At 39.8% G+C, this 144,179-nt stretch overlaps 1 protein-coding gene across 1 annotated transcript; it reads left to right on the top strand.

The window, feature by feature from the left end:
* The first annotated feature begins 42,198 nt into the window (after positions 1 to 42,198).
* Positions 42,199 to 135,792, top strand: SPSB4 (splA/ryanodine receptor domain and SOCS box containing 4). The gene is made up of 3 exons (XM_074911980.1): positions 42,199 to 42,609; positions 66,789 to 67,644; positions 134,490 to 135,792. The coding sequence occupies exons 2-3, from the start codon at positions 66,951 to 66,953 to the stop codon at positions 134,615 to 134,617; spliced, it is 822 nt and encodes a 273-aa protein (XP_074768081.1). The 5' UTR covers positions 42,199 to 42,609; positions 66,789 to 66,950; the 3' UTR covers positions 134,618 to 135,792.
* The last annotated feature ends 8,387 nt before the right edge of the window (positions 135,793 to 144,179 follow it).

Raw genomic sequence — 144,179 nt, 5'->3', positions numbered from 1 at the left:
TGACTATCCTCAAACAGTGTTGGGATTCCCAGGTATAGCCTCTTGTGTGAGCTGTATATGCTCTGAGCTGAGTTACTTACTCTTATATGAAGTAAACCTTTGAGTTACACTGATTTAAGAAAATCCTACCCCTTCTCATGCTCATTTGTAAGGATATTCTGAATTCTATATAATGACTGAGCAGATTCAGACCCACATGGCTCAGGGTCAGTCATGTTGCTCAAATCCAGTATAGAAGAAAACCTTGTTAGCCAGTAAAAGAAAATCTAAAGCCTGTACGTGCAGTTGCACAACAGGTTTTTTGGTTTGGATTCATTTGTTTTTTTCTCAGGGAGACAAACTGGCACAACTGTTGTGACACAAATTGCTTTGGCCCATTCTCATGTTGACCCTTTATTCTGGACTAATTGATCTGCTCTCACAGCAGAGTAATTATTCCCAAATGAAAATTTACTTCTATTTTGCCAGAATAAAGGGCCTCTTCCCAGAACAAAGAGCTCACATGAATGGTTGGGGGAGAGAGGCTGTCCCCTGATTGCTGAACTGTATTGAAGCAGGCAATCTCTAGCATATAGAGATCCTTCCTATATGCTGATTCAGTAGCAGCCCCTGAGTCCATGCAGCTACAGTGGATTACTGATGCTGTACGTAAAGAACTCCAACCTGTGAGTTTAAGGAATCATCTTTGAAGAAAGCAGGTATTCAGAGGTCTTGGAGCTCTATTGAAAGCATTAAACATAACACACTCTAAATAAATTTAAAATCATGTGATATCAAAAGTATGGAAAGGGAATATATATATTGGATGAAACAGAGGTCAGATCCCTAAAATACACAAGTAATTACTCATATATAGCCATATTTGACATCTTTGCATCTTTGAGCTTGGATGGGATTGATTCTTACATTGCAAAGATGTGGAGGCCTTACTAGTATAGAATCATATTAATAGGAATACAGAAAACAACTGAATCTAAACTATTTTCCTGTGTCTGGGAAGAATAGATACAGTTCTTCAAAGTAATATTGTTGCCTCTGCTTACCTTGAGTACCTCAGATCCTGTGCCTTGTGCTTAGTTGTACCTTTCAGGGGTGAGAATCGTGCTGTACCTTCTGTTTCTCTGTTGTGAGCGCTTCTCTTGGTTCTTTTCTTTTTTGCCTTTCTTATGCTAAAAGATTTATTTTATTTTAAAGCCTTTAACTTAAATGAACATATTTCATAGAGAATAAGTTGTTTTAAGGCCAGCTAAAAAGATCTACAAAAGTCATATGAATGCTACATTGCCTCTGCATTTCTTTATACATGATTATTATTTGGCCTTTAGGGAAAGACCAGTCCTTCTAATCTGCATTTGCAAAGCACCTGTGGGGTCTTGGTGTGTGGCTGGGACTCCTAAATAACACGGGGTCTAGGCTGCTTATACCAAGCTTCTGTGCCTAGTGGGGGGACTGATGTAGTGTTTGTGCTTTGACTGCTGGTGGGAGAACATTCTTTGTGCTCACATTTAACTTGTCAGTAGTGATGAGACGTCTTGTCGGATCTGAGCCACACCTTCCGTATTTCTGTCACTACTGTGAATGTAACTACACAGAAGTGTGAAGAAAAAAAAAAATCTTGTGTTGTTTTACTTGAGGATGACGATGAAAACTGCTTAAAACACAACTGATGCTGGGTTTTCGTTCTAAACTTCCTTTAAGCGCCCACAGTGTTATTTGGGAAGCAGAATGCAATGCTGAGTGTTCCTGGGGGGGGGAAAAAAAAAAAAAAAAGCGCTATTAATGTTAGAAAAGAGGAAAAAGGACACAAAATTGACACTTTTTTTTCCATGCTGCTTCTTCAAAGTGATTCTTCTTTATGCCATCTGATGTAATTTTGGTGCTGGCTGAGGTGATGTTTCTAGCAAACCACTTCACTTTGTGTTTTGTTTTCTTCCTTTTCATCTCTGATTGACAGACCCACCAAGAAATAACAATGAAAAATTCATGAGGTCAATCCCCAAGTGATTCAGAAAGGACTTTCATGGGATTAGATAGAAGCAGTTAAATTTCCTGGGGCACAAGTGTGTTTTGAGGAAAGGGACAAAAATGTATTATTCTCTGGATAATCCTGACTAAAATATAAAAGATCCTGGCTGAAATACAAAGGACCACTTTTGGTGAATAATTAGAGAAAATGTCCCAAAACTATCCTTAATTGGTATAGCATAAAAACCAGTATTAACAGAGATGAAATAAATATTTTTCATTCTTCAGATAAGTGAACAATGTGTCATCTTTTACTTGCATTGGATCATAACTTACATTATTAGTTCTCTTTCTCTTTAGTGAGAATGATGACCCAGTAACTATGACTGACTGAGTCAGAAGAGTACAGAATTATTAACTGTTAAGGTGCATTTTTATGTGACTGATAATTCCAATATTTTCCTTAATTTTCTTCCTCTACAGGTAAGCGAGTTTTGTTTTGGTTTATTTGGGTTTTAACTGCCGACAAGGAAATATCAAAATAATATGTACGACTGACATTAATTTGTATTTGTGATCTGAATTGCTAGGAGATAAAAAGCTCTTTGTTCCTATCTGTTGGAAAGCATGCAGAAGTATAGATACAGAAAAACTAAGCAGCATTCACTTCCTTCATATAACTCATTGTTGTGTGCTGGGAATCAACCAGAAGGGCTTGAACCATGCTTCAGGAAACTTAATACTTTGTTGTGACGATCTGCTGGTACTTTTAGAGGGACTTTCTGAGGAGGGCAGAAGCAAAGGAAGTTCAACTCTTGTGATTACATAACCACACAGTATTTCTCCTGATGTTTGTGAAAACTGGAGTGTTTTCAGTCTCTAAGGATACTAAGAAAACGACAGCACCCAACCACGTGTGCTCAAGGGGCTTATTTTATCCTGCATGCATCTTAAGCTGCCCATTTTCTTTGTTCCTCTGCTTTGTGGTAACTTTATGGCTGCACTATGACCTTCTGTTGGGATAAGAGGAAGAGAAATTACATAGTCCGCCTGATCTTGATGGAAACAACATGCTCCGGTGCTTACCAGTTGGATTGCTGTCAGTCAGGTCATCAGTAGATGTCACAGTTCTGACTCCTTGCTGTTTCTTCTGGTGCTTTTACACACAGATGTTCCCATTCATGCTTCATTCAGACCAACCTTAATGTCCCTGTTGCAGATCTTTACATTAATGTTTGTTGCTTATTGATGCTATGTTCTACTTCCTATGATAAAATTACCATTTTCCTCTCAGGTGCAGTCACTGGAAGCAGACAAACTATTGATTAGGAGTGACTTAGTTGGAGCATTAGCTTAAGAAGGCATTTACCTCTTCAGGCATGATCTATGTTGTTAGTACCTGTTAGCAAAATTGTATTCGTTATTAGTATCAGTAGCTTTGGAGGAACCTTTTTCAAACTCTGTTTCAATGCTTTGGGCAACTGCTGCCTAGTAGTCTCTGGAGTCTGCCCCTTTAGCAGTAAGCTGCCAGTGGTAGAAATACTAGAAGAATGAAGCAGCATTAGTAACTGTGAAGAATCACTTCACTGCTGACAAGTTGTTTTTCATTTTCCTGCCTTCATTTATCTCAGCGTCATATTTCATTTTTTTGCAGTGTGGATGAGAGCTTTTTAAACAGGAGATTGAATTTGGTTCTTCAGAATCATTATGCTTGGATAGTTCATTACCATGATAGCAGTAAACCATTCACAAGCTGCTTTACCCAAAGGAAAAAAGTAACATTTATGAGGAGAATTCAAATTGGTGTTTTTTAAAAAAAAAATCTGTAGTTTTTATGACAGCTGTTTACAGTGATTTTGGGCAGTTGTGGCAAAGTAATTACGTGAAGATTAGTGCTTTCTTTATGGTTTAGTTCTTTATATTTACCTATGTGCTTGTTAGAGCTGAATTAGATTTTGTGTCTTTAAAGTTTCGGTTTTATTAAAGGAACAATGTGTCCCTCTGAAAAAAATATAGATATGTTCTGTTCTTCTGATATCTTGGCAATGCACGCTCTCTATCCAGCTACTTCTCACTGAAAATTGTCCTTGCTCTTCAGTGTGGCTATTTTGGTTCTGCTGAGATTGCCTTATTTGAATGAATGATTTATAAATAACATAGAGCGAGTTTTCAGGGTTTAACGTTTTGGGAAAATTTCTGGGTTATTCTGAAAGAAGAAGTAACTTCTCTTTTATGACTCACGTGGTGCTTAGTTTCATGAGATCTACAGATACCATAGACAAAAATTAATCTTTTTCTGATTAGCTCATGACTCCTTAGTACTCTCAGAATGTTTGAGTTGCCTGTTGCTCTTTTACCCAAACTCATTTTCCACCTTTTAGCTTGCGCTTCAGCTCATTCATTACAGGGAAGAGCTGAATACACGTACCTTTCTCTAAAAGGAGAGGAAGCTGAGGGTACACTTTGATACTTTGAGCATTAACTCAGCTATTTCACAGAAAGCCTCTGGAGAGGTGTTGGAAGGACTCTGAGTCTGCGAGGTGCCACAGTTGGGTGGTCTGCGAAACAGCCCACCTAGAGCCTGGGTGAGGTAGGAAAGGAAAGAATGCAATTACAGCCTAATTAGAAATCCAGATTCTCTTCTGCAAAATGTGAAGTTTCCTTTTCTGCCACAGAACTGAAACAGACCTTTCAAGCACTTGAAAACAAACTCGCCAGCTAAGAAATGACATAGTCCAAAATAGCCAGTAACCACTGGTTAGATTTTCTGCTCTATTCACATCTGCAATCTCCAACCATTCACCTAGTGGCTGCTCTGATGGGAAAATAGAGGCCAGTCATGACAAATGTCTCCCACAAAACCTCTTTGAGATGGGTATGTTCCAAGAAAAAGGTTCTTTTTCCCCTTTCTCCTTCCCCCACCCATCAAATGAGCATATTCTGACTATAAAAGACATTTTTGGGAATATCCCTAACACCTATAGCTAATGCCTGCTGAGTACGTTTTTTTGCTGGTTTTGCTACACTGCTGAGGAGTGAAATAGTGTCCCCTGAGCACTATGGGAACTGGCCTGTCTAGAGAAAAGGCAGTCACTTATGAACATGATTAATGACAGATCCATGCTGTGATGCTGACTTGGTACTTGCTGTGGGTGGTGTCTAAGGAATTTATTAGTGAGTAAAAACAGTTTGCAAAAAGATCAGTTTACTAAATGGTCTAGCAGAGGTTTTTCTTCAAATTTATTACATGTTTTAGGATTGTAGGAAAGCATCTCTCTTCAAATGTGTCATTAGATTCCTAGTGGAAATATTTGTCAGATGTTCACAGTCAGATTTCATACTCAATTTAATGTCTACATAAATGTTAACTAAATTTTATTTATTATCTATGTTAATTTTACAATCAATAACCTTTTAAAATGTCAATTCCCCAACTGCACACTTCTCAGATAGTTTAGAAGCTATATTGTCCCATTAGTTTGAAAATTTTTCCCTTGACTTAGTCATCTCTCTTGAATCTAACCAAGGAAAGCAGAAAGCAGCAGTATTGCCTGGAGCTGTGTGAATCACAAACGCCAAGCAATGTTTGACCTTGGGGTATCTTTCCTTCCCTTGTAATGTCTATTTCACTGTCAAGAGATGAATTATCTATGAGTTCTGTAAGAACCAGGTTGTGGATAATGAATTTCCAGGGCAGAGAATGACTAAATACTTTCCAGTGGCTGATATAGGAAAGAGCAAAGCAAATGAGGAAGATCTGCTCTAAGGCCCAGTTTCTCAAATCTGAGCCAGATATGTCTGTCTTGGGCTTCTATTTCAGTATCCTTTTAAAGCATCTGTTCCTCTGTCAAGCACCATCCAGTTGAGGTTGTTTACAGTAATGCAAGCAGATTTTGTGAGTTGGGCCCTATTAACTAAGCTGAGATGGGGAAAGATTGCAGACTAAACTGGGACATTTATGTTGTTTCCTTCTTGGAAGATTTTGCAAGAGATAGTGTGACTGAAATTGTTAAAACATTTTTTACGTAAACATGGTTATTTTGTCACTATATTGATGATTAGTATAATCTATATTGGTAACTGATTGGTTTTGGAAAAAAAATGAACAGTTTAAAATATTGTAAGATGGTTAACACACAAGGATGAGGTTGTCATCTGACTGCCACTGGGGCAGGTTGGGAACAGAGTAGGCAGCAATCCTGAGCAATAGTAGAATCATGGGAAACAGGGTTGTACAGGATTTGAGAGGTCATCTATTTCCCGCCCTAGGGCAGGATTAATCTTGTGGAGTTTTAGACAAAATGGTATATAAAACGTTCATTCACACTGCCAGGCAGATTTTCAGTTTGCCCTGATTACTGAACTGGCTGGTGAATATAGCCTGAAGGAATGGAGGAACCTCTGCTCAGAGTACTAGTCTGGGATTTGATAGCTGCAAACCTAATCCTGTGATCCATCAAATACTTTTGGTCATTCTTTCTCTACTGTACTGCACGCAGTGTGATAAAAAGGACTGAGCTGGCCTCAAGCACCTCTTTGGTTCACACAGATCAGTGGGGCCGTACAAAGATACTACTTTAATTCTTTGAGAGACAGCATAGCCTCAGTGGCAATATTTGTGACTTACTAAACTCTGCTGATGTGACTGTGCTGTTTGTTTTACATGTTACTTACAGTGCAAGTGTCTTTTTACTGTTCTTTATTACATGATGCAGGTATGTGCTCTGTGCAGTCTCGGTAAACTCAGTAGGACAAGGTTTATACAGGATCTTAGGGCAGCTCATACATATAGGCACCTATTTGCACAACTACTTGTTCATCTTGTAGGTACTTGCAGCCCACAGATACCTACATGTGTTATATATGTTTCTGCCTACCTGAATGTATAAATTTACCAGAGTGTTTGTCCCTGTTGTGCTGGATTTTTGTATTTCGTCCCAACAGGCGACCCATCTGTGAAATAAAACCAGCTTTCTTCCATCTCACTGTGGTGATTGTGAGGTACATGGTGAGAGGGAGTGTAAAATAACCACAGCAAATGACAGTTCAGAAAATCTATACCAGTATAACAATTCTCTTGCGTCCTTTGTCCCTTTGCTTCTGTGAAGTTATTTCCAGTTTATATCAACATGATAGAATAATCAAATCTTGATTAGAAATAACAGGTGAATCAAGCATGGCTGAAAGGAGTCTTGAAAATGCGAGTTGTGTATGTACACAAACTGTCACACAGTTAAATCACAGGCACAGTAATACGAATTATGCACAGTGGCAGTGTCCAGTTTCACGGATGGCGTTGTTACTTCTCAACCCCATCACTGGTGTTGCATTTTTAAATCTCACAGTCAGCTTTGAGAAGCGTTTGATCTTTGTTTCTTCAGTGTGTGACAATTTTCCTAAGGCTCTCACCAGAAATATATAAAGGCATCTGCTCATCCGTAACGCATCTGAGTGCAGCTTGGTGCCTTGCTAGTTAGCACCTGTTAACGAGGACAATGCTCATTTCCATTTCTAAGGATAGATGTGAAGAGCTGTGTTTGAGTATTGGGTGGTTTGGGGTGGTTGGCTTTTTTTGAATTCTCTGCACATACTAGCCTGGTTTGGCTTCTTTGTGTTGCTTTTTCAGCAAAGAAACTAAAACAATATTGAACTATCGACCAGGGTACTTAAGCTACTAAGTACCTTTGACTCCTTTTATTGAAGTTCGCTCAGTCTGATCTGAATCTGAGGCTCTTCTGCGCTAAATCAAATTACTTTTAATGAATACATTTTATTTCTTCGGTATTGTTTAGCTTCTTGCTGTTAAGGTATGTTTATATATGTACTATGTCAGACCCTATAGAAAGCTCCTTTTAGAGAGTTTCAGAGATGACAGTAGAGTATGAAACTGTTACTTATAGTATGGCTTAATCACATTTTCCCCTTTTCTTCTTAATCAGCTGCTATGGGTTCTGCCAGACCGTCAGCTTACTGTCATCATTCGCCTAGAAATCTGCCTGTGTTCTTTATCCTCTCTTCCTAAATCAGGGTACCCTAATGGAAGAGCTCCTCTTCTATTTCATATTTATGTAATGGTTGTCCTTTAGAGGTATTTTATTTTCCAGCATTGTTGTCTTAAAAACAAACAGAAAAACCCCACCAGTGTTGGCGATGGCCCGTTAAGCAATATGGACACGAGTAAATTCAGCATATGCCAGCAGTTTGCTGTAGTTATTCCTCATTCTAATTATATCAGAGCATGCCAGCCTAGTCAATACATTACAGAAACTCTTCCTGTTACTCACTAGTGCTGAATCTGTTCTCTCAAGCTGAATTTAGCTAGGTTCTTGTGTCTTCTCTCCTTTCATCCTCTTTAAACGAGCATTGTAAGCTACATTAGTAAATGGCTCACTTTACCACTTCCATTGTTAATGAGTTCAGGGCAGATCGTGGGTCCCCTAAAAGCTCAGTGGTGAATTGATTGATTTCAATCCCCTTCGAAAGAGACTATTTTGTAACTATGCTAAAGTGAGGCATCTCATTCTGACAAATTCATGTGAGCATTGTGCGGTTCATGCAAGAGACACACTGATAGTGGCAGTAATATTAGTAGGTTCATTTGAAGTAACTTAGATTCTGATCCTAAACACAACTCCCTGACGGGGAACAGATTTTGCAGTGTACAGACAAGGATTATGTGTTGCAGCAATAATTAATGTGGTCCCCTGGGTTTTAAGAAAATATCCATGAACAATGCGTATTGGTTTATATGTTGGGGTTGGTTTTTTTTTACAGAAGTCATTACTTATGAACGACACATATGGGTATTCTTTAATATGCCTCCAGTCCTGTCCATCCGTCTCCCCCCAAAAAATCCCCACAAACAAGAAAACCCCAAACCAACCCACAGCACAAAACACTACCAGGAAAACCCAAACAAACTAACACAGAGTTTCAAGGTATTTTGTAAGCCTACAAAAGATGGGAAAGGTGGATTTTAGTGAGGGTTTGTTTTTTGTTTTTTTTTTTTTTGGTTGGTTTTGTTTATTGGAGATGTTTGTCTGTTTTTAAATCTGTCTAAAAACTGGGATTATAGTAGCACTTAAATTTTTTCACTACACACCAAAACCAAATCTTGAAATGAAAGACAGAATTCCCACTGATTTTGCTAGCTGCCATTACATTCAAGGAGTTAAGCTAAATAGAGTAAGGTGGGGAAACCTGTAGAGAACACTGTGCAAATCCTTGCTCTCTTTGTGTCCGAGTGAGATGTAAAGTATTAAACGTGATTTTTTTTTTTATTGCTGAGTTATAAACTTCAAGACTAGTTTATAATAGATGAAGGTTTACTTTTTTCTATGCTGATAATATCTTTATTTCTTACATTGGCACAATCTTGACAGCTTCTTCACTTTAGTTAGTTCCCCTTAACTCAGTATCAGCAACTCTTATCTCATTTGTTTGCTTGCAAGTCTCAAGAATTTGCATACTTTTCTGGAATACAAAAAAAAAAAAAAATTCCAGGCTGATAAGAGTGTGTGGACCTTAACATTCATTAAAAAACAGATGATAAAAATTAAAAGTAAAATAAAAAGTCCAACTTGTCTGTTTCTCTGTAAATTCTCATGGAATTTGTGGCCTATTGTTACTATCTTTGAACACTTGGGTTTGGCAGTACTGCATCATCCAGAATTTATCAGCAAATCAAAAGATGACAGTTAAGAAAAACAGACAAGCAAAACCCCATAAACTGTTAATTTAATTTGCACTCCATGTTAAAATTTTAAAACACACTTTTCTAGTGGTAAAGAAAGTGGTCAGGAAACTTTTGAGAGCGTAGTGGGTCTTGGCAAAAACAGTACTGCTCTCTTTCTGATAGACATTGATCCCAAAAGAGGGTAAAACCTAATGTAAGCAGTTTTAGGTTATGAGCAGTGTTCTTGTTCCCTTTGCAACATTTATTATCAAAGTACATATTGCCACTCCATGGAAATTCTCCAGCAATATTTAGATTAGTAAAGAGCTTAATAAAGGATGAGGTCTCCTTCCTAAAAGGCAGTGTATTAGCAGTAGAAATTTTACCGACAGCAAATACTTTGAAAATTTAAATGCATGCAAACACATGGAACTGGTAAAATAATGTGGGTTGTTTTGGTTTTTTTTTTTAATGTGCTGTTCTTTTTCAGGTATAGTTTTTCCTGTACAACTTCTGACATGCTTTCACTTTTTTTAAGCTTTTTTTTAAAGGAGAGCAAATAGAGACTTTTTTAATCCCAGATTTCTACCCTAAACATGTTGATGTGCAGTTTATTATAGGTTAAACCACACTAGCTACCCTTTGTGCGGATTTTCACTTGATTCAGATACAATCAGGAGAAACAATTCAATTCCTGTAAATTACCCACTAATTCTTCTTAATTGCTCTAGTTTGAGAGCCCCTAAGGATTTATAGCCTTATCGTACAGACATTTATGTCCATGTATATCTTCACCTTCTGTGAGAAGTCATTTTGTCCTGTGGCTGGAAACAACGGCAGTGCTCCTCACCAGCTGTGGCAGCAGACCCTGTGGCTTCATTTTATCTATATATATTTTTTTTGTCTATATATTTAGCATAGTGTAGGTTCTGCTCTCTGAACTGGCAAAGGAAGCAGGGGAAGAAAGGGTTAAGAAATGAGTTTTAACCAGGCCACACACAGGCTGTAGGCATTTAGCCTCCCTGTTAGTCTGATCCAGATAGTGGAGAGGCAGGGAGAGGTGTCAGCCTCCTGCCAGAGTTAAACCACCAAATCCTCCCACGCTCTTGTTGACAGGCTTCAAAGGTGCTGAGACGCCCCAGCCAAGGAAACAGAGGAGAGACAACAACCTGCAGATCTAGGCTGGGCAAGTTGGAGGAAACTGAAGCAGCAGCTAAGGCTAGGCTTATTTATGTTAAGACCTGTGAAGCAGAATAAGGTGTTATGGCTGTTGTGAGGCAGAGCTTGTTATTTGCTATTTCTTTATTACATTCTTTCAATTATTTTAATATGGCAAAGTGATAAAATAGCAAAAATGTAAATATCAGCGTTAAGCAAGTCATCTTAATTACTCATCCCTTTCCAGCGTGATGCACCTGCAGATTGCTGCGGGTGGTGGGGCAGTATTCGATTAGCTAGGGAATTGGCTGGCTATATGCTGTCACGATTGGCTGCAGGCTGGTCAGTGGAGTGCTAGCAGGGACTGCTCATGTGTCACAGGAAAATGTATACATTTAATGAAAAGTTTTCAGAGTTCTAGAATTTTGCCTTAATAATATGTAAGGGGATACACTTGAATACCTTGTAGGGTTTGCGACTGTTTCTTCCCAGAAAGTTTTAGTTGCAGTTCAAATCATGGTATGTATAAACCAAGGAAAGAAAATAAAGAAATAGGTGAGGGGAAGGTAGGAATTCTTAACGTAAGGGAAATATTGACTTTTTTTGTGCACAAACTCTTTATTTTGTTTTATTGCTAGTCGTTTTTGTGACAAGCAGTTTTATAAGAAGCTCATCAGTGACATATGCTACAGGAATTGATATGCTGAATATGTTAGTAAGTAATGAAACACAGTGCAGCCCTGCAGCTGAAATCTTACTCACTGTGTAAAAAACCTGAGCTGTAAGTAGCTGTGTACGTTGAGATGCTTTTCCTGGACTGACAAGGTGGATGGTTTGGTGGTTGTTAACACCAGCCTAGTGATCAAATAGGACATGCCACATAACTTGTTGCTTGTTTATAATGCTTTTCTCCATCAAATAAAGTAGTGTCTGTAGTGGTGAATAATGACTTCCAAATTAATCTCACTGGCCAGTTTGTCAAGATATTTATCTGAAAAAAGGGCCAACACTTCAGTAATTTTTCTGTTACTAAAGCAGAGCATGGACTGGTTCCAGATGCACCCTCTGGTTTACTCAATGTTGGGCTGCTTACAGAATTTTCCATGCAGAAGGGACTCAGAGCAAGGTTGTTGGTTTGTTTGTTTTTTTTTTCTAACACCTGTCTTAATAGCCTCTTATGCTTAGGAACCACATATTAATTGGAAATAAACGCAAGGGACAAATCTAAGTTTACCAGACATCAAGAATAAATACAAATTCTCCCTGAAAGTTTTAAATCTTCATGTTAGATTACTTGGGAAATCTAATTGCTGTAAATGCATAATTGCAGTTGGCTGTGCAATGTGCAACTGATTGACGGTGCATTTAAAGGGACTCTAAAAACGGTAATGACCAAATGTACTTCTTTATGCATGTAAAAGATGTGTAATTATGAGCAGTTAGTGTGAACACTGGGTTGCTTGCTTTCTGGGAGGACTTGAGAATAAATTTTATGGTAAACTTATGATGTTACTATGAATTTTTCCAGTAATTGTTAACAGGAAATACCACAAAATTAAATAATGTTTGACATATTGAAACTACTAATGTGTACATCCTGCAGTACATATTTTTATACTCCTAGTGTTTGTACTTAGGTGGTATGCATGTTCTTGGTTTCCTTCTTAATTCCTTTATCTTCATGGGTTGATCAGTTGTGTGTCAGATGAGTTATGCCATGGGAAACTAATTCTTACGTAGGTTTCTTTCAGAGAAGTCCTACAGAAATTGTTTTTTTGAATGAAATTATTATAATGGGGTTGATATTTAGTATGGATGTCTTATGAATTTAGAATAAGAGTTCTCGCCTAGAAATTTTAAACTTCTCTGAAGAAAATGCATTCATGCAACAGAATCCTCTTGCATTCTATAGGATAGTTTTGAAGTAATGCATAAAAACTACTCTATTTTTATTATACTATTTTTAATTAAGTTTTGATAGCATGCAATCCTTTGGGGTTTTCTACTTAGAAATTAAGAAAATTCAAAATTAACCATGTGTGATTGATGGTCTGCTTTTCTTGTGAATTCAGTTTAGTTCATAATGTGTTTCTTGCCTTTTAGTGGAAGTAGCAGTGCAAGAGCATGTTGCTTCAGCCTTAATTTTAACTAATATTAACAGAAAGGAAGGATTCTGTAAATGTCTATGCACTTGTGTCCCAGTGGAAATTCATTTGTGAACTACTCGGGTAATGTTAGTGTATGAAAAATTCAATGAAAAGGGATAAAAAATTAACTCCAGTCAGCAATTGTGCCAACAGCGCATTCTTTTTTTTTTTTTTAACAGTGCATAGTGAAATTAAATTGTAGGTATATAGCTACATGTCATCACCTATTTATCTAAATATTTTCTAAAAGGAATCTTGTAAATTTTGGGGTTTTATGCTATGGACTTTTTAATTTGTTTCTACATATGTTGGAAGTTTAGGCTCAGTTCAACTCAGTTCAGCTGAAGGTGATGAAAGTTGTGGGCCTCTTGTAAAGCGCTTCCTTAATGGCCTCTTTTTTTATATGAAGTAGATATCTTTAAATTATTTAAGAATTCAATTTAAAATGTTTCTTTAAAAAATTAGGAATGATATATTGTGGCACTGATTGTCTAATCTGGGATGCTATTGATTGTACGCTGATGCTGACAGAACTCTTTTACTTCCCTTTGTGGCTTTTTCACCTTCAGAACCTGCACAAGGTGACAGATATCCACAGCCACATTCAGTGATATGTAAAATGGATGAATTAAAAATCTCCAAGCAGCATCTTAAGTTATAATTAAAAAGAAATGTTTTTTTTCACCCGAAGTTTGTAGATATTCATAGGTAATCAAATGTAGAAATTAAGTTTTCTGAGGTTTGCAATTCAAACAATCTGTCTGTGCCATGGTTCAGAGTCCACAAAGTAGCATCTCTTATTGTTAAGATACAAAATTAATATAAAAAAATCCAATCACATTTTGCTTAGTCTCAGTTGAACCAATTTTCCCCTGGTTCCCTCTTCTTTAGTCTAAAATAACTACCTTAAACTGGTTCCTAATTTTATAGCAGGACCTTGTGATTCATGTTGCTTACCACCGTCCTGATTTGAATAATTTCGTGAGTTTTCTTGTGTTTAAAGAATAATCAAGGAAGTAAGAAAATGTTCAAGCTTTTTCTTAGCCTGGGAGCAGTTAGAGATACCGTTCCCTGAAAAGTCCTCCTTTGGATTTATTAATTTGTCAAAAGTGAGAAGATTTATTTTTAGCATTCCCATGTAGCTGCGTGTTCTTTTATTTCCATGATTCCTGCACTGTCAAGGACACCATTTGAGCAGGTGATTCACCCATCAAAATGGCTTGTCTGTCAGGCCATTTCTGTGCCATCAACACTGTGTCAGCAGCATCTCCTGACTGTAGCTTAGAGTGGCCCCTCAATTCTTTCTTTTTTTTTTTTTTTTTTTTTTTAATCAGCCTGAGATTTTACGGGAGCCTGCAATTCACAGAAATGCCAGCTATGGTGTAATATAGAGTATACATAACTTAAACCCCCTCAACTTCTAACACTTATTTCGAGACTTATGCCAATTACTATATGACATAAATATATGCACTCTTATTAGCACAGACTGCAAATACACAACTGAAGATCCCATATCTAGTTGTACTTTTGTGCTTGGGTAGGAATTGGTTGAAATTTAAAAACAAGCAAGTAGAAGAAGTAAACAAGAAAATTATCCAAACTCCTACAGCCATCTGCTTGGAATACTATAGTTGAAATCTCTGTAATGGAAACCACCAGTATTTGCTTTTCAGACTAAAATGCCATTGTAACTCAGTGAATAAATTAGTAGTTGTGAATTAGTGAATGAGCTGTGGCTTTTTTTTATCTTTCTTTTTACCCATTGTTCTGAAGCAGATTGTGGAGAACTTTTTGTTTATTTGGGTTTTTGTTTGTTATTCACAGGTTATTTCAGCAAATCATTGCTGGTTGGCAAATCTTTTGAGTCCTTTGCTGTGAAAATTTGCTGTTCATTTTATGATGGTTTGGGATTCTGTTCCACAATATGTTTCAAATGTATAAGGTCTTCTTTAGTTTGATGCTCCTATGTGAAAATTTAGGAAAGGTCATATTTTGAAGTGAGAGTAGAAACAGAAATTAACATCTCAAAACTGTCAGAATCAATGTATATTTTAATGTATGTTATGGGACCTTATAAACCTATAGATATACACCTATATATAGTTCTTGAAAGAACCGTAGTTCATGTAGCCTGTACAAAATCAGAGACAGAAATTGTTAGAGCAAAGGAAATTTTTCTATGTATTATTTTCATTCACTTATAGTCTGAACTACTTTAGAATCATAGGTTATTTTTAAACTGCAGAAATAAATTATACAAGTGGAAATGCAGAAATCTTGTCACACAACTATTTTCTGGTAATTTTCTATTTAGAAATAACAAGGGAAACTTGCATTGCTGTGGCAGAGTTTTTACCCAGCATGTCAGCAGCGTGGGGCAGTTGGTACTACAGGTGTTGTAACATTAATGCTCCTTATTTCATAGTTACTACTGCATATTTGGGGATTTGGAGGGGGAAAGAAAGAATTCGTATGGCTCGATGGAGCCTCAGTAAGCATTACAGTCTAGGATTTGTGCCTTACTTATAATCAGTAGTTTTGTTCTATAGCAGATGGGGCAGATGACCAATGGTCTTTGCCTCTTTCAGGAATTTGTATTTTACATTCGGATTTGCATTCTTCTTGCATGAAGCAGAGGAGTTTCTTGTGTTCATTTTTAGGTAGAAAAGTCTGATTTAAATACTGTGTTCTTTTTTTCCTTCTTTACGGGAGGAGCAATTAAGACATAGTTTGCTTTTTTTTGTTTAAGTTTTTTGCCAATTTATTGCCACCGCTTTCAAAGGCATGCGAATTCCTGAGGAATAAAAAAAGTGACCTCTCTTTAGTGTCTAGATGAAGTTTTTTAAATTAGTGAAGGCATTATAATCCACCCACTGGAGATGGTAGGAAAACAGCAGTGTTACACTGCAGTGGGACTTGACATAGAGCTTATTGGTTATACATGAAACATCAAATGAAAAAAAGGATTACATGAGTCTTGCGTTGATTTGGATGTCTCACTGCTTTGAAACTATTTTTAGATTTTTCCATCCTATACTCAGAGATTGGCCCATACAGAGCCATGTTTTCAGTGTGTAGGCGGCTGTGTAACTTACTTTTAATTATACTCTGATTATGTTCTGCTGAGCTGGTATGCTATTTGTTTTACTGACTGAGCTGTCATAGAACTAAATCCCATGTTTACCTTTCTGAACTAGCCAGTGGTAAGATACTCTTTGCTTGGTATCTTTTCTTGTGTAGCTACTCTAGGTTTCACACTCTTAGCCGGGTAGTGGAGTTTGTATGTAAACTATGAAAATGTTTACTTTCCTGAGGACTGAAAAAACTGCTTAAGACTCAGTGGCAAAAAGAAAAGATGGTTAATGCCTCTGCAAAGACTCCTACACTTTCTAAGCATTGGGGAAATCAGAATTGTCAGCACTTGCACAGATGTTAAGTAACATGTATGATTCACTGGAAGATCAGTATCGGAGGCAAAGCAGAAACTCAGTGGTTCTGCTAGTCTTTTGTTCAGCCCTTTTAGACTCATCTGTTCAGATGGATCAGCCACTGAAACCTTCATCTCTGATACTCACACTTGCTTACAAATATGAAATTTATTTCCTTAAGATGAAACATCATGGTAATGTTTTAGAATATTATCTGTTATATATAGTCTCAGTAGTTAACAGTTAGTACTACTACTTATTAGTATTTAGTCTTACAGTCTTAGTGTATGTGTGCTGGTTTTTACAATGTGGATATTTAATACATGATCCAGAAATAACATTTATTAAATGTATTTACACTGGTGACTAGCTTCTCTGGAGAGTACCAGTCACTGATTTTTCCATTCCGTATGGAACTGCAGTAGCATCAGGTTATGAGAAATACCTTTGGAGTAAAAGTAATCCTCTTTCTGTGTTTGTCTTTATATTATGGAAATTAGTTTACTTGGTGTTTACTTTGCATTAAAAAAAAGAAAACTGTTAGTCTGTTAGAAATGCCCATTATTTGCATATATTATTGATTTAAAATCTCTCAGTAGAATAACATGGATAGAATCTTGAGGAAACACAGATACTTGCCTGTGACAAGTTCACAGAGTCATGATGGTGAAGGTGACACATTTGTCAATAGTATCTGCAAATTGCAGGTTATGTTACCATCACCAGATGTGGCCCAATACCATGAAACTTCTTTGTTCTCTCCTCTTTTGGTGTTGATATGGTATGGGTCACATGTGTGAGGAGTATCTGTCAGCAGTAAGTGTGGCACACAGAGGCCTCATTTACTTTTCAAGTAAACTCGATTGCCAGGTCTAACCTACTTGTGACTTCTATTTGATATGTCAGTTGTCCATGTTATATTCTCAAAAACTCTTGTGTGATTATGTGTTCTTGAGCGGAGGGTTAGATGAAGATTAGGGAGAACATCAAAGCTGCAGTTAAAATGAAGAAGGATGAGTTAAAGCCAAGTCATTAGAGATCCCTTTGAAGTGTTTACAGATTAGGCCCTGTCTCTTTTAAGTGGGATACTTATCTGCCTTTCAATATTTAAATAATAAGACATGACAAGCAGTGCTTTTCTGAAGGATTATTGTATGCCTCTGTTGTGTTGTAAGGCATCAGGGCAAAGGCAAGTTACTTCATTTGTGGAAAAACTGTAGTAATCCTTTAAATTCACTGCTGGAATATCTTTCTGCCAATGTTAAGCAGACATTTCGAAAGTGAGAAGACCACACAGTAATGCACTTTCAGATGAGTGTTGTAGATGATAACGTGACACTGGCATTGGCTAGAGTTGGGTATAGCTTTGAATGTAGTGTTTATGTTTTAGGATAGGTAATAGACCTTCCCCTACAATGTTTTAATGACATTTTACAGGAAATAAATGTATTATTCCTTGATCAGTTTGAAATGCTACCTATTCCTGCTGCCTGTGCTAATCCATTTTGGTCAGTCAATATTAATACGATTTTTAGAACTAGCACAGGAGACTTGGCGGACTGTAACCACATATATGTTAATCAAAGGCAAACTGAGTCTGAGAGCTTTTCTGCACAGAAAGTGACAGCTGGCTTTTTGTGTTTGTCTCCGCATATTCAGAAAACTGTTAACATTTCCATTAATAATTCTACATATTAATAGCCATACCCAGAATTATTCTTTGTATAGTAAGAAATAAAAAACAGGGGGTTGGGTTGGTCTCTGTACAAAGTGCTTTTTTCCCTGAGAACCTGTGGTACAAAACTTTATGGAATCACAGAAAAATTTATGTTGAAAGGAACTTCTGCCTGTCATCTGTCCTAGCTTCTGAAGACAAGATATAACAAGGGAGGCAAATGGGAGGCAGGGATGGGGTAATCAATATAAATACAAAAAGTGTGCAATTCTCATCCAGGTCCGAATAGTACCTCACCACAAGTAGTGGTGAGTTTTGACAAGTCCTTTGAGGGACAGCTGGATTGGTAGTTGCACTGATAAATGCATGGCACTGATGGAGAAGGGGAGAGAAAAGATAGGCCTGTTTCAGCTTTCCAATGTAAAAAAACTATTCACCACTTTATAAAAGTAAATTTACATTCCATTGAAAGGTTTCTGTGGTTTTAAAACATACTACCTGTATGTACTGGAGATATACAGTTCTTCCGAATAATGATTTTTATCAGGGAAAAAACAATCATAATAAAGTCTTGGCATAATTGCAACTACATTTCATGTAAGCATGGTGCCCTAGACAAATATCTTCTGTGGAGTCTTATTACAGCATGGATATTCATCCTTTCCTTTGAGAGCTGTTGCCTGTCATTTCTGTTGAGTCACCTCTGGGACTGTTGTGGGTGGGTGTGTATTAATGGCTGGTAGTAATCAGTCTGTCAGTAGGAGATTGGCATTAGATAGGATGTTACCTTACCTGAGGTAGGGGGAACACGTTTCAGAAATAGTAATTGTGAAGTAAAGCTTCCTCTGTTTGAAAGAACCTTGGATATGTACATATGCCTATGCTGAGTGTGAATCCATCCTGGCTGCTTGTCAGCAGAAACTTGATTTCACAAGAATTTCCTTTCCTAAGGACCAAAACCTCCTTTTCCCAATGATGTGAAGACTGAGACCTGATAACTGAGATGTTGCTAAGCAGCTGGCATGCTCATTTGGTTCCAGAAGTCTTTTTCAAGAGGACAGATATTACAAAATGATAACCTGTACGTCTTCAGGACACACCTTCAGGATTCAAGGCCTGCTAATGTGAGCTCAGTATGTCTTGTCTTTTGTGGGTTACTTCCAATAAAAAAACCCCTGCATTCCACACCTTCATTTTCCTATTTAATTTTTTAGTGCCTTTTAAAGTACAAAAAGATATTTGGTTTTTTTATGGAAGGATTTTTTTATTTTAAGATGGTGCCATTCAGTCCACATCTGATGCCTTTTTAAGTGTTTAAAATTTTACCATTACAGCTACAGATCATTCATCTGCATTGATGATAATAGGAATAGCAAACAACAGTTATTAAGGTTGTCATTGCTGGAACTGAAGGTGTCTAGTTGTAGTGCTTTTAGTATGATGAAGACTGGCTACCCCCCTCCATGCTGCATCACTGCCATTTTCTACAAAGATACCTGTGGAGATACTGTCAGGGAATGCTGAAGTGGTCTACTAAGTTCTGAGAAGCTGAATATCTTCTTTGCTTGACATTTTGTTCTGATATAAAGAAACATAAAATCTAAAATAGAGCACCATGACTAGCAAATTAATATTAAATTTAATATGTATCTCTGATAATGCTAGAGCTCTCTAGGGAAGGGTGTTTCTTGATTTCCCAAACTTCACAGTCCAGTCTGAGCAGCAGCCCCTGTGACCTAAAGCAGTGGCTGAAATGTGTGGCAGTGCCCACTGCACATGCACAGGTTGAGTTAGTTGTCCTGAAGCAGGACCAGTGACACCAGTCCCACCCTGGGGATCTCTCCCATGGGATGCGTCCATCTCCCCGTGCGTGTGGAGGCTGTTGCACAGCACGTGTGTGCGTTTCCACTTGGGCTGGAGCTCTGAGCCTCTGTGGCTGTGGCCATGGCTGTGTGGGTGTTTTCCCTTTTTTGGGGATATTTCAGTTTTGCTTAGAAGTAATATTTTCAGTTTAGCAAATATTCTTTGCTGAAAGGTTCAAGTTAAATTCCAAACAAAATTGCTGTATCGTAATGAAATCCCCTGTGGTTTATCCTGGCATAGCAGTAGCTGCACAACTGGCAAATACTTTCCCCTGTGCAGAAGGTCATTTTTCGGTAATGTGCACATGACACAGAGTTCTCAAGTTAATGCAGTTTTCTACTTGCAACAATTAAAGGCACGATATTTGGCAGCATTCCTGCTAAGAAATACAACCTTAGAAGATTGCTTTTTAATGATTTTTTTTTTTTTTTTTTTATTTGAAAGATGTATTTGGATCACAAGTTAAACAAAATTATAACTTTATAACACCTTTGGAAACTATACCCTGACAAAAACTTCTAGCCTCTCCCTGTCAAACACAAAGGTGCCGTGCAAGAAGTTCTGTTAAGTGACGGAAATAGATACAAAGAAATTACAGAATTCTCACAGATGTTTAAAGGGATTTGAAAAGTGTCTGCTGTTTCAGAGCCTTACGGGTATCAGTTGTTGTATTGTATCTTGTGTAAAATGTTTTCCCCTAACGTGGAGATAACCATCAGTATCACATAATATGAAAGCTTATTAATCATTTGTGAATCTTGTATTGACTATTTCTAAATGTACTGCAATATCTTATCAGAAGACATGGGGAAAATAATTTTGAAGAAGGCCGTAATTTATGGCAAGAATTCCTATTTTTGTTTGCTGCATGTTTTAAGATGACTGTAAGCTGTCCTTGTTTTGGGAACAGCTGAATGTCTCTCAAGCAGTTGCCTGACAAGTAGCATTTTCAGTTTCCATTCTTTTTGCCACTTCTCTCCAAAATTGTTGGTATGTTAATTTATTATTATTTTCCTTTTTTTTTTTTTTTTTTTTTTCTTTTTTCTTTTTTCACCGGTGGAAAGCAGGAGAGCACTTTTGTTTCATTGCTAGGTTAGGTGGATTGGTAGGTTAGTTGATTATTATGTGTCAGGTGAGAAAAGTCCACACACTGCTTTCCTGGGCAATAAACATGGAGAAGGAGCCTCCTGCTCTTGGGACAGAGGGGCAATAATAGCTCAGCCCCAGAAGAGAAGGAAATAATTGTTTAGTGAGAGTAGCTGTACTGCAGGGTGGGACAAGAGGGGCTTCCAAGTTGGTCTGCCCAAGGTGTTTGGGTGGGAGACCGCTTCCTTGGAACAGTTAGTAAAAGCTGGGACTGTCGAGTTGGATTTAACACAGAGTTTCTATTTTAACTTGTTCTGGTTTACTGTTCAGCTCTGTAACAGGATGTAAGTGAGGAATGCTGTCTGTCTGTATTCCAGTTCCCAATCTGTTCGGGATTTAGCTGTTTGGGGAACGTACAGTAGATGATGTTATTTAAATAGAAGTTTTTCTCTTTTGGTGCCTTGTGTTACTCTCGTTGTTTTGGAACTAATGGAGAATCCCGCTTACTCGTCTGGAGCTTTCTCTTCCAATTATATTTCTAAAAATGAATTTCACAAACATGACAGACTTATTACATACACAGTAAAACTTTTCCCTTAAATTATAATTCATGCTACTAAAAGATGTGGCTCCCTCAGATATATTTCGTCTGCCTGTCCTTTTTGTTTCACTTGGCAGATAGAAGGTGGTAAGAAAAGTCTTTAGGATAAATCTTTAGATTGGAGTTGTCAGAGCAGCCTAAGGGAATTCAGGTGTCCAAATCCCTGCCCCAGCCAGAGGCTTTAAAACAGTATTTTATTCCTGCCTATCAGCTCATCAGCACTGATAGGGCCAGATTAACTCTTCCCATTCAATCAGTTTTTGTGGGCTAATGTTTACTAAGTGTTTGGCGCTGGGCCACTGGCTTTTTTCTACAGCACCTGCTGTCACATCCCAGGGGTTTCCCTTTCAAACCAAGTGCGAGTCAGGCCCACATGGCCACTGGCTTCTCTGTAAGGTCAGGTACGTCCAGCCCAGTATGTGATGGTATGTCTGTAAAATATCATTTGCCAAAAATACTTTCTTTGTAAGATTGAATTTTCCACTATTGATTTTTATTGTAATGAGGGATTATAGTACCTGAACAAAAACTGGTAGTGGTTAAAATAAACTAATTTTCATCTTGTTTATATCGCTGAGGATTGTGCCTATAAAGATTTTTATCGACGACAGCATTGTGGATGGTTCATTTAAAAACAGTCATCATTGCACGCTGGCATCTTTTATTATGTCATAAAACTGCAATGCTCCATAATGCCTGATTTTTTTCACCCTACCATGGTATAAAGTTAAATCCTGCTTTCCTTTCAAAAAGTAGATAGGTAGTTTTATCCTAGCAAGATTAGTGCTAAATGTTACCAACCTCAGCCATATTCCTCAGGGGAAGATGGAACAAAATTCAGTGAGACGGTTGTAAGGTGGAATTCTTCTTAATCATAGTCTTTACCATCTGATAGGTAGTGCAAGGCAGGAAGTCTGTTAACTGACTCGAAGAAAAAGAGCTGCCTGATTTAAATTTAAATTGTATTATTCAACAATGTTGTGTAATTAGATGGGAAAGCAGGGACGTCCTTTTATTAGAGATGTCTTTGTAGACAGTAGCCATGAAAGCCACAGTGGTTGATGCTAATTACCATATTTTGTTTAAACTTCCATCTAAATGAAAGGATCATTCAATTCAGAAGCTGCAGCCATACAAAAACCACAAGTGCAGTTGAATTGCTGCTGCCAAGCAGATGGGGCTTTGATCAGAATAAGTTATTTGCAGCTTTATTGTCTGGCTGCCAGGGTGGGGCTTGTATTGAACCACCTCGTTTAGAAGCAGGGGAAGGGGGAAAATGAGGTTTGCTAATCTGAGATAAATTCATGGGAGAATTTTCCTGTCTTTAGATTATTTTTGCGGATTAAAATCCAGGTTTGAAAAGAACAGCAGTAAGATACTCGATATCGGGATACTCTAACATGTAAGATGGTTTGGGTAGGAATATATTGGTAAATTTATTTTAGTTTTAGTATGTTTATTTTAGTTTTAATCTAGGAAGAGCTGACTTGATGTTTTTCCAAGGTCCATTCTGTCTAGAGCATATGGGTTAAAATGTGCACTACTATACTTTTCCATTAATGTAATTCATATTGTATGGGACAGAGAAAAACAGCAGCTTCACACATCTGAGATGCTTTCTGCAAAGACAGTGTTGAAAATTGGTTGATTTGCAAAGCCATGGAGAGTGTAGGATTGGGGCAAGTGAGAAAGAATGCAGAAGGGTCGACAGCATGCTAAAAGTTTAGTGGGGGGAGTTATTTTTTTTCCAGTTTGTATAGCATTCCTGGGACGTACAGGGGGAGGATTTTTAATTGCTGCAATTTACTGATATAAAAACTGATTTTCAGCAGTGAGTGGAGACAGTAGAAAACATTATCTGCCACGGTGTGGATACGAGGTGGGAAATCTGTGTGGATGGGATATATGAAGGTGTAAGTGTAGAAACAACCACTGTAGAACAGGACTAACCTGAGCAATACATAGCAAACTTCTTTTCCATTTTTAAATTATATAGATTTTCCTCAGCCTTGACTTTCAGTGAAAGTGAAAGCCTAAAAGTGAAAATAAATAATTGCTTCTATGTTCTTATTAGTCAAAAATGGTAGCTATTAACATGGTCTTATTTTGACCTGTACCATAACTATCTACATTCAGGCACTGAAGCTTTCTCAAGCATAGAAGGTCTTTCACAGGCAAAGACAGAAAGGAATGGGTGCTGGGGAAAAAGCCAGACCCAAACCTGATAACTCTGAATTTTTTGAGTGTTTCACTACAAATGCTGTGGCAGAACAGTATCATTTCGAGGCAATTAGGAATATTTGGAGGCCGTTTTCAGAACTATGGTAGTTGGGTTGGTTTTTTTTTTTCCGAGATGATAATCCTGTTTGGTGTACATGTTAGTACACGCTGGTGCTCAGAGTGGGATCTGGCCTTCACCATGAGTATGAAACTTGATAATGGTTTATCCCAAATAACACTGCGTGGTCTTAAATTGGTCTAGAGGTTGAGATCTCTGTGATTAGTACAGTTAAAGTGGATTCAAGATGGAGCTGTAGACTTGCTGAGACTGACTTCCATTTTCACTCAGTTGATACAAAAGCAAAACGCCACTCCCCCCCCCGCCCCAAACCTCTAAACCCAATCGTTTTGATATATTTTCCTTTTTTTTTCCTTAAAGTCCTTTCTCGTTCTTTTACAATTTCACTTCTTGTCATCTCCTTGAACAAAGATCTCCATGGTGTTTTACACATAAGAGAGTTTCAAAAGAAAACGTTGTAACAATCTAGTCTTTGTGTCAGACTATCTTAAAAAAAGCATGAGAAAGTTTAAAGTCAAAGGCTAGTTCTTAGCGCTTAGAAATTTTAATCACATTTTATAAGTCAAGCTTTGTTTTAGAAGCACAGCAACACAGATGTCTTTGTTCGAAGTAAATTGAGTGCTCCTCCTAAAATAAATATGAAAACTATTTTTGTAATAAAAAAAGAAACAGATTTGAGATGCTGTGTTAAATCAAGTAGATTTTGGATGCAAATTCCGAAGCTTGTTTCAGAATTTTTGCCCCCCTTTTGTCTCCCAATTGAAACCATAGCAGAGAATATGTTTCAGTAGCTTATGTGGTAGAACGTTAACATTAGCAATCTGCTTTTCTAAGTGTAGTGAACATAGAGTTAAAAGGAATTTAACACAATGTCCCATTGTCATAAGTGGTATGGTAACACATGAATGAGAGGCCCAACAAATCTCCAGCTCTTCTGCAGAGGTGACATGCCATAATTAAGCAATTAAGAGTAAGGCTTTCAAATACATGTTCCAAGATTGGATTAATCTGATTCTCTGAAAGATTTAGAGGAATTTGAAACCTCCTAGAGCATAATTTTTGCAAAGTCTGTTAAATTGTGGGACAGACTTGTTTGGTTTTTTCCCCTCACCCTTCCCTCTGTGAATGGTAGTGGATAAGCAAAACCCTTCGTGTCATATTTTTGGTAATAATGTAACTTTAAAAAAAAGGCGGGGAGGGGAGAACATCCTTTAAAATCTACTTTCTATACGTTTTAGCTTTTTTTCAGGTACAGAAGGCATCAGTGGTGGTGGAGAGAGAAGGCACTGGTGGCAGGCAGGCAGCAGAGACTTTAAGGTTTTGGGTTTGTTTTTTTTTTTTTTTTCATGGTGATGGGAGAGCATTGACTTCACTCAGCTGTAGAATTTGGTCTGTCAAGAAGGTATGGGTAAAAGGCTCATGTTTTGATTATACACAGCTTGAATTCAGCGTGCTGCCAGCATAACAAAAGAGTTTTGTTGTCTTGCTCTTGAGAAACATATGCGGGAGTATGTGGATAAGCAGTCTGGTGTCTGCTGGACACTCATGCTCAGGGTTGGATAGTAGGACACATTTGACTTGCTCCAAGAGATGAACTTGCTGCTTCTTGTTCCATTACTGCCTCATACCAGAATAATTGGTGTAGCTAGGGTATATACAGACAATCATGGCTGTTGGGTCTTGAGGATTTCGCCATAATGTCAGAGGGCATTTCTTAGATCAGTAAAAAGTTTTTGTCAGTAGAATGTTCAGATCAGTCCTCAAACTGAATTTGCAAGTTACATGTTACTGCATAATTGAAATACTTTTTGCTGTTGAAATAATCCTTGACGTATAGTAAGATGCAGTTCTGAACTTTTCAAAAATGAGGTCAAAAATGTTTTAATGTTAAACTTATTGTGGTAAAGAATAATATGTCTCCATATACTTTATTGTTTAAAGGCCTGTGCAGATGGCTAGTCCTTCCACTGATCTTGTGCATGAAGCTAAGGGCAGATGTTGCAATTTGTTATCTTGACAATACAATGAGTGTTGCAGCCTAATTTGTAGTTTTAAGAATTGATGGTGAAGTGATAAGAGGTGATAAAGATCATAATCTGTGTAATTATGGACCAGGACAGAGTTGTGTCATTTACTTTGATGCAAATATGGTGTTTGTTCTGCATTGCTCTGATAGTTCAAATGAGGTGAAACAAATGCAGAAAATCTGGGAAAGCATGTTTAAAACAAGAGTGTTAACCATAGACATCCATTTATCACCAAGCTGTGCTAGAGACCAATATATATTTTTTGGCTGCTTTAAATATTTATATTTGGATATTTTTACAAGAATAAAATAAATTACTAGCCAAAGAGCACTATACTTATGTAGCTTGTTTTCTTTTTGCTTTATTTTTGCAACTTCAAGGTGTTTCATGAACTGCTATCATAATGACCTTTTAATTCACAAGTTTCTGTTCTTATTAGTGGTTAATTAAAAAATATAAGGTGACAGTTTTGTGGCTGCTGTAGTGATGGTTTGAAAATAAGAAATGCAGCCTTTTTTAACCAGGAAGGAGTAAAAAAGCAAACCAAATACCTGGTGGTGTGTAAATAATCTAAAACTGGCAGCAATTCGGACAAGAACTTCCCAAATAGTTAAGCATGGATTACAGCCATTTGGCATGTTTTTCTCAGTTGTGCAATGTCATGTAATACAGTAGCTGGATGATTTTACCATAATTTGGGAGACTGTGTAAGTACTTGAAACCTTTCATGTAGTGACTTCAGTCTTTTCAGCCTCTCAGGAAATAGTTCTATTTTTGAGTATTTGAGTTTAATCAGTGGCTGTGAAAAGCATTAACGATTACTAAAGCAAAAAGCTCTCTGGGTCATGGATTTCTGTTCCTTAGTATCTGCAAAGCTGGTAGTGCATTTTGGAACGTGTTCTGATTTAGTTGGGGAAATGAATGTTCCATAGGTTGAGGGTGAAATTACAGTGTATTCGTGCTGTTGTACAGAGCTTCTATCTTTAGACTCCTAATTGAGGCTCACAGGATTCCTATATAGTTAAAAGTGAGACATAGGTACCCCCAGCAGGTGATTTACAACATAACTATAATTATAACATAACTCTAGTTGCTCTGTAGAGAAGTATGCTCATATCCATATAGGAGACACCCTACACGTGTCTTGGTGTGGGGTTGTGAGGAGACTCCTAACTTAGGTACACTTTAACTTTAGTTAAACAAAGTTAAACTTTAGTTAAACATCTGAAGTAAGCACTGTGACTACCCCCTTTGTGTCTAGTGAGTATGACTGTGCAGGGCCATACAAATCAGGTTGTGCTGTAAATTCACACTGTGGCCTATTATGTGCTGTCTTCCATGGGCCAGTGCTCAGTAAAAGGACAGGAGTGCTGACTGTCCTGGTTTTGAACACAAACACTGTGGGCTCTGGACTTTCAACCACACCTCGGGAGTTACGCTTCTTCAGACTTTCAGAGCTTTTGATGATCTCATTTTATAAACATACTCGTTAATGCCTCTAAATCAGGATGATCTGAGAACCTGTTGATGTGGAAAGGTTGCTCCATGCAAGGTTTTAATCTCAGTGATGTGCTTTAGTGCAGATTTTGTTTATTCAATGACTGTCGGTTCCCCATGTGTAGAGAGAGAGTTAATCATAACTTCTGTTTTCTGCATAGTAGAATTTTCATTACATAACGTTTAAAGAACAATACTTGTGCAAGGAGATGTTCCTCATATTCATGGCAAATCTGCCACTCATTTCAAAGTGAGCCTACTTATAAAACAAGTCTAGGTGTAATTACGAAAACAGTTTTCAAAATACCTGTCCCGACAGTACGTAATAGTTTTGTAAACTTTCACCGAAACTTGAAAATTTTACAGGGAAAACTTGAGTAGGTCATCAGTAAAGCATTTAATATGGATGTATGGTTGTGTGATAGATGTGTGAAAATGCATGTTAATCTATTTTTTTAAAATAAGAAATAAAACTTAAAGTAACAGATCCTACTCTAAGACGACTGCTTTCCTGCATATTACTAAAACTAATCTATTTCAGAGTAGGTTCACTGGAACATGGAGTAGTTTTAGTAGATTGATCCTTTTTTCTCTGCTATAAGAAAATCTACGTGGTGAGTTGCTTAAACAATTGTAGTTAACTCATACACTGAGAATTACTTTCTTCTAGAGAACCTAATTGTGCATTTAACCAATTTCAGGACAATTTCCTTATTTAGCGCAGAACTTCACTTTTGCAGAAGAGGCCTGGAGGGACAGACTGCAAAGGAAACGGGGAGAGCTTCCTCCAGGTTGTTTTGTTAAGATGGTTTTTCCCTTACAAGACTTTCTTCTCTCTATTGGCTCAAGGTCAGCAGTGACTTTCCTGGCTCACTTGAAGCACAGCAGTAATGAGAACAGGCTTCTGGAAATGTCTTTGTTGTCTGTTGCCCTTGGAACTAGTCCTTAAAAAGGGGTTTGTCCTTAAAAGTGTGGAGGAGCAGCATTCAGCCTGAGCTAAATTACTTTTCATTAGATTCGTAGTTTGTGGGATGAGAGACCACATATGTTACTTATGCTCCCTGAGGATTTCTCCCTCCTCTGTCACCTCCCTTGCTGACCTTACGGAGGTATTTGGCTGGAGCCGGCGCTGCAGTGGTGCTGGCTGACACACAGGAGTGGAAGAGCGGGAGATCCAAGCCTGAACTGCCCCACTATTAAAGCTGCGCTTTAGTATTTGCCAACCGTATTTCCACTGGAGTTTTACATTAATTAAGACTTTGGTACATTGTTTTGCAGATTAGTTAATCCTGTCATTGTTTTAGTGCTGTTTACTAGTACAATTAACAGGTATTAATCCCTATGCTTTTTAAGAAATGAATAATAACAGAATTTTCATATCAGCTCATTTTTTGCAAGCATCTTTTCTGAGCTACACCTTTATGGCAAGATAGTACAAGATGTAGCTATCTGCACTTCTACTAGGCTTAAAAAGTCCACCATTTAATTTGAAATGGCTTAAGGGGCCCTGAAAATACATCTGAGTTATAGTCAGTTTCTTAACATATTTCAGGTACCTGTACCGAATATCAATTTTTCTATTTTATATTTTTAGAATTTTCATATTCTCAAAGCAACACTAATTCAAATTACAAGTTCAGTTGTCAGCAGCATAAATTAATGTTATCAATCAATCTTCCTTCCTCCAGATAGTAATTTTCTAGAGCCTGCATTTTGCTATGTTGTAATGAAAGTAAAGTTAATGCATTTTTTGGTTAAATGATGGTTGAGATTTTGTTATGTATATGGTTTGGCTATTTTTCTATGTCTTGTGGCTCAAATTTGGTTATAATTGGTCCCACACAATGTTATTTGATTATTTCTCATCAACATTTTAAGCTACGTGTCTCTTGATCTCAATGTTATGTAATTAAATCAAATCTTAATGGAATCTTAAAATTATTTAATTCAATTTTTAATAGATATGTTTATGTTCATTTTAGTAATCTCATCAAGATACTATCTGTCACTGAAATCAAAAATGTTTCTGTTACTTTGTTGGAAGAAGTCTAGATTTGAAGTGAGCATTTTCTTAGCTGAAGTTTTTGAGGGTGTCATTTTTTTGTTCTTAGGATGATTTTTTAAATGAGGAGAAATATCAACACTTCTTTGTGTAATTAACAATTTTTTTTTCTGTAGTGATCATCTGTCAATATATATAGTTGAGCTAACATTTTGAAATGTTGATTGACTTGTATTTGATGTTTTCAATTATCTGGATCCACTTTCAGGAAAAACTCTGAGAACTTCTCAGAAGTTCCATATTCAAAGTCGAGTGTAACTATCTAGCAGTCCCAAAAGGGGAACACATTCACATGGAACCATGTCTCAATAGCAAGATTTCAGATGTTTCAAAAGCAAACAAGCAATTATTTAAATAATAAAAAGAACACCTGCTCCTTAAAAGCCAAACCCAAAGAAAATCAAATGCCCCCTGCAAAAGCCCAAATGCAGAAGCATGCTCTTCAGAAGAAAATTACTCCTTAGGTGTTTGCTGACATGAAAGGTGATTCCAAGCTCACTGGTTGAACAATAGAGTCAAGTTTATAGCATTCACTTTAAATAAATATTCTTTGGTGAGTGCCTCTTTTACTGAACATGCTATTTGTTAGTTTTAGTTCTTCTGCAGAATCCTCCTCTTTTCATCTCCTAGATTTTGACAAAGTGTGATTTATTTAAAAAAAAAAAAAAGGAAAAAAGCTTTATGCATCTTGTATGTGGGACTACAATTTTCTTAGGTTAAAAAAAAAGGATCTTGTCAAAGTTGATTTCTTTGTGTTGATCTGAAGAACTTGAGTTAAAAGCTTTTTGAAGTGTGTAGCAACTGCAGCAGCAATTTCTATGGATGGGAGATCAGAGCTATTATAATAAATAGCTGCATATATGTAATTTCTAAAAGCCTGCTATCTTGTCCATTAAATAACTTTTTTTTTTTTAATTAAAAAAAGCCTCTAATTAACCATGTAGTAATATTGTGGTATGAGTAAGGGAAGTTTTCATTTGAACTAGAATTCATTTATTTGCCAACATGAATACAGTTTGGCAACATACTATTTAACTCCATCTCTGAATCGAGCTTTCTGCATCGTAGTATTATTATTACAATTTAATGATAGAGCTGCTGCCTTACAATACAACTAGTGTGCAATTACACAGCCTCTGGAGCAGCCTGCTCTCATCCCCAGCTCTGCTGTTAGAGACTTCCCTGGATGGCTGCCCCAGCAATGGCTGACATGCTGTGGTCATGGTTCACTTCAACATCCCACAGCAAAATACTTGGGGAGAGCGGTCTGTGTTCCTGAATTATTTCTGGAGGGAAGGATTGAATGTCCCACCCCTACTTTATTGTATCAGGTTTTAACAGGGAACACTGAAGTTGTAAACCTAACAGGCAACAGTGAAATCTTCCTCCACACCCTCTGCCGCTGCCTCCTGTGACTGTGAGCTCAAGCTTTGCTTTCTTTGCTTTCCTCCTGCGTAGCTTAGGGAAAGGGTATCCATGTAAGATCATTCCCTGTCTAGCAGTAGGTGGGTGGTGAATGTGGTTTCATGCTCCTCTGACCTGCCTCAGCAGGCTGTCTTGAGTACCAGCCACCCAAGGAGCTGCCTGTAGGGAGGATGGCGGGGTTGGTTTTCCCTCCTGCTTCACTGGCTCTGGGCCGGTGGAATGGAGGAGCTGCACTGACACGCTAAAGCCCACTGGAGGTTAATGTCTTATCAGTAGCAAGTGTCCAGTTGTGCCTGCTCCTGCGGAGGCTCCTGGGTGTTCCAGGGAGTTCATGCCCAGCCAGTACCAAAAATATCGAGGATGTACCGCTCACACAATCCCTCAGACTGTCTCTGATGTCTACTGTTATGCTGCTGAACATGATTATTTCAAGTAATACAGAATTGTGAGCTGATTTTGTGATAAAGTACCTATGTAATAGACCTCAGCATCATCTGAAATTATAAGTCACAGATTCTCTTACCATGTGTTTTGGGATTGGACTGACTGCTGCAGGATATGAGAAGGAACAAAATTATTTTGAAACCTCCTTCCAGAGGGTTTAATGCTAAACTTTATTTTCCTAATCCATGATTGAAATAGTTGTCTTTAAGTTGTCTCTTCATGTGAAAAATCTATGGCAGAAGTAGTTAAGCATATGATCTCCAGTAACATACAGGATATATAATTTTGATTTGGCTCATGCTGATGGTTTTCTATCTACTGTGTGAAGACAAGGAGGGGTGACAAGATGACAATCTTTCCTTCCCTTTTTCTGAACAAAGAGGATAGTTTTTCCATATGCGTTTCATCCTAACATTTTAGGTCCTATGTCTTTTCTCATGAAATGTTCAGTCCTGCTTTTTTTATACATCTGAAATAGCGTCTTTCATTTGTAAGGAATGCAATGCAGCTGGCTGTACCAAAGGGGTAAGAAAATGTCTTTCTGGCAAAAATGTCCTAGAAATCAGGCTTAAAACAAGGAAGTGCAGTTGTGTCTGTCTGTATATATATATATATTTAGGTATCATCAGTGATGTATATGTATGCTTTGAAAGGTCTGCTGGTTTGTTCTGCAAGGGTACGATATGGTGGGTAGCTAATGTGAGAGACACACGTGGCCTCGCTGCCTGAGGGGCCTCTGTATGATGTTGGCAGCACAGGGCAGAGCTGGATCAGTGCCTTCTCTGGCACTGAAGTTTAACTTGCTCTGTTTAGATCAAAACTCAGCAAAATGAATATTTGGGAGTGTATTAGCATTTTTGGTGCTGAGTTTTTTTCTAAATGGTATTCACAGGCTTCTAATAAAATAGAAAGGGAGCCTGTAAGTAATACCAATTATCCCCAAATATGGTGCAGAGTGAGTGAGTTTGCTTTTTTGGAAGGCAATTCTGATGAGTTTTGGTATTCTGCATGTATTCAAGACAGGATTACTGTTCTGGCAAACTACTGGCATGTCTGGCTGCTTGAATATGCTATTATTATCAGTTAACTTTCTGAACTCAGGCACTGAAAAACACAAAATTGCTGTCACATTTTTTTTTCTTGGCCAAATTGTTCTTCTGTCATATGACAGAATTGGGAAGAAGTTACTGTTCAAACATACGTGCTTTTCTTGACAGAACAATCTCTAAATGTAGGTATTAAATGTTCAGTTTCATAACATGTATAAAGAATGCATAAGATACTTTGTATTGTGGAACATACCCTGAGGATATTGATAGACCTAAACAATGACTAATTTGTTTCTATTAAAGATGTCTTTTGATAAGCTTCTGATTACAGAAAGAAAAAAAAAGAAGTAGCTTTCTCTAAAAAAGTGAAAACAGCTGAAATGCATGCAAATCAGCATTATGAAATGTGTAATACCATGCAGTTATTATTTTAGCTACAATCCAGTTAATCTTTCAAAGGAAAGGAGTTCTTGGAATATCCAGTTTTGTGTACTGGCTGCGCTTCCAGGTATCACGAAGCGAGGTGTGTGACAGCCCTTCTTTCAAACAAGCAGTTCTCCTGTTATAATGTTGGCTTATGGCATCCAGGAAGACATCAATTAGAGGTGAAATAGCTTGTAGGTAGGAATGCTGGGTTGCATAAAATGTGTTGATCCAATTAACTGGGGGCGGGGGGGAGGGCGGGAATCAGAGTTTCTGTAGTCCTTGTTTAACTTCCAGCACAGAAAAAATGTTAGTTTTTCCTCTTTCAGTCTCCACAGTTTCCATTAAATGTCCTTTCCTCCCAGTGAATTCAAGGAAACTCAGGCTGTTAACTAGCTGGTAGGATAGTGTTTGTAGCATGTTGGAGTTTGTCTCAAGCTAAATGCAGGCTGAAATTTGGGAAGCAGACTTTAGCCTTAGAGACAAAATATACAGTGGCATTAACTCCTAAGAAAAATATTTTGATATAATGGAAATTCTGCCTAGCTCTTAGCTACATCAATGTGAACAGTACCGTTTGATTTATGACTTCATGTATAACTCCAAAGGTGGAAAAACAAAGCACGTTTCCAGCTGCAATTTTCATTTTGGAGGGTTGGAGCTCTGCTGTGTGATAGAGATACCAAAGAAATCCCGGGTCTTAAGGTTTAACAGCTTTTACACCAAAATTGCAGATAACAAAGGGAACTCTATATTAGTCCTGAAGAGCTTTTCATTCTTTCCCTAAATAAATTAACATAGTCTTGTTCAATTTTCTTTTTACATCCTTAAACTTGTATTGTGTCTTCTCTGTGCTGATATGGCAGTGACATGCTTCTGTATTTGCTCATGTTGATTTCATTCAAAATTCACACACTTCCTGCATATTTGCTCTCCTCACTTTACTCCTCATCCTTATTCTTCTGTGACCTCCTAATACTTGTTGAAGCAGCTGTTACTACGATACTAACTTTTAACCCATCTGGAAGGCAGATGGGCTAATCCACAAAGAGCCACTATTTGTTCATGGATCAATTTTCAGAGACTCTAAAGTGAACCACTGACAGCCTTCCCAAAGATGCTGAACATGTCCACGCCTGGGCATTGTTCCACAAAACAAGAAAAGTCTTTCAAGACTTCTATATATTTCTCTTTATATATAGGAATAGGAAGAAAGACAGACTATGGTTTTTTGTTTTTTTTTAAAGAAGGGGAGTGTTTTCACACCCCCTTGTGCAAGTGTCCCTGCATTTTTTATTTCATTCTATTTTTTAAGAGAGAAGATACTACAAAATGAAAAAAAGGAAGGGCTTATTCTCTGCTCCTAGACAACAGCAACTGCAGCAGTTTAAGTATTTTACAAATTCAGCAAGGATTGTGCCATATCAGAAGACTAATGCTTGTTTGTATTGACCTATGATCTCTTAGATTTTTTAGTTTTCTTGCTGCCACCCTTCTCTTTATGTAAGTATTTAGGTTTTGTTGCCTGGAGAGTCACTATATCTGTGCTGTTTAAATATGATGTAAAACTATTTAGCCTCTGTTTTCAGAAATTTTGGAGAAGTACAAGAAGGGCAAGAAGTACACTTAGTCTTTCAGACTTCAGTTAGCAGTGGGACGTATGCCACAATATATCTTGACATCACGTAAACTGTATATACATTACCGTAAGAAAAAATCTCCATTGGAGGGCAGCTTGTTATTTTATGAATCTTATTTTTAAATAAATCATAACAGATTGAAAAATAAGTGAATAATGGTTTTCAGGTGTACTTTTTGGGGGAGTTTTTTCTTAAGTCTCCTCAGACCGTGAGTTTCTAGTCTAAAAGACAGTCAGTGAGACAAACAAATATGCCAGACCAGTATCTGTACTGCAGTCGGTGTTTTCCTTCACAGAGACTGTATCTTGTGAGCTCTGTGTGTTGTCCCAGGTAGGGTAGGGAATACTTCAGAGAAAATATTAAGAGTCTGCATATACTGTCGGTTGCTGGAAAGTGGCCCTGTAGGTGCGACAGTCCCATAAAGAAAACGATACATTTTCATTTCACAACATAGGATGTCACAAGGGTTGTAACATATTTTAATTGAGGAGTGGTACTGCTTTCTTGTATAAGCTGGCCCACATGTATTGTGTGCTTTTCACCTTTGTTCACCATCTGTCCTTGCTGGAGCTGATGTCTGCCATCTGAGGGCTGCTTCCCTGATGCTTAATTCTCTGATTAGATGCTTATGGCACCCTCAAAAAAACCCCAGAAAACCAAAGACAATCGGGTGCCTTTGTATGGTACACACTTCCATATCCCCATGGTGCTTTTGTGCATGCACCCTTGCGAACAGCCTTTTGTGTGTCCAGACCCCAGATGGTTGCCTGCAGCCACAGCCTTTAGTAGAAGAATCATATTCAAATTGTCTAATGGACAATAAACTGTACTGACTTTGCTTTTGATGTGAATGGATGTTTTCAGGTTGAAGAAAAAAAAGATCTCCTGGGGAAAATTGCCAAAGATATGTATCATTATAAATCTTGAAGACGGGAGGGCAAGCTGAATAAATTACAACTACTTACTGGGTTTGCTGAGGAAACAAACACTGCAGAAGTTGAAGATTAAACCCCAGAAAATACAGTAGAATGAGTAGAATATCTACCAAATCCTGTTGTCTAGATTATTGTGACTGAACAACTAACACAGACTTTTTTGTATGTTCTGAATTCACGCAGGCCATATTTGATACTTAGCAGCTTAATGTTACTGAAAGAAAATGCTTTCAAGAAGACTTCACGTTTCTAGAGTATTCTTAGAAATTTGCAGTGGCAATAACTGAAAACCTTTGAGGCTCTCTCCCCTCTCCTCTGCCCTTCAAATCAGGGAACAGAAAAATGTGAGACGCATCCTGAGAGTTTCAGATGTTGGTAATCAGTCTGAGCAAAAAACAGTCCACGTGGATATTAATCAGGCCTAGGTGGTATCTTTAAGTATCCCAGGGCTGGGAAAACAAAGTTGTAGGGTTTTTTGTTTGTTTGTTTAACATGATAAAAAAATGTATTAATGTAAAATTTTTTTAGCTCTCTGAGGCATGTTGCTAAAACATGTTTTTCTAACAACTAAAATTTCTAACAACAATGATTTTTATCTTTTTAGAAGCTTCAGTTAGCAGCAGATAGTTTTTTTTAACATAGAAGGTAAGATTATGAAACAGCAAAACTCTTAGATGTATCGAATATTCCTGTAATATTTTATATATATATATATATATAAAAACTCCTATGAAACAAAGGTGAATGTTTGGAATATGCTGGGTAACAGCAGTAGTATATTTTTATAGGGAGAATGTGAATAAATCCATCTTTGATACAGTTTCCACAAGTTTTGGAAAAAGCAGGATTTTTCTTCCAGAAGCAAGGCAGAATGAAGGGTAAATCCTGCATTTTCAAAGAGAAGAATATTTTTTTGATCTACCTCTTAATTTGTCTGATAGTTATATTTTGAAATCTCGTGGAAATTATCCATTAAGCAGTTTAGAAAGCAGTTCTGAAACAAAAACCAGTCTGTTTCAGTTAAAAAATGTCTGGGCACTGTGTATGAGAGATAGATTATTACGTATATTTCCAGAAATACATCATGGGGAAATCTGGGTGACAGATCTACCCACATTAGCTCCTCATGACAGGATTTGAAAGAACAGCTAATGTGCGATGGTTTTGCATGCTGAAGTTGCCTGTGATCCAAAGTATTCATCTTGTGTCTTTCCACAAGTAATTATTTTGGGATGTCATATTCACATTAAGAGAAAAAGATAAGAGAGAAAGATCATCACAGTGACTTCTTGCTAACTATAAAGTCAAAACTTTTCCCATGGGAGGCCATATTCTCTCACTTGATTGGCTCAATGAACAAGTACCAACATTACCAAAACCATCAATAATATCTAATCTCAGTTTCCTTCACGTGTGTAGTAGCTGATGTAACAGAATGAATACACAGTGATCTGATGATCTGGGGAGGTTGGATCACTCATGATTCATCTAAATCAAACTAAGATGATATTGATGTACTGAAGAGACTTAAGTGAGCTAATGAGGATCTGTCTGCATCCCAAACTCATTAGTGTCACTGTCCTTTTGCAAAAGAAGCACGTTATGTACGGAAGCATCAGCAGTCTTGTATACTGACTTGGTCCGAGGTGTTCCTGTGACAGCCCTTGTCCCAGACTCTATATCCATCTCTTCCTACTGAAAATTTTATGTTTGATTTCTCTCCTGAAATGGACCTTTCTATAGTTGCATTTGGTATAAGGTACTCTGGGAAGTGCTATGTAGTAATACCACTTGAAAAATAAAGCTAGTGCAGAATATGATTACATTCGTTATTAGATTTCAAAGCAGAGACCACAATGCCAGAGTCTTGTGATGTGAGCGAGCTGCCAGTCAGGTTCTGGTGGGGTTTGTGGCACTGTAATCACTTGAAAGGGTCTGATGGAGTTTCAAAGCAAGTTCTGAAAAAATGCCTCTTTGTACCAGAATGCAGCAGGCAGAGCAGGTATGGGCTCTTTGGGCTTCTCAAACAGGACCTACCTCCTCAGAGATTATTCTCAGACAGCGAGTTCTGTGTTTAACCGAATTTAACAACTGGAATTTGCCCTGTTGGTTGTGCAGAACGCAAAATAAGTAAGTAGAATGAGTTTGGGATTGTTTTCAGTACTGTAATAACTATTGCCACTGTTTATCAATTGATTCTGTTGCATCCTCTGAGATGTCCTACCTTGTTTACTGCTAGCACAGGCCAAGTAGTCATAACAGTGTTTAAGAAAAAAACCTTCCCTAAAAACATGGTCCTGTCTTGTTTCTGTGTTGGTAGAAACTTATGGCTATCTATGTCCAAGTAAATTTTGCATGAAGGAAAGGCTTGACAGCCATCTCCACAGAGGAATCTGTTACTTCAGACAGTCCTTGAGACCCTGAGCTCTGATGAAAATAATACATGAGCAAACCAAAAGGGGACTTGAGCTGCTTTCTTCTTGCCTGAGAGTGTATGTGTGTACAGTCTGAGTATTTTTTTTTCTTATCTGGTGTGTTTGAAAAGGAAACTTGGCTATGTTATAGGATATGAAGTATATAGTAAGCTTTGGAAATGTATCTGAGAGTGTGGGTAGCTTTGCTTTTGGATAGACGGACTTTTGACATTTTAAAATAAGCTACTTCTGCGATGTTAAGTATTTCTGAATGTCATCCTTATTTCTCAAATGGGGCATATAGAATCTTTATCCTCTGTTTAGAATCTTTGAACTAATGAAACATATATGCAAGTGCTGATTTCCTAATCTCTGTGGGTTTTCCTCATGGTGGTTGTAGGGGGATGTGCTGTAAGAAGGTAAATTCTAACTTCAGCCCTGTGGCCTGTGGGAGTGAAGCTCAGTCTTAGCAGCAATTTCTCAATTCAGTAAGAGATTCACGTATCCTAGCTTCCTGGTTAATAGTTTTGGTAGACTCCAGGTAGCAGTGGTAAAGTTTGAATTCACTCTTCACTGGCCAGGTCAGAATGAAAACGCTCATGTAGAGAAGCTCTGTCACCAAGATAGTGCTTTGAATGGTTAGAGGAAGGTGTGTGCTTCAGTGTTCCTCTGGATGCGTTGATAGAAATGTCCAGCACTCATGGAAGCACAGCTTTGGGACTGGAGTACTTAACAGATTTAAACTTCTTAGGTGGGAATTTTGTGAACTTTAAACAATCATAGATAAGAGTCTTGTCTTTTCATGTGGATATCTAAAATTTGTGAAGACAAAGTTTTTAATCATAATTCTCAACTTTGCTTCCTGTCTAGGAATGATGATTGTCGTACTGCTGTACCTAAGAGAGCTCTTGCAAATAACACGGGTTGCTTAGGCACTTTAAATAGAAAATACGATGCGGTGAAACATGGTTCTTGCAGTCCATAAATCTCAACAGTGCATTTGTGCTGTCTTGTGGACTTCATGGTGGGCATTGTACATGCTGTCCATTCTGCTGGTGACCTTAGGTTTGCCGCCTTGCTCAACTCTGCCCTCTGCCCTTATCTGGAGCTTGCCCAAAACTCAGGCCTGCATCCAAACAGGAAGAATTCCAGGGATGTAGATACATGGGATATAGAAGCAGTGCCTAAATGATCTTTTGTTGTGAGCTGCTCCTGCCTGTCCTGCAAGGCAGCTCTGATGGCAAAGCCCAGCAGTTGCAGGGCAGGCAGCCTGCATTGCAGCTCAGCCTCGTACTAATAACCGGAGTAGATGTTGCCACACTGAGTATAGCAATGCCCAGAAACCAAGTGGGTAAAAAAATAGTGAATGGATTTGTTATTTAGACAAATCGTAGGGTCAGGGCTCAGTACTTTGTGTGCATAGCAGATGTTTCCTAATTTTCAGTGGAGCTGAAAGTGGATGAAGGTTCACCATGTGGTAAACATGAAACTTAGCCTGAAGTTGAGTCTGTACAGGAAGAACAAAGTTGGGCAGTTCATCTTTCGTGGTCTGTTTGCCAAGCTTAGATGCCAAGATAGAACTTCAAACTATGAATCTCACGTGTGGTACAAGTAGAAAGCAAATTACTGCCTTCTCTCATCTAAATTAACTTTCTTTTTCCTCATCTCTTTTTTTCTTTATGGCACTTACTCTTTCATGGGCAGCTTTTACTGTCAACTGATCTGCCCAGCAATTCCAAGCAGATAGGAGAGGCAGAATATTTCTCACTTGCTTCTCACCTCCTAATGGTGGTGTTTCCCAATCATGTAGAGAAATATATATTATTCCTTTCTGACTGTAGTTTTTATTTTGTGAGGTAAATCAAACCAGTAGACGACTTGGGAAATCGTAGTGATGCACAATGCTTACAATACAGTCTGGGGTCTGCCCTTTGTGGTGCCCACCCAGTTCCAGAAACTGTACCAAGTGGTTGGTTTTGCTGATAGTATGTGTCACAGAGTTTATCTTGGAAGGTTCATAATGTCATTATACAAACGTCCACCTCTTTCTCACCTCCCCAGGTATTGTATGAGATCAGCTCGTAAGAACTGGTGGTATCTACACCAGGTTCGAAGTCTGTTTTAAAACCGTGTTAATATTTTAAAACATTATTATTTCCTATTCTGTTAATGAGCCCTGTGGAGAGGTGTATACATTCTCATCTATATACAAATAGCATGTTTTAGCCCTCATTAATCAAAATGACACATTCTATACCCTCAAGTGTTTTCACATTTGCACATGAAGTGTGTTCCCAAAAACTGTGCTGCCTGATTGATCTCTGCATTGTTCAATTTTCAGACCTAGGTGTCTCAAGCTGGCTGAAAAGATACAAAAGTTGACTTCTAATATGATTTCTTTAATCTTCTTTTGTAGAACTAGTATTACAAACCATGCAGAAAGTCTGTTCAAGTTTGCTTCTTGCATCAATCTTGGCACAGGCAGGAAGGACCACATCCCATTTTACACTGAAAAACATACCGTTTACTGCCAAAAAAAAAGTGTTAGGAAGCACTGCTTGCATGGGGAAAGTGTGTAAGAGAAGTAAGTCTGTCAAAAACTGAGGAAAAGAGAGCAAAACATCCTTCAAGGTGCAGGCTTGCCCAACTTATTCTGTTCAAACATTGCCTGTTTCACGGCTCCTCTCCCAACTGAGTGTGGTGGAACAGACATTAGCCGGTACTCACATCCAAGAGGAGGATTTAAATTCAGCAACTTGTCTGCTAATAAAGAGCACAGACAACTACTCATTTCAAGACTTCCACGTGTGTATATATAAACCAGACAAAGACTGCCTGAGGGAATGGGAGGCAGCAGAAAGCCTTTTCTAGGTTTAAAGAACTGTGGAGCATATAGAAAACTCCCATTCATCCTTTGTATCCCAAGGGCTGGGGGGGGATGGGTGTGTGTGCTGGGTTTGGAGGGGAACTTGAGTTTAGTGCTTCTTTCTGAAATATTTCATCAGGTTCGGGAGCATCTGACCCCTGGAGGCACCTCTAGGTCCCCTCAGAAAGGGTGCTGCCATTATTTTATGCTTTTTTTTTTTTTTTTTTTCCCCACATGGCATGTGTGAAACACACGGCCAGTTTTAGTGCAGCTTGTACTGAGGATTTCTTGACTGAAGACTCCCAAAGAATTTACAGAATTTCCTCTCCATTTTTTTATTTTTTCCTTTAATGGTCAAAGGGTAGGTATTTCTCTTGTCTGGCTCAGTTCTTTCCTATAGGTCTGTCTGAAGACTTTAGTAAAAGAAAGTAAAATAATGTAGAAATCAATATCACCATGAAAGAGTGTGTGTGTGAAATCTTGCCCTCTCCATCAGAAGTATAAGGCATAGGTAGAAGAGCAGAATTTGAGGAAAAATACTTTGTTACCTTTGTAAGTTGTGGGTTTTTTTGGTTTTGTTTTTATTTGGTTGTTTATTTGGTTTGTTTGGTTGGGTTTTTTTCTCTGCAGGAGGCAGCTATTTTATGTCACCTTATGGGTTGCTCTAAAGCCTCTGAGAGGTTACCCTTCTGTTTTTGGAGGAAGTGCCTAGACAGTGTGAAGCAGCAGTATCTGACGTTTCTTGTCACGAATGCTGACCCAGGCACTGTGTGTGAGGGAAAACGCAACATCTGTGTAAACCTATGCTGGTGTTCTGGGGCGGGGGGTTAGAGCCAGCGAGTATTCGGATTAGAAAGCAGTGATTTTCAGGTCGGTGTTTAGGGATGTTAAGGAGCAGGGAAGGAAGCGCTCGCCTTTTGACAGTTTTGTAGCCTGCGCTGGTTTGACAGGACTTGCCTTGCCTGTAGCCTTGTAGAAGACTCGAAGCTTGCCTAGAAGTGTGGGCTTGGTTTTGGCGTCCAGAAGTGTAACCAGAGCTTCACCTGCGTGTCTGTGGCCTGGAGAGATCAAGCAGGGCAGCGCCCTCCGCCCGGGCCCCAGCTCCGTGTGCCCTGGCAGCCCCCCGGCAGCATTTGTCGCGTTTCCCTGCTGCTCCCCCCCGCGAGCGGCCGCGGCCGGCCGGCAGCCTGACGGTGGCGGGGCCCTTTCCCGGCGGCGCGGAGCAGGCTCCGCGGTCGCGCAGCGCCGCGCACCCCCCGCCCGAAGGGCTGCGGAGCCAGGGGGGCGGCGGCGCGGCGTCCTGTCCTCTCTTTTAAGGAAAGTTTGTAGGTGCCCGCGGGTGAGTTCCACGCGTGAGCGGCGGCGGTGCGGTGCGGGGAGCGGGCGCTGCCTCCGCGGGGGCCGGGCCGGGGGGAAGGGGCGTCGCCATCTGTTGTTAATTCCCGGTCATTGGATTAGTAACCCGCGGTGATGAGATCAGCGGGATCGGCTTTCGCGAGGGGGCACGGCGCTGGCCGCGCTCCCCAGCCGCGCCGGCTCTCGCCTGCGGCGGCGGGCGGCCCCGGGGCAGGCAGCGCGCACAAAGCCCGGTAGCCGCCACCGCCCGCCTCGCCGCCGCCGGGCACCGGGCACCGGGCGGGGCTCCCGGGCGGCCCGGCCCAGCCCAGCCGAGCCCCGGAGCCGCCCGCAGCCCACCCCCTTCCCCGGTGCCGGGCCGCGGCGCCTCCCGGCTCCCCCCGGGGCAGCTGCTGGCGGTCGGCGGCCGGATCCGTCTCCCTCCCGGGGAGAGCAGCGTGTGGCGGGGACGCTCCTGCAAGTCGCGGCGGCTGGGCTTTCCGAGTTTGTTTACTTGTGATCCGCGTCTCTTCCTCTGGATTCTTTCTCCTCCCGTAAGGGCTCGGTTGCGCGGCTCCGGGGGGTGTTTATGGTAAGTTTGCGACGGGTGGGCTCCCCTCCTCGTGGGGGTTCTGTGGGATGTTGCACAGTGCGTAGAGGCGAGGTGGCTTTTGTTTTTGTTTTTTTTTTTTTTTCTTTTTTTAAACAGTGCTGCTTTTCAAGCTGGTGTTTAAAGAAATACACTTCTGAGCCGTTTTCTGGTTTATAATGAAATGTTTTACAATAACAATTAGTTTCCTGAGCTAGAAAGGAGAATTATTTCTAGATGTTAGATAGTTACGTTTCTTATAAACTGAGTTTATTTGAGTTTGCGCTGGTGAAAGCAAACCCTCTTGCCTAATGATTGCCACAAGCTAGTATTTCACAGCGGTTACTCCGTGCTTTTCCGCGCAGTAAAAGCCAGACCTCAGTTTAACTGCTCAGACGGATCTGAAATACTAAACTATCTTCTCGGCAAGGGTGAGAGGCGAGCAGACTCCTTGTCAAGTGGAGCCTGAATTTGAGTGCGAGACTTGGCTTTCGACAAAGAAAGGCATTGACAGGCTTTGCCCTCGCGTCGGTTCCGGGGCTCCCGGCCGGGCATGTGGCCGCTGCCGGTGGCGGCTCCGTCCGCGGGCCCCGGGGCCGGGCCGGGCCCCCCGCGCTCCCGGCCGCTCCTGGGAGCAGCAGCCAGGGAGGTCGATGTGGCAGCGTCCATGCTGGCAGCAAATCGGCTTCATTTCTTTGTGTGGAGACTGCTACGGGGGGGGAAAGCGTCCTATGGAGAGAGATGGCCAGCTCCTCCTTCGGTCGCTGGTTCGGTGGTGGCTGTGGCCCTTCGGTGCTTAAGTCATACCTGATGTTTTCACTGTGCTCTGTTTGCCTTCGGTGACAGAAGCAATCCCTGATAAGATATCTCCACGTTGTGAAAGAGCTTATCCTCCTGGGAAAAAACAGCCCTAAAGAGTTACTCGTGATGCCTGTGGCTGAAGCTGGCCAGGCTTGTGCAGCGTGTCTCAAAGGATGCTACATTTTTAATGTTGTTTCTGTAACTAAAGCAGCCCGCCAGGGACGTGAATATCAAATTGCCGTTAGATTATTTGGTGCTGCTGACAGAGTAACGCCAGATACTGTATGTTCTCTTAACAACAAGTGGAAGTTTTATAACTGGCCTTGGTAATGGAAGTCTGGTTTTCTTGGTAGCTAATGTGGCTCAGTGTCGTGCTGCTGACTCTGAATGTCCTTGGATGACCGTCCTGTGCCTCAGTGTCCCTGCCAGGGCTGAGAGGAGGCCTGGTACTCCCCTGCGTCACAAGGATGACAAAACTTCACAGCTCCGTGCCTTGCTGAGGCCCTCATGTGGGTGTTGCTCTGGAAGTACACAGTGGCGCTGCTAGGCTCAGAGCACCCTGCGTTCACACCGACACCATCCTACCAGCGTGCTCTCTGGACTTTTGTCTCTGCAAATGTCACTTCAGCCAGCTTTGAAACGCCGGGCTTCCTCCCCAACAGGCTCTGGGGCTTGGGAGTAATAGCGTAGGGCCACCTTTTCGTGAGGAGATTTTCAAGAGTTGTGAGATTTTTTTTGGTTTTTTTATCGAAGCATAAAACACCCCTAAAGAAGTCCAGATCGAATATCTTGCTTCTTGAAAGAACTAGAACTTCAGATTTTTGGTTTGACCAAATTACAGTCATCTTTGACTTGATTTTGTGCAGCATAGGAATTTCTGAACGATGGGCCATCTCTCCTGCGACTCCACAAGCAGCAGCTCATTAACTTGTCAGGCTTCACTGTTGCTGTGTAAACTTCTGTAATGGATTTTCCATGTACCAAGAAAAATCAAGCAAGCTATTTTTGTCTCACATGTTTGCCTGTCTTCCGTGTATAGGTCACTGTCCCCTTTTTGTAGGGAAGGAAAATAATTTTTTTACAGTAGCATTTGATGCTTTGTTGCAGGACTGTGAGTGATGGTTACTTTGAGTTGGCTTTTTAAAATTCAGACAGCTGGAGACTTCTTCTTTGAGGAGCTGTTTTGCCTATACATTTGAGACTTAGTGACAGCAATCAAGGGAGCATGGCTTTCTGAGATGGTGTTAAAAAGACTTGGTTAAAGTGATTAGCAACATCACGTTAGATACTCAGCTGTCCCATCCTCATAATTCTTGGCAAGAAGAGAGGGGTAGAAAGAGGTTGAAAGAGCCTTTACCAGATTCACGTTCTGTCAGCCATGCTGCGTTTTATCTGTCTTCTCTATTTAGCCTGCTTGGCTGCTCTCTGTTACTGTACTGACATCCTTTACTTGATTCTTTTTGTGCTGGAGCAACATCACTTCAGTGCAGGTTTGAGGCTTTCAGAGTGCTCCTAGGCATGGTAAATAATGGGCATGCAGAGCAGCCTTGATACTCACTTCTGTTTCCTCCCTTGGTTAATGAGGATAAATGCATTCTTCTTAATCGAATATCCATGTAAAGGAAGTCTAGACCTGTTTTCTTTTAGCAGGATTCCCAGGATAGAGATTTGATGTAAATGTTGCTGGACTTTGTGAACTCTGGCCTAAGACCAAGGCAAGACTGATGGTAGAGCAGAGCGGAGGCTGGTGTTGCAGGGGTGCTTACCTTCCTGACACCTCCTGAATAGGAGGCAAACCTGGGCTCGTGGCTCGAGTGGTAAAGGGCACCATGATGGTGAAACTCTGTTTAGATAGACGCAGCTAACTTAGTGTAGTCTCTCTGAACTGTGTTAATGCAGTACACAACTTGAGGTTAGTGGAGAAGTAAGCTATACATGTTGTCTTGGGGACTTAATTATTTAAGTCAGTATAGATCCGTTTTCTGTGATGAAGGCAGTGTTAAGGCTGCCCATTGAACAGTTAACCAATGTTTTGAAGTCAAAACTCAATGTAAGAGTAAAAATATGTAAGGTTGCTATGCATAGCTAAATATTTGCTAATAATTCTGGAAGTTAGTGGTGTTGGAGTTGCTGTTTGAAAAATAAACATGTGCTGTGGATTGGAACTTGCCAGACCAGATAACTACCTCGCCCACACGTATTTTTCGTGGGATTGTGTACATGCTAGTGAATCTGCGTCACTCCCTGCAGCACACACATCCTTCAGGGATGGCTTTAAGCTGTCTTTGTAACGTGCAATTTAGGCAGCTGAGAACTCTTGTCAACTGATGTGCTGTAGGATAAGATGTTAATGCATCATGCGCTTCCTGGAAGAGTAGTTAATGTCTTCAGACTCCTTTAACTTTACTTAACTGATGCCCAGGTCATTTGTGGGAGTTGGTTGGTGATTTGCTTATCTGCTTTTTGCTTTGAAAAGGTGTGTGTGGATCACAAACACGGTTGGTAGACCATATCTTGCAAATCTACCGGAGTATGCCAATCCAAAAGGGCTGAATCCAGAGTTTACCAATAACAAACAATCAACTGTTGTCCTTTGAGAATTTTTTTTTGTTACACTGTCCAAGCTACTGTTGCTTGAAGACAGCTGTGTACTTGACCCGTGCTCTCTCCAGGATAAAAGTATTTCAGGTGGTGTGTGCTATCTGAATCCCGCTTCAAGGTGATGTCTGGTACGATATTAGGAAATGCCTTTGCTTTGCCTCAGCTGCTTGTACTGCTTTACAGCCCACAGTCTTTTAGATTATATGGTGATAAAATTGGGTTTGGGTTTATTTTTTGAGTTTGGAAAGCTGAATATAATCGGTGGCATTCATGATGTATCAAGGAAAAAACCTTGCCCTGAAGACATTTGATTTTAAAGCAAACTGTGTGCCCCCATAGCCTTGGTGGCAGCATGGAAAAATGCATCAGAGGAGAGCAAGAAAACGTGGCTTGTTTTTGCATGCTGTGCTGCATAAGAGAGTGCAGTGCTTGTGAGGTGCCATGATTTTGAGCTAAGAACTGCAGTTAACATTTGGCTAGCAATACTTGTAGCCAAAACACAGCCATTGGGTTTTAATCCTCTGCCCTATTAAAGCCTGGGCCTGCCAATCAGGAGGGCTGAGTAGAGCTTCTGCTTTCCTTCCTTTGACTCCTTTTGCACCAGAAATGGTGTAGTGATGGGTTAAAATTTAAATTTACATGTGTGTATATTTGGGGTGTGTGTATATCTTTTTTAAATGGATGTCATCTTTGCCTCAGAGGCTCCTCAGTTGAGCTCCTAATTTATGTTAAATTTCTGCATTTCAATTCTACATAATTTGCTGTTTTCTCGCCATAGCAAAGAAAAGAATGAGGGAGAGTTATATGTGTTTTCTTTCTTAGTAAGAGGAGAGGTGCCTAGGCTAAACATGGGTGCTCAGCTGTGGCCTAAATGTGTTCATACTGAAGTCACTTGAACTTAGACCAATGCTGAGCAGTATTTTGTATATTTATTTTGATTTTCTCTGCTTATATTGTGTATCATTGGGTTGAATGTCATGGAGTAATCCTACTCATGACTGATGTCAGATGACAAGTTTTATTGTGTTGCCCTGCAGAGTGCGGATGACTTTAGTGACTTTATCTTTGAGCATTTGTCAGAGGCTGAAGTGACAAGTAGGCTTTGGTGTGCAGTAGAAGCACAGCAATGTATGAAATCCATCTTTGAGATGATTGCAAACTAATTTTTTCAGAGCTGTTGCAGCAGATTCTTTTGTTGAGTTTGTTTTTATAATTTAAGTATATACATTTGCAAAAGCTTGTTCTAATACTCCCTGTCTTATTTTACATTCTCAAAAGTCTGGCATGCGTTTGTCTTCTGTGAGGCTGGGTTGTCCCTTTCTATGGTAACAGTTCCTGAAGGAGGTCTCACAAAGGGATTTTGAAAGAGAGAAAAGGCTGCCCGTATTTATGGTGTCTTGTCAGAAGAACGAGGATTTCCGTCCTGCAGGAACAGCTCTGTGCCCTGGGACCTCACCAGGGTCCGAACTGCAGTAGGCTCAGTCTCCTGAAACCCCTCTTGGTGGGCTGGGCAGCCTGGACCTCCTGTCTCTACAGGGCAGCAGTAAGGACTGCTCATGGACACTTTGCCATTTTATTTCTTCAGTAGTTTTTCCACTTTGTACCGGAATGTATCAAAGCTCTGTGCGAGGGGGGAAAGGGAAGCTGGTACCTAGTGACCATTCAGGCTGCTCCTACACCTAGCAGCAGCGGCTGCCTCATGTCACTTTTCTTGTTTTTCTTGTGATTAGACTAGGATGTTGAGCAGTCTAAGCAATGCTGTTTCATTTATTTATTTATTTCAAAAATTCAGTAGCCTTTGTTAAAAATGGTTTCTTGAATATTTAAAAATAAGCATATTCAGAATTGCTCTTTCAAGGGGGCGTTAATCGTGAGAGCACTTGCATAGCTTTAGGCGTGGAAAAAGGTGAGATTTTTCAAAGCAGCTGAAAAGTTTAGGTACTCAATTTCCATTTTAATTTAACTGTTTCTCCTCCATGTCTTCTTCAATGCATGCAAAACCAAATTGCCTCTAGTGGAAGGATACGTTTTTTCATTAGATATCGGAGGTCATAATTTCAAAAGAAAGCCTTTTTGCACAAAGTATTTACATCAGTGGTACATTTCATACTGAGAATGTGTTGTCCACAGAAATCTCTAAGTGGTGTTTATAGGCATAGTCGTGATCTGTGTGGTTTTTTATTTTTTCTTTAAGAATATTCTGAAAAATAGTTTTATTGAGGAAGGACAGAATGGCTTGGAAGAAAGATAGCTGGTTTTGTCTTTGAACACTGAACTAATTTCCCAAAATCTTGGAACTTATTTCCTAATTAAATAAACTATTTTATGACAGAAGCCACACGAAATTAAACAATAAAAGCACAATGTTGTCAGTGAGGATGGTATTATTTCACAGGTGAGAAAATGCTGTGACAGTCAAACCTATGTATAGCCGAGGAAATAGCTGGATTAAGTGTTGGGGAAAGGGAATTTTGAATTTTGAGTGTTAACTGTTTTGTAAAGTACTATCTAAATAATGAAAGGTTTTTTGTTTTGAGAATTACTTTAAGACTAGCTTGGACATACAGAATAATCTGGGGGCCAGTATTGATACTTCAGAAAGTTTGTTTTCCAAGTTAAATATTTTAGACTCCGTTTCCAGAATAAGCTCTGCTCTGTTCCTTGCCAAAGGCTGTCATGTGCTTTTGGCAGCAGAATCATTGCAGTATTTTGAAGTTAATAGTTGCTTCAAAATAAAACTCAAATATTAATTTGTTCATAGTAGTATTTCTTGCTTAGTATTGTCATTGCATATAATTTTGTGGTGTATCCTGTATATGTTTTCTTTTATGCGAATTGTTGGCTCAAGTTAAAAATGATCCAAAAATTCATTGTAGTAATCTGGGGATTTAAGAGTTAAAATTGAAACCTGGTTTTATGGCATTATTTGTGTTTTATTACTTATTTTCTGCCTGAGACAGTTAATTGAGGTTAAAAAAAGCCCATTAAAATTTACTCTTTGGTTATCTTTAAAAGTTTACCCTTATTTAACCTGTAAAAAGATGTAGCTTTTTTTTTTTTAGATTTGTGTAACATATTTACATGGGGAACTGAGTATCTGTTTTCCGTGGTTTATCACCAGTCCACTTTGGCCTTAAATTGAGGATCTCAGTGTGGGATACTGGCACATGCTCAAGTTTTCCAAGACCCTGGGAATATTTTGGGGCTCCAGCTAGTTCTCTTGGGCAGGGGCTGTTATTTCATCCTTTGCATAGGAAAGAAGCAGCAGCAGTAGGCCCTTTGGACATGTGTTAATCCTGAGACCATTGATAAATTAAATTCTGACCTTTGATGTTTTCATCCCATGCTTTAGCAAAGTCCCTGTCTGTGGAGCACAGTAGCTAGGTGGTTATTTTGGGGATGTAGCACTGCAAGGATGTTTAGGTGAATTATATCATCTTGCTTACATAAATTATGATGCCATTGGTAAAGAAGCCAAAGTACTCCATTGTTGTTGAAAACTGTTGTCGAGCATGTCAAAGATGACAGAATCACAGAGTGGTTTGGGTTGAAGGGAACTTAAAGATCCTCCAGTCCCACCCCCTGCCATGGGCAGGGACACCTTCCACTAGCCCAGGTTGCCCAAAGCCCCGTCCAACCTGGCCTTGAACACTGCCAGGGAGGGGGCAGCCACAGCTGCTCTGGGCAACCTGTGCCAGGGCCTCACCACCCTCACAGGGAAGAATTTCTTCCTTAGATCTAATGTAAATCCACCCTTTTTCAGCTTAAAACTGTTAGCCATCATCCTGTCCCTACAGCCCCTGATGAAGAGTCCCTCCCCATCTTTCCTGTAGTCCCTTTAAGTACTGGAAGGCCTCTCCAAGGTCTCCCTGGAGCATTCTCCAGACTGAACACCCCCAAGTCTCTCTGCCTGTCCTCACAGGGGAGATGCTCCAGCCCCTCATCATCTTCATGATCCTCCTCTGGACCCGCTTGAGCAGGTCCGTGTCCTTCTGACGCTGCTGCCCACAGAGCTGGACACAGCACTGCAGGGGGGGGCTCACGAGAGTGGAGAAGTTGTCTGAACTAAAGATGACGACATATCAAAGCATATAAAAGATGACAAACACTGCCATCCCAAACTAATTTTGACTGCATTGCTGCATATTAGTTTTACACCTGGTTTGTGCCAGTGGTTGACTGCGTCCCTGCATTTCAGTATGGTCAGTCTCTGAGGCTGTTAACATCTGGGTAATACTCACTGTGATATTGTCACTTCTAATTCAGAGTGTACTGATCATTCACTAAATATTTATATAGTCCTTTGGTTTTGATGTTGCAAGATAAAAAGGGTATGTTTTCTATCATCTCTTGTATTCAAAGGCAAATAATGCATTGAGGATGCTGATTATTTAAAATGATAAAAATTAAAGAAGTTCCTTTGTACTTTGGTCAGTGCTGACGTAACTGTTTCCAGTAGTCTAGAAAATCTTACACATAGTTCATTGATGGCTTGTTTAGACTGAGATGCAGTGTTTTAAGTGCAGTGATCATCTACCAAAGATGTGAGAATGTGCTCAGGAAGGATTTGTTACAACTTGTATCATATCTCATCCTTTGAAGTTTAAATATAACAAGATGTATTAAACAAGCATGAGCATGAGACCTGCTATATTAACGTTCATATTAATGGTATTTGAAGCAAAATGTGTGGGTGGAGAGAAGGGAGAGAGGCTCACCTGTGCAATAACTCCTGGTAGCCACGTACTGAAGTGTGGACATAGCAGGAGGAGGAAATGAGAGGATCATTGAACAGGACAAGTTCTTGGAGGCACGCCTGGAGAAAAGGTGATTAATTTGTTAAAGGATCTAAGCCTATATATTCATCAGGATTGAAAGTGAAATGGGGAGTGAAAATAGACTTCATAGTCAGGGTGTACAAATGAGTGTCAGACTTGCTGCAAGATACTTCTGTGATGCTCAAACTCTTGTGAGGAGTCAGCAGGGGTGTGGTAACATACCTTCCCTTGCCTGAATAATCTGCGGTGGGATGGGAAAAGTTCATGAGGCTGCTGCCTTGAATTGATGTCTAGGGATACAGTGGTATTTCAGTTTACAATTTTTTTTTTTTTTTCAGTGAGACACCTACAGTGCTGATAATTGGCTTGCATTTCCTACTCTTAGACCCTGTAAGAAGAATTAGTGGTTTATTTTTACTCATACACACCTTTTTGTAGCAATGTTGAGTGATAGTATAAAAGAAAAAAAAAAAACTATACATGCCAGGCTATTACAGCTTGGCTGCTGGAAGAAGGCACCAAAGGGAAATTTAAACTGAAATGTATCAGGACACGAGAGCTGACTGATGTGCTAGCTTTTACTGCTGTGCTCTATCCACATATCTTTCTAATAGAGGATGTTGGAGCAGGAAGTTTTAATGAATACAGAAGCCAACCCTCTCCCTTTACTCCTTTTATTTTTAGATTTTATGTTTTCCCTGTGATAAAATAGTTTGGAACTTGGGGAAGCTATGCCCAAGGTTTGGCAGAAGTGTGACTTAGTAGTGAATGCTTCCAGGTGTGCAATTATTCAGGAGATGAGGGCAGACTAATCCTGTAGCTAGAAGTTGCTGTGATAGGTTGGTTGATTATTGGTGTAACGTAATTCCGGTGTGTGGAGGTCTGACATACTGTTTGCTTCTTCAAACGGATGAGGATAGTGAATTAACGGAGAAGTGTCTGTCTTTTTATTTTGGGTGTTGGAAAGAGTGGGGAAAATGACTGCCTCAATCTGGCATCTAGATTTAGATGTCTGAATTAGCAATGCAGGAAACATAGTAGTGAGTGTAGCAAGCAACTCAGTTCCTCCGGAGCACTGCTGGCGGTGTAGACCACTTGGGCACTTAACTCATGCAGGCATCTCAACTGTGCGGAGCAGGCGTCTCTTTACACAATTTGTGAAAAATGTGTGTGGGATACTTCCTCTCGATATCCTTACACTAAGGCATAACTGGCATTTTAATACAACTTTCATCACAGAGTTCCCACTGAAGTGATCTTCACAAGGGATTTTCTGCTTGTACTTTTTTTTTTGATCTGAATATTTGCATATAGTGGGTTTTGCTTCCACAGCTGTTCTGCATTTGGTTTCCTAAGTGGTAAGAAATGTGGTATGCTGAAATCAAAGCTGAGCCTGATAGTCTATTGCATAAATACAACTGTAAGGGAAAACTTAAGCAGTTACTGTATTATAGCAGAGATGTGTGGGTTGATGGTCTTGGTAAAATTCAGTTCTTGCTTTTAGGTCTCTTATGGTGCAAGAAGAAATTTTTATTGCATGTAATAATTAGCTTTTGAAACAAAGGGGATTATCTTTCATTTTAATCACTCTGCCTTAATAGCAGGGAAGAAAAACCATTGTTTTCTAAGAGTCCCAACTCTGTTCTCAGTGTTTTCTAGAATGACTTCTTAGTTTAATTTTATATTTATGGGACTGATACTTAAAACTTGTCATTCTTATGGGTTCTTACCTGTTCCCTCACTGTAGATTAATTGGTTGTATTTTTAAAGAGTGTAAGCTTCTGTCCTCCTTGTCTTACCAAACAAAAATTCAGTAAACAATTTTGTGAAGAGAATTATTACTTCCATTGGTCATATTTAATGTGTAACTAATATTCAGCTACGCTTCTCTTGTTAACACAAAGCATTAAATAGTTAGGTCATATCCAGTATGTGAATACCTTGTAAATAAATAACAAAAATAGGTTTAAATTTGATGCCTGTTGTTATGAAAACTAATGGATGGTAATTAGTGTAATGGCTGATGATAGTCTGCACTGTGCCGTCGGGGGAACTTGCACCCAGAAGTAGTAACACAAGATTGAGAATAGCTAGAGACTGGTTAGTGAATGTGTTCTTCCCCAGATGCTTTCTTAATTCCTTCAATTAACCTGATTAAGCAGCTTAGCTTAAATAAGCAGAACTTGTGACTTGGAAGTTCTCCCATGTATTACCTTCCCATTGCCTTAGGAATTAATTCCTTTAATATTTTGTCTGTGTAAAGCAAGCAGCCTTGGTTGCTCCTGTGTCTTGCACAGACATGAGATGCTGTATGCTCTGTATGAGAGGCACACACAAGGGTGAGTTTTTTCTGCTCTACAGTTGGATCTAGGCAGAAGTCATAAATCATAGTGATTTCTGCACAGTGCAATTGAATGGAGACTGACTACCTTATTTTTTATTAGTACTGAAAGTTCCCCTCGCTTAGATCACTATGAATCCTTTGTCAGCAGAGAAGACTGTGACCTCGTTTGCCTTTGCCTTTTACTCTGCTTTCACAGAAAGTTAACTCAGAACCAATTTCTTTGTATCTTACAGACCCTGATGGAACTAGGGAACCCAGTCAGCAGTAACTGCTGCAGTGCAGAAAGGATTGACTTTGGGGTATTGTGGTAGCCTGGAGCTTTGTTTGGCTCATCCCTCAGGTTTTCAGCTGCTGGCCCAACAAATTGTTGATTTCCAAATTATAGGTCTTTCAGTCTGGTTCTTCAGGCTTGCCCTCCAAGCAGCAATATGCCCTCAATTTCACTGGTACATGGCCACAGATTATTTTGAATAGTTTTTTAATAAATACAAGTATTTCTGCAGTATTAGAAGTTGCAATGTCTCGCAGAGGTTGTCGTTAAATCCATGCAGTAGCTTCAGAGATTGGGATCTGTGTACGTTTCTTTTTCTCATGAGAATTTCAGAGAGGACCCTGACCCTACTTCTACCTTTTCTCCTCCCCTTGATTATACTGCATTAATCAAAAGTGATGACATGTTTTGATAATTACTGGTAAGTCTAGACTGGGATTGAACCAGGTATCTGCTACCTAATGAAATGTGGTGGTTGCGTGAGCTTCCATGATCTTTCTCTTTCCAGCAGTGCCAGGAGTGCTGCATTAGCCTTAAGAGCCTGTGCTGTAGGGTTGGAGGTAAATGCCTTAAAAAGACTATTAAAAAATGGGAAAAATATTAGAATGTTTTTGGTGGTCTTCATATATGCATCAGTTTCTTCCCCTTTATCTATGTTGATTATGAGGGGAACATTAAAATGGTTCTGGAAGTGTATAAGATTAATTTCTTCCTCTTCTTTCTCCTCTAATTTTGGACAAGATTCACTTCTATGTCCATTGCAAAAATGAGTGTTTACTGGCCTTAATTTTACCCCAGTGATGAGCTTATCTGCATCATAGAGTCAAATTTAGTCAGGCAAATCCCACCTGCTGATTTTTATGATTTGGAAACAAGTGGTCTGTCAGTAATCAAAGTGGGCCAGTACCTGTGGAGAAAATAGGAGCAGCATCCGCTGGTGATTAGTTGTGATGATGAGGCCTCTGAAGTGAGGTCAAGAAGACTCACATGGGAAGGAGCTCTGAAGGTAGGGGAGAGGCAAAGCCTTAATTCTTAAGAAGGGAAAATCCAACAGGGACAGACAAATAAGGTGGTTCCTTCTGTTCTGCAGGGGCATGAGTTTGGTGTACGAATCTTGTGTCTTGATGACTAATGAAAACCGGCTAGCTTTTATTAACTGGTCTTGCCTATTTGTAATTATTTTGGGGATGTTTCAGTTTTTTGTGAATAGTTGAGTCCTAATATGAGAGCAGATTTAAGTCCATCAGGAAGATTGCATAATTAATTAAGCTGCATGTGATTTCAAGTATTATAGAAGCTGACGATGGGATGTACAGGGAAAGGAGGAGGGGAAGGGATAGAAAGAAGAGGGAGACTTGAAAGACTGGGATTGTAACAGCAAGCTCTTTGCCATATGTCTGTGATGAAAATGATATATGGGGCAATGGAAAATACCTGGTTTTCATTCCTTCCCTCAGTGTGGAGGAAGATCTCTGCTCATAAGAGACTCTTCAGGTAGTTAGAAGTGTTACTAAACTTCTAGATTTTAACACTCCATTTAACTTCCATACCACGTAAATTACTTTCTTCAAACTTGGCTCTATTTTTGATCTGTCTTTAACTCTGTTACAATTTACAGTAATGATAAATATAAAAATACCCAACTGTTCTTGATCCCATGATTCCAGTAGTAATTTCTGTGTCTGCACAATGCTTTTGGGAAAAAAGTATATGTCGGTTTGTCTCTTGAAAGAATGGTTGGAATTTAAAACCCCTCAGATTTCTAGTGTCTTTAGATATTCTTTTTTCTTAACCTGTTGGCCAAACAACTTGCTTTCCTCTACTGAAATAATTCGTAGTGTTTGTGCAGAATCCGATGTGGTTTTACGTTCAACAGGGTGGTGTGGTTTGTATGTCACATCCAAGTCTTTTGCAATAGAAAACCATAATTTCCTTGATAAATGCAAATTTGCATTTGTTCTCAGTACCTTGGTTGGATGTCAGATTATTCTGGAAGGATATTTGCTTTAGTCAACTTGGTTCTATCCTGCCTGTGCTGTTCTTGAGGATGTGGTAAACAGAAACAAGTCTAGCTCTGATAAAGTTAAAAAACTTTTTTTCCCAGTAGTTGTTTGGGAATGTAAGCCATAGTGAGTGTGCTCTGGTTTTATAATTCAGTGCGAAAATGATTTTTTTTCTTTTTGTTTCCCCCTGCAGGTAGTCACTTACTTTTAAAGATATTTCTAGTTGTTACTGTTGTTCTTTATTATGCTGGAAATCAAGGTGGTCTGTATGTTCCACTGCAGTCTAGGGTTTCACTTGGTTTTCCAGAATTCAAAACTCTGAACAATTTTTTTTTTTTTTTAATATTACACCTGTTGATGGAGCTCATCTTATACTTACTGATGTGCTTTCTCTTTGTGTACAGTGATGCTGATCCAAATTCAGACTGAGGATATTCTTCTCCAGGGCAAAGCAAGGGCCTGCCTGATTTACTGGAGAATCTGTATCTGGTGAATTTAGATGATATCTTGAAGATTCTTTGCAATAATATCAAATATGTTTGTTGTGCAAAGATTAATTGGAGCATACTCATTTTTGTATAGCTTGCATGAGACTTCCAGAATATGTTGCTAATTATTTTATTTCAGTGACACTACACCTAGAGATTGAGTAATAATATCTTTTTATTCCCATTAAAACTTTCATCCTGGTACAGGCTTTTTCCAAAATAATTTTCCATCTTTTTCATTTTTCCATTTTCCCTCAGTGCATTAAAGAATTAAATACAATTAGTAATTAATTGTTACAAATAAAATGCTGCTTGAAAGAAAATTCTCTGTGGAAGACTGTGTAGCAGTGGGAATGAAAGTGTGAAGTTACTTTGAGAAATACAGACCTTGCATTTGAGTTTACACATCATAGTCTGTTGAGACTCCTGTAGGTAGGCACAAATCTGATTTATTTTTATCCATATCTCTATCAGGAAGTCTAGTGTGGATTTTTTAAAATACTTTCCTGTGGTCAAAAGTACCTGGAATTGTTGGCATTTGTAACATGCAGTTCTTCTAGGATGTACACTGTTAGGTCAGTAGTAAAGAGATGTAAATGCTACTCAGAGTAGCAACTTTCACCATGGCTTTTCCTAGTTGGAGGCCCTGTCTGATCTTAACACTGGAAACAGTCTGGGGTACTTTTTCTCTGTAGAACAATATTTGTTTGAAAAGGCAGCCTTTCCACTTAATCTGTCTCTAGGACAATGAAAGATCCAGAAAAAAAATAACATACCATGTAGCCTTCAGCACTGTGAGACCCAGACCCATCCTGGGTTCTCACCAGGGCGTCCCTTGTGTCTTCAGGAGCAGACTCTTGACATGGGGACATAACTGGCTGTAAATCTTCTAACTCCTTAAAGCCCTGTGGCCTTTTCCAGCCTCTCCTGTGTTACCAAGTGCTCTGTTTCCTAAATTAATAGCAAACACAAGCAAAAATACTACTCTGTAAAATGAGAAATCTTTTTATATGCATAAGGAAAATCCATTTTGTTGCTTAGAGCTCAGGTGATTTGTTTCTATATTACTTTCTCCATCATCCCCATTTGTCTGTGCAATTGTTCTCTACTGACAGATCAGCTTAAGCAGAGGCGTGTGTTTAAGACAGGAAATTAATTGCTGTTGCTTTAAAAAAATTGTTGATTTTTTTAAAGAAAACATTTATTTATATATCAGAAATTAGTTTGTCCTTTTGTTAGCACACAAAAGCTGTATGTAACTTTGCTACATCACCTAGGAAATACAAAATCATCTGCACAATCTGAATTGGTGATGATGCTTCCTTGACATATATAAAGTGTCTTTACTTAGTTTCTGTTCTTTAGAAGAACTCACTTTAGAAACTGCAGGACTGGGGAAACTGCTTCCTGGATTTGTCTTGTGGCTGACTTGACGTGAAATCTTTGGGACACTTTGCCTGCAGTTGCATGTTTGAAGTGAGCTGATTCTCTCCTGGGTTCCTTGACAAGGTGTGAACTCACAGCCCAGCCTGCTCTTCCATGTGGTCACTTCCAAGCTGTCTACTCTCTCCAGCTGCCTCTCCTGTAGGAATGGTTACCTTTGAGTCTGCTGCTGTTCTGTCAGATTTGCTGGTGTCTATTGGCTGAAATAGTTAAGGGGGAAGAGTTAGGAGGGATGCAGATGGTGTGATTGTGTAAGCCTATTTTCCTATTAAACAAAAGAATATGCTTTTGTTCAGGATCGAACTTGTTTTCATGTATTCATCTCCTACGTGTTTGTGCAAGTACAATGGCTGGGTTCCCTCCAATCCTGCCCTCCCCTCTCCCAAGGCAATCCCGATGGAGGGAATGAGCCTGAGCCCCGTGTGTGTTGGTGGCTTCCCTACAACAGATCACCCACGGTTTGCCAGACAGCCCTTTTGGGCTTCTGCATCAGTCTGCTCAACTCACTGTAGAGGGAACAACGTCTTCAACATTTGCCTGTTGTGTTTGGCCAGAGGCATAGTACGTTTTTGTCACTAGAGTTTGGCATCACTGTTTGAAGTATTAAAGTCATCCAGGTCAGATCAGGAACTGCCTCTAATTGGCTCCTTTGGCTGGAGCATCTGATGGGTTTGCTTCTGGCTCACCAACAGTGTGAGCATCTGACAGGTATTGGCTGTATGCTGCTGCTTCAATTCAAATAAGAATTAAACAAAGTTAGGCTTAGAAGCAAAAGAAGACAGAAGTATCCTGGCCATTCCAGGAGCCTTGCAAATTTTAGGCTGTTAGTGAATATCTTTTTATAGATGGTACAGAGGCTAAGCACTGCAAGCATCCACTGCAAAACATACAGACAGGCACTGTGAGAGTGGAGCCATCTTTTGTAGAGTCTGCTAAGTCTGCAACAGCCTTGTGATGCTATAGATGCCTACAGAGGTGCTTTTCGTAGGTGTTCCTCCTTAACCCCCACCCTCATCATGATACTGCCCCTAGAAAACTAGTTGTAGACCTGGGCTCTGTCATGATTTACAAAGACTCGCCAGGCTTGGAAAAATGTTGACACACATAATGTACTAAGACTGAAGCTTGAGCTAAGGGGCCAGATTTTCACTAGAGCATGTTATTGCAGTTTCTGCAGTTGCAGTAAAGTTCTGGTGAACAGTTGTGTCAAGCTAGAGGAGCTCCTGTCTGTCTGACTGCCACTTTCTACCATCTTTGGACCTTCCCTCGGTTTGCTCAGGGGAAAATTCCTGGCAAATTCCCTGGGATTTGCTGCTGCCTAGACTGTGAAGAATGATGCTTTCCGGGAGTCTTTTTCTCATCTACGGCTTTCTAACTTTTCTTTCATTTTAAAGGCCAATTGACTCCACTATACATTACAGCAAAAGGAATTACAGCAGAAGAAAGGTGGTGGGAAGGTATTCAGCCACATCTGAGGTCATCGTTTAATGAATGTTCTGTTTTTGAAATTGAAGCTGTAGGGGTATTGATCCTCTACAAAGCTGTAGAGGTAAATATAAAACAAATTGTCTCAAAAAAGTGTTAGGCTGGTGAAAAGTAGTAATGACCAGGGAGAATTACAACGTTAAAATTTAATTATTCCTTGGGCTTTAAATCTCATGTGGTCTGACACCTATTGGTATTACGTACTTGGTGAAGCATGTCTGAGTAGAAGTGTGAAATGGCAAATGATCCTGTAAAATGCAAAGTGGAGCTGAAAACATAATTCTCAATTTAGCGTTAAGCCTTTTTCGTGTGTTAATTTGCTCTTTTAGTATAACCCTGACACTTGAATATTCAAAATGGCTACATCAGCCATTCAGGAAAGACAGGAAGGTATTCACTGTAACAGAAGGGTGATGAAAGGATGAGATCCATGATTTTGTGCCAGAAGGGTGAGGAAGATGTAAGCAGAAACTCATGACTGTACTGAATTTAGACATGAAGTTCAGTTGTGCCCTTAGGGCATCTTGAAGTTACTGTGGAAATTCTCTCCATGCTGCTGCTTAAATATATGGTTCTACCTTTGAGTTCTTTTGTTTTCTTCTTTTGTTCTCTCTTGATGCCAGAGCAAGCATATACATGGCTGCCTGATGGGTCAGATCAGAGGGCTTATCCATCTGAAAATAACCTGGCAAAACAAAATACAAGGTTTTGCCCACTAGTTTTCTGAGGCAGATCCATCTCAGGGCCCTTTGAATGCAGGTGGCTGCAAGACAAAAGGGAAGAATGAATAGGAAGGAGTGGTAGAAGGGATGTAGCAGCTTGAACATCTGTAAGCTTATCGTAATTGTTCAATCACATGGATATTCCTGTTAAATACCCTGAAAAAAAAAAGTAAATGTTTCCTTTCAGTAACTTTAGAATTGGGATGTTGCTGTTTTAAAAAGTACTTGCATAGTAAAAAAAGTAATTTTTATTGGATTATGTTACTGTATTTGTTTTCCAAATTACATTGCTATGTTCTAACTGAGAAGTCATTATGCAAAAAACCTGTTTACAGAATTGAAGTGTTTTTTTGTCATCTTTCATGTTTCTTCAGAATATAAATGTTTGCTTCTAAAACCAGCTTTCAGTACCAGAGAGACAATTCCAGAGACACATGCAGAGAGACGGAAGGCATAAAACCAACCCAAAACCTCAAATCAGCTCAGTTCCAAAGTACAGTAGATGGAAGTATTTAAAAATACACGTTCCGCTGTATTCAGAGCTACTCAAGATTCTTTCTGAATTCTTCATCATATGACTAAACTGCTTCTAACTGTGGCAGTACAGATGGTGTGGTATTTCAGATTATTCTAATTCCAAGCAGCTAAATGCACAGTCTATTTTAATAACAAGCTTATCTTGAATTTTGAAACAATTACATTTTTGTAACATTACAAAAACAAGTTACTCTGCGCAGGAACGTCCTTGGGATTTTCAGGATTTGCATTCCTTTCAGGAACTGTAAAAGTCATGACTTACTGCTGCATTGTTTACCCCACATATTAAATGTCATTTGCTAAGTGTGCATGCAGCATAAAATTTTATCTATAGCACAGCATAGTTTAGAGTATCCAAGCATTTTTGGCTGGTTGCTTTGTTACCGTATATTCCCAGTTTGACAAAGGAAGCCAACATTGTTCAAAACGGGCAATAAATCAACAATGTTGGATACCAGGATCTGTAGTCAAATCCAAGCTGGCCAATCTTTCTTGGGTGCCAAAAGTGTGCTTAATTAATTGTCACCCTCAAAACAGTGTTGTCATGGTTATGTAGCCATTTGCACACTGGGAACATCATTGATAGACACTGGGCCTCATGCCTTTACATTGTCTGGGTGGAGGTAAAAGTTGTTGTTCTTGTTGATGAAGCAGGGTTTCTACCTTCTTGCCCAGCACAGCAGAGCTGATGTTGTTCCTTTGTTGTGGTCAGTGGCTCAATGTCCGGTGGAGAGCAGTGATGAGTGGTGTTCCTTAGTGTTGGGGCCAGTGTGTTTAACATCTTTGTCAGCAGCAAAGACAGTGGGATTGAGTGCACCCTCAGCAAGTTCACTGACAACACCGAGCTGTGTGGTGCGGCCGACACCCTGGAGGGAAGGGATGGGCCATCCAGAGGGACCTGGACAGGCTGGAGAGGTGGGACATGCAAATCCCATGGAGTTCAGCAAGGGCAAGGGCAAGGTCCTGCACGTGGGTTGGGGCAATCCCCAGCACAAACACAGGCTGGGCAATGAGTGGATTGAGAGCAGCCCAGTGGAGGACTTGGGGGTATTAGTGGATGGAAAACTAATTATGAGCCAGCAACATGCACTTGCAGCCCAGAAAGCCAACCATGTCCTGGGCTGCATCAATAGCAGTGTGGCCAGCAGGTCGAGGGAGGGGATTCTCCCCCTCTACTGAACTCTTGTGAGACCCCCCACTGCAGTGCTGTGTCCAGCTCTGGGGGCAGCAGCATCAGAACGACACGGACCTGCTTGAGTGGGTCCAGAGGAGGCCACGAAGATGATGAGGGGCTGGAGCAGCTCCCCTGTGAGGACAGGCTGGGAGAGTTGGGGGTCTTCAGCCTGGGGAAGAGAAGGCTCCAGGGAAACCTTATAGCAGCCTTCCAGTAGTTAAAGGGGCTACAGGAAAGATGGGGAAGGACTTTTTATCAGGGGCTGTAGGGGTAGGATGAGGGGTAACAGTTTTAAGCTGAAAGGGGAGATTTAGATTAGATATAAGGAAGAAATTTTTCCCTGTGAGGGTGGTGAGGCCCTGGCACAGGTTGCCCAGAGCAGCTGTGGCTGCCCCCTCCCTGGCAGTGTTCAAGGCCAGGTTGGACGGGGCTTTGGGCAACCTGGGCTAGTGGAAGGTGTCCCTGCCTATGGCAGGGGGGTGGGACTGGAGGATCTTTAAGTTGCCTTCCAACCCAAACAACTCTATGGTTCTTCCTGGTCCTCCTGTAAAGACATTAGGACCAGGGTTAGATTCAAACACTTAGGGTATCGGTTCTGTTCAGGCATCTGAGGAATGAACAATTCTGGTGCCCATGGAGAAGAGGCAGTCCTTGGTTCAGAGCCCCTTGTTGCTACTCTCTTAACATTCAGGAGTCCTTGCTTGCTGATTACAAAGCCCAGGTCAGCAGGGGAGGTGACAGTGAGGTCTGGCTTCAGGAAGGAAACAACAAGGGTCAATAGCAAAATGAGTGGGAACTGCTGTGTAGTTTCCATTGGAATGCTGGTAGCTAGAGGGATCACCTTCCCTGCTTTTTCTGCTGGACAGTTTCACTGACCAGTATCTGTAGTTGGGACTCAGTGAAATGCTGGGGTTTCAACCCCAAGCCCCAAATTAAGGTTGACATATGGGTGATTCCCACAGCCCTTCCCAAAGGGGGGGTGAGTTTGCCTTTAGGCTTCCCTCCAGGGTGGGGCCGGCCTGGCAGGGAGAGCCATTGGGTAAATGAGCCCAGGTGTCTGCATTCAGTAACCCAAGGTCAGGTGTCCACTGAGGGATAAAAGCTGGGACCCCTTGCAGGCAGGGGCAGTGTCTGTCTGTGAGGGGGATGCCCTGTGCAGAGTTCCCTGTTGGGGAAGGACCTCCTGCCTCCCTGGGACTGGGCTCCAGTCAGGTCTGGCTTTTGTAAACGTGGGCTGTGTGGAGATTCAGTGTGTGGCTTCCTTGGTCTTATGTGTTTGGCTTGTTGACTCGGTTGTCTCCTGTCCCTTCTATGGGAGACTGCATTTCACCATTTATTCCACCCATTGTTGGTCGTGGGGTGTCATTGTTGAGGTCAGTGGGATTGATATGGATTATGTATAATCTGACTGACTTGTTTGTACCCCCAGCGCTCACCCAGGTACTGACTCTTTTGTATCAAATACAATTTGGTTATTGGTTCATCTTTATGCTGGCTGTGTCCTTTATGCTAGGCCTGATGATTGGCAAAACACTCACCTAGCTGCTTCTCACTTTTTTGGTAGGTGTCAATTTAGCAGACTTAACCTAAGACTTAGCATATTCTTACTGTAGTTTTGAATTGCATTTATGTGGTGTCATTTCTCATGCATGCTTTTCAAGCTTTCTGCACATGTAGTTCATAATCCAGAGGGAAATACAACTATGAAGGCTGAAAGCTGACTTTGCAGAAGGCATGTTTCTTTTATCAGCAGTTATGTTCTACTGATGCCAACATACTGCATTGTTAAAAAACACACCCTATTTAATTACAGCAAAGTGATGTCCCAGCAAGCCTTTCTCTGGTAGGTATCACTTGTGTTTTTATTGTGAATAATTTGCCGAAATATTTTGGCAGTCTGCATAAGGATGCTGCTAAGCGACATTGACACACTTTTCCTGTTTGGAGTTGGCTTGTTCTTGTACAGTACGTTTAATCTAATCATCATATCCTGACAAAACATGGCATAAATGTGAAACTGAGACAGAAATAATGCAGGTTACAAAAACTAACAGTCTTCTCAACTAGAGATTTCCAGTTGCTGAAGGAGTGCACTAATGTGGGGATTCTTCATTTCCCATGGATATACTTTATTTTCCACAAAATCTTTTATCACGGGGATAATGGATGAGACTTAGTGTTTGAGTTGTACTCACTAAACACGTACAATGGAGAGGTCATATATTAAGCCAGATGGAAATATTTTCTTATTTCCTAACTCCTGTAGTGGGTCAAAATTACTGGAAAAGCAAAGCTTTGGGAAAACTTTCAAAGCAAAACCATACAGTGAAAATGCATGTTCTTTTAATTTCAGAATATTTATGTGTCTCGTGAGAAGATACAGGCAAGGAAATCTAAATTTCTCTAGTAAAAGATTACAGTAAGTCACAGCAATTGAATGACGATCCTGTGCTTTGGCAAGTTTTCAGTAATTCAGGAGGTGGTAAAAAGGTTTTACAACCAGATATTTCTGTATACAGATTGAATAGTACATAATCTGAAAGGAAGCCCATTTGGGGTACATTGGCCAGGTGAATTGGTAGTTGCTCTGCTTCCCCCTGCAAGCATCGTGCTCTGCTTTTCCCAACAGTCCATGCCGCACGATAATTGTGCAGCTCCGTGGGGAGAAGTTGCCTGGAGATCCTGACAGTAACGGTATGTGTGATGTTTGAGGCTTCTGTGTTGGAAGTGTGATGTTACCCGTGGAAGCAGGGCGGGGATATTTGTCAGTGGAGGTGGGCTGGGCCCTGGTAAACTCAGTCCTCCAGCAGCAGCTTCTGACAGGGTGAAGAACAAGGTGATGCCTCTGCTGCTGTTCCTCACCTCAGCGTGGGTCTCTGCCATCTGCTTGGTGTAAATGGACAGCATGCAGACGAGAAAAGGGAATAGATGATCTTGGCTATGAGACAGGTTGCTCCCGCAAGCAAGCAGCAGGACTATTGTGAGCTGCCAGGAAGACTTTCTGCATGAGTCGCTCCCTGTGGAGCTCACGTTCCTGTTGTATGGGTTGTGAGCAGGAGGCATGCACTGCAATCCCTCACTGCCTCCTCATGTAAAGTTTTCATGTCAGCTACTACTAAGCACCAGCAATCTGAGCTGTTAGATCACAGCCAGCACAGGGTTACACCTTTATTGCTGTACCAATACAAATGATTAAATGTTCACTTCAGGCGTGGGATTGGGTTTTTTGTATTTACTTGTTCAAGTCCACTGATACTTGAATGGGATTAGTGTGGCTATAGTTGGCCTTCTAGTAGAAGCTGAGAACAGCTACCAGCTACACAGAACTAGGATGCAGTATGGTGAGTGGGAGAATGTATTTGATGAAAAGTATCTTTTGAGCTGTACCACTGTTTAGGAGCTGCTGCATCTTCAATGCATCAGTAACTAAGATTTTCACACTATGGTTCAGCCCTATGTCCATACAAAGCTATTTGGCAAAATGCTACATTATATAATTAAATTATGTGGTAATTTCCCTGTGTTAAGGAAGACTTAATATTCTTAAGATATAGTTTTGAACCGAAGTACTTGGAGCACGTCTCAGAGTAAAGGCACAAGTTGTGCTTGTATCAAGGTACTTATAATGATGCATTTTACTCCTCTGGATTACTAGTCTGTCTATTAGAATCCTATTTATGTTACAGATTGGGGCACAATAGGAAGAATGTCTGTGGCTTGCCAAGTGAGTGACTTTAGTGTTTATAATCTCTTGGTGATTTTCCAGCTAAACATCTATGCCAAGTTTAGTTTCTCATGTGATCAGGAAGTGATACAGGAGGATGCAGTGAGGACTTCCCCAGCCATCTCCTCTCAGCACCCTGACAGGAATGTGGCAATTGTGCTTTAAAGAGGAAATTTTCAAAGGCATGTAGAGCTAAATCTCATACATAAATCACTGAGGTTCCCTTTGAACATCTGACCTTTTCCCTTTTCATATCCTTGTTTCAAGCTCAAATAATCAGGCACCTTTTTAAAAGGAACTACCCAATCCTTGAGCATTTATCCTCCTAGGAAAGCTTGCTTACCTGATGACACTGACTCCCTCTTGCTTCCCTGTGTGTATATTAGTGTTACTGTTTCCTTTCCCCCGGGATTATTCGTTTGGAATAAAGTATTGAACTTGCTTTGGTGCGCCAATTTTGCCATTGTACTTTTGAAACAACCTATGAGTGTTTCTGCAGTAGTGGAAATGGCAAGCATCAGCTTAAATGTAATTACTGTGTAAACTTTTAGATTCTTTTTACATGGTTTGGAAAGAAGGAGGGGGGGATTGTTGAAGCTGATCTCATGTGGGGAGCTCATGTGAGTTATTCTGAATCCTCCTGCAAGCATAATATAAGGGGCTTGGGGGCTTATGTTTAATTTTGATTTTTAAAGATTAAAATTAGGTGCAAAGGAGGTGTATGCATATACCCATCTGCTGGTGCAGATACTTTTATTTGATCACATGTCAATCATCTACTTGATTTTATAGGACTTTGTTTCCCTTTTTATTCCTTTAGTACTTTTAGAGGTTCTTGGCTGCCCTTTGCACTCTACCTGAGCTCTAAAATTTGAATGAATCGAACTTTTCCAGGCTGCAAAGAATCTTTCCTAGGTGCTTCTGACCACTTCCAGATAAATTACCACGCTTGTCTGTGGAAGCGCAGAAATAATACATTTCAAAATCATGTATTCCCCTTAATGTGTCTTACTGTGTTCCAGTCTCCTTCTCATCAGCCTAATACTGAAATGCAGAAAATGTGGATTAGCCTGCTGTCCAGTACCATGAAGAACATACCCAGTTGTAGTAGTTGCCCATTAGAAAAGTCTGCCAAAGAACTGAAACTTCATTTATCCTTCCATGGCTCCTCTTCCCTCATTCCCTCTTTGTGTGTGTTTGGTTTTTTTATTCCTTCTTCCCAGTTCCTTTATAAAAAACCTAAAGCTTGTTGAATTTTTGTCTTGTTTTTTATTTAAGAACAGGATATGTTAAAAGGAAGCATTTAAATTTTGCAGCTATTTGCTTTTATGTGTTTGAATAACTGCACAGAAGCTAAAGCCCTCTGTTGCCAGGGCCCAGGAAAGAGAACATCTAGCAATAAAAGGAGATTCTGACATAGTGCATATTTCTAAGGCTATGAAACAAAAGCGTAAGTGAAAGTGAAGCTCCTGCTGAACATGAAGTTTATCACTGTTGCTGGGGAATGGTATACGCCTTCTTGAGGACTGCTGTGAACTTGGCCAGACAAAATAGGTGGAAGGGCAGAAGGTGGAGAATGTCTGCATCCTATTATGAATTGGAGGAAATGACTGTCTGCACTCTGTACGCTGGTCGGCTCAGTATCCTGCTGGCAGGCTGGTTAGCGCTGTAGGATCCTGAACAGAAGTGGTGAATTGTCAACTTTGGTGTTTCAAATAGCTACTAGGGATGAGAAGAAGTTCTTTAAAAATATGCTGTGGGTTTTCTGTTGGCTTTCTTAAACTAACTGGAAACTTTCTGCTTTCTTTCAGGAGCGTTTTTTCTGTGAAAACATTGCTGCTAAAAAGCTCCAAACGGGACAACTAAATCCAGTCAGCTTGTCAGGTCACTGGCTCAGTGTAAAAGTGCTTTCATGAGGTAACGTTGGGCCAAAGTCAACTTTTCGTTCTCCTTTGTAAATCTGCAGCCAAGCAATGGGCCAGAAAATCTCAGGGAGCATAAAGTCTGTGGATGTGAGGGAGCCCCCTTATAGACCTGTTAAACGAGAGCTGAGAGGCCCGGATTTTTGCAAGCCAGCGCGTCTGGACATGCTGTTGGATATGCCCCCTGCCAAGCTGGAGGTCCAGTATAAACATGCTTGGAACAATGAAGATCGCTCCTTAAATATATTTGTAAAGGAAGACGATAAACTCACTTTTCATAGACACCCAGTTGCCCAAAGCACAGATTGCATCCGGGGCAAAGTTGGCTACACGAGAGGCCTGCATGTCTGGCAAATCCACTGGCCCACGAGGCAACGGGGAACTCATGCTGTGGTGGGCGTCTCCACAGCCGAAGCTCCTCTGCATTCAGTGGGATACACGTCGTTGGTTGGTAGCAATAGTGAATCATGGGGCTGGGATCTGGGACGCAACAAACTCTACCACAATTGTAAAAACCAGCCTGGGGTCACGTATCCTGTCTTTTTGGAACCGGATGAGTCTTTTGTACTCCCAGACTCCTTACTGGTGGTTTTGGATATGGATGAAGGGACACTTAGCTTCATGGTAGATGGACAATATCTTGGAGTGGCCTTCAGGGGACTAAAAGGGAAAAAACTTTACCCCATAGTCAGTGCAGTTTGGGGCCACTGTGAAATCACAATGAGATACATCAATGGACTTGACCGTAAGTGTTACCATATTTCATCATTACACTGTCTCTCAACATTTGTCATGCAGGATTTTTTTCTTTATCGTTCTGTTGTGAACAGAGTCTGCTGGGGGTGGGAGTGTAACGGGGTGGGCTTTCCCCTGTGAGTAGGCTGCATCCCATAGTTACTGCCCACAACTAATATCTATGAATTTTGTCTTGTAACGATGGTATAGATTGTATCAAAATGTCTTCTCTTTGGCAAGCTGAGTGGCAAGAAGTCTGTGGCCAAAGAAAGTGAACAGGCTGAGAAAAAAGGTGTTGAGAAACTTCCTAGGTATATTTAACAGTAAAACTCTTGTTTACTGGAGGATATGTTTTAAATCTGTGGTTTTCAAGTAAGATTTGTGGATCCTGTAAAAATTTCCTGTAGTAGGGGGAACTCTTACACGTTGTGCATAAACATACTTGAATTCAGGCCAGTAGGCTTTCTTTTCATAGCTACCTTTCCAGGACCCTCAGAAGCAGCTGTGGATCCCCAAGAATCTGGTAACGCAGGTCAAATAATTACTTTCAGCAGTTTTTCTGAAAGAGAGCTCTGTTCCTTAGTTCATTTCAGAAGGTGCTATCTCGGGGTATTTTGTTCTTCAGAAATTTGAGGTTTTGGATAAGCATTATTTACTTTTGATCTAAAGGGGTAATCTCAAATTAAATCATTACATAGAAAGGAGCAGCATGTTGCTGCTGACTTTGAAGTAGTAGCCCACCAGAAGATGTCTCACCCAGTTCTTCCCACTGCTCAGGAAGCCGTGCTCTGCCAGGTCCACACACAGCACGGGGTACGGTATGTTCAGTCAGGCCCAGTTGTCTACAGCAGCTCATCGCTGCTGTGAACTGGGGAAGAAGGCTGAACAAGTAGTAAGTGGAACTTTGTTTCTGTTTAAGACTGTATTATCTGAGCCATAGGAGGGATCATGAATATAAATACATAGAGTTAACAAAAGTAGATGACTGATCAAAACTTACACTTTTTCGGTCTTTATGAATGGAACTCGGTCTTGTGGAAAGAGAATGTACAACACCAGACTTTCAGCTAGTAATTTCTAAAGGAATCTTCTTTCCAGTTGGGGTGGGGTGGTCTAATTCTTTTTCCTGTAAAAAAATGAATTCTCTGCTCATTAGCTTTACATCTGTCATACAAAATAGAAACATAATTAAATAATTTGACCCCATTTTAAGATTACCTTTTCATAAGCATCTGTAATAAGCACTAGGGGAAAGAATCTTTATCCACAGAAGCCCTCCAGGTTATTGCAGCCAGATGCTAAATGGCAGCTTCCTGAGTGCTTTCATACAGGGGAATATCAGAGGATCACAAGTATTTTGCAATTACTCAGACATTGCAAAGTGTACTTACAGCTTTTTTTTTTTTTTTTTGGAAGGTGGTGGGGAAGAGATACTTTCGCAAACTGAATATTTGTGTGCAAAAGCAGTTTTTATAATACTGGGAGTATCTGCCAAACTAAGCAAAGTACAGCTTGACTTGGTCCACCACGTCCACACAAGGAATCATTCTGCATTCCTTTTGTAGCCTTTGCAGGGAGCTCAGGGGAGCTTTAGAAAGATGAAAACACAGGAGGAGATTGTGAATAAGTTTGGTAGAAATTATAAAATAAAAGGGGTGAAGTAGAGAAGGATAGCTGTGGTCTGTGAGATGGCAGAGAGAAAATTTCCCATCCGGTTTCTCGTGGGATAATTTTGCTGGAAGAGACAGGGTAGTTTCCTAAACTATCCCTGAGAAAGTTGTAGCAGACTCTTTTTTTTTTTTTTTTTTTTTAAAAAAAAAAGCATGAACCCGTGTTTAAAAGCAAACTTGAAAACTAAACTGTTTTGTAGCCCTGGGTGTTAATCTGATCATGTGAAGAGGAAATTTAAAGCCTCTTTGCCGTGGGGCAGTTTGACATCCTGGAATCACATCATTTGTTATCACATGTTCACTGATCCATTGCTGTCCTGCAACAAAAACAGCATTCAAGAAACCAAAGTAGCTTGTTTAGCGAGTGCTATAAAGTAAATACCACCTCTTCTCTGTTAAAAGTGCCAGCCAGCCCTTGTTGTAGCAGTGCAAGTCTGGTCACGGCACTCTACATGTTCACTCTCATAGCACTTAATGTTACAGGTTTGTGTAATTGTTCTTGTAAAAATTGGAGTAGATCTTAAAGAACGGTGAGATGCTCATGTTGCATCCACAAATTTAAATACATTTTAACATAAATATGTGGGGTCTTTTGTTGTTGTTTGTTTGCTGTTTAACCTTACAGATTCTCTCTGTTGGTCGTAGTGGCCTGCCGCCCCCCCTTTCCCCCCCTCTTCCTTGGAAGTATCTCATACTGCTGATTGCAGCTTTTAGTGGCTCTGGCAGTAGTAACTTAGCTGTTCTTGAAACTGTGCTGTCAAACAGTGACTTGTAACTTGCTATTTAGTGATTGATTGTTACCACTCAGAATGCATACCGCAGCTTGCAATGGTTGTTTATGTGGTGTCTTACAGGGCAAATGGAGACCTCGACTGCAGGGATTTCTAGTGTTTTCAATACTTGCTGTTTAAATAGAAGATCTCTGAATACTTTAAAGGCCCATGTATTTCAGTTGCCTGGCAAACAGCTAGAGGCTTGCCGGAATGGAAGAGGGAAAGGATCAAATGATGGGCTTGTACAGCTGCAATGAACTTAAACTTACGTTGTAGTGGTATAGAGACAACGCAGACTTTGAAGTATATTAGTTGCATAGATGGCAGAATCGTAGAAGGATGAAGCTGCAGGTCAAAGATTTGAGAACCTGTGCTCCCTCTGGGCTCTGAATATTGCTCCTAGAATAATGCTGTAGTTAAAATCAATCATAGTTCTTCCATAACCTGAGTATTCTGCTTCAGATGCTACTCTGAGCATCACATGATGATGTGCTGGTGCTGTGACTTTCACTAGCCAGTTTTTTGCTCACATTTGAGAGACTCCAGAGTTGCAAAGATTTGTCAGGGTTTGGGAGGGAAGTCAGGGGGACAGTATGGAGAGTGCTCAGCATAAGCACATTGAGTTCTTCCCAGGACAGACTTCTTTTATCAAATGTGATCAGTATTTACCACACTGATGTTTGCCCAGTCACCTAAGTTTTACAGAATTTTACATCAGACTTCTGACTCATTGCCTATTGCAAGAATTTAAAAAACTAAATAACATAAATGCAGTATATGTTATTTTTCAGATGTTCTTTTCATCAGGGTGCATGTATGTTTAAAAGCAGCTAGGCTATTTATGTCTGTTGTCTAATGAGGAATCCTGAAGACTATAAACTGGAGCAGAGAAATAGCAAAACACTTCTGTATAAAGGTACACTGCAGGTCATGACTGACACATTAGTACTTAGGTGTTTAAGCAAAGCGACAGGAGGACAATATGACAGTGCTGTGGTACAAAACTTGATCATTGAGTGAGCTGATTTATTTTGATCCTTAAAAGTACCTGACACAATAGTCAGTATTTCGACTTTTCATAAGTGTCCATTACAGGTCTGACTCTGCCCTGTTCTGAATCAGTGTAGAAGAGCAAAGCAGATAGTGTGTATTCTGTATATAATAATAGGTGATCCATAGACATAGAATTGATAATGCAAATCGTAAGTACAAAATTTAGAATTTAATATCTTCCTAGGTAGGGAGAAGGCAGAAGGAGGCAGCAGAAAGATTTTATTTATTTTATTTTTCCTTCTAGCCTTCCTTGTGTGATAGCATAATGTTGGTTGAAATGAAATACCAAGTGCTGGCAGGAGGGTTTGTGGGGCTTTGCTGGTCTTGGCAACCATCCCATGTGCGTACGTCAGCACAGCACACTTTCACTAGTGTCGTGAAGAAACATCTGCAGGTGTGTATCAGCATTGGCCTTCTGGCCATCTCTAAAAATGCCTGCTGGTAGCACTTTTCTTCATCCTGTAACATACACTCTTGCTGAAAGTGGAGTGCTGGCTGCTACAGCTGCTGCCTTGGAGTGAAGCATCTGGTTGGGATACGTTGTGGGATGTGTCCTAACTGGAGACACTGTCTCCGTGTAATTGTGACAATTTAAAGAAAGCTACAGTTTACCAAACTCTTGCCTGAACATTTGACTTTTGTACATTTACATGAAGGAAGAATAAGACAGTGTGTAAATGAGTGGTAAAAAGATTGAAATTGCATGAGAAAGAAAAGAACTCTGAGTTCTGTATTACATGTTGAGTAGACTACAGTAACTGAAGATTAAAAAAATCACACCCTGCTACTGCCAATTGATACATTTCTAGTTATAAATCCTGAAGCTGTTTCTTAGAGGAATAAATTTGGCAAGATTTTGGGGTAATGCTATCCAACCAACTTTTCAGTAATGATTGTCTGATGTCCTGCATAGCCGTGTTTTACTCTTAGAAGATCTTCTGCCTTTTTAAGTTCTAGAAAGAATAACTCCTGTTTTGGTTGAAAATAGACCGTAAAACTTTGAGATAAACAATAGTATCCCATTAGTTTCCTTATTCTCTTCCGTTCAGAATTTAGCCATCTTGTCTTAAACTGATGTTTTCTTAGATCCAAGAATTACATTTATGAGACAATTGGGGTGTTGGCTGATCTTTATGCCTGAATCTCCTCCTCTTAAAATTAGGAATGTTGATTTACTTTCAATTTCCTTTATATAATAGTACAACTAGTTTGAAATATTCTGTATCAGGCAGTTTATTTCCTTTTGAGTGGTATTTGCCGTTCTTTTTTCTGTTTAGGTGTTAAGGAACGCTTCTTGAGCTTGATACTGATAGCCCATTATGGTTCTTGTGCTAAACTTTGCATAACCCTTACACAGTTTTGAAAGTGTTGGAGTTCAAGGAGCTGGAAGCATTTGTCTCAAAAGAGAAGACAACTTTCTTTGAAATGTAATTTATGGAAAACATTTGTGTGTACCAGTTCAAATTTTAACCTACAGATCCTTCTTGTAGTATTTGGTACTTCCCAACAAGGGTCCCCAGGCTCTCTGTCAGCTGTTACTGACCCCTGCCCTGCAGCATATAACCTATTTTTAACATCTGTAAATATTTACATCCCCAAATAAAACAGAAGTATTATTCAAAGTATGTGCTTCAAACTTACCTACAGTGAACAAATAGCGGGGTTTAAGTAATCATCCAAACAGAAATTCTGGGGTCCTGTTTTTACATGCCAGCAGCCTATTCGCTGTAACTGCAATGAGCTGGTGCAAACATAAAACTGAGGATGTTTGGAAAACATAGGCTCAATTCAGGGAGCTGTATCTGCTCCTGCATAGAGGCCCAGAACAGTAGTTTGTATTTTGAGATCTCGTGTTTCCTCTCTGCCCCAGGTTGCCTAGGGGAAGGGTGATCCCTTTTGCTCCTGCCTCTCAGACATTTGGCTGCTGCTGCTGAAGCAGCCTGTGCCCCTGTAGCCCACTGGGACAAAGCCTTGGGGTTGTTCTGCATTGCAGGTGTGGGGAAGGAGGCAGGGTGGGGTTCAGGGCACATCCCCTTTGTTAGCTGATATGGCTGAGGAAGTTTTGGGATGTGGGGTAGGTTCAAACCTTTTGCTCTTTGCTGTGCAGGAGACCACAACTTAACCCTTGAATCACTTTCAGACCTTAGGTTGCATGTGTTTAATACTGTGAAATAAGAATGCTGTTTCTAAGCTAAAAAACAGCTTTGGAGCTATGGAGCTAAGCACAACTTCTTTCCCCTTTACTACTGTTCTCAGTTTATTTTAATTTACATTGTTCTGTCTCTAACATACCACAAATGTTAAATATAAATATGGACTCTTCCCTTTGGATGCCTTTTACCATAAAGTAATCTAAGTCAAAATTGCAGAATTGTTAACTGCCAGAAGTATGTAATCTCTCTTCAGACTCTCTGGGGTTTTCCCCCAAATGGTTTTCAATTAAAAATTTTAAATGGATATCCTAGAATGGTTTGGGTTGGAAGGGACCTTAAAGATCATCCAGCTCCAACCCCCCTGCCACGGGCAGGGACACCTTCCCCTAGCCCAGGTTGCCCAAAGCCCCGTCCAACCTGGCCTTGAACACTGCCAGGGAGGGGGCAGCCACAGCTGCTCTGGGCAACCTGTGCCAGGGCCTCACCACCCCCACAGGGAAGATTTTTTTTTTTCCTTATACCTAATCTAAATTGATGCTCTTTCAGTTTGAAACCGTTACCTCTCATCCTATCCCTACACCCCTGATAGAGTACCTCCCCATCTTTCCTGTAGCCCCTTTAAGTACTGGAAGGCCGCTAGAAGGTCTCTCCAAATCCTTTTCTTCTCCAGGCTGAACACCCCCAACTCTCCCAGCCTGTCCTCACAGGGGAGCTGCTCCAGCCCCTCATCATCTTCGTGGCCTCCTCTGGACCCGCTCGAGCAGGTCCGCGTCCTTCTGATGTTGGTGCCCCCAGAGCTGGACACAGCACTGCAGGGGGGGGGGCTCACAAGAGCTCAGTAGAGGGGGAGAATCCCTTCCCTCTACCTGCTGGTCACTGATGCTTTTTTTGTTTATCTAAACCTGTTTATTTTAGATGATACTTATGTAATACATTATTCTGGATATTGCAATGGAAATAATGTACTCTGGATATCCAGTATTTCTAAACCTTAAGAAGAATTTTCCTTACAGACGTGCAATCAGAGGATGAAGCATTAGTAATTAAGCAGCTAGTGCTGTGAAGAAGCAATCTTTAGCTTTTGAGATAATTTAACAGGAAAGAGCATTTTCAGTTCCTACTTCAGGAATCAGATAGTTCATTGTTGTGGTTTTTTTGTCATCTTCTACATTTACCCTTCTTCTCTGTGTTAAGTGTACTTCTTGTCCTTTAATCCTAATCTGTTGACACTTTCTAATTAATTCTGAGCCTCTTCTCAGTAGGTTGAAACCACTACACTGTCACTAGAATAAGATGCTTGGTTAATTGGCTTTTTGCCCCAGCTACCTCCTGCCCCTTTTTGGTGGGCTCTGTGTTACATCTCTCTCCAAGATATTCTTATTCTTTTCAGTCCTCCTGCTTATTTCCTCCCTTCCCTAGCTGAGTTTCTCTTCTTTTGTTATCACCCTCTTAATAATAAATTCTTATCTACCTCCTCCCCCCCTGCCCCTTCAGGTAGTTTTTGTTACTGATAACAGTAGAACATTAGGTGCAGTGTCACTCTTCAGAGGAACCACAGTTCAGATTTAAAGGTGTGACTTTAGCTGTAATGATGAATGGTCTTTTTAATGGTCTTTCTGTGTGAATGTTGAATATTTGTATTTTTTCATTTGTATAAATTAATCATGCAGAGAATCATCTGATTATCTCAGGTTGATAGCAAATAGTTCCTTATGAAAGTATGTAGCTAGAAAGATGTTCACAAGCTCCTACACTTGTTAGACTAGTCTTGTCTTGTTCTATCCAACTTTGACCTATTAAGACCTCCAGTGATACACTCCTCAGGCAATCCAAAGCACTCATTACTTTACAGATAACAGGTTTTTTTCTCCTTTACAATCTAGCCTAATTTGTTTATTTAGCAGGAAATACAGTTATCATTGGTCTAAGACATAAGAAGGTGCTGGCATACTCTTTTAAGTTCAGTAGCTCCCAAGGCTAAAAACAAGCATTAATATTCCACAGCTGTGTTATGGTTTATTTTCATCCTGATATACCTATGCTTTTTTTTTCCTGCTCTGGTTCATAAAGGTGCCATGGCAACTGCCATATCTGACAGTTACAAGAAAAGAACACAAGTTAACATGTTCTGGTCGCATTTCCACTGATTTCTCATGTATCCTGTTTTTAACAAATAAGAACCTTGAAGAGCATCAACCCTCTGTTCTCAAAATTGAAGTGAATGTTGTAATCTAAAATTACACTTTGAATATTGTATTTATTACTCTAAAGTAGCAATTAGAAACTTGGTAGCCTTGCTTAATCCTTTTATGAATTTGCTCAAGCTGCAATGCTGGAATTGTTCAGCAGGGTGAACTGATTCTCACAGGTTTGCATTAGAAGTGTAAATTTGTAAAGGGTATTTATTTTTTGATTTGTTTTATCTGTATTGCTGTTGGGCATTGTACACAACAAATTCAAACTTCAGTGCACATAATGATGCTTCTGCAATATGTTATCCAGTGGTATATACTTGCTTTATTGCCAAAAATGTGTGCTTTGTCCATTTTGATTATGTTTGCGTACAAGTTTCCTCATAAAGTGGTATCTTCAGGAGAAATACAACTTATTTGTCTCTCTGGCCATGGAAGTTTATTCCTTTCTCTGATCACAAGCCTTTTCTGCAGATGGCCTCTTTTTGATCTCTTAAAGACAGTGTAGCTTCTCTGTTAGGAGAGGGAGATAACAACCTGATTTCTAGTTGGGCCAGAACAAAGTCCACTTTAAAATGATAAACATGAGAAGACCCTGGAGTATATTGTGGTGAGTGGCAATTTATATACCAGTCTTCATATTATGGCAAAATCCGTATTTTTACGGTAAATCAACAGGCAATGTGCCTATAAAGAGTACATTCAAAAATGTTGCTGTGTTCTGCAGATGGTTCCACTGAAAGTAGTGATGGTGCGTCTACCTCCCTGTGTAAACGAGAGGAAAGCTGCCCCAGCAGTAACACTGTGTTAAAATAATGCTGAGGCTGTGAAGTCAAACACTCAGAAATGGGCAAGTGGCAGAACAGGATTTGCTTTTTTGCAGCTGTAATTCTGAGCTCAGCAGCCTTCAACTGCGCTGTGGCCCACTTCTCTCTGGTAAAAGATGGTAGATTCTGCTGCAAGTCATCCTTTTGTCTTCCTTTTCTGCCAGCATTTTTTCCTTGAATGTTTTCTCCCCAGTTCTCTGTGTGTGACCTGATGTATTTTGTAGTTTCTCCAGGATAGCCAGCAGGGAAACCTGACAGAGCATGACAGTCCCTGTGTTCTCGGGTTTGGTTTTGCATTGCCCTTTGAAGATAACAGATGAAAAGTCCTGCTAGTGAGGACAGGACTGGAGCAAAGCTCCCCCTTTCTTGGTCTGTGCATATAGAGAGAACTTATTTAACTTTAGTCTTTTCACTTTTAAACTGTTTTGAGGTGGGATGGATAGTCAAATCTATCTTCAGGCCTTGTTACCAAACCTAATTTTTGCTGAAAAACCTCCAACACTAGAAGTGTGAGATGGGGCATTTCAATCTCCAGCGCCGAAACTCAGGGTTGAGGCAGAGGAGATGTTAGGTTATAAGTTATTGATACGATTTCATGTTACAAGAACTATGAGGATTCTTTCAGTCGTTTAAACATTACTTCTAAATGTTAGTTGGTGTTGAAATACAGAAGATAAAATGGTGACACTCCTAAGAGGATTTCTGTTGGTAATTTGAAACAAACTGACATTTTGTATGGCCTTCTGTGCATTGGCCAGGATTCTGCATGACTGCTTTGAAGTTGCTTCAGGGTTGGTGGTAAGAGTGTCTGTTGCAATGGGAAGATTGTTCACTAGGAGCATTGAATGAAATATTTTTGGTAACTCTTCTTCAGAGTGGGTTTAGCAGGCAGTAACTGAGTGAGGCAGGTGTCCAGTGTTACCTCAGTCAGTTAGTCAAAGCTATAACTGTATCTTCCATGGATATGTCTAAGAAAATGAAAGTTTGGTAGATGTGTCCAACTTCTGTGATGAATAACAATAACAATCCCTGCCTTATGTGAACCTTTCTTTCTGAAAGTAATGAACTTCCAGATCTTTGGGCTGTTTTTCCTTAAAAAGAGGTTACTTATTAGCTCTGTGTCCGCCAATTTCTTATCACTGATTGGCCAAACTAATTATCTTATTCCAGAAAAGTTACTTGTATGAAACCAAAATGTATTCTGAGCAAGGCAGTAGGTAACATTAAAAAAGGATAATTTCTGAGATTCACAGTTGCATTTTCTCACAACAGACATTTTTATTTCTGTATCTCCATTGCAAATGGGAGTTCATGTCTTCATGTATCATTTGGATGTGAAATTTAAAGCAGATGTGCTTCTGCTTTTCAATACAAAGTAACTATAAATGTTTAATAATACTCTTTCTGTGTATGCCACATATCTGTATCTCTAGTCAGTATGCCACTGACTAGGCCACAAAGCCTTGATACAGCATCTTGAAGCTAAAAATTTGTTGCTTTTTCTTTGTGGTTTTGCAGACTTGACAGCTACAGTATATTTAACCAAGGCAAAGTGATCAGGTTCTTTTAGATCCTGGTGCTTTTCCTCATTTCTTGTAGTATTTGTTTTTTGGTATTCCTTTCCTTTTGAGAGCCTCTAACTGCTCTCAAAAATACCTTCCTCAGTCCATCAGAACAAAACAGATTGTGGAGTTACATTAGTACCCCATTGACTCTTTCAAAATTGAAACAATTTATGCTTCTGAAAATGTCTTGTTTCCAAGTAATTTGTATTATGTAAAATATGCTGTTTGGAGAGACTTTTAAAAGTATCTTTTGCTATAGATGTTAAAATATTTTTTTAAAGGCTTAGGAGTTAGGGTTTTTTTAAGCACTTAATGATTTTTTCTAAATAAAAAATTTAGTTTAAAAACTAGCATAAGTATTATGAAAATAATATATTTTCGCTGAACAAAGAACTTCTCCCCAGTAAGTCTGGTGAAATGCATCATCCAGGCATGGGCACTGTATCAGAATTTGGCATTTAAACAAATGCAGCCCAGCAGCCTGCGTTGGAGTTCATGTACCTGCAGTGACTGCTTCTCTTCCAGCCTCGCCTTGTAAGCTTTTATATTCTATGAAGTATTAACTGCCACAGTGCTGAATTAGCACTTGCACTTAAAAATATGTAAAATTTTGACACTGATGTCAAAGGCTGCCAGTTTTTATGAAACAAGCACTGTTACAGTGAATGACTTGGGTTAGACTGGACTGAAATGTGTGCATTGGCTTCTGAAGAAATGCCAAATAATTTTTTAATTCATACCGAGTTTCACTGCACTGGAAGGTCTCCTCATCACGTATGTGGACTCACTGTATCTTTGTTATTTTAACTAAAGCAATTGCTTTAATGTGCTGTGTATGGTTGTAGCCATGACTACATTACTGCTCCATGCTTGCTTGCCATATGTGTAAACAGTTTGCTGATTTTAGTGGTATGACCTATTGGCCTCTGCCTGTATAAACAAATGAAGGCCAAAGTTCAGAGAGATCAGAGGGGAAACTTTAAACATCCTGCAAAATCTGCAGTCCATTAAGTGTATGTTAGTATTTGGTTACAGCCAATCCTTTTGTACTTCTAAATAATTTGTTCATGACACATTTGGGAAAGGAGGACAGCTTCACCTGGTGCACAGAGACTTTGGGGAAATGCAATTGCCTTGGGTTTATGCTAAGAAACCAGCTTCAGTGGTATTTTCTTGCCTTGGGAAGGGAAGTAATGCTAGCACATGGTTTACTTTAAATTTAGATTGAGGTTTAAATGTTAATTGGAAATAATTTAAATGTAAAGACCATTGGAAAAAGGGCTATAGTGTACAAAGAATGAACGGTGTCATGAGAGACAGGTGACCCACAGGCAGCGGAATGAAATGTGTGTCAAGGGAGGAGGAAAAATAACAGGTAACATGAGAAGTGCCAGCAAGATCTAGGAAGATACATTTGAAAGAGCAAATGTGAACAAGGTGTTAGTGCTGAAAAGAGAGAAGGTAGAGAAGTGTGGTAAGAGAGTTAAAAAAGGAAAGATGCTGAGATTCTGACAGAAGGAAACAAGCCTTGATGTAGAGTAGCACATGGAAAAGGGTCAGCACTATCCAAGCTCCTGAATGACCAAACATCCCTACTTCACTTTCTTTACTTTCATCAGCAGTTTTTCTGGCAGGAGCACAGAAGCTCAGATTCCAACCCCCAGCTGTATGGTAGGGAATGAAAATTCACCTGGCTCCTCCTGGTGTTAAGCACAGCCATGCTGGGCTTTCCTGACTGCTTGTAGCTGCTTGTTTTTGTAAGTCAAACTAAGAGCCTGTAAAAGTCAGAACTTGACAAATGTTTGCTGTGTTTTCCGTATGAACTTTACAGGAACCACTGTGATGCTATTGGCATCTCACAGGGTCTTTTGTCACTTGTGACTTGACTACTGAACTTTCCAATTTGAGTAAAATAAGTAAAAACTGTTAATATTTCTGGATATGAGAGGCTGAATTAACCCTGCAGATATTTTCTGACTGAAATATTCTTAATTTCTGATGGACTTTCATGTTTCTAAAATGCTTTTTTTCTCCTAATTTTCTGAAAATTTACTAAAAAATTAGATGTTATTTATACGTAACATATCTTGTATCCTTTAAAAATTCTGTTAATTTGTAGGTACAACTGATCACCAGTAAGAATTTTAGGGCGTTTTATAATTTCATTGACCAAGAATAAAGCAAAAGCTAAATCATCTATGATGCAAACGTTTTCAAAATCCAACATGTAACTTGCTGTAAGTCCAGCATTTCATGTACATCTTTTATCATCATCATCCTGGGCGACATTTCTGAAATGTAACTCTGATATACTGGCAGCATGAACAACGCTAGCATCTGTATGCAAACAGCAGCTTCCCGAGAATGCAATTTTTTTTCTCAAATCACTTATGCAGATGAACTTCCAGGCTTCCTCTGGCCTATTTTTTTTGAACACCTTTAATGCATAATGCATATATAAGCTATAAGCTTAAAATATTAATGAAAATAAGTTTGTCTGTAAACCATAATGGAGACAGAACAAAATGGAATGACGGTTATGCCTTAAGCAGCTTCTCTAGCTGTGGAGCAGCAGTGGTTCTGTACTTCTGCTTCTTACCCACACACTGCTGCTTCCCTAGCTCTCCAGATGTCCGGAGTCTGGCATAGTGTTGAGAAACCTGATGTGAGAACCTGCCTGGTTGAAGGGTGTATATGTCTTGCTGCATGCATGAGTAGTTAGCGGACGAAAGCTCACTACTGAGGAGGAGTTGCAGTAGCAACTGGCTCGTGATTGACTGTTTCCAAAACGGCTAAAAAAGAGTGCCTTTGGGCCAGTGTGTGTGTGTGTGTGTGTGTGTGTGTGCATCCACTTAGAGGGGCCTCCCCTGCAATGTTTTGCTGTTGTCATTCGAGATTTTCTATTGGGGAACACAGTACTGTGGAAGTGGCCCATCATTTTATGTATAGTGCTACTTTCAGAGCAAGGAAAACCATTACAGTGTTGTGGCGGATGGGTTTCTCAGCAACCCGCTGGAACATGCTGGTCAACAAATCCCAGAGCTCCAAGTAACTTCTCATTAGACTCATCAGCTGGAACCACCATCTGCTTTCTGTTCCCTAGATTTCTGTGTTGTTGAAACTTCCTTAAAATGCAAGTATCGAGAAACATTTTGTGTATGAAACATGAGTAAGCATAAAATCTAAATGTCACTGTTACCATAGTGTACTGATTCACTTTCCATTATTCTGAATTATTTTAATTTTCATTGAACAGGAATTCACCTTAAATTTTACCTGTTTAATTTATAAGACATTTTAATAAACTGTTACAGTAAGCATGTTGTATTAAATAGGAAAAATGTTTGCTTTCTTAGGTAGAAAATAACAAAATACTGTTGTAACAATGTCAGTTTTCCTTCATGAAGAGAACAACTTACTTGCAAATGTAAATATTCAGAACTCAGTATGAGCTCTACCATTAAGTGGCATTTACAGATGTGCATTTTATATTCACAGATTCTAATTGACCCACAGATAACATTCTGATTTTAAGGATTTTTTGGTAGTGTAATGAAGATAAAGTCCTTTGCAGGAGAAGGAAGCCTATTACATGAAAACAGAAAAAGCATTATAATAATCATTAAGCAGGAGGGAGCTGAATTAACATTTTGTACAATTGTTTTTCCATCATTGACAATTACAACATAATCACCCTTGTAAACAGGATAAGCTGTAGATCCAAATCCCATTAATTTTAACATCTTCTAGGTACCATTCACTCCTCAGTCCACAACTGCTTTTGCAGTGTTAATTTTTAAAAAATAGGTTAAGCTTTTAAACTAGAGATTTTGGCTAAATCTGTGTGGTTAGTATTTGAAGTAATACATGAAGGTAGGTGTTTGATAGGAACTGACCTGCTCTTAGAGTAGGTGAAAATGGTAATCAAATGTTCTCTGTACTTGGAAAGTTGTTCGATACTAAGAAAAGAAGAAAACCATATTTATATGACCAATATGAGAACACATTAAATGTAAAAAACCCCTTGGTTTTCAGGTTTTTTGCATTAAGGTTTGAGGCAAAAGGGCAAACAGTAAATCCATTTCCCAATGCTAATCTGACAATGTTCTGATCTCTGTGGAGATCAGTAATGCTGTGTGCTTGTCTGAAACCCACAGGCTGCTGGTAAACGGTATCTCCTTATGCAAAAATTCTTCCCTGTTGATTCAGCTGGTGATGGAGGAGTGCCTCCTGCTAGTGAGCAGGTATAGGTAATGCTGTTTCTCTGCAGTGAGTGTTATAAAATACTGTTTTATCAGAAGGCAGGGAAGAAGATAGATTGTCCTTTTCTGAGTGGACAGCCACAAACTTTTTTACTCATTCTTTTTTCCTTTCTTTAATCTGCAAATGATACTGTATCTATTCCTACAGATTGAAAAATGGGCTCTGTTCAGCTGTTTCTGCCATTTTTTGTTGTTTGCAGAAACAGTATTTAAAAACAATCTTCTGAGGTAAAAAGTGAGGAATGACCTTTGAAGAAATTGGGGTAAGCCAACTGCATGAGTCAACCACAAATGTGCAAAGCTGTCTAGATGTCTCAAACACATCTAAATTTTAATTAATCCCCTGAATAAACTCTAAAATTCTTGATCCTCTTTAAAAAAAGAGCAATTTTCTTTGACCGTCAAGAAGTCATTATTTTTTTAATGTCAAAAATCATGATTAAACTGATTCATTTGTAGAGAACTCCTTCAACCTTAACTTTGCAGAATAAGAGACTGCCAAAGACATGGATTTTCAACTAGTAGGTGGAGGGGGGCTCTTTCATTTGGTTTGGTAGCTTGTTGCCATGTTTTGCACCCAGATGATCGCTGAACACCATGGAGCTGCTCACTCACCTCTTCCACCTCACAAATGGGAAGGAGAAAATAAAGCAAAAGACTCTGGAATTGAAATAAGGACAGGAAGAGATGACTTTCCCATTATTAAAAGACAGATTCCTTGGGGGAAGAAAAAGAACATCAGTTTAATTCAGACACTTAACAGCATCAACACCTAACAGAGTAGGACAGCGAGAAGCATTACCATGTCTTAAAACCACCTTCCCTTGCCCTTCCCTTCTTCTGGGGCTCGGTTTTGCTCCTGCTTTCTCTACCTCCTTATCCCCAGCAGGGCAGGGAATGGGGCATGTGGTCAGTCCCTCAGATGCTGCTGCTACTGCTCCTTCCCCCTCACACTCTTCTCCTGCTCCAGGGTAGGGTCCTTCTCATGGAAGACAGTCCTCCACGAACATTCTCCAACATGAGTCCTTCCCACAGGCCAAGCCCTTCCCGAGCTGCTCCAGCGTGGGTCCCTCCCCTGTGTCACAGTCCTCCCAGCACCGAACTACAGCAGCGGGGGTTTCCCTCAGGGTCTGGGGCTTCTTCAGGCGCAGCCCCCTGCTCTGGTGTGCGTCCTCCATGGGCTGCAGGCAAATCTCTGCTACACTAGTGTGACCCCCATGGGTGGTAGGGGGGCGGCCCTGCCCTCGTGACAAGACTGCACATACCCCCCCCCAGTCTCCTTTCTCCCAGTGACCTCAGTGTTCGCAGAGGTGTCTCTCTAGCAACTCCCACTCCTCCTGCACTCAGGTTCCCTTTCTTAAATAGGTTATTGCAGAGGTGTGGCCACAGATGGGTGTGATGTGGAGCTGGGGGAGCTTCGAGAAGATTCTCACAGGGGGTCACCACTGTCGCCCTCTCCCCTGCTACCAAAAACTTCACCACTCAAACCCAGCACATTCGCTGTTCTGTTTTGCCCAGAGTTCAGTAAATTGGTAAGCAGATTGAGTCTTTTTCACACACTGACATTTGATATTACATGATACTTTCAAAGAATGAAATCTACTGGATTAAGTAGATTAGATCTGTAATCTTTCCAGATCTTTGTCTTTGATTTCCACATTTGGCTGAATTATAGTTTTGCAAATAAGCTTCTGAAGGTAGAACCAAAGTATTCATGCCCCATATGGGCCATCCGAGATTAATTAATACCTATATTTAATTCTTACCCATTTTAGGGCCTATTTTGAAATAGTCATAAAACACATTCAGCTATTTTTGAAAAAGTGAAACCAACTGTTTCTTTAGACACATAATAGTGTGGTGTAGACAGCAGTGTCCAAAGATGTTACTACCGTTTTTGCTAGGTAATTGTAGTAGGGAATTCACTGCCCTCTGGGGCACTTCTCCTGCCATCAGTCTCCAGTTGTTTCCTGCCTCACAGGCAAAACAGCAAACAGTAAACGATTTCTGGTTTTAATTAGGCTGACAAGGATGTGTGCCCTGAAGTACATTAGAAGGTGCAGTCATTAAATGCGGTGTCCCTAGAGGCGTTTCCTTGATGTCCCTTGCAGTTGAGTGTGCCCAGGGATTTGCTGTTCAGCGGGCTCTGAGGGGATGCATGCATCTCCTTTGACTTGTTTCTCAAACCTGCACTAAACTGCCGTCCCTGGTGGTCTGTATTGCCTGGTGGTGGCTGTCGCTCGGATGGCCAAGCCTCCCGGCACGCACCGCCTGGGCTGCCCTTGGCCTTGGCGCCTCAGTGCTGTTCAGACCCAGCGCCTGGCGCCTCTCGGGGCAGTGCAGCTGCGGAGAAGCAGTGAGTGGGTAACGCGGCTCTAGCAGGCTCTGCAGCGTGACACATTATTAGCAGCGGTGCTGTTGATGCTGAAAGCAGTGTTATATTCACCTCTTTTTGGCTAAGAGACCAGGGATTCATTTTTATTGCCTATTTCTGGTAAAATTTATACTCAAATGATAGTTTTGAACAACAAAACTGGCAACAGCAGTGATCTTGATGAATGCTTGTTTAGATTCTTCATATAGAGGGATTTAGGTATCTTCAGCCATGGCAATTTGAGTTCAGTCCTTTTTTAATAATGTGTATGAAACTAGAACTTCCACTGCTGGAGCGGTGACTCTGCAGCACTTCAGCTAGCATTTTTGTGCTCAGACTACAGAAATTTTCAGTTTGCTCCCACTGAGGTATCAGGCGTACTTCTGCAGTGCTTTTCAATTTATCTAGATGTTCTAGATGAGAAAAACAAGTATATTTTCAATTATCTAGTCAACATTACATACAATAGATTCCATTACAGAGGGAAGCATACAATTTTTGCTTCTCACTGATCCAGTCTGGAGATCCAGTGTTCAAATAAAGATTTAAATCAAAAATTTAGGAATAATTTGGGATTCTGCTATTAGAAACTGTAATAAAGAATAGAATTATTAGGCAAGGGGATATATATGATGATATTTATGATTGTTTTGTGGAAGGAAGTTAGTGTAATGTTTTTCAGAGTTCTCTGAAGGTGGTAACACATGTAGGAGTAAGGGCAATCCACTAGGTTTTGAAATTCCAGGTACTTCAGAGAACCTAATAAAGGCATCCCTTCAAAGAAACTTGTATATTGTTAAAGTTGGAGAGTTGTTCAGGGAACTTTTTTGAAGGACAGGCAACAAAAGCTAGAAGCAAATGGTCAGATTTTAAGTTGGAAGATTACTAGTAGGATCTCTGTTGGGATCTACTCTACTCGGTATGTTAATGATGAACTGGAAAATAAAGTAATAATTCACACAAAATTATTCAAGGTGGATAAATCTAAATTGGACTCCACAAAGAGTTGTAGAAGAGTCCTGCAGTACATAACAGCTGCATAATAAAGCGGTAGGTGAAATTCGGCATTGTTATGTGCCTAGTAACGCATAGTGGAGGACAGGGGCGAGGGGAGGAAATCTGTTTGTATGTGGTGTGTTAAGAGTTCCTGCACACAACAAACTGTTTCCACCTGGAAAGAGATTCTGGAGGCATTATGCATAATATTACAAAAATATCAATAATGAGTGATCTAAAGGGTGAACATGATGATGTGAATTGGAATAGAACAGAAAACCTGATTATGTTATTGTGGTCAGCTTGTATCTTGAGTGCTGTGTTCTCTTGTGGTCCATACCTGTCCTCCTCTACCCCATCTCCCCAGCTGTAAAAATAAGTAAATAAATACTAAAAATTAATAGCCTGGATAGGAAGGAAAGTATGACTTCTGCACAAGGAAAGAATAAATAAACCTGGATCTGACCAATGGTACAACTAGTTTGGTATCCAGTCTTCAATAATGACAATTAATAGCTGGCTAAGGGAGAGTATAGGCACTTGGCAAGCATATAGGGTGATCCCTGTTCTTTCCCTGATTCCTGTGAAGCTTATTTGTCCTGGGTGATCCCTTAGCCTCTAATCATCTGGATTTAGTGACTTACTTAGTCAGATGTCTATGTGTTTAGTAACCCTTAACAGACTCTCTAGTCTTTTGAGGAGCTGTGTAAGTTTTTTGTGTACAGAGCATGTGGCAGTTTACATATGTGTTATTTGACAAACTACCTTTTTTGGTTTGTTTTGGCTTAACTCTTAAGCCTGAAAAAGAAATAACTGCAGAGAATATTAAAAAAATGTCTATGCATTCATAAATGGCACAGGAAAAAGTGATTATGGAAGGTCTTGTGTCAAAATCTGTTGACTGAGGTGTTCCCATGAAATATCAGGTGCCTTAAAAAAAAAAAATTAATCCATTGAAAAAATCAGTACTATGAATTATTGCAGTGAGATTATGTGGAAATCAAAAGTATAAATGGGTTCAAAAAGGGATTAAATATATCTATATAAAGGATCTACTAATGTTGGTTGAACGTGGCTGTCCAGTTACAGCTTTCAGCACAGGATATGTCAGAAAATGGAAAAGAAAATAGCATTAGGTAAACTATAATAAAATTACCTGCTCGTAAAAAAGTTGAAATTTCATATGGTGCTTCCTTCTATATTAAAATATATGCAAGATTTAGCTATATGCTTATTAAAACTAAAATACTGAAAGGTAACAAGTGAATTTGTGGCTCTGCATATAATGATCTATGATAAGAGAGAGAGCATAACTTGATTATTAGTAAAATGTCAAGTAATTTTTGAAGAGCACTGAAGTTGTTATATGACACAGCAGGGATTGCAGGACTGGCTTGGTCATACAAGGTGAGTTTAATTTCCACTGTGCCTCTATGAATAAGATTAGAATAAAATATGGAAATATTACTGTTAGAATTATTTGATATTCTGTTTCTCACATGTGTTTTCCATTACCAACTAAATGCTTAAAATAGTTCCAGGAGACTAAAAACCAGTTTTTGTCAAACACAGTTTGTAAAATAGTTTCAACAACTTAAAATGGAAACAGTTTAAAGCAGATTATTATAGGTAAGTCTAAAAACTGCCCTCAATAAAGATTAGACCATGGCAGAATTCCTGCTGTTGCTCGATAGTGGAGTTAATTCCACCTTTTTTCTTGAGCCGAATATGGGCATCTATTCATATTTAGGTAACCTTTAAATCTAAAAGGAAGCTGTATGTGTTTTTTGCGGGTATTCTTACAGTCAGTCACCAGTCATTCATTCGGAACTGGTCATCGCAAACTCATTGTAAATGAAAACCTTCCCTGCTGAAGAAAATTAGCAATTACTTTGACTTCTCTCTCTCTCGAAAGTAGATGCAGCCCAACCTGTGAAGAAGGAAAATGTTCCGTTTAGAATTATGTACTTTATTAGGTCTGATCTAAAAATCCAGCTGTTACTCAAACCCATTACCAGTGCTTCAGGATAGCAAGGGAAGAAAATGCTGCCTCTTGCTTAATTTTATTTCTGCTTGATTAGGCACAACTTTGAGAGTTATGTTAGCAGGTTACCAGCGATCAAGTAACTGGTACAGTGTCTGAAATAGGAGTTGTATTCAGAAGATGAGTAAAAACTGATACTGCTAAGATTGCTGATATGTACCCTTGAAAAAGTTCACTTTAAGTGAGTTTTGTCTGAGTTAACGGCAAATTTGCCCTTTCTGGTTCACTTCCACTATATATATGTGGATCGATTACTTTTAAAGATCGTGTATTTATGTCCTAAATGCTTGGTGACTGTCAGTAACCTGCTCTGTATTGTTTCTGCTTATGTTTGGAGATTGATGCTCTAGAATATATTCTTAAAGCATTATGTAGCATATGACCAAAGCTGCCTCTTGCCTCATGTTGTTGAATGCTGAGTATTGGTGCAGGTTTGGTCTCAGTGGGCTGGTTGTGGAATGTAATTGTTACTGAATCTGAAAGCAGGGAGGAAAGCATTGGGATACCTTTCTGGCAGTCGGTGAAGTTGGTATGACTCTCTCTTTGTTGCAAATCTTCAACTCCCCCAAAACATAGTTATGTCACCAAAATAGTGTCCCAGTCAAGCTGTCTATTAGCAACACTTTGCTATCTAAAAAAAGATGGATGATAAGAAAAAAGCATTCATTTTTAACTTCTCTCTTTTTTAACCCTGAGAAGTTTATTAAAAAAGGTATTGAGTTTTAAGAAAAATTTGTTACGGATACCTTGAATCATTGAACAGCCTTGGAATAGTTCATTTGCAGATTGACTTATCTGCCAGCAAGTTTAATCTATTTGATATGCATTGATCCAGTCCTTTAAATAAGAATACATTCTCATTATTTCTTGAATTGGAGCTTAAGATCCCAAACTGCCCAACATCGGCAGGGTCTTATATTAGGTAGCCACGTCTGCTCCCAGCCCAGAATGACACCACCATCACCCCCTGCCTTCTTTCTTGCATGTTTTATCCTTCAGTAGCACCAGATGTCCAACAAGCTTATGTTTTCGGGAAACCTCCTGGGCCTGTTTATTGTCAGACAGTTGCGCTGGAGACTGTTGGGGAGGTCAGCAGTTGACCTATTTAAAAAAAAAAGTTATTGATTTCAGAGGAAAATTAAATGCCTTAAGTGACACATGAAATTGGTGTGCATTTTTAATGTTTTATTTTGTGTGAGAGAGTGAGTGAACCAGAGCTGTTTTGTTGTTGGCACCTAGTGGTAAGTTCTTAAAACCAAACCCAAACTGACTTTTAATTCATTGAACGGGAAAACTTTTAGTAGCTTCTGCTTAATGGTTTAAAATCATACCAGAAGCATGGTATTTTAATTTTTTTTTTTTTTTTTTTAAATTCAGTGCTCTGTTCACTTTCCCTTAGGAGGGTCTCTGTTTCTGTGGTACAGATGCAATGGGCCACCCCCTCAGTTGTTGTAAATCGGTGTGGTGCCTGTGTGCTGGGTGAGAATTTGAGCAGCTGTCTGTACTCTTTGACTAGTTCGTGTATTTGCTGGGATTTGCAGAGCATTATACAGGCCAGTACGTCAGGATGAATTCTACTTGGTATCTGGTTCACCATTTTGACTTTTCCATTCTTCAGTTAAACTCATAATTTCAGCATTTCTTCTATTTTGGAGCTGTGTGTTCTTCCAAAGGAGTTACCTGAAGTCTGTACCTTTTGGTTTTTTACTATTTTTGTCTCTTAAAGACTTTGTTCTTCCAAGTGTTATTTTAGATATGGAATGTAATTTGACCGTATGGTCTGCACAATCTTCCCTATATGCTCCCTGCTGCTGTTTTATTGAGAAAAATTGTAACTTAGCAATGCTGTGATGATGTTAGGGCTTTGAAACACTTTCTGTACTTTCCTGATATTAAGGTCCTATTAAAGTGCCAAAAATACTAAGGAGGGGAACTGATAGCATGTTGTGCACATCACACAGAAGACTTGGCCGTGGAGAATGTTGCTTTCATTGTAATGTTGATGTTTCAGGTTTATTGTCAGTTGTCTTACTAAATCATCTTTAGTAGTCTTGGCTGATAAGCCCAAGAGGGGTGCATTTGAAGACAACAGTGATCTTTCTCTTTTTTCTCCTCTTCCTCCACCCTCGCCCCATCTGTGCTGTGTGTACTTTGGGGTCAGTTTTAGTGTTTTAGCCATAAGTTGAGCTTTTCATCCTTCGTAAGCATAGAATTTGCTTTCCATTGGGAAAATGAAGATATTGAAAGTAAGCAAACTGACTGCAGTCCTAAGATAACAGACTTACTGGGTCAGTATTGTCCAATGACATTTAATACTTGACTACATTGCTTACGGGGCATAGGAGCTAAGTTTAGTTACTGATGCTGTGTTGAACATACTGACTTAAACTTCAAGGGGGAAGAAGAACATGTAAAATTGTACACCATAACTTTGCCTTATTTGTAAAGCTCTTGTTTTGAAGTGTTTGGACAGTGTAATGCATAACATTGTATTGAAACTGTAAAGAATCCTGGACTGAAAAGAGAGAAGGGTAACTTGATAGTATGGTCACTTTTGGATACAGGATGATTTTGGAGATAGGCTTATTAAATATAATTTTATTAAGAAGATTATTTGAGCTCCATATTGGGACTGTCATTCAAATGGGTATCGTATTTAAAAAAATAAGTTTTGTAGAGAACATGGAAAATGAACATAAGAGGCTTTTGTGTAAGAATCAGTTTTATCATATGCTTATTTTTGTATTTTTGTTGGTGTGCGTTCATGTACCTTTTTTATTTTTGAAGCATTTGTTTGTTGCATAAACTCTTAGTACAAATTTTTATTTGCTGTTAAATTTTATTACAAAAATCTTTTGACTAGAGTACTACTGTATTAGAAACACAGACTCTATTATTTCACTTCCTGCTTGACTTTGCTTTATTACAAAGAAACTTTTTGTGGAGAAAATGGTTCTGTCTGTCTTTCTTTAGGTAGCTATGATTACTATAGAGTTAACGTGGCCATGTGCTCCTAGAAAGTTCATAAGGCAAGGAAAAAAGCTTGGCACTTCTTTAGGTAGAAAGTTTGTGTTGGGAGGAGGCCAAGCTAAACACCAGTGCCTCTCTGGGTTTATGATTTGCATCCCTCTCTTCAGCTGTTGGGGTTCCTTGGGATTTGTATCGTTGCTCGGGGTCTGCCTGCTGGCACTATGGATCTCATTATCATATAGAACAAATATATGGAGTACATCTGGGGAGACATAAAATTTCTATTCTTTGACTTTAAGAGAAATTTTACTGCATTTCCCTTGACAAACAGTTCCTGTAGGTGAGTAATTACTGTTTTCCATGAGGGGAAATGTTGAAAAATGTGTGGGTGAATCCACATGTTTTTCCATTACAGTTTAAATGTGTGCCTTCAATGTTAGATTTTAAAGTATGTGTAAACCAACTGGCAAACCATAAATCCTCATTAAAGCTTACTGAAATTATTAAAATGCATTTTTTCTTAAAATCGCACTCAGGCCTTGTTTGTTTGTTTTTGTTTAGAAAAGTTCAGAAACATTTGTTATTGAGAAAACTCCGTATCAACTCCTATATCAGATTTTTCTCTCTCTCCATACATCTATGTATCTATGCAGATATAAATAAATAAGAACAAGCAATGTTCTTAAGCTTGGAAGAACTATCTTCTGTCTTTGTCTGTCAGGGACGAGGTTGCCCTCTGTACTGCAGCTGTCAGCTGCCTTGCTCCCTTCCCTGCATGGTTCACTTCAACTCACCGAATGCTCTTTCAGCCAGAAACTGCATCATGGTTTAGGAGTTTGTATTCAAGGAGAAAAATGATGAGAAAGAGCTCTTTCAGTTAACATGTGCAGGGCCCAGATGGATCTGCTGGTTAGAAGGAAAATATGAACTGGAAGTAAGCTGCATGTTTTAATGGTGTGGGTAATTTATTATCTTTTGGAATGCTTTATCAGGGGATATGCAGTAAATTCCCCTAGTTTCGGGATTCTTTTTTAATTAAAGTTCAGCTACCTTGATAAAACTATTCTGTTTATTGCATCTGATGGGGGGGTTGCAGCGTGAGATTGTGGCTGTTGCTGTGCAGGGTTAAAGTTGGGTGATTTTGATTCTCCTGGCTGAACAGGAGCTGCTGAGATTCATTCAGTCTCAGCAGAAGCAAATACTGATTTGGCTTTGTTCTGCCACAGCCAGGGCAGCTCTGCTCCTGATTTTTCAGTGGGAGTACAATTGAGTACTTCTGAAAATGCCACCCGTAGTCACCTGCGTAGTTTGTAGCTATGGCAGCCAGGGTTACTTGCGTGTTGCTACTCGGAGCAGGTTTATAACTGTGACAAGTAACATTATGTGGCCATTGCATTCTCCGCTTTAGAAACAGAAATCAGTGCAGACTGGTGTTCTGTGGGCTCTTGTGCACAGCGAGGCAGCGCTAGTCTTTCCCTCCATATGAGATCTGGAAGTTAAAGGTTTTCAGGAACATATATTTCAAAGTAACCTTTAATACTGGCTGATTTACATGCTTGGCTGGATAATGCACAAAAGATGCCACAGTTTTTTGGTCTGTAAAGCCTGTGAGGCCCTTGGATACAGCATGGCTGGCTGGCCGACAGCTGGCGTCACAGGCTCCTTGTCAGGAATCGGGGTTGGCTGTTGTGAGCGGGCTCACCCCCGAGAATGCCACCACAGGATTCTTGTCTTTTTGTCATTAAATATCATATATTTACTAACATTTCTTTTAGATGGCAGCTAATGGAATTATGGATATTTTATGTCCTCTCTATACCAATAATGCAATATGGGCCACATAAAGCATTGATTTTTTTGTTTGTTTGTTTGAGGAGGGAAGCAGAAAGATAATTTAACTCTTGGCAGCGGGAGATGTCTTTTAGTAATTCCAGTTTGAAGTACATTCTAGTTGTGACCTTGAAGTCACATCTAGAAGCAAGGAGGCTAATTAATAAAATTTTATCATTACTTTGGATGACTCCCTAAATTATAGCCATGCAACAAAATCAACATCCCCTGGAGTAAAGCAAGTTGTACTGCAAAAACAGGTTAGTGCTTAGGACTATAGTGGTGGTATTGCTATGATAAAGAGGTTGTAATACTAGTGTTTTATTGTGTCTGGATACTAGGTTGTTGGGGGGGGGGGGGGGGTGTGTTTAGATTTTTTTGGTGTTATTCTTTTGGGTTTGTTTTTTTTTTCCCTTTTTTTTTTTTTTTTTTCCTTTTTTTTTTTTCCTCCATGGGATAGCCTGTGAGAAGAATTGTTAATTCTGTGTGCTATTTCCCTGCCTGTTCTCCTTCAGTCAGAGAAAATCAGGACTTTGCTTTGCTAGTGCTAAGTCTGCTGTGCCCTTTGAGAGGATCAGTAGAGTCCTCTAAGCTGCCTTCAGAAAGGAGGAATAACTTCAGCTTGCCTGTTCCTTTGCAGATGGCAAGGAAATGCTGTGACTTAGCAGAAATGATCCAAGTCAGGAGCATATTCAAAAGGGGATGGTGATTCCATGGTACTGTAGAAAGCATCGGCAGTGTTTGCTGCTTGTAGATAAGCAAGGAACGGACTTCATAAACTGCAGTTTAAGTTGACAAAACTTCCCCTGAAGGCTGACAGTAAGGATTTAATTCATTCAGTCTTCAAAATTTCAGAAGTCTGGATTTTTGTATGCATGAGTTAACATACACCTGCTTAGTTTTGTTCACCCTGGATACCGAGTACTGCAAAAACAATATTGATGTGTTTATTTCTTTTTCTTTTTTGTTTTCCCACATGTAAATATATATTCAAATGTTTGTAGCAAACATGCGTTTGGGGAGGTGATGTGTAAGAACTGGAGTTTTTAACATATAACTGCATTTTTTTTAAAAAAAAGAATATTTCAGATTAAGCTTTTGCTCATCTCTATGGTATTGGAAGCTTTCTGTTCGAGAGGCAGCATTCCTGTGTAGTAAATACTTGAAAAGCATTATTGCAGTTACTGTTAATCCATAGTTCTAATACAGATTAATCTGGATGTTGATATTCCTAACATAAATTGGATAGTGATTTGTGCATAAAGGATAAGGATTTATAGATGTGGCCTTCACCTAAAAGCTGCTAAAGAGAAGCACTTTGGACACTTGTTCTTTTCAATTAATTAATTTTGGTAAAATGTTTTTTTTTCTTAGACTCAAGATTAACACTTTTTTTCCTTGCCACTTCAGTTCTTTACACTATGAAGGAAACTAATGCATTTATGAAATCTTCTTTTATTTTAGGCTTCTAGACTGACTGTGGCAGTGTCAGATCTGCATCCATCACATAGTAGGATTCCTACAACTGATGAAATATGAGTGTAGCTTTGTCCAGCAAAGCACAGGGCCAAGTGGGTAATTAGTTGAGAAAAAGTTGGAGCATGTTGTTCTATCCAACAGGTCATTGTGGAGTGTATGAAAGAATGTGAGATGGCTAAATCTGTGTTTAAACTCCCATGTTGTTGATGGAATGTATGCTTCAGGTAGCATTTCCAGATGAAATACCTTGCTTCTTTCTTCAATTTTTACAGTAAGGTGATAAGTGAGATTTCTCTTCCATGTTGTTTTCTAGTGGTTTCTGCTTAAGTCCTTGAACTGGTAAATGGGGGTACTAAGACATGAGGAAAGCTGTTTTGGTACTGAAAATCCCCCCACATGTATCATTCATTTCAAGAGAAGCTTGTTTTTGGTAGGCTACATCTTGTGTGTTGATGGACTAGCTTAGCAGCTCCATTTTAACTTCTGACACAGGCTTAAACCATAAACAAGCAAACTTCATAACTGAAGAACTATGCAATCAGTATGAATGCGTTGGATGCCTTTTACATAGCACACAATATTGTATTTTATTCAGTATTACAGATTCTAGTTCCGTGTTATGCTACAAACCACTCTAGGGCTTCCTTGTATTGCTCAAGAAGTTCATACAGAAACTATTTGTATATTTACCCAGAAGCTATTCACCCAGTGCTTATGGGTATCAGTATTATACAGAAGTCAAACTTCAGTGTCCTCATGTTTAGTTCAGCAAAGGCGTGTTTGGATAATGAGAGAAGCAGAAAGTGCAGATGCCATGGCTGTGTACTGAGCACCAATCCCAGTTCATGGCATTATCTCTATTTTACAAATTCTTCTATTGTGTGCCTAAATTCATTTGAAGTCAGTGACATGTAGGCACGTGCTTAACTGTACTCGAGGACTTCCCAGTGCCTGGCCCAAATCTGTAGGAAGAGACAACTTGTGGCAGAAGTTGGTTCCATGCACATCTTACGGAGCCAGCTGGTTCATTAGTCCTGACGGAGCTTACGAAAGACTCGCTCTTCTGTTGGTACACCATACATTAAGATAATCAGCTGTGATTATAAACTGACTTACCCGGTTTTAAAAAACAAACCCACAAACTCTTTTCAGTCTTTCATCAAATAATATTTTGCCGATGCTGACAGAAATGAGAGGCAGACATGCTATGAATACACTTACCCTCTTTTAAATTTGTCTGTGATAACGAAAACTCACATCCTTCCCCACTGACACAAAGAGTAGATATGCTTTTTGCCTGCAGACTTGCTGAGTTGGCAGTCTCTGTCACTCAGTCTCTGCTATCAGCCCATCATCTGGTCATTTTTATTCTGCTGGCAAATCTGCACCATCTAGATAGCTGATGAGAAAAGTCCAGTTTTTGGTTCTACTGATGCATCTTCCTGTGATATATTGCATTTATGATCATTGATTTTTAATTTCTTGTATTCTGTTTAATGTGCACAACAAAGGGACGTGCAGTCATGGCATTGGGTTATTAGCTGTTGCAAGCAGATGGGTACTGGAACTTCAGAATAAATGCCTGTTTATATATACCGAAATCTTTAAAATTCTACATTTTCCAGGATTTTTTTTTTTTTTTTTTTGTCATTGCATATATGGGTAAAGACTCACATTGTAATGTATTTTAAAGGCAGAGCAAGACCTTTGCAGCTCACCTCACTTTATGCAGGAGTCTCCTGTTGCAGGAGAGGGGAGCAGGGGCAGGTGGGAAGGGATCTTCACTTCCCACTGGCTGTTGTTCTGTTGTTCTTACTTCTAGCTGAAGGGGGGAAAAAGGATGAGTCATCCATCAGCTTATTGTAAGACAGTGTAGACAGCTGTAAATATATCCTGTCTGGAGATTTGATTCCAGTAATCAGCACAAAATAACCGTTGACATCACACAGGGTAATTCTGAGTCGTCTCCTTGGAAAAAAGCTGGGGGGGAGGGCAGGGATTAATGGTGCCGAATTAGCAAAGGGTGATACTCCTTCTTGCGTAGACCGTGTGTGTTGCCTTCGCAGACTACATGGAAACAATTAACGTGCAGACTGTTGCTCTGGGCTAGTCTCTTGATATGGCTTTCTTTTAAAAAATAATAATAATAAAAATCTAAACATGAGGGTACGCCAGTTTCTGTGCCTGGGGCTAAAGTTTTGGCATGGGAAACAGGTTTCTCATAGTACATTTCTGAATTGTAGACAACTTGGGTTGAAATCTTGAATTGAGCTTGCAGAAACGTTTGAGAAGGATGTGGCCAAATTAGGTTGTGTATTTAATTTTTATGAGCATGGCTTTTGTATTTCTGTGGTTAAAGGCTTATGAATTACATGTCTCCATTTGAACTTTGGAATAAGTGGAAGTGTGTGAAGTGAACCAGTTTCCCCTGCATACCTTGTGTTTGTTTATTTGGAGTGCTTAAGTCTACCAAGGCACTTAACCAATGTAGCTGCTTCCAAAGGCAGATTAGAAACATGACCAAAAGTGAGGAATAGCATGAAGCTTTGATACTATTTTCTGTCTGGCTGCACAACAGCCATACAGAAAACAAATATCCAGGATAGACTGAGTGAGGAAGAGATTGCACTCTCTCAGTGTATCTATGGCCAGCTGTAGCTTTCCTTTAGGAATAGTATTTTCGCAGTCAGTGTCTTGAATATAAAGCCCCTTTTTCTTGCTGAAGCTGCTAATGTGGTTAGGATCACTCCATAATAACCCTGTCCAAAACAGCAGTTACAATTGATTTATTTTCTTTTATCTAATATTATGAATTTCATAATCTGTTAAATATGTGCACAGAGTAAATTAGGGATTCTGCATTCATTTGCAAAAGGCTAATTTGTAATGCCTCATGCAAATCAACTCTTTAGCAAAAAGCCCCAGGGAACATATGTATACTTTGTTTTCATGCCTTTCTCAAATGGATCTGTAGGTTGGAAGCTTTCACAGTACAGAACAGAAGAAGCAGGTTACTTCTCTGCTTGGCATATGGAAATGAGATTTAAGAAATCATTCAGTGATGTCTAGATTTGGTGCTTTGAAATGGAAATTTTTTGCAAAACAAAGATGTTGCTTTTATATAGATATGGGTCTCCAGTGGTCTTGCTAGTGCTGCTACAGGAGGCAAGAATGAAGTGTAAGATAGTAAAATAACAAAACCACCAAATCCTCTTTTTTTTCCTTTCAACTTAACTGTATGTAGTCCACGTCCAGAGTTGTTGCTTCTGTCAAAAACTTCTTAAATTAACATAAAGTTTATAATTCTGCTAAACAAATGTTTAAAATGTTCACATCAAAGGTGTGTGCAGTAGGATCCACACACAGAGGTCTGGAAGCAATAGCCTGAAAATCCTGCCTGGCTTGTGGCTCTCAAGGCTCCTGTGCTGTCACTAGCCCCTGAATTCAGTGTACGAGTGCTGACAATCCTGGGCCCCAAGTACTGTGTGTGGTTCAAGACAAGCAGGGAACTGAGGTCAGAGTCTGGGCTTTTAAGATGCTTAATGTCCTGGAAATAATTAGTGTCTCTATGGGAACATATAGGAGTCAATCAGTGCTACTATGGGTGGTTTTTTTCCTCCTTGTTTTCCTCCAAGTTTTTGGGACCTCACATTATAAAATATAATTTTAGGCATTTTAGTGAGTGTGTTGCTCCTTGGAGCAGGAGCAGGTCTGAAATGGCCCTGCCGTATATGCTCTTGCTGGGGACAAAGTACAGGTGTCTGCAGCCAACACAGTGCTGTTAATAAAGAACAGAACTCAGGCAGGCCAGATCGTTAGTCCCCTCTCATACATGAACTACCAGTAACAAAATTTCCTCTTCTGATTTATGACTGAGTATTTTTCATGCGTTAAAATTTTAAAAACAAGAGGACGGTGGTGATTGTGTGTGGTCTGAGGAAAGAGATTCACCAGTTTAATATTGAAGGATGTTTGTTAACTGATGAATCATCCTCCTGGGGATCCTTTGAACTTTGATGTAGCTGAAAAGAAGTGAACACACATTTTCTGTGCCAGTATAGCATAAATATGGTATCTTTCTCTAAGGGCTTAGTATTTAACATGAATTTTGTTATTTGTTCTAAAAAATTTATTTAGAAGTTTATAAATAAGAAGCACCTACTGGTTAATTGGCATGTGAAAAATGCATTGCTCTTTCCCAGAGGGAGTTCTGGACAAGCACGTTGAAGTTTATTCTTTGTGCAGCTACCTATTTTTTTCGGATTACTTGAAAGGCTGCCAGCTTCTCTGCTGATTCAGAACAAGTTGATAGTGTTCTCGCTCTCTGCTGCAGAGATATCTGTGTCTTTGGTGACTGGCCTGAATGAATTAATGCAATGTTTATGGGGCAGAGTCCATGAAGCCAGTGCAGAATGAATTTTAGAAAGCAGTGGTGTGTCTTTTAATGTAAAATCAAACAAAATAGAAGTATATTTCATATACTTGTAATTAGGAAATTTCAGTGGGGTGTGTGGTGTTACTGCTAAGAAAGATCATAAACAGGTGGAGATCAAGAGTTTAGTATTTACGTGTGTTTTACAGTAATTCCTACATCAGCTTGAGCTGTCAGCACCACTGTCATGGCATGTGCTTCTTACAGCTGTTGATAGGATCGGTATTCTTGTATCAGTGTCTCATTTATTTTGGAAGAAGCTTCAACTCGAACGTTGTTAAGTTTCTTGAAGATTATGGAGAATATGTAAACAGTTATTATAAACAATTGTATGCAATTTGAAATAGTCAAATCTTTTTTATTATTCTTATTTCTTTTTCTGGGCTGAGATGACAGTTTTACTGTATTGTGGTCTACTTATTGTTTTAAAAACCTGGATGTGAGTTGCAGTCATTTGCACAGCAATACTTGTGTGGTTTTGATTCCTAGTGGTGTACTGTGGGAGGTAATCCTGCGCTCCTTGGTGTCAGTAGGATTTGCAGTAAGTGCTGTGGACTTGATTGAAAGCTACTTCCATTAGTTATTTCACTGGCTCTAGGTGTGGCATCTCCTCTTCCTGGAGGGCATGATGCCCTTTTTCTGAGTGTTTCCTACCCCTCAGCCTTTTAGTTTCAGCTGATGTTTTGTAGCTCCATGTATTTGGAGCAGTGGTCATACTCTAGTTTTCCGGGCGTATTGCCATAACTGTGGGTAACTTTCATCCTTCTGATAACCAAGGAAACAAGTTTAGAAATTTGAAGTTGTATCACCCTGCAATTTAGGAGAAATTATCAAATTAGGATTGACAGGATTTTTTTGGAAACATGTTTCTTTCTGCTTTATTTCTCCTTTATTAAAACCCAGTTCATCACCATAAGATTTTTATTGATAACTCTACATTTAATTGTTGTCGGTTTTGATATTTATGATTAGACAGCTTGCATTAATATGTCTAGTGTTTAATTTATTATTGTGCAATTGTGTGCATGCAATGTAGGTGGTATATATTTGGATTTGGATTTTTAGTACTGCAAACTAACATTTGCTTCAAAGTAGAGCTATGCCGTACAAAATGTTTTTGTATAGGTACGTGATACAGAGTGACAGAGATTTTGCAAAATTTGTGTTCCACTTTTTTTCTATTAAAATGCAGCCCTTAACATTGTATCACCAAAGTCTGATAATGATCTAGGATACTTTTGCAACAAGTTTGTGGAAAGAAGGTAAATCAGCGAAGTGCAACAGATGAAGAAGCAGGTGCTGTCTGTGGAGAGATGGCATGCTGGTTTCCTGGGGGAGTGGTGATCTTGGAGACTGCCTCCATGCCTGGCTGGCCATGATCCAAGATGGTGAAAGACCATTGGCACGTGGCTACAGACTATCAGATTTTTTTCTTAAAATCCTGGGAATGAGAGGATGAGGAGAAGGAATCCAGTCCAGGCCATTTGTATCTGTGGAGAACAGTCCTCAGGAAGATACTCTCAAGAATAAATCTATTTTTTATGAACAAGCACCTGTTGCTTTTCATGGAAGTGATAATCCTGGAGCAGCTGCTGGTTAGGACTAGTAGTATCAGCTCTTGGGCCCAGCTGTTAGCTCAGCGTGTTTAAGACCCCGTGTGTGGACTCACTGATCTGCTTTATGATAAACACAGGCGGTCCTTGGGAGACCTGACAAGTGGAAAGTTACAGAAGGCTCCTTGTTGCAACTCGGCATAAGTTTCTTTGCCCACTTCAAGAGGCAACATTAGTCATCTGCAAGTGTTAGATGCCATGGATCCGTGGTTGCTTTGACGCTTCAGGGTGCAGCAGCTCTCCCACACTGCCCTAGACGCTGCCTACTTCTGTCATTCCCCTCCAGCCTATCTAGAGGACAAAAAGTCCCACAGTGTTTTAAAGTGAATAAATGTGTATATTTCTGTTTCTTTAATCTAATTTTTAAAATGTCAGGGCATAGAAAATTGCTAAACTGGGAAAGGCTTCATGTTGCAGGTTGTGCTGCTTCTCTTGTGAGCCGAACTGGTACTGGCAGGAAGACAGGACTTCAGGAGGTCCTAATTTAACAGGGACTTGGAAGCCTGGTGGCACTGATAAACCCTTTAAAACCTATTTTTGGACTAGAAATAGTGAGGAAAGACCGACTCTGTAGTCCTTTGGGGTCAGTCTTTTCTTTCCCATCTTTCTCTTCATGACAGCCCAATGTCTGTTTTGTTTGCAGAATGATTGCATAAAATGCAGAAAAAAACAAACCCATAACATTTTAAGCTTTTATAGAATCTAATGAAAGCACAATGTTCTTTGTGTAATCACGGAAACATGCTTCTGAATCAAGTGGCTTCTTTCCTGTATCTTTTTTTCTTCCCCTTAAAGTGCCTGAAGATCACGTTCTGAAGATACAATTATCCTTACAAGGGTTGTATAACTTCTTGCTAATGTCATTTGAATAAATTCCTGTGGCTGGTATCTTTCGGTTGTTTTATTTGACAGAATTAGACTAATAAAGTCCCAGGTCAATCCACCAGCCAGGATCAACCTGGTGAGATTCTTATGGTCACTGCTCCTTAGCAAAATGTAATGGGGGAAAGAGGCAGTGGGTCATAACAGCTTTGCTGCCACAGTTTACCTGGGTTTCCCGGGAGCTGATGCTCGGCCACCTGTGGGAAGCTGTTCGTATAACCACAGCAACACGGTCTGTCTCTCTTTCATTCCTATACCTGTGCAGAGATCTAAAATTGTGTGGCCTATGTAAGCAGACACATGTCTTTATAAGCAAAAAAATCAGAGGATACCACTTCATAGTTGACCACTGCCTTTATTTATGTACTTTTTGAAGAAGATTCTACACACATATATACACATGCATATGTATATAAATGTACATTCCATATACATACAGGTATATATGCAAATGCACACAGAGTATTTACATGTATGTATGCACATGCACACCCTCTCTCAGTATTGATATCATAAAACTTCAGTTGAGGCACAGGACAAGCAGAGGTATCCCACAGTGCTTCCAGAAGAGACCCTTTGTTCTTGGAAGAGGCTTCCAGCAGTTCTTACTAGCAAGAGAGCTGTGGCTTTCTCAGTCATCTAAAGATCACAAAGCATGTCATAGTCATGTGAAAGAAGAGATAAAAAATCCCTTTCCCTTCCTCCTTCTCACTATCTCTACTTCTCTTTTCTGTCTGTTTTGCTGTCTGTCTGTGTAACCAAGGTTTATTTAAGATTTTTGAGAGGCGGGGAAGTTTGGGGTTTTTTATCAATCAGAATACTCCTTTAATGTATTCGAAATTGCCTTTTTTAATCTATGTTTATCACAGTGTTTCTTGGAAACTGGGAGGAGGAAACGACAAGAGGAACAGGAGTTGCCTGTTAGATGGTTACAGCCTATAGCACACAACTAGCTCATGAAATGACCAGACATTCATTCATGCTTCAACTTCTTTCTGTTTATAATAGAAAAAAACAATTTTTTAAATTATTTTTGTTCTAGTTTTTGTTGTTAAGGTACCATTTGTCAAGGTCAGGCAAGAACGGTAAATCCATCTGTCGGATGCTTGTGCTGGGCTGCTGTGCAGCGCCTGCAGTACACTGCGCCCTGGGCCCACCAAGGCGCTTGGCCAACCCTGATAGATAGATAAGTCTTGATAACGCAGTGGATAGTGGGTAAACTTTGTGTATTTGTCAAGGCATTAAATATGTTTATGGCAGAAAATATAACTACAGTATTTTTAGGCATGCAATATGTGCTAAAAGTTGTACTAATTTTCTTATTATGCTGCATTTACTTGTTTCGGGTTTTATTTGCAAACTGTCAGAAGAAATTGTGCTAGGTTCCACAGCAGTGTAAATTGGGCTTTCAGGGCACAATTTCAAATTTCTGATCTAAATTCCCTATATTGCTTTGAAAATGGGGTGATTGACAATCTGTTCATTGATTTGCCTAGCAAGCATTAGGCACCGTAAATAAAACTGTAAATGCTACTTAGATAGTTAAGGAATACATAGCAGCTCCAGAAAGAAATACACTTCACTTGTATTTTCAAAAGTGAGATTTCTTTTGGTTATGTTTCATGTGATAGGCTTTTGACATGCAGACGTTGTATGGCTCAGAGGAGGATCATTTATTGATCCTCAATGTTTAGTTCAAAAAAACCAGAGCAGTGTGTGGCTTGCCTACAGCGTTCAGGGCAGTGTTTCCTTCCACGCTGTCCATCAGTGACATCAACTCAGAAGGCTCCTCTTTTTGTAAAACGTGATCTGAAAGTTTTTCCCTGCCCAGAGCTAAGTGCTGTAGGCTCAGGCATAGTTTCTACCACTGATGTGTCTTGAGGTGAAGAGTGTTTTCCACGGGGTTTTTCTTTTGTCCAAGGTCAATTATTACTGTGAAGCATAAGCAGAAGGTATCTAAGTACTGGTAGAAATAAATATACTGTTTCTTCAGTCTAAGTTAGATGTAAATCCTCATATGGAGGTTTCCACTATTCCTCCTTTCAGAAGTTCTGGTGAACCACAATGTTTCTGTAACTTGGGCTATGTTATATATTTGTTAATTTTTCAAGATAAAAACATTTATCACAGGATCATTATTCACAGTGGCTGAAACAATCCCCTTTGGAATGTGCCTAGATGGATAACTATAAGCCATTGTCAGAAAATAAAATAAGATTCATAGTTCAGCAAAAAGATTACCCATTACACAGTCTTTCCGGAGCGATCTGTGTGTCTTGTATTGCCCTGTATGAGAACACCTGGCCTTGACAAGAGGATGTCTCTTGTTGGACAAGGTAAGTTGGTGGATGCATCTCCTGAGCCTGAGAAGTAATAGAAAGATGCGGCTACTTTTCAGAGAGGTTTTTTTAAGGCTTTCTGGATGTTTGCCTGCAGAGGAGAAGCTTTTGTCAGTAAGTGTTTACTGTCATGAAATGCAGTGGCATTCTGCTGTCTTCAATAGCAGCAGATCAAGCCCCGGCGTGTTTGGAACAGCTGAAGCTCCGTTTTCTACCTCACTTCCCAGTCCGGCAGCATCTGGTGAGCATCTGTGTGCTTTGGGCTGGAGCCACAACAATGAAGCTTTTGTTGCATCGAGTATTTAGGGAGAGGAGGAGGCTGTGTGAAAGTCAGTTTTGGGTAGTAGCTCACCACTGTTAGCGTGTTTCCCATCACCCTTTGATTGATGCTGCTGATGCAGTGATAGGTTGCCTGGTAAGGAAAACGTGAGCTACCGTTTCATAATGGAAATTAAAACCTGTAGAAGAAAGAATTCTCTGGACCCTTTTGTGGTCTCCTTAATGAGTGGGAGTTCAGATTTTGGAAAACCATAGAAATAGGACTGATGAAGTAGAACTCTTCCTGCTTCTAATCTCTGGTAGCTTATGATTCAACTATTGCTTTTTGCATTCAGTTACCTCTTTTGGTATCCTACTGCAGCCAGGTTTGGAGACACATGCAGATTAAATTATTTAGTAGTAATAGGTCTGAAGCACTCACGTATAAATTTACAAGAATAGTAAAGAAGTCGAACATATTCCAGGTAACATGTTGAGTAGATGATTCATAATAACATAAGCTCTTCAGACTTTCTCAGAATTGAGGGAGGGGAGGTAGTTTGGAAACACAAACTCTAAATATGAAGTTTATTCCTTGTTGTTATTAATATCTATATATTATTGATAGTAATGTATCCCATAACCGTGCTATGCAGTCAAGTTTGGTTGTTTTGTTTTTTTTTTTTTTTTTTGTTTTGTTTGTTTTTTTTTTTTTTTTTTTTTGTTTTTTTTTTTTTCCCCAGTTAAGCAAAAGGGTTTAGTGACTGTAGGTATCAAAAAGAAAGGCACAAAAGCAAACCATTAAAAGTCTGTGTTTGTGTTTGCTCTCAGCCTGGTCCTTATTACAGAGATGGCCCAAGGCTGTGATGGTACCTGTTTGGGGGGTGGGGGGGAGTGGGGGTGGGCTAGGTGGTTTTTTTGTTGTTTTTTCCAGCATCTTATGATGGAGAATGAGGACTCCTATCACTGGATTGCCAGCGGGCCTTTCTGCTGGTCACACTGCTGTGCCCCATCCTCCCTCAGTGTCCCTGTATGTGATATGGGAGTGGGCACAGTCTGTGCCCACCTGATCTCCTCTGAGTCTGGTGCTTAGTTACAGATTTTTTTTTCATGTGTGTTGAAACTTACTCTACTTTAATTCAGCTTTTAAACTGTTGATAATATTTGTACATTTAAATGTTTTTAATGAAGTCAGAAAAGACAAATTCTGGTTTTATGGTGAAAACTGAGCACAGTCTACCAAAAGCTAAGAAGGTATCACGGGTGATAAAGCTGCTTAATGCATTTATTCCCTGTTTACTGAATGCTAACGGATGTCTTTCTAAAAAGGGAGTCACTAGGCAGCCAGCGTGAGGACTGTTTTATTTGATTGTGGAGTTGAGCCCTGCCGTCACGCGGAACCCTGGGGAGGAGAGGGGTCATGGTTCCTTCCTAGAAAGCAGCCTCGTTTGCTCAGCCAAGAGGTGGAAGGCAGCAGGAGCCACAAGCCTGAAGGTGAGCTCCAGCTCCGCAGGACTCAGGCTGCCGGGAGGAGCAGGAAGCTGACACAGGGCCAAGGTCTCTGTCTCCAAGGTAATGGAAGAAATAGCTTCTCTGTGGATGTGCTGGGGAGAATTTGTTACAACCCAGAAAACTTCTGAGCTGATTAGCAAAAAGCAGGCCACACAGAAAGGATCTCCACCACCAGGCCATGGCAGAAGGTTTCTTTACAAACCTTTTATATTGAATTCTGTTATACCTATGGGAGCCAAATTTCTTTATTTAACATTATCCTCTTCAGTTTGTTCTCACGGAACGAGGCTTTGAGAATGAGTTTTTCTGTGGTGTTGCTGAGGTGCTTACTTTAGGGTAAAGGTTTGGGAAGATTTTTACCCAAAATGTTTGCAGACTTGCACATCCTTTTCTGTGGATGACAGCACTTATTTCTAGTATAGCTGTCCACAGGTTTTGTCCATTTAGTTTTGAAGTTAGTGTTCCTAGTGGAGGGAGGACTTCTGGGTTCTATCTGCAAAGTGCCTGGATAAAATCCTTGTACTATTAAGCAATGTGGGAGTTATCTTGAGGCTATAATTTGCTCCATTGTTTTGTTTTGTTGTTTGTTTGGTTTTTTTTAAATAAGACTCCTTTTTTTCTCTTTCATATGCTCAATGTTTTACTGCATTACAAAATTTAGTACTTTGGTAGTGCAGATGCATTTTCCTGAGAAAACCTGAAGAATTTTGTTCTATAATTTTCTTTTTTCTACGTAGTGGTAGAAGATAAACTCTCCATGGGAACTAGTTGTGGATAATGCCATTCAGTTTAGAATCTGCTATACTGCCTTCCTACTTTTTTAATATTGCATTGGTTGAGACTAGAATGGGTGTCCAAAAGAAAAACTTGATATTTAAGCAGGAAGGGAGGCTTGTATTTCTGTAGTTCTCGCAGAAAAGATGAGAATATACTGCCTGCTAAACTATAGAATATGCGACCGCTAAGTTTTATCCAGAGGAAAAGATGACAGCAATGTACCCAGGTTAATTTTACATTCTTGTTTGGCTTCATTCTCTGTTCTTTGGGACGATGCTAACACATGGTATTTATCATACAATAAAAGCAGAACTTGTTGTAGCAAGGAAGGTAGAACTTACAAGATTTCTACCAGTGATGTTATTGGGAGGACTCCCAAATTGGCTCCTTTGAAGTAAAAACAATTAGTGATGTACTCTTAGATAAGGACAACAACAACAACAATTTTTTAAAAAGGGCTTAGGATAGGAATGCCTGATGTTTACACTTCTGTTCTTATGACGGTAGTTATTTTTGAGAGAAAAGCTTCTAGTGAGGAATCAGTTACTATTTTCAATCCTCCTAAACCCAGAATTTTTTTCAAACTTAGTTGCTAATGTTTGGGCATTAGGTATTACTCAGAGTCTATATGGAACATACTCTTTCCTTGATGATCCTAAGTCTCCAAGTATCAAGAAACAAGTAATTTTTTTTTAAACTACAGTGCAATTGGAAAAATGTTCTTGTAAGTGCCACCAACTGTAGCAACTTCTTGTTTCATATTTTAACTATTATTTCCATCAATAGAATAACAAGACAGAGATAAAGGATTTACTCCAAATATTTGATATCTGCAGACTGGTGTGTGTATGCGATGAAGCAGTAGGCTTAGGTTGGTTTATGGTGAATATTACAGAAGCTATTTCAAGTAAGGTATTTTACTGAGGTCACGCTTGCTAATGCGTTCAAAGCAGAGCTTTGTCATGGGATTTAATGTCTGTATGCTCCAGAGAGGAGGGGAGGGATTTGTAAAAGGAAAGTAGGCTGCATAGAGCAGTGAAAAGGTCTGTGGTGGTGCTGTAATGAAGTAGTAATTCATCAGCAAGGTGGCCAGCAAAGAGAGGGGGTGTGGGGGAAAACTCAGTTGAAATGATGTTTGACAGACAATAGGTGAAGCTTTTCCACAAGAAGCTGTCAGTTCAGTAAAAGAGAGGCTTCAGTGGGGGAAATAAACCTTACGTAAACACTGAAAATGCGAATCTCTGTGTCACTGTCATGAGGTTCTAGAGGTTAAAGCTGTACCCCAGCATGGGGAGCCGCAGCTGGGGCTGGTTCCTGACTGCAGTATGTCTTGGAGCAGCTGCGCTGCGCAGGACCCCGGCAGCCTTTGTAGCAGAAGGAGGAAGCTGTTGTGGATAGAAGGATGAACTAGCAAAGGGGTTTAGGTAGTCTCAGTGAGCATTAAGTATTTTCCTCATGGGAAGGGATTTGGCTTGTAATTTTTGCTTTTAAGGAATCAAAGAAGTCACTTGGAGTTTATTTGCAGGGCACAATAAGTGCTACCACTGGATTACAATTCAACGTAGCTGGTCTTTCTCTGGGGTACCTGGGTTGTGCCAACCCCCTCAGAAAGCAGGGAGGGTCCTCTTGTGCTGAACTGTGTGGAAGAGATAAGCAGGATGGAGTGAGCAGAGGCAGCTTTCCCACCTTGCTCCACTGGCAGCATCACCCCTGGGGTGACACGGTGGTTTTTGTGGGGAGCCTTGGCTCAGGCCTTGTGGAGGGCAGGAGGTTGCAGGTATGTACTGCAACAGTTCTAGCATGCAGTAGGACAACGGACATTGGGGTGAAGAACCAGCTCCTTTGCAATGCTCTTCTGTTGCTGAGCGTAGTTCAACATCCAATCCTGTATTTCTGACTTGAGAATATTGCTGTCAGATACCCACTGCAGGACAGACCAGCAGCTATTCAGCTACAGAAAGGCATGGCTGAGATGAAGATAAAGGATGAGTTTGTGCCCTGCCTAAGGCTGTACAGAAGAGGAGATTTAGACAGTGGAGGAGGGGCATGCATAGCCAAAGCAGAAAATGGGGGAAGGAGGAAAGAATCAATAGTTCATTAGATTTGTAGAGTACAAGAAAGAGAAGAAGGATCGATAGTTCATCATGTCTGGAGACTTGGATTGCGAGAGGTGGTTGGTTAACACAAGAGTATTTTAGTGGAGTCACTGTTCATGTTCCATGTGTTAACTAGTGCACATCATGTAAGAGTTCATATCACTATATATAAAATAATAAAGAAGAAATAGAAATTAAGGGTAGTCAGCTTGAAAAGCCTAGTTTAGGGGAAGGTATCCCCTTAAAGAGAGCTTGTTGACAAATATGGAATAATTATTTGAGATTCTTCAGCTCTGCTTCACCAACACTGTCTTCGTCATGAACAACATGCTAGGAATTCTGCAGCTTTCAGTTAGGATTTTGGTGAATGTGAGTTTTGTCTGCAAGATTTGGCATTGTGGTTTTAATAGTTTACAGGCCAGGTGAAAAATAAAAACTGTATTATAACAGGCAGATTTTAGACATGGGTGTGAAATTTTATACAAAATGAGCTCACTTACTTTACACATACAGGCTAGAAGTAATGCAGTCATGGAGTTTCCATGATTATACTGTAGAGAAATAATAGCTACTGTACTATAAAGGTATTTTTAGAAAGAAGGTTGCAAATATGCAATACTAGTTTGGACTGGCACTTCATAGCGGATGTAAATAGTTTAAGTGAAGAGGGCTACTTTTAGTACAAAGTAGCTATTTTCTGTGGTTTTATTGATTTAAAAGGTTGTGTATTGGCAGGCATGAAATGCTGATGGTCTCATTAAAGCCCATGAAAGCATGCTGTATAATAGCCACATGCTCTAACATCTTCTAGTAACACCAGAATTCTTTCTTGCATTTAGGAATATCAGTTGGCTTAAATATTCCTCCATGTCCCTTTGCTGTGTCTAGGGGAGAAACAGTCAAGTGCTTGTGTTAGCTCTGCAACGGGAGCTCCAGCAGTGTCTGTGAGAACTGGAAGCAATCTCTTTGCCTACAAGTGGCTCTGTAAGAAATGCAGTGGTTAACTATCATTTGCTTTCAGATAAAATGATGCAGCTAGCCTCTTTAATGGCTACAGATTATGAGAGCTTCAGATTTGGAGTTCTCTGTAGCCCTCTAAGCTGATGAGCATGCTCCTGTCCTCCATGCATGAATAATGCATGACCTTGCTAGCTTTAGTAAGATACAGTTAATTCTCTTGGCCTTTAAGGGTTTTTTCTCCCCCTATTATTACTTAGCTGCCATCCTGTTTGAAGGGAATGAATTAACTGCAAGTCTACAAAGGCTGGTGAATTTAGGAGACAATTACATTTTATGGATAAAGCCATTCCAGCATTCAAATCCTTCAGCAGAGATCTGTCTCTCTAGACTTACTAAATGCCTCTTGTGCCATGGACATAGTTGGTATACCAATATTCAGATAATTTTGTCTGTAGAGCTTTATTAGATCTGGGTGAAACCCTCTGGGTGTTGCTGTACGAGGGAGGGGTGCACCTGGCGCAGTAGGCAGGGCAAAGCCAGGAAGGGGTGCACTTTGGGGCAGGTGACATGTTAGGAAACATTTGCAGCTGGTTCCATGTGTCCTCCTGCTCAGGCCTGACCCTGCCAGTTAGCGTGGCACAGAGGTAGAGGCAGGGTTGCCATTTGCATCTTGTATGTTTGATACCTTTCCTGAAGGTCAGAAGACTGTTGAAACACTGATGCACCCTTCCTAGGATGGCTAGGGAATAGAGACTTGCCTTTATGTCTTTGTTTATCCAGATGGAATATCATTTTGAATGTCTTAATTAAAGCTGAAATCTATTCTTCTCTGCTTTACCCAGCACAGCTGTGGAGAGATCTTGGTGTGCTGTGTTAATTTTAGCAGCATATTCTCTCAACATTGAGTAGGTAAGGCAAAATTTGAGAATGGCAGGGATTGACAGTGCACCTGCTAAAACAGACTGCTCTTTATAATCTGTAATTCAAATGTTTATTTTAAAAGGAAATACTTCTGGTTGGCAGGCTGTAAAGCCTGTGATGATAGCTGAATAAACCTAAGCCTATCTGGATAGCAGGAGGTAGAACCAGGTCGTGACATGCTGTGTTTTTTCTCAAGGTGCTATATTCCACAGTTTTTCAGCTGGTTAACTTGATTTGCTGACCCCTGTAAAGAATTACTGAACCCTAACAAAATGATTTTTGATTCATGAAAAGCTGTAGCTGGACTAGAACATTAAAATTATTTTGTAGTATCTAGTGCCATTTACATACGGTCCTAAAATGGTTGAGAATAGGTGAGATTTATTGGCTAACAGTTCAATGCTGGATCTTAGTGTTTTTTATTATATACTATTTTACATCAATTTATTATTATTATAGTTATTGGCAGGCCAGAGGTGTGGGGCTGGATTCTCTGCTGGTGTGCAGCAGCCCATCTTTGGCTTGATCACGTTGCTACAGCAAATGCTTAGGCAGTAAAACTAAGGAGTTCATGCCGTGCCGTCAGACCCTCTCTGTTGTGTCCAGTCAGTCTGAATAGTTCTCTTGCTAAGAAGCTGTACTACCTGCATCGCTGCTGCTGTCCCTTCCACTGCCCCGTTTCCATTACCTCCAAAATCAAATCACTCATTTCCACCGTGCTCTCAAGTTGAGGAGTATAGACATCACTCCATGCGGAAAGGCCACGTAACATCAGGAGTGCACGCAGGTTTTTATGAAGAGCATAGGGTGGGATGAATTGGTGTTGAGGACTGCTGTGCTGCCTAACCTGCCCTTACCGGTGTGGTGCCCGGGGTCTGTGCGGGCAGAAAGCCCTGCAGGAACAGATAACCAGCTGAAATGGGACGGCTCTGTTGGATTCCTTAGTTCATTGTTTTTCAGGGTGGAAAAGTCATGCTTCTTCCAGACTCATGTTGAGCTTCAAAAATATTTGTTATCCCTTTCTCTCTTGGAAGCTGAGAATCATCCAGGCATTTGGTGTTTTTCTATATATACATATACATACATGCACATATATATTTCAATTATAGTTATCAAGTTTCTAAATGTATATAATTCAGTCACTGTGATATTAATCACTGTCATGCTAGAAGCATATAAATGGCAAGAAATGATGGTAACAGCTAATTTAGTAGTTCATAGCTGGTTTATTCCTTGGATACCCGGCTCACTTTATTAAGTGTTGCCATAGACAAAATGAGAAAGGGAGTCCACTTACATTATTTTATAGCACAGGAGAAACACTGAAGAAAGACATTTGGTGGTGGTAGAAGGAGTAATTTAGGCTGACAAAATTGTGTCTTTTTTACTATGCGTAACTTAATTGATAGTTTCTTATTGAAGAAACGTGGTATTGTTAGATAAGATTATAAATCCATGGGTGCTATGTGGTATATGGCATATTTGTCTGGTTTAAATTTTTGCAAGTTCTAACAATTGTTTAATTGTGGTGAACGAATTACTTAGGTTTCTTGTTCTTCTCCCTGACGATGTTCCTCTGAATTTTGTAAAGACTAATTACTGTCATCCCCAATAGAGATGCTTTTTTACATCAGTAATCGTTCACAACTTGCTAGGTGCCTGCAGCTACAAATCGGTCATTTAAGCAACCCTGGGAAGTGTTTTGTAATTAGTTTTTCACATTATACAGCCCATCTGGTAATGGAAGAAGCTAATAGTCATAAGCATATTATCAACTTGAAGTAAAGCCTTTTCTGAAACGTTGTAATTACCAGTTACTTCAGCCACTGAGGTGTCTCTGAGCATGCACACGTGTGCTACTGTGTGTGTAGAGAGGACAGGGGCTCTTTTCTCTTTCATTTTTGCTTTATAAAAGACTTCCCAGAGGACAAAAAGTCTCCTACTAGTGGCCTTCCTACGCTTGGGCAGTGCAGTGCCATTTTCACACTGTGCCAGCTGCACTTTGTAGCTGCAGCCTCTCCACACCGATGATGGTGCCTCGCAGCAGGGTCAGGGCATCAGGCCGTGCCCGCGAGCGCAGACAGGGGCTGTCGGCTGGGCCCACGCTGGCGCTCGGACAGGCTGTGCCGTGGGGTGTGGGTGTGGTGTGGGTGGGGTATGGGTGTGGTGTGGGTGTGGTGGTGTCCCGTCATCCCGCACGGCGCCCTGTGCCGCACCCTCGTCCCGACGGCACAGCACTACTGCAGCCTCACGTTTCAGAGGAAAAAAAATGGCAGTTTGAGAACTGATCTGAAGACAGATAATATGGACAAAATTTAAACCAAAGGTCACAGCTTTGTTTAACTGACCAGGCAATTTCTGAAGGGATTTAAAGATTCGCAGGAAAAGTGGTTCATACGTTGAGACCTCCTGCTGCCTTTGAACAACGTTTCTGTCTGGAACAGGGTAGTGGCAAGTTTTAATTTGGGAGGTTGTCACTCACCCATAAGCTTTAGAGCCAGGGGAAGGGGTCATGGAGCCAAGTGCCCGGAGCAGGATGCAGATCTGGCTAGGAAGAGGAGCCACCTCTTCGGGCAACCCTGCATCACCTGCCCTGATCTGCCCTCGCCACAGCACTCCTGCCTGTACCCCACTCAGAGTCTTCTTGGGAGCTGTGAACCAGCACAGACTCAAGCATGAAACCGGTTTTAAAGGCACATCCTGCATTGGTCCATGGTAGTAGTTGGTACATTTTACAGCAGGAGTAAATTTAAAAGAAAAAAAAAAAAAATTAAAAAGGTGTGTTTTACTAGGTTCCACTGTTCATCAGAGATATTTTCAAAACCAGTTTAATTTAAATGGACTTTGAACAGAAGCCAACCGGAAGTTTACTGCAGAAATGCAGAGCAACTTCTCTGTAGGTCAGACAATACTTCTCTTTAGGTTATAGCTCTGTATTTGGTGTTTCATTTTCCAGTGCCTGTCTGAGTAATAAGACAGGATAGAAAAAAAATTTTTGCTTATCACTTTTCCAATTTACTCAATCTAGTTATAGATGTTAGGGCTGACCCTTTACTGTCCTTTCTAGTAGTTGTTACAAGGGAAAGAAACTTAGGCTGCTCTAAGATAAGGTTCAATTAGTGAATGAAATAGTCGATATTATACTTTTTACAGTAGCAAGATAGCAAACTCAATGACCCAGTCTTTTTTTTTTTTTTTTTTAAATGGCTTCTGTTCATCTGCTAGAAGACTTAGTTGTTCTGGGTTGAATGGTTTTAGCATCCTTCTCACATACACCCTTCCTATTCTAAAAGTATCAAATTATAAAACTCCCATACTCTGGTTTGAGAGGTTATTCCACAGCTCATTTCTGATACTCATTTTAGACCACTTTAATTTCCAGAGTTGTATGATTTCCTAAGCAGTTGCTTTCATGCTGAGAGCTGTGACATTTGATTTTTGTCTGTCCCATGATCACCTCATTATTGCTTTCATTTTAACAAATTCTGTGGTGTGTGTTCTTTTAATCTCTTCTTCCAAGCTAAATTTAGACAATCTTAAATCAAGTTTAAATGTTGAATTATTGCATACAAATATTAAAACATTAGAAGTGCACTAATGTAATCCATTCATATACCATATACTACAATTTAATGCTTCTGCATCAGGAAACTGGGTTAGGTATTTCATTTTACACCAAATTTGAGAAGTTGAGTGCTGATTTTTCTCCTTGTTGCAAACTGGAAGGAGGTAAGGGTATGGCTGAGCTTTGCTTTTGACTCACGCTCCATAATTCACTGCTGACACTTTCTGTGTCCATCCCCTTGACATGTTTTGCTGCCCGTTTTCAGAACAAGCCATCTGTTATGCTCTCAGTATATTTCACAATTACTTTTATTCAAGTATGGTGAAAGCTGCTGAAGGGAAGAGATTTTTTTTCAGGTACTTGTCTGACTAAGTGGAATGAGTGATGTCTAGCTTTGCTCCTCAAGACTGAATGGTTTTATAATGGAATTAGACTGGGCACATCCAAACCAGAGCACTCCAGTGTTGTTCCTGCCTGCATGAGCAGCCATTGTGATTCTTTCGAGCTTGTCATGATGAACCAAACTAAGATGGTATTCATCATATGAAAAATTAATTTGACAGGCATTTTTGCTACTAAGTTAGCACTAAAAATTTTACCGGCAATACTCAGGCTCTTTTGGGTGCTGGCAAGTGAGTAACCTCATCTCTGGGCTTATTTGCAGAAACTGCTGGCACTTAGGTGAGCCCTTTTAATCTACTTCAGAAGAATGCTCCAAAGGCATGTGTTTTTTGTTGGTTTTTTGTTTGGTTTGTTTTTTTAATTTGGTGGTTGTGCTTCAGAGGCAGGGATGCTGACAGAGTAATGGAGAACTGTTGGTAAATAATTTAAACCATGGTCGCCATCAGCTTGTTGAATATTGTCTTCATATTTTACCTTTTATGAGCAGTGATTGACTGTGAGTGAAGGTGAAACTTTATTTTAGATTAGACAGACTTGCAGTGAGTCAAGCTGCGATGGTTTGCAGTTGCTGCTCCCAGCTTTCCTTGGCAGCTGTGCAGCAGGCCAGGCAGGCAGGGCGCGAGTGTGGCCGGAGGAGGAGGGGAGCGGTGTGTTCCCAGGGACATTCCTGGAGCCCTCGCTCCCTCCCTCTGTGCAGAGCCAGGTTGGTTCCACAACCTGCTCACTGGGGACACGGCACTTCTGTCCCAGTCATGTTTGGGGTGCGTGACCCATGTGAACAGCCCACAGGATAAACACAGTAAACTCTGTGTTTGCCTTACTCTTATTTCAGGAGTCAATCAGGTGTTACAGTTCATTTATTCAGCTTAGATATCATAGCATCTCCCTGTATTCTTGAAAAATAAAGAAGTAATTGTGTCTCGATTGCTCATTTTTATTGGTAAAAGGAAAGAAACAAGCATGCGATTTAACACATGAACTGCCTCACTCCCCGTTTCTCCTGAGTGACACAGCTGGTTTCTTTTCTGAACTTCTTTCATTGGTATTGTTTATAACTGAGCAAACCTTATTTCATGGAGGAGGCACTGCAAAGTGCTCATTCTCTTAATATCTTTAGAGATTTTCCTCACTGTGTGAAAACTGCAGTAATGGAAGCTAGTCTGGCAGAAAGGTCACATCCTTTTAATGACTTGCTTTTTACTTTTCTGTCTCAGTAACAGCAATAGGAGAACCAAAAAGTCTTTGGGTCTTCGGATACTGGTCTTTAACATATGTGCTTTGGAAAGGAAATGTGGTTTAGGTTTGGTTTTTTTTTTCCCAGTGAGGAAGGCAGATAATGGTGATGCACTGTCAGATGTTGCTAACAGGACAGAGGTCCATTCTGAGCTGTGCTCGTCTGCTGCCAGAATCTGTTAAACTACGTTGCTGTATCACAGTGTGGGGTTTTTTCTGAGGAAAGAACAGAACAAAACGAAAGAAACAAAACCAAAAATCCCACAAAACAACCCTCTAAAATTAAAATGTGGCTTTGTGAAGTAAAAATTGTGTTAAAATTAGGGGTGTAAAGACTAGTACACTTCTCACATTGTCATCTGACCATCCCTTCAGTGTTACAGTTTATCAGGGGAAGGAGTGGCACAGAGCACCTGGGTGACAGAGCAGGCTTACCCTCCTCAGCACGTGGCCCTTGGCTTGCCTATACCAAACAGGTTGCCAGTGCTAAAGGCATTTCCCTTTGGACTGGAGTGGCTTCTCTGGTGTGTGTGTTGGGCGAAAGATTTACCAAACTCCTTGTGTGGCTCTGTGTGGGTGTTTGCTTCTGGACAACAAGACTGGGTCTATTTCATGTCAGTTGAGTTAATTGTAGTAACATGTGCTCATGGCCTTTCATTCACACAGGGCGATTTCTCCGCGGTTCGGGCCTGTATTATGCACACACAGTATTTGGCAGGGCTGTCTGCCAGTTTTGACCACATCTCATGCCCAGCACATTCCAAATGTGATCCATGGCAAGACAAACATTGCACCTAGCTCAGCCTCTTGAGCTGGATCTTAGCTGCTTCAGCAGTTGAAACAGAGGGCATAGATGGACGCCTACATCTAAATGTTCTCTTATAAAATGCTTATAAGGCATAGCAAAATGATGTAGAACTCCACAAAGCAGAGGGCCCCCAGGGACATGCTGTGGCTTTTGCCAGAAGGGTTGGGCCAGGTGATCCGTGAGGTCCCTTCCAAGCTGGTATTCTATGTCAGGTCAGATTGCAACGCAAGTATGTCAGTTCAGAAATGGCTCGATGTTGCTGTGCAGTGTGATGAACACACCTCCTCTCTGTACTTACATGTGGTATTGCTAAGTGGGTTACAGTAACCTGTGTGCTTTGGCCAACATCACATAGGAAATGTGTCAGAGCTAGGAATAAGTCTGCTGTGACTGCCGTGTTTTTATGTGTGTGGTGGTTTGGTATTCGCAAAGCTTTCAGATTCCCAAAAAACACTGTGGTTCTTTTGACAGTGTTGAAATAATGATTTCTGTAGTGTTTTGTTGGCCCAGGGCAACCACCCTGACATGTGTTTACACCAGATGCACAATCTTAGTGATGCAAGATGATAATTTGTTTCTGTGATGTTGGTTTTTATTAGTTAGATGTATAGTTTTGATGACGCTGTATTTTGTTCTCCCTACAGATGTGATCAGTAACTTCTCAGTGCTATTTGATTGTACACCTAATAGCCAAAGTTAGATACCTGAAAATTTGAAGCACAAATAAAACAATCACTGGACCTGAATGAACATGGTATGCTCTGTCCTATGCCTTTCTTGTTATTTTCCTAATTCTGTCACCACTTAAAGGAGACTAAAATGTCTCTGGTGTGTGTAAATCATCCTTGAGTAGTAAAGTAAACCAGTGCATTGGTTGATGCCAGGTGAAAGCATTTACCACTGGCTGGTGGTTGTGTGTGTTCACATCTCTGCTGGTTTAGGAATGCTGCTCCCAGGCTGACGGCCTGCCAGAGTGCTCAGCTTCTGTGGTAACTTCCATTAGTGATGCACAGTCTCAGTTGTACTTCAGCTATTCCTTCCTTTCTACACCATCTTTCTGTAAATACTTTGAAAGCATTTTAATGCATAATTCTTAACCTACAGTGACCATCCTGGAACCAAAGATTTGAATAGGGGATTGTTAATAAAGGAATGAATACTCACAGGCCAGAATTGGAGGATGTATTTGTAGGAGAAGCTCTTGTGGGGAGATGAAGTGTACCTGCTGTCTTGTACCAGAGCTCCAGCATTTTGAAGGGTACTGCTTGTTGTCTGACCACAGGTCAGATGCTCTTATATTCGAAATTAAAAAAATTTATTTTGCTGTTATTTGACAAGTCATTTTGGAGCCAAGTGAACTAATCTTTGCATAGCATTTTGATGCATTCCTCAAAGCTTTGTTCAACCCTGTGATGTTTGTACTGTTTCAAATGTAGCAGTTTTCCATAATAAGGGCTAGTTTAACTTCCTGTCACTATGGCCATTAATCCGTGTAACATATAATTAATGTAGAAAAAGCAATATGTAATTTGCTTCTGTAGATAGACCACACTATTTTATTTTAAATAGTCTAGTAAAACTCGATGGTTTACCACTTAGGAACATAACTTAAGTGTTCAGAGTCCATGGTATTTCCCCAGAGTGATTTATAGTACAGCAAGAAATGGAAAGCTTAAGAAAAGGGAGGATGGTTTGGATGGGATTACTTAAAATTTCTTGGCAGATGCTTACTGCTGGAGAAGCTTAGTTTTTTTCTCTTTCCTTCTGGGAATAAGAGATTTCAAGGAGGAAATGGCTGATCTGGGTGCCCGGGAGTGTTTCCTTGAAGGGAAGCTTAGAGAGCAACCTCATTTACATTGCAGACCACATCCCTGTGAAAAATGTAGCATGCGCTCTTCAACCTGCTGAGGTTGGCTGGTGCTTTTGGGAACAGAGCCACAGCTGCCTGACAAGAGCGGCTGGCACCACTGCCCGAGTGGGACTCCCTGTGCTGCAGAAAGCTCGTTGTTGAGTGGTAATAAATAGCCTTTTTCTGTTGGAGAGACTGGAGTCACATAGGTGCAACTAGAAACTTACGTTCTTGTTTCTGAAAACCAAGGCTAAAGACTTGCATAAGATTTAAAGCATTCTGGCATTGCATGAAAAGTGCTATTTTGCTCTTATCAGATGAACTTCCAGGTTTTTGAAGTGATATTTAAAATTCTCACAAATGGTAGATGCAGATGGGCATCATAGTTGTTACATTTTTTAAAAATACTGAATTTCCAGCATTGTGAATTGTTTATGGGGAATCATTATACTTGAATTTCTGATGACAGTGCTGAGTTTTGTCTTCTTTTGAGCAGAGCTTCCCAAAGACCTGATTTAATGCTGTGGTAGGTAGATCTTTACTAAGGCTCTGCAGGATTAAGATCATACACTGTTACATCTGCAGAGTGCAACTTGCACAGAGCAAGAGTCAGTTTTCAGGGATCCTGAAAAGAGTTGGAGGCTTCCAAGAGCTGCTGGTTTGTTTACTTTTTATAATCTTTGTCCCTGCTTCGTGAGCTCTAGATTACTTTGTGCATGCAAATATAATTAGTTTGGACATCAATACTAAAGTTTTAGTGGCCGATTGGAAATTTATTATGGACGTGTTTCATCTGTATGGCAGTGGGTTTAGCTGTATAGTAGCAGTGCATTTGTGGCCCCCATTTTAATTATCATATGTCTAATGTGCAGTGTTGCCCAGGAGGTGTGTTTTGGAAAAACAGGAAAGCCAAAGCATGGCAAGTGTCAATTTGGCCACCTTCCAACCAAAAAGAAATTTGGCATTGTCCTCTAAGGACTTTCTGTGTGTTGATGTTTGCCTTCATTTTCTTTGATGCTCAGCTTTGGCCTGGATAGGCAGTGGAAAAGAAATGCCAAAAACCAGAACTTTGGCTCTGAAATGGGTTTTCAGGAACAAGACAGGCAGTAGTCATTTGGAAGAACAGCGCTGAAGCACAGAAGTCTGTTGAGAGCCACCAGCACCTGAGGGTCACTAAGCGTTGGGAACTTAGAAAGTTCAGAAACTCAGAAGATAGAAATACATGAAGACTTACTCTAAAGTCCTTTCTCTCTAAAAAGAGATTTACTGCTGATAAATCCCTGCTGCCACTCTCCTTTCCTCCTCTGCTGCATTTGCCCTAAGAGGAACCACAAGTCCCAGCCTTGGTCAGAATTGTGGTGGGAAGCAGCATGGTTTAACCTTCAGTAGCTCAGGGAAGAATTGTGTCACTGCTGCCAAGAGCATGGTGAAACCTGGAATGAGGCAAAAGTCGGTGCAGATTACTGTCCTCATAAAGGAAATACCTTGCTGTTATGAAGCAGAAAAATATTTTTAAAAGTTAGATGAAGAACTTTTAGGAACAGAATTTGCAAAGACAAAATTTCAGAGCAGGCCTTTGAAAGAGATATGGTAGTCGCCAGAGGGTGGCAGTTGTATATGAAGACAACTTTGGTCTGTTCTATGTTCTCATTTTGTGATTAACAGGCACAAACTTGCCTGAACTTTCTAGATTTGTGGGGTTTCTTAGTCCATACACTATTATTTGGGAATGTGTTCTCATTTCAGGACTTGTTGAAAGTGGTTTTTCATTAACAAAACGCTGTAACCAGGATGTCTCCATAAATTGCTTCCCAAAAGTAAGAGAGATTTCATTTGGATATTCTAAATAGCCTCAGAGAGAATCAGTTTTTGTGAGACAAATGGACCAAGCTAAATCTTTCATCAAAATTGGCCAAAGCCCATAAAGAAAAACACACATAAAATTAATTGAGCTTTATGTACTTGAAACCAAGGATTCAGTCCTGCTGTGACCACTGAGCACAGAAGAGGAACAGACGGTTTGGGAACAGGCAAAATTTTGTGACCTTTACTGTCAGTGGTAATTGCTAAATCCATATGGGTATTTGACGAAATAAGTATCATGCACAAGTGGCTTCTGAAAAACATGATGCATCTAAGAAATAAGTAGATGAAACGTTTTTGTTAGGAATGTCTTCAAATTGTGCTGGAAGGTTACAAACGCAGTGTGCCAAGTGCTAGTCCGTACTGGAAATCCGGACACAAGGGCTGTGGTCTGCTTTCACCGCAGGGCGACTTTTACTCTTCTGTGAGATCTTTCAAGCAGTGATACAAGTTGTTCTCTATGAAGTTTGCTTTTGCTCAAGCATAGAAGTTCTTAATCAAAACTGTATGGGAGAGAGGTGCGGGAGTTTTAAACAATTGTCTGGCTTTGATGTTTTAAAAGGAAGAATACCCTGGAAGGTCAGTTTTAATTGATGTTCTCTAACAAGAGAAAGGCAGTGATGAATACATAGTCCTGCTTTTGTCTTTGAAAGGTATATCAATAAATCATGAAAACATTTCCCTTCTTTACTAAGCTGGAAAGTTACCTTAGAGACAGTGAAAGGAATATTTCAATTGGTACCAGGATCCCAAATATACAAACCCCAAAATTCTGAATTTGCATCAGTAAATAAAATTAAAGTACATACGATAAAAAGATTTCATTCAGAACATGAGGTGCATGACATCAACATACAAATATGTCATTAAAAGCAGAGATGATGTAAAGTAGGTTTGTACTGAAATCAATTCACTAAACCATAACACAGAGAAAGGAAAGAAGTCTTTATTTTTCTTTTTTCTTTGTTCATTGACATTTTCCCACTGATCTTAGTGTAGTGCTTACCACTCCCAAGTTGCTTTTGTCTTTGTCAATTAGTAACGTTTTCCTTGGCCTCCTGATCTCCCCGGTCTTTCCAGGCAGGGGGTTGGTGGGAGGGAGCATGCCCTCCCCGCTTGCAGTCCTGGGAATGTCTGCAGAGGAAACCCAGAGGCGCAGGTGATGGAGGTCCCAGCTCTCCCCTCCATCGCCAGCGGTGTGGATGTATGGACTGAGCAGCACGTACAAGAGATGAACTTTGGAATTCCTGGGGAAGTACTCGGCATGGTCACTGCCCCTCTCTCCTCATTGTCTCTTGAGCTGGGGGATGCTTGGGAGGATCAAGTCAGTCTGTTTCTCATTGCTGTGGTGCCCCGGGTCTTTGTGTCTGCTTTGGTATTGTTTGCTTTTGTCTCACAACTCTGAAGGAAAGCATCATCCTTGATTTGTTAACCCTGTTTTTTGAAGAAGTTGTTCTGATTTTTTTAAAGGACAAGAAGGAGATGCAAGACAAGTGTCAGCATTTTGGGAAGTGGGATACATGAGTGGGTCAGGTTAGCCATAACCCTTAAGTTTTCTTGTCCCTGGTGCTTGACTACAGACTTCTTGGGGGTTGCAGTTTCGGTTCTGTGTATGGTTGAATAAGATCTAAAACAAGCACAAAGTCTTGATCTCCCCTCCTGGACAGGAGTAAAAGCATAACCAAAGGGTGGGTTAAATTGGTCGCTCCCTAGGAAGTCTGGTCTGGGTGGCTGTTCCCACCCATATGAAGGATAATTTTGGAAAGCTGTGTGTAGCTATTTTACTAATTGTTCGCATGATTAACTTAATTAGTTAAGAAATTTCCAAGACATCAAAATGACATGGGCTTATTCTTATGCCTGAGGGGTCAGCGTGTATCTCAAATCTGTGAGTGCTTGGAAAAACAAAAAAATTCATTTCATCTTACAGGTAGATTGATATCAGAAATGACTTCCAACATGGGAAAAGTAAAATACCTATGGATGGGGGACCCCACTTAACAGTATTTACCCTGGCAAAATTCCCTTTGGCTTTGCTGACAATGCTGTTGGAGTGAAAAAGTCTGAGCTGACAGGGAACAGAAAGAATTTGGTGGGAAGCATTCCTTTGTGCTGTGTGTAATTCAGAATGTGTTTTAATATTTTGGGAGGTGGTACTTTCGATTAAATACTGAGTTAAAGAACTTGGTTTGATAATTTAACATTTCATATGTTGCACCAAAGTCACCTAGATTTTAGGTTAGAAAACGGCAAAATATACTGTGCCTGATGTTTACAGACCCATAAGTAGAAGGGCTTTTCATTTTTAAAGCCCAGTTCACTGAGTGACTGTGTTTGCTTTGAGTGTGGGAGCACAGAAGAAAGGGAAGGAGATGGCTGATAAGAGAAGAAAATAAGACATACTTAAATGGATTAATAGGTCAGAAGATTTGGTTGAAAAGAAAATAGTCATAGTGGAGGGGTTTTTAAAAAATATATATATATAAAAAAATATATAAAATGTTTATATATGCCACACAAGCATAAAATGGGATTGATATTTGTCTCTTACCCTTTTTCTTTTTTTGTAATCACATTAAGAAAAAGATAAAAACTAGTCTTCAAAATACGAGGCTGATAGTAAAGGAGTCTGTCCAGAATGTATGAAAACATAATGGAAATTTAGCATCAAACTGGTATTTCACTAATGAAAAACAAAGAAAGAAACAAACAAACCCCAAACCCCCACAGTTCTTCCCATTGAAGAAGTTAGTATGTAATTTTGAAACTGTCACATCCCAATCAGTAAATAAAATATCAAAGAAAAAGTTGGCAAAAAAGTTATCCCTTTTTTGGGGGGCTGGAAATGGCCTCATTGTCTTCACTAAGCTCTGCTGCCTGCTTGACACTGCAATGAATCAAGTCACATTGCAGTATCGAAGTATGGGCTTGCATAAACACACTTATTCTTGAAAACCTTAACCTGCATACTTACCAAAGCCCAGATAAGAAAACGTATCCTCTTGTACCTAAATCCATACTGAAATTATATTTTGTACTAAGAAATTATGTACATCTGTCTGTATGGTAGAATTATAGAAATATTTTGCATGTGCTGTTAATCACAGCATTATTAATATAAGTAGAAGAATATTAATTCCAGCTCATAGCTGAATTGTCTATTTCCCTTTGTTTAAATCTAAAATCAAATAGTAATAGCTCTTTTGTGTCACTAAACTCCATGATGTGTTACTGCCACTGAAATAAATAAGTAAAGTGTGTGTGTAGGAAGGAGAGGGTGGTTCAGATGTTTCCCTCGTATTCATTCCTTTTTATCTTCTTGTGCATGTCTGTGGGGTTTTTATATATATACGTACAGACGTGCATATAGTACTTAGCTGAGTGCTTCAAGCTACTACCTGAATCTCTTCAAGAATCTGAAAGCACAAACACATAGAAATTGTTATAAGGATTTTAGTACATATTCAATTTATTTCATTCTAGTTTTTAATTTGAAATCAGCTGCATTAATGAGTTGATGGGATTCCCTTTCCTATAGAAATAAGGCGTGCAAGTACTTAAACAGGTGAGTGAATTGCTCAGCTTTGCTTTGTTGTTCCCAGATGCAATTTTTTAATTGCCAGACTTATAGATTGACTTTGGTATCTGAAAACCTAGACAAATCTTTGTTCCTAATAGCTTTTCGGCAGGCCAAATGATGCTTTCATTTACACCTGTGCAACTGCATTAGCCAGCTGGCAGCTGGGGCAGAGAGAGTTGGAAAAGGCTGGTTGTAGACAAAGCATGTTTGATAACGAGTCGGTGAGAAGCAATAAACCCACACCCTCTGTGGTGTTTTATATTTCCTTCCAGAGCATAGTCACAGTGCTCGGTGGTTCAGCAGCACTTGGTTTTCTCCTCATCTTGTTGGACACCAATGATGTCCTGTGCAGAGGGTGGTTATCAAACCACTGTGAGTGGATAACACAGAGCATGAGGACAGAAGGACCAAGTGTGAAGCTGGGAAGTGTGTGAGGAGGGGAGGGCTGGGGTAAAAGCACCCCTGCTTGGTTCTTTCTGCCCTTCCCTCTATGTCAGAATTCATTGAAACAGCATGCAAGCACCACTGGGGTAAGACTCGTGTGTAGTTTGAGAGATCCAGAGAAAACGTGTTAGCTGGATCTGGTGAGCTGGGGGAGGACGGGAAAGAAGCCAGGAGTGGTGTGCTGCTGCAGGCCTAGTTCTCCAAATATATTAAGCAGTGTTGTGAGGAGTAGGATGATGGATGAATGGAGAATGTCATCAGGTACGACCACAGCTTCCACCTCCTCTTTCAGCTGTTCAGGCCAGAGAAGACAGCTCAGAGAGGGCTCCTGCTGTCCATGTATCCAGGAGGACCAAGTACTGGAAAGTTCTTCCCAGTGATGCTGCCCTGGAGGTGAAGAAATTCAGTGTGAGCAAAACATGAGTTAGCTATCAGATTCTAGTAATCCATGTGAAATTCCAGGGTGGGAGGGGGTGCGTGTCTTAATGTTTGTTGTCCTGTTGATCCCCGCCATGCACCCAGGAACAGGAAAAGTCACTTTAGTGGCAAGCCATTCTCCCTAGCACACCTACACCCTCACCTCTCCCTTCCCATCAGTGGGTTTGATGCTGGTGCTTCAGAGGCACGGGGTATGATAACACATCACATACAGTGGCTGTAGGAAGGCGTAATGCAGAAATCATCTTTCCACACTCTGTTTCTCACAAACTGACCAGACGATCTGTAAGGCAATGTGGCAGGAGTGCCAGCTGTGGGCAGCGGCACAGCAGTGTGAAATCTCAGAACTTTGCCAAGGTTGAAAGATGATAGAAGGAACTTGTGATGAGGCAGCTGAGCAATGGTGAGTAAGGGCTGCCCTCCGTGCTCTACTGGTAATAGGAGAGTGCATTTGTGTTCCAGATGAATGCTTTAGAAATGTCTTCAGAGCATCAGCTGTATTTGCATACCAGGAACAATGACGAATCCTAAATTCGGTATGAAAATAATTCAGATCATCTCCAGTACCCATTTACTGCTGATAAAGATTATGGTACTTCATAAAAAAAAGCACTCTCAAGAAATTGAAAATATAAATGGTACTAAACCAATGAGTTCAAATTCATTATATTGAACCTAATTGCAACTTCATTGCTCCAGATTTATTCCAGCATAATTCTATTAGTATCAAAACTAGAGTAACAAAGTGATGTGTCAGGTCTGTTGTTTGCAGATTTCCCCTAGAGCTCATCAGCTTGTATACAATTGCATTAAAATTTAAATGACAAGCTGCTGCCATCTTTTTGCTTGGTTTGAGGAAATCTGCATATGTTGGAGCCTCTGGGTGATTTAAATTGAAGCAGTTGAGAAAAATACCGTGTAACAATGATACAAGGAACGTAGTCAAATATTAATTGTCTTAAACACGTCAGCACAATTTGTATTAATTTAAGTAGGAGAGTCATCAGTCCTGTTGCCTGGTCAATATGGTGAAACTTTGAGGAAAGCTGCAATGTGGTGCAGTGTGATGCAGAAGATGCTTTGAATCAATTTAATTGCTGACTAAATGATTTTGTTATTTAGTATAATACTAAACATCCATACAGAAAACTACTGTGATAGGTTCCAGCTGAGAAAATATGAGTTGTAAGCAATGGAAGTCTTGAATGTGCATGTTTTATTTTAGTAGGGTAGTATTTAGAAATTCTTGTGAGACTCCAGCATGCTGGGCACAGTACAAGAAAAGATGACAGGGTGTACTTCATTGTTCCACACTATTAATACGTCGTATAAAATGCAACAGGTAGATAAAATAGGCCAGTGGTAGAAGGGCAGATGGGGCAGTCAGCATGTAGTTCCAACGTTTTGTCCTTTTGCACGCACCCCTTTCATGCCTTCATTCTCTCTCAAAAAGGTGGACTTGATTAGCTTAACCCAAAATAAAAAAATGTGCCTAAGAACAGCTGTGAAAACTTATAATTTTGAATATTAGAATATTTTAATCAGTATGATTAGGTTTCCCACTGAGAAATCTCATCATCTGCTGTAATACTATTAAGGCAGAAATGTGCCGATGAATTGAGGGATAGGAAAAGATTCACCTAAAATCTCATCCTTATCCCTGCCCCCACGCTCCCCTGAACAATAAAGACTTGTTCACAGCCATAAAGGTTGTTAAGGTGTGTGCCTGTGCATGGGTATTTTATATGCCCATTTCTGAAGCACATTTCATGAAGAGATGAAATACAAGGAATTGTTTCAGCATATTTCAGTCGTCATGTTGCATATAGTTTGCAGTGTGTGAACTCCTGTTACAATAGCTGTCTGAGGTGGTTCGTCCTTGAAACCTGAACTTTCCTTCAACTTTCTCTGTTATTACTTTGCCTGTAAATCTGTCCATAACCCTGAACAACATTGTCTTTGAACTCCAATGCATCTACTCAGTGAAATTCTCATCCAAGCTTTAATCTTCTCTCACCTTGATATATTTTAACTTCCCTCTTTATGGCCTGGCACACAAGCTGAATTTAATGGTGATAAATGTGTTTCTAAGAGCAAAAGCTATAAAGTATACATCAGAGATTAATCTAAGGCAAATCCTCATTCCCAACATGTTAAACTTGGGGAAGTTTGAGATGAGAGCAGCTAAGGAGGCAATGGTTGTATCTTAGACTCATCTCTAACACCAAGCACTTCATTTTTTTTTGGTGTTGGTTTTAAAGAGCGTGTATTTATGTTACATGTCTTTTCTACCACAGAACATTTAGATCATCACTGAAGTAACTGTCTCAATTTACCTTTGTACTGTGTTCAAGATCAAAGTGAAGAGTTGTTTAGTGTGGAAGTATTTATGGGGAGGAGGAGGAGAAGCAAATCAAGGCCAGAAAGCAAATCTTTCTGGCTCATCCTTCCTATTTGCATTTTAGGGAATGAAATCATACGTGCGCTTCCTCTTTCAGAAGGGAAGTGGCCACCATTTTTGCTTTCTGGCAGCATGCAAATCTATCAGGCTGTAGCAAAACCGGCTTATTACAGGGCTTTGCTCCTTTTTAAAGAAGCCACTTGTTTGCTGGTAAAATTCATAATTATCTGGCTCCATTTTGTGGCTTCTGAATTATGTAGAGCAGTACAATTTAGTAATCAGTAAATTGGAGAAATTGCTAAAATGTTTTCAAATATGAATCATACCTGTAATTTTTTTTCTGTTACTGGAAATTGAATTATTTTGATGCATATGTACATTTAAATTAGCTGTTGCAATTCAGAAAATGAAGGTTTTCAGGAGAGTTTCCATGATGAAATTTCCTTGTGGATTTGTCCTGGGCCAGAGTTTGTATTATTCCTGTTCTACATATTAAATGTGCTTGACCTAGAACTCTTTTTAGGTGGATCATAAACCCACGTAGATGGTAAGAGCCATAGAGTGCAGTGAGCCCCTCAGAAGAGGGTCTCTACGGATACATATGTATATGGCTCTTTATATAGAGCCTTCCTACAAATGTACGCAGACAAATTACTTGTCTAGGAAAAACACTCCTATATCCAATATAATTCAATAAAAGTGTTTAGGCGTATGCTTAAGTCTACTAAATTTAATCTTTTAAGAATAAATTTTAAGCTTGTGTTGTATTCGTTGGATTTAAGCATGTGCTCTGGTGCTTGTGAGTCAGGACCAGTTGCTAAGTCTTGTATCTTCTTCATAGGAGATTGCAAACACTGAAATGCAGAAAAAGTTGCAAGGAGATAGGTACTTGTAATCAAACGAACCCCTAACAAGAGGCCACTGGTTTTTGGGATTGGTTTGTTTTCATTCTGTTCTGCTTTTCAACTCTTTTCCTCTTAAGAAAGCACAGCTGGAGAGCATTAACTGAAAACAAATGATGCTGCAGAATATTTGCTTGTTCATTGCTGATTTTTCAGCTTAATGCTGCTAAATGATGCCTGATTGAAGTTTTAAACTGTATTTAACTGCATTTAACACTTAAAAGCCAAAGGTATCTGTAAAACAATCCTCCTTACCCAGCCGTAGACATGGAGAGGAGGAGCAGGGAGGTTTACCCCTGAGTCCTTCCCTCTATTCAACCTTTCTTGCCTTCCTTTCTCCCTTTAACATATTTAATTTCAAGTACCAAATTTTTGTGGGATGTGGGTTAGCTCAGATAGAGGGGGTGTTTGTGTTATTTTTGTATTTTTACTTCCCCACCCTGTCTGCTAAAGCAAGGTGCTGATGTGGTACAACATAAAGCTTTATTTGTCCTAGTAGACAACTGCTGGAGACAGTGGCTGTTTATCAGCCTTGACTGATAACAAAAGAATCTCACCATCTGCCACTGTTACGCTTTTGAAGAAGTGAGCATGATAGCTTCCAGCTGTATGCGAACAAGCTGCATGGGTGGGAGGGCGATGTCGGAGGGGCTGAAGGAGGGTGTGCGGGTGTTCTCTGCGTGCATCAGCTCTTAACGGTGAGTTTGGAACTGTAGCTCCAAAAGCCAGTGTAAGTTTGGTAGTGGTCTGCCAGAGCCCACTGCTCTCACATGGATAGACATGGGAGTTAGACAAAAATGGCAGTGCTCTTTTGAAAAAACACAGTGTTCCCTTCTGAATTGCAGAATTCTTGAGAGTGGTGCTCTGGATCGCCTCTGCTGTAATTAAAGTGTGATGTTCTAAGGTGCTTCGTATCTGTGGTTTGCTGGGTTAGGCTGCAGGGTTTAAAGACATCTGTGGGAAAAATAGATAAGTGATTTCTTTTATCCTCTTATCCTTTGACTGCATTTTCATTGCTGTTAGGAGATTTATTAGCATTTTTTATGACTGGTCATAGCCTGTGTTCTTTAATATATTATTTGCAATTCCATTTCTCTAGATTGTGCCATTGAAGGAACGCGACTCAAATTTTCCATCAGTTGCATCAGGGAAGCCATAAATATGTCACAGGGGGTGTATTTATGTACCTTATTATGTGGGGAAAAGAATTTGGCCTGTACTGTGTAAAATTAAAACAACAATTAAGCTTTGGCAGAAAGGTTGGAAGGAAAACTGCTGGCTTACATATATTTGTATGTTTATTGTATGTGGTAATTAAATACTAGTTACAAATTCCTGTATTAGTACCTGGAGGAAGGAGGAAAATTCAAGACAAAGGATTAATAAAACCCCCAACGTGCTGCAGTCTGGAGTTGTGGGCACTCAAGTGCCATGATGGGGGACAGAGGATTGTCTGTTGGAATAGGTAGGTGTCAGGTACCAGAGTGGTGACAAGCTGTGGGGAGAGCTTTCCCTGCCCGCCCGGCTTATGGGATGCCCACCAGGACAGGGACAGTCTAAGAATGTCATCTCGTATTGGATCCCCTTTCGATGACAAAGGGGTAATCTTCTAGGGACATGATCCCTCTGAGGATGATGATGATGATCGTTGATTGTGGTAAAGTATTAGATTAAAATTGAGCAGTGAAAAGAAGTGCGGGGCAGGAACTTGAGTGATGCTGACTTAGTGGTGGCAAAGAGGAGAGGGCAGAAATGGGCACCGGGCAACAGCCACCAAATATGTAACGTATAGAAAACCTTATGCCCAATGAGGACACGTGCAGAGGCATCACGCGGTTTGCAGGACTCCTCTCTGCGCACATACTACTTTTGCAAGAGGTTACTTTTCCCGTTCTTGAGGCGGTGCTGCTTCACCTGGCTGCTCTGCCGGGCGAGGGGCGTTCAGGGCCACGGCTGGTGGTGCCGCCGCGGCCTCGTTCGTGAGGCGGCTCTGCCCTCCTGGCGCTGCGGCAGCACGCAAAGGCACGCCACGGCCATGGCAGCCGCGCCTTCAGTTGCGTGCCTTTGCAGCTCTGTCTCAAAACACTGTGGCGGATTTTCATGGATTGTTTTTGGGGAGTTCTTTTTATTGGTTTTGGTGGGTTTTTTGGGGGGTTTTTAATCTGACTTTAAAGATACCTTACAGCAGTTGAAAACAGTAACATGGATCACCGAATATAAGTGCTTTTTAATAAGTTCAAATTTGATATCTTAGACATATAAAATAATTTAAAAATTTTTTTTTTCTTAGTTTTTGGTGATGACAATTCTCACAATAACTTCCTTTGTTTTCCAGTCACCTTTAATTTTGCTATGTGGTCTTTTTTTTCCCCCAGACAACTTTGATTTTATAAAATGAGATAAAAATATGTTCTCCATAGATTAATGAAAGCCACAAACATTATGTGCTGTGTTACAGCTTTAAAAATTTCTTTTAAAAAATGAGTATTGCCATTTGGTATATAACTGTTGTGTGCTCAAAGCTGCTCTTTTGTCTGAGCCTTATGTAACATTGCAGTTAATAACATTTAGTGTTACAGGATGCTAAATGACTTTAGTATCTCAACTGTAAAAGCCTGTTTACAAAGATGAGGCAGTCTTGTTGGAGTGCCAGATTGTTAAATAACTCCAGGTTGCCAAAACGAAATGAACTTTTCAGCTGGTAATGATGTGCAAATTGCCATCGCAGATGCATATTTATTGGAGAACTGCTCACAAGCACATAGTTGTTTCTGGTTACAAATACTTCTTTGCCTTTGTTCTTAAACCGTTAGTGATACCATTAGAACGAATATATCTATATATATAAACACAGCTATTTTTTGTTATTAATAGCTGGATAGCTACTAAATAGCTATTTGTATTTAATTGATTTAATTAATTTATTGAATAGCTATTTAAGCTATTTTTAAGCTCTTAGCTATTATGTTAAATAGCTATTTAAGCTATTTTGTACACCACTGGGTGAAATGCAGCTCTGCGTGAGAAGAGCAGCTGTTACTGTGCCTTACCCCAGGTCCCAGGGGTTCAGGTGTAGGCGTGCGTGGGACTGTAGTGTGGGGAGAGGATGGTTTGTGACAGAGTACCCTGTGCGGTGACCCAGGTGGGCCTGTTGCAGATACACTTCTGAGAAGGAGTGGAAGCAATGGTCTGTTTCTTAGTTTTATTGGGGTTTTGTGGGGGTTTTTTTGTTTGCTTGTTTGTTTTTTATGAGCTGCCTTGTAAACCACTGGTACAAAATTGGGAGACATAGGAATTAAACTCGGACACATAAATTAAGCAGTATTTTTTCTTCACTGATTTTATTTCTCTTGAAAAATAGTTCTCGGTAGTGTGTCAGTTATGAGGAGCTACCTTTGGGTGAAGAGGTTTCATAGTAAACCCGAAATGAGAAGACGGTTCCTTACAGTACGTTCAGGATGGCGAGGGGAGCTGGCCCTAGGCTCAGCACGTGTGTTACCCAACAAGCTGTGGCTGCACTTTTCTCTCTGAGCTCTGCTGGAGCCTGAGAGGAAGCGCTGGGTTTCCTGTGCAAAGCTTGCTCCCTTGCCCTGGAGTGTCTCGCTTTGAATTTCTTAGCCTGGTTGGGAATTCAGTACAAAGAGCCATTCTTGTGAATCATGTTTTCTTTACAATTTTGCATTCCAGCTCAGCAATTCATTCTTCCTTTTTCTAATGGCAAGAACATTACTGGAGTTCACGTAACTTCAGCAAAGTGGCGGCTTCGTGTTCTTCACTGCCCCAGTTCCATTCCATTGTGGGTTACTCTAAAAATACAACACTTACAATGCACATTAATATACTAAGTACTGAGATGTTCTGGCAATCAGTTAATATCCCTGAATTTAAAGGTTTTTCAAAGGTAAGTATTTAATGTTGTGAAAGAAAGACTTTTTCAGTAGCCAAATTACAGCTTATCATGTAGCTTCAGAATATTCATCTTCCTATCTCTTTCATTATTAGAATATTCCTTCTCATCATCATTTGTATGACCTCAAATGGAGATAGGATTTCAGAAGTACCGTTTTGAATGTGTCATTGGGTGCACAGGACACATCAAGTCTGTGAGTGTGTTTTAGGCAGGGTGCATAGCAATAGATGGTCAAACTTTTCCAGAAGGACAGAGTTACTTCTGACTGAATTCCTAAAAACCTGAAGCACTTTTGGTGTTTCCATGTGTGTGAAGGAGACAGTTCAGCCCTTACAGCAGATGATGAGCAACCTCTTTGCAGCGGCCCATTTCGTTGCCGGCATGCCATGCTGTGCTCCCTTCGTCCCAGTGCCCTGTCCCCGAAGTCCAGCGCGGGAAAGGCCTCGCCACTGGTGAATCGGAGCTGCAGTGGGGGCACGGCCGAGCCCGGGCTTGGCACCCTCTGCCAACGCCAGATGCTGGCACCCGCTGAATGTTAAAGCATCCTCTGCAGTTCCCACTTGCTTGTGTCCAGACCACCGGGCAGCGGCACTCTGGCCCCAGGGCCGGGGCCCTGCTGGGCTGATGAAGGCACCCGCCGGGGCCGGGCCTGCTGGGCTGGAGGAGGCTGCGCGGCTGAATCTGTCTTCCCGCTTCAGGGCAGGTGCTGCTGAGGGAGGGTTCGCCCAGGTGCCAGAGCTGAGATGCTCCAGGCTGCCCTGAAGCACCGCATCAAAGGTCTGCACAGTCTTTATACAAGCTTTCTTCTGCCTCTTCCCCATATTAATCCAAATGTCTCCCCCTGGAACTCACCCAGTTTTCAGAAAACTTAAAACCCAAAACTTGTTCTTAAAACCCAAAACTTGTTCTTAAAACCCAACCTTTTTTTCCAAATTGCGAAATATGTAGTAAAAAATGTCAGGTATGATGGATGGGAGAGAGCTTGCATTAAGGTACATACCAGAAATTTAATAGTTCTGCTGAGTAAGACCATCTGAAAATTGTCGGTCTTTAATTTTAAACAGTTTTACATTTATCCCATAAACTATTTTGAAACCTAAAGTGGTTTCCTGAATTTAATTTTTGATCATTTAGGACTACTCACAGCTGCAAAAAGTTTTTACTTAAAATGCTATTATTACAATTTTTCCTCGAGTTCTTACAGGCAGCACCCCACAAAACATAACTTTTATTTAGTATTGTAGGACAAAGCTGTTCTAATTCTGTTGTAGGTTTGAACTTCTGTTGGATAGAAAGGAGAATAAAAAAAGTATAGTTAAATTTTCAAGTTGCAAAAACATGTTCATTATGTGTAATTTAGCAGCTGTTGCAAACACTTGGGGGCATTTTCTTTAGCATTTGAAAATTCCCTGTAGAAGTGAAACAATCATTTCAAGCCTGAAAAATATTTTAACCTTTCCTTAAATTGTGTTTTGAAGTTTAGGATTAACTCTATGCCTGGCTGCACAGATGGCTATATTTTACATATTCCTTTGTCTAGGAAAAAGAGACCACATGGTCAGTTAATGGTTTTAAACAGTCTTTCTTTTACATCTTCTTAATGGGACCTTAGAGATCTGGGAAGATACTCAGAAAATTGTTGTTTATGGTGTAAGACTTGTAAGATGTGTTGTATTCTGTGTCCTGGAACTCATGAGCTATTTTTGCTCCTACTTATCAATCCTGGTTAATGAATTTTACAGCGTCATCCCTTAAGATTTAACATTCATAATTCTGGTATGTAAAAATAAAACCTAAGATCACCAATGTATAGAAAGTGTTACTTTATTAGTGGAATGTGAGGGCTTTTATTTTGTAATCTTTTAATAGTCAAAATCATAGATTAAGTGAATTTTTAAGGAGAAGTAGACTCCTCATCCAAGTCACTGAAGTGGTTCTAAAGTTAAATAAGCTTTTTAGTCTTTCTTTGTACAACAGAATGCTTTCTAAGCTTTTTCTCTAGACACTTTAAGGAAACACCATAGTGAACTGTGGGCTATACAAATCAAACGTGATGCTGGGATAAATGATGGAAAATCCATTGTCAGTGGTGTGTCACCAGAGCAGACAATTATAGCATATAAAACCAATCCTTAAATTGGATATTTTGTGCTTTGTAATGATTTTTTTTTTTTTTCAGGTAGGTTTTAAAATAATATCAGCTAAAGGATTGGTAGTTTTAACAGAGTTTGTGTAAATTTGCATGTGACACATCAAATAACTCAATAAAACCACTGAGTGCTGTACAGTGTTGAGCACTTGTAAGTAATCTGTCAAGTTTATAAAGGTTATCACTATAATATAGGCACATGACATTATTTTTTTTTTCTATTTGAAAGTACCGCTAAGATTTTAAAGGTTACCTACTGTTTTATCATGTGAAGAGGAAGAGTTTCCTGTAGTCTTTGAAGCTCTTACCCTTTTAAACCCGCAACTAAATCCATCTGGTTAAAGTTGTTCTTGAAGATAGTTGTAACTGGTTAAAGACTTTACAGCTTTATTCCAGTTCCTGTTGCAAAAACTTTTCCGTGGCAAACTCTGGAATCACAGAGATCGTTCCTGCTACTGTTGGATGGAAATTCTGTGATGTTCCTGCAATTCTGTGTGAGTCTTTCAGGCCAGCATGGGATATAGGAGTGAGATGGTTTGAGATGCTGCAGATGAGTGTTTAGGCCTCCAATCTGAAATGCTATCAGCCAGGCATTTCCAACAGATACTTAATTCACTTCTATTAAATTAAACTAAGAGCATCTGCAGATGTTATTTCTATATTTTGGGGGTGTTTATTTATATATACATGAGAACACACACCCTGCCTTCTAGTCAGCTGAATGCTTCTCCCCTAGTTTATTCATGAAGGAAAAGCTTAAATTTCCTCTAGATTTTTGAGGGTGTTTTATTTAGTTTTTTGCTTCTAATGGACTTCCTAGAAAGAAAGACTAAGAGAGTGCTGCAGGAAAAGCAGTGTTTGCTGAGAAGTTTGGTTACCCTTGAATACTATTTCCACTTCCTAAGACACAGAAGGAGCTGGTATGTAAAGGTCGGAAGTTGCCAGTGTAGTTCACATTAACACAACATGACAAATGTTGTGTTATAAACAAAGTAGAAGCTCTTCGTCTTGTTAGAAATCTGGAAATGTAATAACTTCTCATGCTGCAATTTGCTAAGCCGAAAGAGTGGTTTTAGATTGGTTTTTTAAGCCTTACAGATAAGGAAGCTCAGTCTGAAACTTTGCAGTCACTTATTAGGGGTGAAACTCATAGAATTCTGTCTTTGCTTCTATTGATCATCTTAATTGCCTGATGGTTGTCAGGTTTTTCGCAATACCATTACTATCTTTATGACTGTTTAATACAATACAGAAGCTATGTTAATAAATAAAACACTGCCTGTAAATGGAGATGCTGAAAAACTAACTCTTTATTTTCTTCTATTTTTTTCAGCGGAACCCCTGCCTTTAATGGACTTGTGCCGAAGATCAATTCGTTTTGCTCTTGGCAGAGACCGCCTGCATGACATAGAAATTCTACCTTTGCCTCTGTCTCTGAAAAATTATTTACAGTACCAATAAGACATCTAGAACCCTCTGGCCTCACATTGGACTACATCAATGCAAATGGCAGAAAATTGTTTACAGCAAAATATAAATCTTCGTGTTGGACACTTAAGTGTTATTTAATTTTTAATATATTTTTTTTTTTCTGAACCAGTGAAAGCAGATCACTGTGGGGGACTACTAAAGAATGTGAAAACATTGATTTGATCAAGATTCATGTATTACCTGTTGCCTGTTGTGTTTACAGTCCTGAAGGCCATTATTCTCTTCGGTCATATATTGGTTTATCTTTGTTGCCTCTGATAAATGCCAATAGAAAATCTGACCTGCAAGATCCACTGTCATGCAGGACCGAGCATTCTTCAATAACGTGATTTTTTTTTTTCTTTCTTTCTCCTACACCTCATCCCAATAGATAAAAATAAATTAGCAAAGAAAAAATCTTGATAGTAACTTTTGAAAAATATTTAAACCTTGCCTTTGGTATCCAGAGTTGTTGAGAGCTTTGAGTGTTCAGCACTCAACATTATCAGGCCTATGTTATCTAAAAGTTCTAACATTTAAAAAAAGCAGATTATTGTCTAGAAGAAGAAGAATATGTGATTTAAAAACATGAGAGGAAAAGAAACTGGTATATGTGTCAGATCAATTTTTGGATGTGGTAGCAGTAAGATGCAGTCCATGTTTTCAAGACCAAATCTAGTCCCTCCAAAGTTCTGCAGTTCGTAACAAAGTGTTCACTATCCCAAGAATTTAGGATATTCATATTTTAGAAAGCTTGTCACTTTTTTATTTGAACAAATTTATAATTTTTATGTGGTATGAACTCTAAGTACTTGGTTCTCTTTTTAATGTATGTGTGGTTATAATGTTTATTTATCTGTTTAGAGTCTGTGGAGTTCTCATTTAACTGTTTCCCATCTTGGGGTGACTGATTTTGGTTTTTTCCCCAGCTTCACCTGAAATGTATTAATTTTTCAGGCTCATCCCATTTTTTAAGATGCTGCTTTCTATTTGCATTTCTTACATGTTTCATGTTATCTGCCTGATCAGTTATCTAGTTTTTAAACTGGAAGTTGTTGTTGTGGCAGGACGTCAAATGTTTAGACTGAGCTGCCTTCAGCATATTTTAATGTGAATTTACTGATGAATGAGGAGAAAATTTCTAATAAAGTCTACTGTCCAAAGTAGTCCATGTCTCCTTTGATGAAGTGTTAAATAACGTAGCACTGCAGAGCTGAAGTTCACTTTCTCCTGCAGCATTGCAAATATTTCTGTTCAGCACTTCTTTGGAATTGTTGCTTTGGGTTGACATGCAAGTGACATCGCAGGCAATGTCACGTCCTGTTCCTGATTTACCCACTCGCTCTGAGTGTAGCTGTACTCTTGCTTTTAACACAGTTCTGGCCAGAGTCCTCTAGACAAAACCTCAGTTCTGTGTGAAGTTGCACTTTGAGACTCTGTGCTTTTGGGGTGGGTTGAAGTTTGATCGCTGTGCACTGATGATGTAGACAAAACCACTGGACCGCAGATGGCTGCCGTGATTTCAGTCACCCCAAGGAACAGAATTACAGTTTCAGTCGGAAAAGAGAAACATGAGGTAAGCGAGATAAAGCAACATGAGCAAGAGTGGAAGCACCAAGGGCAAGGTAACACAGGGATGTCAAAAGTGAAATAACAAGTATTTGCTTCTCTGGGCTTAACTGTGTACGTTGATGCTTGCTTCAGCATCAACTTTTTTTGGACTTGCTTTCACTTAAGGTGAGAGGTGCATGCTGTATTCCTTACCTTTGTCTTGCAAAGGGACAGAAATAACAGCTGTGATCTGTAATTCTTACTTTTCCCATTTGCTTTGTTTAATTTATACTTTTTGTCTCAATAGGTATGTAGGAAGAAGGAGATAGAAAGGTATAACTCACTCAAAAGGGAAAATATAGCTGTTTCAAGTGATCATTCATAAGCAACGTAAGCAGCTGATTACTGGCATAGTAATCCTTAAAGGATTTTTAAGGTAGACCTTATTTTTTTTCACTACAGAAGTCCATTTTAGGTAAGCATTTCCTAGAATTGGTGTTTTACTGTGTGTAACTAAACTTCACGTTCCTTTGAATAACTGCAGTGACACAGCTGTGTTGTCTCTGTTCTTTCACTTGACCCAGACTGACAGCTTTTTAATGGGACAATAGAGTGGGAACTGATATCATGAGACAAATTAATGGTGCTTTTGTATGTTAATTAACCTAATTATTTTACAGTTGGATTGGTAATTCAGTTGGTGCCCCTTCTGTGATGATTTTTCTAAACCAAACATCCTTATTTTAACTTTCAAACATTTTTTTCTAACACTTGTCTGTCTTCTATGAGTGCTAGTTTTACAGAAATCATAGTTTTATTCTTTTACTGTTCCCTGACTACGTGTTGTGATGTTGTGGATAGTAGATACACCCCTTCAGGTGGGATTAGGGCCCTGTTTTCAAGGTCAGGGTCTTTCTGATATAGTTTTCTTGGTTCAGAGAAATCTTGTAAGGAGGATGAACCATGGAGAATATTAATGATACTTAAGCATTCCTGCCAACTATCCCTTTGCAAATAGATTCTCTGCCAAGAGGGCTTACAGGGAGGCCGGAGTCCTCATCTGTATTGCTAAGAATGAGTCAAGCACTGAGGCTAAGCAAGTCATCAGAGTACCTCCTCACAAAATGTACCAAAAAAAGTCTTCCCACCGTTGCTGAACTCCTGCCTGGGTGGTACGTTCCTCACATTGATTCTCAAGACTCACTTTACATCGTTTACTGTCTGCTTCAGGAGTGAATTGAGCAATAATTTATAAAGTGGCAATGCATTGGCTTTTGCCCAAAACAGAGCTTAAATGCTAAGTTATGGTTGTTCTTCAGCCAATGCAGTTGAAACTTCTCAGTTTCTCAATCCTGGAAGCTTAAATGCAGCAAGATACCTACCCAGAAATCCACTCTCAGACAGCATGTCTAACAGAGAGAATGATTGATTACTAAAAAGCTGTACTGCTTTGAGATTTGCAGTAAGATCTCTCTTGCGTCATCTGTATTTTTAATTTCCAGCCACTTTTGGCTTTCATCACATGAAGAAACATAGACAATAGATATGATGGTTTTCAGCTTTTGTGTCCCTCTGTCTGGGCAAAAGGAGTACAGGTTTTCTAGACATGATCTGGAAGTGTTCCCATGGCTGGTAAACTAAGGCTGATAAAAACTCTTTAAAGCAAAACACAAGAATCTTTATTGTAGTATTTAAAGGAAAAGGGCACGTGCCTGGGAGCCGCAACCAAATTACAACTTTTGTGATGGGTACATGCTAATTAGTGGGCTGCAATGGGAAGTATTTCACCTGCTCTTTGGGATTTGGATCTTTATTATGAGCCCTTCCTGGAAAGTATTGAAGGTGCAGAATCCTTTCTGTTAAAACTGTGGTTAAGACTTGTGGATACATACGTCATAGCTTTTCTTCATTATTTTCTCAGTATTGTGGTTCTTCATCCTTCTGCAACTCTTGTGAGAGAGGGGGCTTGACTTATCCACCTAGAGGTGCTGCTTTTCTGATCACGATTTGCAAATGCTAACCTCAGTGACACTTTGTTTTTTGACTTACTAAAGCTGTGATTTTATAACACCTAAATTGGGGATCAGATATGAGAAGCCATTGTCCTATGGTATAGCAGCTGTCACACACATGTCGCTGGTATGAGGCTGACAAAGTCAGTGCTATGAAGGCTTTATTTCTGCTTCAGATTGGACCAAGGGAAGTGTATTGAAATGTCTGCATTCTCATCCAGAGGTAATTTAAAACAATCTTTAGAGAAATTGTGAAGTCTTATTTTAGACTTCACATGTAGTCTTTCTGGTGTTCAAGTTTTTATCTCAACAGATTGACTCAAACTGTTCCTGTTGAGGTAGGATCTAACCTTGCAAGTTTCTCAGTGTTCACTTGAAGCTGGGAGAAACAGTTACTGAAGCAGATATGTACGAATCATTCAAGTGTTTCTGATAGTTATAAGAGAGCAGCAAGCCAGAAATGCTATAAAATTTCCTTCTCGTCTCCATTACAGTTGGTATTGTTAAACTATAACCATATGTTCTCCCATCAGTCAGCAGCAATCACTATGCAGCAAGCTGTGTATCAGATCCAGCAGTACTCATTCAGGTACAATTCCCACTGACATCAGCGGGAGATCTGCCTGAGTCAGCACTGCTGCTTTTGGTTCCCATGTAAAGATCTCCAAACATTTCCAATATAATAAAGTATCGCTCAATACAACGTATGTAAGCAATGTCAAGCAGATGGTTTCTGCAGCCGTTTTTCTAATTTGGCAAAACATGCTGGCAAGTGTAGTTAGGTAAATGTTGTGAGAAAGTTGAATGAAAAAATGCGTCTAGTTGAGGCTGAGAGTGATATTCAAAGGGGAAGCTAGACTTTTTGGCTCCTTGATGATGACTTTCAAAAGCTTTTTAGTTTATAAACCTTTAAAACTTTTCAGTGGTTTTTACTCTGTATACTTAAAGGAGTGTAGGATCTTTATCCATTCCTGTTGTATCTCTCAAAAGAATGGTGATCATGAAGTGGAAATCCTTTGTTTGCTTGGTTCAAAAAACCACAAATACTTCTCCTTCCTCCTTGGGAAATGTCCTCAGTAGACGTAGAGCCATGAAAAATATGCAACACACATCAACCTGAATGCCCCCCACCTTTTTTTTTCTTCTGGAGTTTGCAGCTGTTCCTTCAGAGAAGAACTCTGTGTCTGCAGGCGGTGTCTAAAATAAGAATATTTTTAAGCATCTGCTACAAAGTAGAACCCTACTGAAGGTATGCTGAAGCAAATTTGAATGTAGTATGGTGGGAGTGGAGAACAAAGGACCAGAGCTCTAGAGAATAGCATTTCCCTCAGGGTTTACCTTTTACTTTTTTTACCCCTACTATAGAGTACAAGTAAATTCAGGGGGCAAGAAAAAAAAAAAAAAAATTTAAAATGGCTCATTTTTCCTCCACCACCAGGTGTTTAGTGTTGATGTTTCAAGTTTAAGCAATATCATCTTCTTCCACACTACACTCTTGTTGCGTAGCCTTAATGTCCCAAAACTCTCCCACTGACTGCATGTGCTTCAGAAGCCTCTGAAGGACTCTGGGCTCTGCAGTCATGTGAAGTAGCACCCTAGTCCACATATTGTCTTGTTGGAACTTCATAAATTAACTTCTAGGCAAAGAGCACAGCTGGTCTGTCATTATTGCTGACTGCAGTAACATATGGGGGTACCCAAACTAGCTTAAATACTAGCCAAATAGAAGCCCAGTAGTTGGAAGAACAGAGCTCAGTGTGGGGTAGTTTACTATGCCAAGCAGCAGAGAGACAGCAGTGTCAGCATATCTGAAGCGATTAATAAATGTCTGAACTTAGAAGGATCTACATTTCAATTTGGAGACTTCTTTGAAAAACCTGCTTTAAAAAGGTGTCAGGATCAGATTCTTCTAGTTTAGTTTGTGTAGCTGTGAAAATTTGTAAGTTGTATATCTAATCTCTCCAGGTGACAATAGATGTAGAAGTAGAGCTCATGTTTTTAATAACTTTAACATATTAGGGGGTACTTACTGTTGAGACAGCCATGTTCTTGGATTTTAAAATACTGTTTCTCTGGCTTTTGAAAGTTACATCACAAAAGGCAGGTGTCTTCAGACTTCAGAGAAAAAGCAAACAAAACTCAAAAATGAGCTGATGTTTCTGACAGTCTGTTTGTACAGCAAATTCTACTGACAGTCTCAAATACCAGTCATAAGCCATCATTATAGAGGCACTTAGTTGAGGTCAGCATCTGTTCAGTGGTGCCTGGATCAGTTTCCTCCATATTTGTTTATTTTTTAAAAGGAACGAGGTATTAAATAAGGTTATTCAAATTGCAAACTCCACTTGAAAATGCAGTCTTTAATGAATAAAATGTACATACTACACTTAAGACTTTATTAACAGAGACACAACTAACTGCTGCACACATACCTGGGAAGCTAATGCATGTTTTTAATGGCAAAATGCTGCAGCCTTTTTTCTCTTCACTAAGGAAATCAGTTTGGCAAGTGCATTACTTCTGGTGTAGCAAAATGTGAACTGCTCTAAGGCATGGGGCCAGAACTTCAATATATGCATTTGGAAATGACTTCTCAAGCACTGTGAAAGTGCCAGTGGCATTATTTTGGGGACTGGAGTTTTAAATTATTTATAGAAAAATTTTAACTGCATATAATTGTTGTGAATTAATAGGATATGGATCCTCCTGAGCTAAATATTCTATCAGGGCTTGTTTAGAGATGGAACAAACCAAAACCAAACTCTCCCACAAATTAAGATACCTGGGTAAACATACTCTGGCATCAGGGGCTGCTGCTATTAAAATGTTTCCTAAGTCCTGCCGTCTAATGGCATAAATAAAGCCCCACTGGAAAAAGCCCTCTAAAAAGGAAAGGATGTTTTGAGTATAAATTGGCCTTCAGAAGATCTAAGTTGAAATCCAGGTTCTGCCAGAAGCTAACACCTTGATGATTTGCCGATGTACTTAATTTTTTTCTCTTTCACCATTTCCATCCAAAACAGCAGTCATTTTTCTTCCATCTTTAATAGCTGCTGTCTATGTAGGTTCTAATTCCTTCATAGGACTTGTTTTATATGTAATACTCTAATTAGTTCTGTGGTGCTGCTGTAATGCAGATAACGTGTCCAGCTGCGTAGTCACTGGTACCAAATAGCTACGAACTTGCTGGTTTATCTGTGGCTGGCATAGCAGAGCAAGAACTTCTGTTTCCATTGCAGTTGTTATGTAGGAGCAGACTCATTGCTAGTCTTGGCTAACTAATGAGTAACGTTACTGACCTATGGACAACATCATACTTGGCTCTTCCAGAAAACTTGCACCATATAGTGTAAGTGGTTTTGTCTGCAACAGACTAATGTTGCCCATAACCCAGTTGAGTTTCCATGGGTCTAATTTCGAAGCTCTGATAACAGCCAGTATGTTACCCTTTAGGTAGAAGACTTGGATGTCTTTTGTAGACAGATGCAATTTAATCTACCAGCTGCCTCCTAGTCTGTAGTAAAGACTGGTGTAAGCCCTGAAAGATGGCTTCATAATTTTTCCAATTTTTCTTTGTCCCTAAGTTTTCATGCTACAAATAAAAACATCCAATTCATTTATTCATTGCTTTTAATCTTACTGCATTTTTTCTATCACTGGTATTTGGGAATCAGGCTGTGTTTCAGGCTAAGTTTCATGAAAATACAATTTCTTGTAAAATGTTTTATTTTCCTGTCGCAATGTGTGCCATGCCATGTCTGAAGAAAAGTGTTTCTTTTTGCTTATTTTGATTTTTCTACCCTATAATTTCCTTCCTTTCCTCACCATCTACAGTGGGGAGAGCATCTTTACTGTTAAACTTAACTGTTCGTAACCCCAAGACCCTACTCAAAAGCATGTTGAGACACATGTCATGTTAGTGGCTTTCTGTTGAACTGACTTCATTTGTTTTTAATTTAATAACTGTTCAGTTAAGTCCAGTGCCCCTGAATGGCCTCATTCTACCCATACACCAATACACAATAGACCAATGCTAGGTTGCAGTTAACATGCCTTTCATCTTGTGTATCTTGTTTGCCCGTTATATGCAACTTGGCTCTTCTGCTGGGACCTCACTCTGGGAAAACCACTTCAGGTGCTTTAACCTTCAGTGAGCTTAGTTTAATTTGTCTTCACAGAGGGATCAGCACGGTTTCAAGTAGGAATTTATTTTAGATCAAAGTTCTTTGACCTGTCACAAGAGCATTGCAGAAGATTGCAATAAATATGAATTTTAAGTAATAAAATTACTGTTGAGGTTTAAAACTCCACACTTTAGTTCCTCTCACATCTTTAACTGTCTCTCACTAAGGAATGTTATACTGAACTTTACTATCAAAGATCATTCTGACATTGACATAAAATTAAAATAAATAAATTTGTAGTAATTCAGAAACTTCCTCCTCTCTGAGATCTGTGACCTCCAGCTTCCTGCTGAAGCTAAGCTGGAAAATAAGGGATCTGAAGAGCTTGATTTCTTGGATTACTTGCTATTCTCATCCCCGCCACATGTGGAAACAAATGTTTTTAATTGTCAAATAACAGGTGATAAATGGACAGTAGTGATAGAAAGCTCTCCTAAGATGTTGTGTCTTCTGCACCGAAAGCTGAGATGAGTATTTTTTATTAAAAAACTTTATCTTCAGAAAGATCTCCTAAACATTTGTCTTCTAAACACGTGCATCACATTGACCATAAGGAGATGCTCCTATTAATTTTGAAATACTAGCCTTTTGGATCAGGGAACTTTTCAACTTGGAAATAGGAAGGATGAATGAGATCATGCCCTCTTTTCATCTGATTCTTAATTAAGGCTTTAAAGTTTTGTTTGCTTTCTGGTTTTGGAATGTACTCATAGAAATATAAAAATACTCTTCTTTCTTTTGTGAGTATCCTTACTGAACATGTATGTTTTTGTGGTCTTGCTACAATTAAGGAATACAGAGGGACAAATACTGTCTTTTATGAGACCAACTGATTGAAATTCAAAAGAAGATAAACTTTCAGGCACAGAAATTTTACTCCACTGAAATACAAATGCCAGTTTTTAAAGTTAAATTCAGATTAAGAACTGTTTAAGCTTGTTTCTGCTACACAGAAATTTTAGAGTCAATAAATGTATTAGTTCTGTGCCCTGTTAGTATTTTCACATTCCTGAACCACCAGCAGTTCGATGAACCTGCCTTTCCCCCCTAAGAGGAACTAATGACTTAACTGAGTTTCTTCTTTTCAATATTTTTTCCTCCATAGTTGCAGGTACATACTTCTTTGATAATGTAACTGATTAACTAGAGTAAGGTAAACTTGTATCACTAGTTTCAAGTTCTGTTTTATTTTGAGGATCAAAGCTTCAGCCTGCATATCCTGAAAGCTGGTCTGGTTTATAACATTAGTCTCATTAAGGATATTACCTTTGTCTGTAAACTTGCTTCTGTTTATATCCTGCAGTAATCGTGCCTACAGTCACACCATCACTTCTTCATAGAAGTTAACTAAAAAGAGCAGATGTCATATATTTAATCAAGATCTTTCCCTTTTGTGATTTTCCTGTTTAAAGAAAACAAAGACAAATGAGTTCTGAGAATTTAAATTCTCTACTGTTTGCACAGAGCTCCCTTTTGAATGTTTTCCTAGGCCTACACATACTCTGTTCTCATGGAAAAACATGGTAGGAGCTTGCTATGAATTGCTATAATGGAGTAAAAAAGAAGAAAAAATACTTACAAAGCCCCCTTTTAAATACAGTATATAAAAAGCAGACAAAGCAAAATAGTTCCTCTTTTGTTTTTACCAGTTAGAAGGCTCACAGTGGACTCCCAGTTTGAGTGCAATAGTTTTATTTTCTATTCTGCCAGCCATCCCATCCAAACAGTTCCAGTTTGCTTGTCACACAGCTCCCTGGTTTGCCCACAGATTTAAAAACAATCGGTTAAAGGCACTGCACTTTTCTG

This window comes from Athene noctua, chromosome 8 (genome assembly GCF_965140245.1).
Source record: "Athene noctua chromosome 8, bAthNoc1.hap1.1, whole genome shotgun sequence".
Taxonomy (NCBI): Eukaryota; Metazoa; Chordata; class Aves; order Strigiformes; family Strigidae; genus Athene; species Athene noctua.
Note: the sequence above shows the minus strand (reverse complement) of the source record. Positions and strands in the feature narration are given on the sequence as shown.

Coding starts and splice junctions, on each gene's coding strand:
- SPSB4 (XM_074911980.1), top strand. CDS start 66,951: ATGGGCCAGAAAATCTCAGGGAGCATAAAGTCTGTGGATGTGAGGGAG. Junction 67,645..134,489: donor ATACATCAATGGACTTGACC/GTAAGTGTTACC, acceptor TATTTTTTTCAG/CGGAACCCCTGCCTTTAATG.